At 39.4% G+C, this 122,400-nt stretch overlaps 5 protein-coding genes across 9 annotated transcripts; 2 read left to right on the top strand and 3 right to left on the bottom strand.

Moving 5' to 3' along the window:
* Positions 1-850: 850 nt before the first annotated feature.
* On the top strand, positions 851-45,936 carry LOC125748204 (Krueppel-like factor 12). The gene is made up of 6 exons (XM_049024134.1): positions 851-1,067; positions 18,100-18,182; positions 27,256-27,790; positions 31,903-32,038; positions 39,058-39,215; positions 40,733-45,936. Exons 2-6 carry the CDS (start codon positions 18,117-18,119, stop codon positions 40,912-40,914), a joined length of 1,077 nt encoding a protein of 358 aa, XP_048880091.1. The 5' UTR covers positions 851-1,067; positions 18,100-18,116; the 3' UTR covers positions 40,915-45,936.
* Positions 45,937-54,290: 8,354 nt separating this feature from the next.
* LOC125748196 (Krueppel-like factor 5) lies at positions 54,291-63,071 on the bottom strand. The gene is made up of 4 exons (XM_049024124.1): positions 62,587-63,071; positions 60,131-60,959; positions 59,643-59,702; positions 54,291-56,509 (listed from the first exon to the last, which is right to left on the bottom strand). Exons 1-4 carry the CDS (start codon positions 62,761-62,763, stop codon positions 56,331-56,333), a joined length of 1,245 nt encoding a protein of 414 aa, XP_048880081.1. The 5' UTR covers positions 62,764-63,071; the 3' UTR covers positions 54,291-56,330.
* A 453-nt stretch (positions 63,072-63,524) lies between these two features.
* Positions 63,525-79,004, bottom strand: pibf1 (progesterone immunomodulatory binding factor 1). Of its 2 annotated transcripts, none has more exons than XM_049024064.1 (17): positions 78,099-79,004; positions 77,592-77,692; positions 77,239-77,437; positions 76,238-76,357; positions 75,770-75,903; positions 75,529-75,637; positions 74,616-74,797; positions 74,022-74,147; positions 73,716-73,814; positions 72,400-72,565; positions 71,932-72,082; positions 70,491-70,581; positions 70,254-70,356; positions 68,429-68,559; positions 67,898-67,982; positions 64,534-64,707; positions 63,525-63,967 (listed from the first exon to the last, which is right to left on the bottom strand). In XM_049024064.1, exons 1-17 carry the CDS (start codon positions 78,345-78,347, stop codon positions 63,914-63,916), a joined length of 2,274 nt encoding a protein of 757 aa, XP_048880021.1. In that variant the 5' UTR covers positions 78,348-79,004; the 3' UTR covers positions 63,525-63,913. The 2 variants fall into 2 exon arrangements, with proteins under 2 accessions (XP_048880021.1, XP_048880029.1); XM_049024072.1 differs by having other exon boundaries at positions 71,932-72,052.
* Positions 79,005-79,311: 307 nt separating this feature from the next.
* Positions 79,312-84,653, bottom strand: bora (bora aurora kinase A activator). Of its 4 annotated transcripts, none has more exons than XM_049024084.1 (12): positions 84,559-84,653; positions 84,165-84,345; positions 83,688-83,794; positions 83,356-83,401; positions 82,888-82,969; positions 82,575-82,628; positions 82,361-82,417; positions 81,788-82,017; positions 81,497-81,650; positions 80,815-81,374; positions 80,143-80,289; positions 79,312-80,002 (listed from the first exon to the last, which is right to left on the bottom strand). In XM_049024084.1, the coding sequence occupies exons 2-12, from the start codon at positions 84,321-84,323 to the stop codon at positions 79,982-79,984; spliced, it is 1,617 nt and encodes a 538-aa protein (XP_048880041.1). In that variant the 5' UTR covers positions 84,324-84,345; positions 84,559-84,653; the 3' UTR covers positions 79,312-79,981. The 4 variants fall into 4 exon arrangements, with proteins under 4 accessions (XP_048880041.1, XP_048880058.1, XP_048880067.1 ...); XM_049024101.1 differs by having other exon boundaries at positions 84,171-84,345; XM_049024110.1 differs by having other exon boundaries at positions 84,273-84,345.
* Positions 84,654-84,727: 74 nt separating this feature from the next.
* mzt1 (mitotic spindle organizing protein 1) lies at positions 84,728-86,406 on the top strand. Its single transcript, XM_049024150.1, has 3 exons — positions 84,728-84,897; positions 85,483-85,628; positions 86,220-86,406. Exons 1-3 carry the CDS (start codon positions 84,852-84,854, stop codon positions 86,241-86,243), a joined length of 216 nt encoding a protein of 71 aa, XP_048880107.1. The 5' UTR covers positions 84,728-84,851; the 3' UTR covers positions 86,244-86,406.
* The last annotated feature ends 35,994 nt before the right edge of the window (positions 86,407-122,400 follow it).

Below are 122,400 nucleotides of genomic sequence, written 5' to 3'. Positions count from 1 at the left end.
TTCACAGATCCTTAGGCATGTTTTCTAGCCCCCATAGAATTCACAGAACACACACACACACAAATATATATAGATAATTTTTTTTAAAAAATTAAAAGGTTTGCACTGTAAAAAAAAAAAATATTGAGAAATCAAACAGAGAAATTAACTTTTTTTAAATGGGGAAAATATTGGGTGAATAAAACAAAGTTGAATACTGCATGTTATCATCATTCACTGCAAAGTATTCTTCTGATAAGCAGCCTCAAGGTAACTTTTCTGTCTTGGCGTAGCTGGGTCTATCAGGGATGCAAATTAGCTCGGCTTCCTTTACATTAATTAGGATCCCAGAGGAGCTCCTCTGAATCATGAATACCATCACCTCTGTTTTCCCAGCTCTGCCTTGAGAAAATAATCATCATTTAGGCTCAGTAGTGATACAACACCGAGCCGGCGTTTTAGGAAACAAAAATAGAGAAATATATGACAACATACGAGAAACAGAGAAGGCTGTGGGTGTTTCTTGTATTCAGTGATTCTTTCACCGTACATCTAACGACAAGCGTCGCAATGCGTGCTACCTCACGTAGGTGAAGAGACTTTTTTCTGAAGAAAGAAGCAGACTGCTGTTTTCCTGTGTCCCCCCATCGGGTTTTTTCTTTCTCCATTTTGTTGGGGAGGCACTCTACCGTCAACAGCCCGGCGCTTAGCGGCGCGGAGTGGCCGGCACCGTCGGAAACCTCCCGCAAGGGGCCCCGTGTAATTCAATGCATGCTGTTAAAGCTTAGAGTATATTGTCTTCCCTTGCTTGTGTAGCCTCCACCCACCGGCCCACCCTACATTTAGCGGATCATGTGACCGTGGTAAGTCATTTGCAAGTACAACAGTTCTCTGTGAGCCCCCATTCATTTCCTGAGAAGTGCGCAGAGCAGCTGAGAGGCTGAAAGGGAGGGAGTCACAGAGAGAGAGAGAGAGAGAGAGAGAGAGAGAGAGAGAGAGAGAGAGAGAGAGGGAGAGGGAGAGTCACAGAGAGGGGGAGAGGACTCTATAAGGAAAACAGTTTTCACCGTTCTGCAGCTTCTGACAAGGTCTGTGCCTTTTCGCTCCTCGTTTCCCTCCCGTGTCTGTCTGCTTTTACCTGTCTGTTTGATCGTGCCACAGTGCCGCGCACCCTGTCTGCTGTCATTGCGGTGTCATACCAACGGACAAGTCCTTTCTTTAAAAAAAAACCCACATTGTTGTCCATTCATTGTGTTGCAGTGAGAAAACAACATCACTGGGCAAGTAGTCAGCGATAACGCAGCATCCCCTTTTCTGTCGGACTTGCATGCGTGTTACGGGAGTCGGTGTGACACTTTAACTGTCATTGCACATTTATTGGGGCGCTAGTCATTAGTCGCATCGTGACAGTCTGACTTCTGGTGATTTTAATGCTTGGAGTTGCAGACTTTTAATATTCCCAGCAAGGACAATACGCGAAGCTCCAGTGATAGTCTTTACTCAGAAAAAAAGGGCAGCACTTCTGTACATTTGTAGGACTTCTTTTGTAGGATATTATTTCTTTTTTTTTCTCGTGGAAAGATCGGCATACTCTATGAAAGGTGTGTTTTGGACAGAAGAGGGTGGGTTTTCGCGAAATTGCACGCCCCTTGCCCTTCGCAAAACTTTCACCGTTTCCACGGGGGTGGCGTGTGGGAAAAGCCCGTGTGCTTCTGACTGCTGCCGGATGCATGGGACTGCTTGGAGTCGGCTGTTAGTAATGGGTTAAATATGTTGAGGCTTGGGAACTGATAGAAGGACACTGGGGGGTGGGACGTATTGGGGGGGGGGAGGCGGGGGATTTGGGGGGGCGGTTGCAGGGGAGGTGTCTTACGTGTCATCTGCCCTGCTCTCACTTCCAGTGTAAGAGCCACCGGTATTGATGGGTAGTTGTCACTCGTAACAGTGCAGACTCTGTGAGGACTGCCCCATGGCTGCTATTTTCAATTAGAGCGCATTTGGGCTGAGCTGACAGCTAAGACATTTATAAGCGGGGAGTGGTGGGAGGGGGGGGGGGGGGCTGGAGCTGTATTGGAGGGCAGCAGTTTCTGGGCCAGTGGGACTCTCACCCCATGAGCTGTGGAGACCTGACCTTTGTGACCTTACTTTCTGCTAAAGCAGGAACTTGGCATTTAACTCTAGAATAACCAAGAGTCTGTTTAGTTTTCTCAAAGTCTTCGAATGACCTTCACAACTTTTTCATGGAAATATTTCAAACAGTGCTGCTTATTTTACTTTATATCTAATGTTGTATTGATTATGAAAATGTGTCAGTTCAGAACAAAAATAATAAGTAACATTTAAGCACATGTGAACTCTATCATGAAAGGCTTAGAAACCTTATTTCTCAAATGATCATATTTAATACGAAACCAGTGATAAAATAAGTCCATCAATTCATCTTCCCGCTTCTCTCGTGGGGGTCTGGAGTCTATGTTTATATAAATATTCAAAGAAACGCTTCACACATCATTTCATTAATGCACTGCAATTTTAAACACGGGAAGTTATTCATTTTCTGGATATTTTGGGATTGTTTGTTCATGGTTGCTTTTGTCTTAGCTGTTGTTAGTGATGTTATCTCTTTCGGCTGACAGCTATTAGTTGAGAAATATAGTTCTTCACTCCCACGATAGCAATTGGTACATTGCTGCTGTGAAACCAAGTACCGTCTCGAGCTCAATTATAACACCTGAGAAATTCTCAAGACTGAATCGTTTGAAGTGGTGTAGGGTTACCTATCTTGACAGGGTGTGAACTAAAAGCATCTACGAAGGAGGGCAAGCAGAAAACAGGGGACCGCACAGGGAATTAATTTATTTTCTTATTTTTGTAAATGCATTGTAAATGCAATAATTAAAAAAGGCACAAGCTTCAGCAATTCTGTAAGGACCAGACCACAAACAGGCCTGTCTTCCCTTAAAAATCTCATTCTTTCTCATACTTTTTCTTTCCACATGATTGATCACTTGATAATTATGTAAGTGATTTGTTCCATACTGGAACTAGAAATCTATATGGTCTGCCTATTTCTTAGTCACTACCCCCGCTGAGTCCATAAGAAGTCCATGTCTAATGAGAGGAGTATGTTTCAATCATACAGTCAGATTCTGTTCAGTGGAATTACAGTCATTCAGTTACATCAGTTGCTCTGTTTTTTCATTCAGTCCAATTTTCAGTGTATCACAGAAGACAGATTCAATTAGAGGATCAGTTTTTAAGATTCACCTCTGATGTAATATGCGCCTGTTTGGAGAATCCTATATCAGCACTTCAAATTGTTATCGGCCTTGGATTTATACATTATCGACTGAATCAGATGCTGGAGATCAAGAAGCAGCCTTTTGCCGGCAGTGAATGAGATACCCCGTCACCCCACTGTGCAGTACGCCAATAGGGCAGAGCTGCAGCTAGCCAGAGGAGCATTATGGGATAGCTTTGGAGTCTGTCCATCAGAGCTGCCCATAGCCATTGGACGCAAGGACAGAGCTACATCTCTGCTGCTGTCAACTCCAGTTATGCGATAGGATCCGCTGGGGACAAACAAACACGCGTCTCTCTCCAGGGATCAAAGAGTGAGATGATAGGGAATTATGTTTATTTTGCACTTTTTAATAAGTATAAATTATAACCCAGCTTGGTCTTAAAAAAACACTTACTTTTAAATCCTAGAGGTTCAGGTGCATATTATATTAAATGGTTAAACCTTATTCTTCGTAACTCAAGTTGCACAGATGCTGTGAATGTAGTAAACGTGTAAAAATATCCACTAAATAGGCAATTCATTCCAAGCATATAAAGTGCAGTGCTTGATGTTCAGGTGACAAAGCATTCTGATGCGATTTCGCACTATGACATGTTTGTGCATGTTGTGTATAAAGTAACTAAACCATATTGGTGAAATTTGTAATTATTTACCTTTCGTTCATCATGATATGGGTGTCATTTCATTGGGTTTAAAGCCAGTGATGGTGATCGTGAAGACAGAAATGATTTGTTAGGTCATTTTTGGACACCTTTTAGACGAATATTACTGGTTGGTGCTCACTGGCTTTCATCACCTGTCTTCAGTTAATCCCTCACTTTCCCGATGTAAACAATTGATACTAGTATCTCATGAAGGTTACAGCAGGAAGTGCATCTCCTGGGGCTTCTACTTCAGATCTTTTAGTAATAGGTCCAAGTCCATAATTACTGTACTAGCAGCTGCCCCAATTTATAGACAAAGAGGCAGATTAAGAGCAAAAAAACCCGAAACATCTGTTGTGGCTGATTTATTTATTATTTTTGCTTGTTTTTCATTAGTTAACTTTGCTAATTTAATAATTTTCCACCCTGGGTGCAAATAATGTATTTATTACCGACGGGACTAATAAGAGAGCAGTGATGTCACGAAATGTCAAGAAATTAAAACAGTATGATATGCACGATGACAATTCATATTCACTATGATTCTGTATTTACTCTCCTTTTAGTGTTTCCAAATATCAAAACTTCCATGCTTTTGCCAGAGTAAACAATACCGATAAATAATTTGTGCCAAGTAGCATGCATACAGTTGCAGGTCGTTAAAACCAAATCAGTTAAAGTTGACTGTACGAACTGCTTGACTTGAGGCTTTCTCAGAGGTGTCACTGAGGGACCAGTGCCAGAAACAACCAGCATTGCCCAGGTGCACTCATACTTTAAGTTTATGCCATTCCCTCTCCCACCCCAAGTCCAGCACATCGGCCAGTTTTAGTAGCGTGCCTGTGTCATTCTGCTGCCGGGATCAGCATGAACTTTGTCTCTCCTTGTAGGTCAAATGTGGGGTGGGTATTATGCAAACAGCATGTGGAATCAATTTGAACCAAACGTTAAACTGAAGGAAAATAAACTCAATCGGTGGCAGCCCTGTGTTAATGTATGTTCAACTTACGGCTTGTAACTTCTCCAGCTTGATAGCTGCTCCAAATATATTGGCTATATTGTGACTGTCCTAGAGGGCTTGCAAATCAGTACAGTTGCTTAACTTATGAAGGAAAATTGCATGCTTGTCAGGTTTAATCATGGGGTTACTGTAAAGGACAGCAGATAAATCATTCTCTCCCCTAAGAATAAGTCCGATAGTGTATTTTTTGTCAGTCAGTGTGGCGATGTTTAATTACCCTGTTTGGAAGTCAGGTAGGTGGAGCCGGTGGAGGTAAATGAAGCATGTTTGTGTGTATTTTCGATTGACTGTTGGTGTGTTCGTTGGCGTCCCTATACGTTGATGCTTGTAAGCTCGAAATGATTTGGCATGTGTGGGGGTGTCTTTGTTTCACCTCCCACCACCTATGTACTGGGAAGTAAGAGACCTGGAGGAGATGAAGACAGCCTGCTCTAAGAATATGGTCATTAGAGCTGGGGGTGGGGGGGTGCAGCCGGCCTCCAGGGACAGAGGAGTAGGTTAATGTACTGACCAATCTGCACTCCTCCACAAATCCTGACCCTCAGCCTTGCTCCACACTGGTGCTGTCAGCTATTATCACAGTGGAAAGAACTTCACATTATGTCTTAATGCAACCTCAGAATCTCCAATAAACACGTGTAGGATATCATTCCAAATTTACATAAAAATATCAGCTTTTAAAGGCTGCGCATCTAGTCAGAGAGGAAGAAAGACGATTCCAAGGGCCCCAGAGTGACAGGGGCCCTGAAAAAAAACTGGAACATAATTGAATTGATCTGAGTTTGGGGGCACAAAATTATATGATCTGAAGGGGCCCGAAATCTTGAGCAGCATCCCTGTACCAAATATTAAATTTACTTGTTAAAATATTTAATTTGTTGAGCCCCTGTGTGATCTTGTCACAGCCTAGCTGACAACACATGAGCTTGGTTGAAGGGTACAACTGAAGTGTCCTAAATGGGATCCCTATTTCCATTTGTTATACTTCAGAGTCCTAATTAAACTGTTGCATATTGCTGGCTTAATGCTGTCATTACGCATTAATCTGTGTCTACTTATTTAAAGGGTAAATGTATTTAATCTACTAATGTTTACAGTAAGACAGTGCAACACTAAATGGTCCTTGCAGAATTTGGACACTAAACAAACGCAGGATGGAGCAGAATATTTCGTCTGCGTCCCAGCATAGGTCTTAGTCTGGCATCACCTTTTTAACGTTGTTTCCAGAGGTTTTTTTATATATATTTTTACAATTTACTGGAGTTTTCTTGTATTTGTGGTTACACAAGCTAGTGTTGATGGTTATTACCGCACAACATTTCGTTCAATAGTTCACGATCGGCCTCCCTCTAAACAAATCTGGCTTCCCTGCAAAGCCAGACAGCTGGCAAGATATACCGGATTCATCTGCAGGTCTTATGGATGAGGAGATTCTCTTCTACACGAAGCTCTTTTTCCTGATGTGAATTACATTGATTTAGACTAAATACCTTTTCTGTATTGAGATATGTATCACACACGTGTAAACAGTAATGCTAAATTAACCCCAACATTTTTTTTTTTTGCTAGACTTCTGCTTAATTTCTTTCTAAGATTGTTCTCCAGAAAGTAGTGAATCTGCAATACACACAAAGAGAATGGGGTTTGTATCCAAAACAGAAAACATGGATCAGTTTGCTCGTGATTCACCCATGGAGACAATGCTGGTCATCAACCATTTTGGCAGAAATGTATAATATAGTTAGCAGGAAAGCTAACTTTTGCTTTAACAGCTTAGTTAAAATAGGCAACGTTGCTCATATGTCGGTCAAAAGGCAAAATAAGAAACACCGAATACGCAAATTATTGGTCATGTTGACTGAGGAATGGAAGGGAAAGAGTATATTTGTATTGGCAGGAAGAATTGTGGGTAAAAGTATGAAAGCAAATTTGTTGGTGTTTCATATGAATTCATGTCCTTAATCGTCCTTAAGACTTTTCACCTTTGAAGACGGCCTTAGTGTGTTATGTCATAGAAGAATGAAAGAATATTGTCTTGGCTGTGACCTTTTGTAAAGCTTGATACTGTAAATTCACAAAATGCCTTTAGTTATTATTATTCTTTTTATTTTTTTAATGTTATTATTAGTGAACATGGCATCTAGCTATTAGATTAAGTATCCATCATATAGCAGTATTTTATATGGCTGTGGAATAGTCCTAATTGGGAGGTGTGCTGTTCTTTGATGGAGTTAACAGATTTTTGCTTATTTTTTAGTAGATTGGAATTTCAGCAGTATTGCACAATAGTCAAATGTTGTGCAACACACTTGGGTTTAGAGGCTGGATAATCATTGCTCTAAAATAGACCAATAACATCAGCCTGTTGTGCATTTGTATTGTTGTTATTTACAACATGTTTTCACTTGATTTGTCGCTTGAATTTATAATCAACAGTAATAGTTGATCACTGCTATAACTGCTACTACTACTGCTATTATTATTATTATTATTATTATTATTATTATTATTAGTGTTACTGCTGTTTTGTATTTATAGGAAGCACGCTAAGGTTTTGTTTGTGTGTTAATACTATCCAGTGTTGCAACATTGCTGTGCTCCTCGGTTGTTTGATGTACATAAAACACATGGCTGGCATCCAGTTTTATAGTACTGATGGAGAACTGTAGTCCGCTGAAGCTGAAGGCTGAGGAAAGGAGAAGCAGCCATGAAACAGATGATCTGAGAGAAGGTGCCCTTATGTTTAAACCTGGAAATATGACAGGATGTTCTGCAGTAATTTTTTTATATATTTTTTTTTCCTTACACTTGCGTTTGTAAACTGTGAACGTTAAAAGGAATTTAAATAAAATGGGCACTGCTCCGTGTTAGAAGTTCACTCATTATTGCACCCGTGTCTTTACTAAATACGATTATTTCCAATATTGCTTCCATTCAATTTGGTATATTGTGAATGTGATGGGTCCATGAAAGGTTGCAGGTCACTTGACGAAGCGGATGATTATCATGCGCAAAGTGACATAAGGACACATGCTACCCTGATCCGCGAGCGCTTGCTCATATGGAAGATTTCAGTGCAGAGATTGGGCCTCCATGATCAATTTTTCACACGGCTCTGCTTTTACATGGTGTGATTGAGGTTTTTGTGTCAGGGCTATTTTAAAGTGTTGCCAATTTGAATGCAGGTTCTGTAGTGGGGGGAGACTGCGTTTGGTGGGGTTTAACAGAGGACCGTTTAACGAGTGCATAGGATTTCTCATGTAAACAAACAAAAGAATTCAGTGTAAATGCTCCGTTTGTACGTGCTATTTATAGCTGTTTGCACAGTGCAGCGCGGTGAATGCCAGAGGTAAAGCAGAATCTCTCACAGCACCCGTACATTTTCCTTCTTTCTTTTCCAGCAAACATGGGTAACCTGATGCGCGACTCCAGTGCTCCCCGTATTCAGGACAACAATTTGTGTGCACAGTCAGCAAACAAACAAATGAGGGATTCTGCAGAAGGGATTTAGTGGCGGTGGAATCGCGAGTGCAGTCAGAGGTCACGCTGTTGTAACACAGACGGATTTAGCAATGTGACTGAGGCCCAGGAAGTAGAACTTGTTTATGAGAAGTGGGTTTGTCTAAAGCTCTGCTGAGCAGGAAGGTTCCACCAGCAGTTTCACTTTGAATATGCCTGGTTTTTAAAGAGAGGAGTTCAGTGCGACTTGCTGGCCTGGGCATTTCGTCTTAACTTGAGCAATACTTGGATGAGATAACAAGAAAGTGGCTTTTGGACAGTCCAAAACAAAGATCTATATTGTTGCAGTATAGCGGCTAAAAATGACTTGAAGATTTGAACTAACGATTTGTTTCCTGTAGTACATTCAGTGAGGGTGTAGCACTGGTTTTACACTGTTTCTTACATAATATATTTTGTTTTAGTTTTTAAACAGCTAGTGGAATGTTAAAACAAAGTGCCTTTTTATTGTCGCTCGAATAGCTCCAAGTATTATTTGAAAAAGGACCTAGAATGATTTAGTACATATTGGGATTAAGGGCTCGCACATTTTTGTGTGATTATGTAGTCTTTGCTGTTCCAGTATGGCAAACATCTAGGTTCGTTGTCCAGCTGGCCTCCAGAAACGAAGAGTGGAGATCTTGAATTAAGGCAGGCCTGCCTCTCAGAGGCGTGTGTGGATTAAGGCAGGCCTGCCTCTCAGAGGCTGCCTTTTATCATGTGAGCATAGCATGCTGTGGCTAAGTCTGGGAACTTCCTACCTGCACCAAATGGCAAAGCATCTTTCTGAGCACGTGAGCCCAACAGATTCCTAGTGCACAAAGCTACTTCAGCTCTCCTGGTTTTCTAGGAGGACTAGATTGCTATTTGTGTAGATGTCAACATTCTCACTTTCCTGTTCACGTGTTGAGGCTTAATCAGAGGCCTGTATCACAAGGCTGGATTTCTGAGTTAGCGAGTCTGGGATAAATGTAAGTGAATAAAGTCCATTTCAACTGGGGTACCTTAATCCAACAAGTTATCTAGCTAACCAACAAATCTCACTTCATAAAACAGGCCTCGGGAGTGTTAAGTAGTTTTTTTTCTGTGTCTCAAATTCCAGGGGAAAGTTATGGCAATTTGTAATTATTTCCATTTTCATAATTAAGAAGTAATCATCTTTGTCGTTACTGGAGACTGGAGAGGCGTCGCCGTTGCTAAGAAGCATGCAAGAGAGTGCAGCGCAAAAGATTGTCACCGAAAATAAACAAAAGTTTCATAATGAAAATGCTAAGACTGTCAGACTGAAAGGCAGGATGCAGATCAGATGTTGGGTGCATTCTGAAGGGATATGTACTCTACTCATGTACTACTTACACTGCCTTTGGCCGGGGGAGAGAAACGTCAGCTTATGACCGCAGAGTCTGACACTGTGATGTAAGAGGATATCAGTACTCATGACCACTGAATTATTTATGCTCTGAGCATCAAATTAAAATTGAAAAGAATCTCCCAATGAGCATGACCCCTTTTGGGATGAATAATGCACTCTTTAATTAGAATGATCAAAGTGAAAACAAATAATCATATAGTCTCATCAAACGCAGAAACCTAGGTGTGCCTATCAATGACACAGTAATTTTCCATTGAATTTTATTTTGGTCGCATGGAAAGTTGGGAATTACACAGTCAACAACTTAGCAATTGCATCCAACTGTAGCAAATTCTACAGACAGCGCTCAGCTGTATTTCATAAATGTTTACGGAGGAATGGCCACTAAGTTTGTATATAAATTCATAAGTGTTTTCAGGATGATTGATGTCGCGACTTATCCAAAACAGATGCCACGTACCCAGTACCTGCTCCTTCGATTTTGACACCCTTGAAATTAATGTCAATCAGCAACATGTCAAACAGCGGCTGTTTCCACAAGTACAGAGGTCTTTCAGAAATGCAAGTACGGCTAGGATCTGATGAATGGTGCTCCTGCCCAAGTTGTTCCAGTCTTTATTGCCTTGGGGTGGGGGCTGTGGGGGGGGGGGGGGGGGTCAAATGGGTTGCAGATGTGCATTTGTGTCAGTGAGAGGAGCCCTAGGAAATCCTCTGCAGAATATGAATAGATGAGGAGCCTCCGAAATGAAAGACGTCTTCTTTCTTAAACGGTCTAACAATATTGAAGCGGATTATGATGTTTTCATTTTTTTCTTAGGCTGAGATAATTAGTTTCTGCTTCTGTCAGTCGAGTCAGTGTATGAGAATAACAATCAGAAGAGCTAGAATTCCACCTTAATTTGTAGGATTAATGCAAGGTGATAATACAGTAGAAATCAACAAAATCTGAATTACCTTTGCATTTTACTTTGTTCTGTGGAGATCCCCGTATATATAAAGATTCCATCCATGTCAAGCTATAGGAAGACATATACACTACGGGAAATGGGAATCTTGGGACTGTATTTATGACATCAGTACTTTTTTTGCTGCTAGCTTTGCTGCTTTTTGATGCTTGATTGATGCCGGGGGGTGGGGGGTGGGGGGCAGCCCGTGGTGGTACTGCTACAGCACATTGCTTCTGTGTCTAGTTCAAAATATGTCTCGATCGCATCCAAAGTGCTCAGCTGCCTTGCCTGCCAAGAAAAATGTGCTTTATGAAATGGAAAGTCTGAAGTCATTCAGTGAGTGCCAAAGAGCTTCAACAAAAGCTTTATCCAAGGTACGTCTAGAGCTGAAGTAGAAGTCCACGGCGAGTTCGCAGAGTGAATGGCTGTCGCTCTCGTTGCTGTTTCAGAGGCCTCAGAAGATCTCGTCCACACAGACAGACGCTCGTAGTGAACCCCTGCGGTGTGTTCAGAGGTAGCTGTGAAACGGACACAGCTGAAGGGCTGTCTGTAGAGGAAGTGGCAGGGTGGGTGCGTGGGTAGCAGCGCTCTGGGGACGCGGCACAACAAAATTAGTCAGAGTCTCAGGGTTTGTCAGGTAAATAAGATCCGTTTATTGACAATCAAAGTCTTCACTTGCTTTTCTTGTTGATCAGAGAAAACACGTTTCGTATTTAAATCGTCCTTCAGTTTTTAGCAATGCTCACACAGGCTTTTGTGGACAGGATAGCATATCACCCATGTTTGTTGCACTGTGAATAAAGAAGCGCAGGGCCTCCTACACTGCATGTGGGAAAGCAACACAAGCAGGCCCTCGGTGCGCCGTGTGGGGCTTCGCTTTTGGCTGACTTGACATATTCTGGTGTCCAGGGGCAGAGGAAAGGGGAAGTGAAAAAAGCGTAGCAGTCAGAGAGAAGGGACAACGGGGCAACAGGAAGTGCTTTCTTCCCTTTGGGGCTGCACTCTGAATTTAAAGACGAGATAAAACATCGTTTTGCATCATCCTACAGTAACGAGTTTAAACTGACTGCAAAGTGCAATAAATTTTTCTTTGCAATCAGAATCTAATGCATTGGTGAAACACTGTGCAAATGTCTTAGGCAGACACAGAAAGTGATGTTTAAATGATCTTCTTCTTGGTGTAAAACTCGTATTTTCTGTCTAAGTGTGACGGCTTAGCCATTTCAGAACCTCTAAAACCACAACAGTATTTGCAGCAAGCGTCCAATACACCCATGTATTTTTTGACTGGATCGCTACCCCACTTTGTTTGGCTAATCTATACCCCATTGAGTTACTAACAAATCAAGTTCATTAACAAACAAATAAATTTAACTGCTGAGATGCCCCTGCGGAGAGGTTTGGGCACCAAAATGCAGTTTATCTAGCTCTTCAACAAGATATCAGTTCTTTCTGGAAAACAGGCAAAATTTTTGTTTATTTGTTAACATATATTATAATGTATTTTTTTTTACATTTACTTTGAATGCCTAAAACTTGCACAGTATTGTATGTGTGTGTGTATGTGTATATATATATATATATATATATATATATATATATATGTAGTGAATGAATATTGCACTATATATGTAAATGTATATATAATGTGTATATTGAAGAACTGAAGATGAATTAAACTATGTTATTAATCAATGCAAATATTTAATCTCTTCAATCTTATTCTCGTTATGTGTACATGGTGAAGGCTGCAGCCATTTCACCATGACCTGCACTACTTTGGACCTTGTCCCAAATCGGTTCCATCCAACTGCTCCTATCTGTTTTCCCCCTAGACGGTGGCAGCAGGGCTGTTCTCCATTCACAGATGCACACAGAGCTCCAGGCATTCAACACAGAAACAAAGCATTATGGGAAGCATGTGGGAAGGTCCACAAAGATGCTCAAATCTCCCTGCTAAATAAACTCTCTCTTATTAAAGCTGTAGTTATAATGTTATAATGAAATATTATTCTGGATTGAAGTCTTTTTATTTACTACATCAAGTCATTTTTTTTTGTATATATATATTAATCGGTAAATAAACGTGATTTGTAGCACAGATATTTTCATGAAAAAATGGATTACGATTAAATGAAAAGTTTTAACGACATTACCATGAAAATGCAAAGTCAGCAGGGATGCGAACGAAAAAGTTGCACAATAGACCGCAGGATGCGATATTGACAGCCTAGTGAATAATCTTTAAATCAGCGTATAGCCAGGTCTGCTCAGGGTCGCAGCAGGTCAGGTTCTGCTTCACAGACCTGTCACCTCGTATCGATCCGCCGGCCGTTTGTCAGGCTCTCTCCGGCCTCGTACTTCTGCGGCCCTCGTTTCCTCCATCTGTGCTGATAGCCATCGAGGATTCTCCAGCTATAAAGGGGCAGCCAGTGCCAAGTGACTCCTTGATCAGAATTAAATCTGTGACCGGACCCAGAGTTCCCCCTTCCCCTATCATAAACACCTCAGTCCCCCTCCTCCCACCCCTGCTGCGTTGCCCTCATTCCCCGGCGGGACCCTCCTCTTGGAGGAACAGCCCTGCTAGAGCAAGGAGGCGAGATGCCTGTATACTTAGCTACCTTTTCCCACACCTGAGTCCTCTGCCTCGTTTCAGATGCCAGCAAATGAAAAAGCGATCCTAATCTCCTACTTTGATGGACACGCATTTCATTTCGAAGCTGATTCTGCTTCAGATTTGTATTCCGAATCAGTCAGTTTCACATCAGACCTTATACGGGCAGGTGGTTGCCGAGGCCTGGGATGCTGACGGATCGTATCTGGATTATTTTGGGTCCCTTATTTGTGTTAGCATTTCCGCACCACCCACATGCTCTGCTCAGGGTCGACAGCATTTAACGTTTTCATCATTATCATAGCTGTGTTGCTTCCTGTAAAGAAAAATTCACCTGCAGTTTATCTGTAGATTCATCAAAATCTGTAGGTATCCCAAAATATTTATAGGTTAAAAAAAAATAAAAATTCAAGGGACTTCAAAGCAAACTGCATTTTCATTAGTACATCAGTACTGCAAAATCAATTAATTTGCTTTCGCTTTGTAATGTGCAATCTACGTGTATTAGATAAGTGCTAAGTTGTCAAACAATGCTGTTATGGAGATATTATCTAGGAAGTAAGTTCTAGCAGTACAATTTTTACACCTTCTTGAATTCCCACACCGATCATAAACCGCAGTAAACAAAGGACTCTGTTCTTTCAGTCTTGCTGTCAGTCCTGCTGTTTTGTCAGTCTTCTTGTCAGTTCTGCAGCTCCTCTGTTGTCTTTTCTCAGTCCTGCTGTTCTGTTCTGTCAGTCCTGCTGTCAGTCTTAATGTCAGTTGTACCGCCCTGTCAGTCCTGCTGTTCTGCTCTGCTCTGTTCTGTTGTCAGTGCAGCTGTTTCATTCTATCCGTCCTGCCTTTTCTTCAGTCCCGTTACCAATCCCGTTGTTCTCTTTTGTTCCGCCCGTCACACTAATATGAGTTTCGCTGTCCTGACACTGCTGTGTTTCTACGTTCTTGGGAACAGTCACAACCAGCGTTCTTGGCCTATGGCCTAGGCTACAGACATGGCCCTGTGTCTGATCTTTGGGTGGTTATGTGTTTGCGTTAGCAGAGAAAGCTACTTCTTTCTCTCCTGACCAATCCTAGGCTGGTCAAAAGCGCCACTCTCCGTTGTCATGGTTACTAAGATCTTGGCCAACAAAGTTGCGAGGCAGCGGTCACTAGCCATCAGTGAAATCGCAGGACTGTTAGCGACAGTTTAGCATGGCATAGATATCCATCCATACGCTTAATTGTGCTGTATTTAACGCACCCTTTTTTCTGCTTCTTCACTGTTTCTGCTGTGTTATATTTTAATGGATAATGAAATGCTAAATCAATATTAAACCCTTGACTGAAAAATAATGTTAAAATGATTACTGCCATGTGTTTTTATCGGGCAAAAACAAAGAGCCACTACAGTCCAAAGACATGAAGTTTGGTGAATTAGCATCAATAAATTGTCCTTAGCTTGTGATTATCTGTGTAAGTGTGTGCGTGTGTCTACCCTGTGGTGACATTACGTCAGCAAATCTCCATGTCCCTGTACTGGACAATTGGTTGGATGATGGATGGATGGATTAATGGATGGTTGGATGGTTGCTAAGGTTAGCGTTAGCTTTGTGAAGAGCTGCTGTAATAAACTGCAATAAATTCATTACTAAGTTAACAATGTCATCTAAGAAAGTAGGTTATGACAGAATATGGAGAGCAGAGAGGTTAACGTCTCTCCCTGTGTAAAGTTTATAAATAATTTATAAATTAATTATTCAGGAAACACTGTTCGAAGATTTCATTAAGCAAAATGTGGCATAATTCGCTTGACAGGCCCTAAGTCATGCTTCACAATGCTGTCAGAGAAGACTTGATCTTACAAATAAGGAAATGATTCTGGCAAATGTCAGATTTATTTTCCTCATCAATACATTTCCTGAGCATTCTGTGATCTCTAGAGACCTTTTAAGGGTGGGCTGGTGCAAACATCTCAGATAGCAACCTGATCTGGATATTTTGGCCCCCTATGTATGATATTTTGGCCCCCTGTGTAAACTCTACAGCTTTGTCCCTCATTTTACATGCTGTCACTGTGCACCAGTCTGCGTTTTACCCTTTCTTCAATAGCAAGGATTTTTTTCTCAATTTCTCAAGAAGGAAACATCCATCTGTGACTTTGTCTGGATTATACCTAAAGCACTTTGTTGTTGTATTAATTTTGAGTTGTACATTAATCATCGTTACATTGATGAACAGGGTCTTGCAGGGTAGTCTTTATTCTGTTATTCAAATTTTAATTAGCGGATTTTCCTGTACATAAGATTATATTTTATCCCATAAAACCAATGGACATTTGTTCCATTAATCAGTTACCTGTCTCTCATAAAAAAAGGTGTGGCCATTTGTTAAGGATACAATAAATAAATAAATAAATAGATAAATAAAAATCATAAAATCAGATAAATTGCATGCAATGGGGGTTGTTGCGAGAACCAGTAGATTAAAAGGCAGGGCCTCCTATCTCATTTATGTTTTGCTGCATAAACTGTAAGTGGTTTATAATTCATGGCACATATATTATTAGCCTCTGTTGCAATTCATTTGTATATTGAGAATCTGCGAGATAGAGTCAGCCAAGTGTCGGCTGAATCAGGAGGTGATCACTGCTGCCGAATTGGATATGCTATCAACACTTCATATCATCACCGTAACTGCTCAGAGTTACTTGACATCTGTCACAGTATTGGGGGACCGAGTGCAGCCTGCTTGCTGTTTGCCGCTTCCCTCTGCTGCGCGGAATGAGTCCTGCTGTAGTTTTGAGGAAAACCAGGACACCCCACTGACCTACTACAGACCGGAAATTAATGCGACACCCCCACATAACAATTCCAGCAGAGAACACATTAGCTGAGTTAGCGTGTGGAAGCCTTGGCATGTTATGCGTGCAAGAAAGTCTTTAAAAATACTAAGTTCTTAGATAGCCACATTATATGACCTAATTTCAGATGTGTTTTGCGAAAATTATTTGTTGTGCTGGGCTTTTCTCAACTGCACGATACCCTGGAGACTGTCTCCTGGACTAGCTGACCAATGTGAAGCGTAAGAAAGCATCTTACAATATATCTGACTCGCTTGCATTGCTTCATGAGCTGATGCTGAAATAGCGGATGCTTGGTTTACTTTAGCACAACTCCAGCCGAAGGATGCTTTGCTGGTTTTTTCTCAAATGGATTCTCTATAAAAGTGTGGCTGACTACCATCAGGCATGAAAGTCATTGTCTTCCAGTACCATGCAGGGGATCTGTATGATGGATCTGTATATGCATCTCATCCTCATATTTTATGCACCAGAAAAGCAACCTGAATGCAGCCATTCCATTCAACATTGATTATTCTGATCGTGCACCTCAGGTCTCTCCAAATGGGACTGCAGAATGGGCATCGCTAATTTGTAAATTCTGAGGCAAGGAAATGTAAACATTTTTTTTTTACTTTTTCCATCTTGAGTTATGAGACCTAAAATAGAGTCCCAGTGAGATATATGAGGTACATGTCAAAATATCTTTCATCAGGTTTAAATCCCGTCTACTGTTAAGGCTGGAGGTATTTAGGAGGTAGGAAACTGAAGAGGAGCAGAAGCTGACTTGCTGACCAGCCTGAGAGAGACATATCCTCCGCTCGAGATATTTGCCATGCTCCCAAACCAATAACAGCCAGCAATCAGATTCTGACAGTTCGTTAAACCTGCTGCGAGTCCTTCTTTGTGCTGCACTAAAAGTACTTTGCCTCACACTCTCTCCTTCTCTCTCCTAGTCTCCCTCTCACATCAGCTGCAAGGCCATCGAGGGTCATCCCCCACTGTCCATACGCAAAGCAGTGCAAGGATCGTTTTTACACAAAAATAAATCGGAAGGCGAAAAAACATCTCTTACACATACTATGTGTAACAGAGTGAACACAAGCGTTTGTCATTCCTAGATGTCAGGGGAGGCTGAACTGAGAATGAACGCCAAGCTTCCCCCCCCCCCGTCCTACCCCCCACCCCCCCCCCCCCCCCCCCGTCCTACCCCAACACACATGCAGCCAAGTCCGAAAACAAAGCCAACATCTCCTATAGATTTGCTATGAAATCAGCATGCATAGGCAAAGAAATGTAGGGCCTAAATATTTCTTTATCTAAGTATATGTGTCACAGGATTGTACATACTGGATGCGATTTATTTCTAAGAAATTAATGTTCATTATTTTCCGGTGAATGTTTCTTATCCCGAATAAAAATCGACAGCTGAATTTATCATATTACTATGCCAAGATATTAGTGTTGTATTTGTAATATCTGTGTATTTTTACTTGACTTCATTGAGTAAAATACATCATAGTTTGCTTGACTAGTCGTTAGTTCCAAAAAAGGCCTGGTTTACAAATAAAATCTTTCTAGGCGCTTACTAAGTGAACAATGCACATTTGTAGCAGTTGTTAGACTTAACGTTACCTGTTATGTGTCGATCTCTTCTGTACATTGTCTCTAAGATCTGACAGGTGAATCACCAGAAGTTTTACACGGTGACAATGCAAAGCAGTGACGGCACCTCGCAGTCAACGTCACCAGTGCCTTTCGGTTTTTGCTTTGAGGCCAGAGGACATGTCATACTCTAAAGACGCACCCCAGTTGCCCCTCTTTGCTCCCGTTCTAGGTCATGCTGTGTAATTCTCACTGTGCGAGGTGGGCTTTTCACACTACTCTGTCCTTCCATTGCAGGCTCCATTAAGAACAGGATGCTAATGCTTGACGGAATGCCTACTGTCAGAGTCAAAGCAGAACCCCTGGAGTCTGAACAAGGGGTAAGCGAGCTGTTGTTTTTCTGACTCTTCCCTCCCGTCATAGCAGCGCACAGTCGTAATTACTCCCAGGCCTGGCCGGCATGCATACCAGTCGTGACGAAGCTCACTGCCGCAGCTGGACCAGGAATGCGTGCATGGATCTCCCACAAACTCCCACCCCCCCATTAGCCCGAGCTAGCGAGGCTCCAGAGGCCGAGGGGGCCATCTCTTCGCCATTAGAGCGGCGATGTCGTGGAAGTGGAGTGGCGTGCTGCACGGCCTTCATCCTGAAATACTTTTCAGTCTACTGCTGTCATACGGCCGTTAAACGTGACCCGTTTTGGCGTAGATTTGCGAAGGGTCCAAGCAAGCATGTCAAAACAACAAGTGTCCACACGAATCAGTACCGGCCCGTTTGGTGGTTTGGGGATTATTTAGCATCCCAGTATATATAAAATGTAGGTGTGTGGTTTTATTAAGCTCCATGTTGGCTGTCCAGTTGTCCTCCCTGCATTTCACAGCGTACTGTGTAATACTTTGGCGTGAACGTCGAGGCGAAGGAAACGCATCTCCTATGAATCTGGTCTCATTTTTTTTTTCTTCAAGGGAACAGACGGGCTAAGGCGGAGAATTTGTGTTTTTTCTTCAAATGTTGTGGCTGAACCTCTCGAGTCTTTATAACCATTGGAAAAAGTGACACTATTCAAACAGAATCTTAGCATTTAAAGTGCAAAAAATTTCAAATCAGAGCAGATCGTTTTTTTGTTGTTTTTTGTTTTTTTCCTTGGCCCTTAACCTGGTATTTTGAGAAAATTAACCAGCTGTACATTTTGGACCATTATTAAAATCAAGCGTGCTGAAACCGTTACCAGGCAACACCAGCTTCGCCTTGATGATACAGCTGTGGAATACACTTCCTCTTCTTTTGTCCATTATAATTTGTGGTAATGGTGCATTTCTGACAAACGGTCTGATACTTAGTGATAATTCAATCCAGAATCTCTGCTATTTATACCATTCAGACATTGATGCTTGTCTGTTGATGGAAATGCCTGGACCTTATAGGTTATCGTCTCTGTACATTCGTCGCTGGTGTAATTGTGTGAGAGTTAGCCAAAGCTGGTGAAGCTTAACGAGCGTTTCAGCGGCCAGTCGCCCTGCTACTTGTGGGCCTCGGTTTTTCGTTGTTCTGTATATAAGTGTTTGCACTGCAGCTGAGGTCTCGCAACTTCCCATTGCGCTTGTACTCCCAGCTATGAGCAGCGTCAATGAATGTACTAATGAGTGTTGGTAAGTAAGTAAATAAACTTAAAAGATCCAGTTAACGCTGGGAGTAATGTGTGGCTGAGTGAGTTAAGCCTCTGTGCTTGTGAGCTGAAGGTCGCTGGTTTGAGCCTGACCCCGGCAGAATAGCATCGTGTCCGTGAGCCCTTAGGCAGGACCCTTAACCCCCAGTTCCAGGGGAGCCGCTGCAGGTGGCTGCCCTTCGCTGCCAAGCTAGCTCTCACATCTCTGTGTGTCTGGGAGAGCAAGACGGGGTATGCAGAAGGAGAATTTCCCCGTAGAGATCAATCAAGTGTTAGTGTTATTAATAATAATAATAATAATAATAATAATAATAGTAATAATAATAATAATAATATTATTACAAGTAACTGAAAGTTAAATGGAGGAAGCCTGCTGTTATCCATGGGATAGATATCGAACAAAAATTATACTTGTTAATATCCAGTAGGATAAACTGTCACGCAGAACCAAAATGTAAAGAAAAAATTAATGTACTGAATGTACATTGACCTGCAGAGTGTTTTTTTTTTCATGCTGGCTTTTATTAAACAGATGTAGGCCAGTCATGTCGTTAGGCAGCAGGATGTGTGCAAACTACAGAAGGTCTGTTTGAAGTGCATCGGGCTCATTAAAGCACGTTTCGGCCGGCCGGCCCGACAGCACGGGTGAAGTCACATGGTCCTCTTGGTGGGGGGGGGGGGGGATGCCTCAGCCAGGACCATTTGTTGAGACAGAAGTAGTTAGTGTAAGAGAGAAAGTGAAGGTGAAGGGGGAGAGTGAGAGGATGGGTGGGTGGGGTTTGAAAGTTTTTTTTTGTTGTTGTTTTTCTTCCATTTGTCTTGATATGAGTCGAGTGAAACTTCAGCTGCTACGCAGAAGTGACATTTAGGCTTAATGCCACGGAATATTATTTAAGAAATTGTCAGTAATAGGAGAATGTGCCACAATCTGTATACCTCCTGCGGGTGGCATGTTCCAGTTGTGTGAAGATTATGTTTGTCATACTTATGCCACTGTAATACTGGATAAGACGTCAGACATTAAACACAAGGAACAGGACAATGAAAACCCCCCCCCCCCCCCCCCCACACACACATATACCACAGTACATCGCTGTCAAATACGAGTAGCGCATGGCTTTGCATTCAGCAAATGACCACACACTGCTCTAAAATATTCCAAGACGTTGCATGCTCTGTGGATAGTCTGCGAAACACTTAAAAGAAAGCACCATATTTGTGCAAAGTTTCCTACGTAATACCTGTTATGAAAAACTAAATAACGTTTAACCTACTATTGGCCTATTTTATCAACCATCAGCATCAGTGGCATTTTCCATTCAGTCTGCCATTTGGCCTCCTATTGATTGGTTACAATTTAGGGCCCACATATATGTACAGTTTAAGAGTGTCAAATTAGCAGAGTCTCCTTCGGACTTATCGCTGCACTTAGCAAACTGAGCGCTTCTCTTTTCTTTTTTTTGCCAGGATTGAGCGATGATGCTTCTTGTTACTCCTCTAGCTGTGAATGAGCACCTTTCATGCCACGCTAACTTATATTATCTAAAAAATCTGTAGCTAACATGTTATGTGACATGGCAGCAAGGTTCTTCTGAATATTGTTGCTTGTGTTAAAGGTATGCTTTTGTAAACATTTTGCCTGAAAAATATGGAGATTGTAGCCTTCTTTGCTAATGTCTCAGAATCGCGACAGACGCCAAGATGCAATGTAAAAAAAACTCTCTTTCTCCTTGCCTCTCTCGTTCTCTCTCCTGCTTTCACTCTCTCTCGCTCGCTCTTTAGAGCTGATTAGTGCTACAGCTTATGCAAATGAGATCTGAGTGTGGAAGCGGCGTCCACAGTACGCGAGAAAGCGCAGACGCAAAAAACAGGTTGATGCAGTCACGTATGCAGTCCTTCACATTAGTGGATCTTTTGCGTTGGTGACATGTTGACACACTGTTGGTGTTATGTGTTTTCTGTTCTGGCTGGTCCTGCCATGATTGCGATGCTCAGGGCTCTATGGCACAACTATTCATGTTAGAATGATTGCCTGTCAGCTTTTCACTTTATCTATATCCCTCTTCCAAGCAACACAGTTTTCAATATTTCCCAGTAAGAGCGATATATAAAAATCTCAAAAATAACCGAATTTCAATTACTTTACCTTCCTTTCTGCATGTCAGTAGTATAGCTTGCGTCATATTCAGTGGTACAACTATGGATTGTTAGAAGTGTCAGAGTGCCGGAATCAATAGCCAAATTCAGTGTCGTCTAATGGAAATAGGGTTGATTCTATACAGTGGCTTTCAGTGGTAAAGATCTTTCCCTCTCACCTCCCTCTCCTCGGTCTTCCGAATCATGACAGAGCCACTGCACGTCCATTCAGAGCCGGCGAGCACCCGTCAGCCTCGTCCATGGCGAGCGCTCAAGTGCCGCAGCTGCTCCTTACAGCACAATGACAGCGGCGTAATGAACAGATAGCGATGGTTGAAGAACAAAAGCGGTGACGGCAAGATTGCAGTGATGCAACAAGACATGCGACTTGGACCGGATCCCACAACCTAAGGCTACCGCTTTTGTCTTGGGGGATGGCTGCGTAGAGTGCATTTATTCTATATATACAGCGGTTGGCAGAGTGAGAAGACAAACAAGAATTTAATCTCCGAGGGTGCAAATGGAATGCCAGCACTGGCCTCTTGGGTTCAACAAAGTCTTAAATAAATCACGTATAGATTTGTTAACATGTATTAAAAAAAAAAAAAATAAAATTGGCGGGTTAAATCAAAGAAAACTCAGGTGCTCCTGAGCAAAATCTCAGTGGAAACCCTTGAACTTCTACCGCAGTTTGGCACAGTGACACCATTTGGGCCAAGCTTGCAGAGTGCTATAATTAAGAATGATTCTTCTAAAATGAAATGCCTCACGCCGGCTTTTGTTAACGAGTGCCATTATGAGGAATAGACCCCCAGGGTGAAGCAAAATGGTAACTGAAGAATGTACATTCTCTTCATGTTCTATCCTCAAATAGCATGCACGCATAGCGAGAGGCCTACATTTATATGTTCTTGATATGCTAAGAGAGTGAGTCTTCGCTTTGTATTTGCATTTGCTGTCAGTTCCAGGGCACAGGAAAGACCAAAAACCACAACGTTTTCACAAATGTGGCAAAAAAAAGAGCATAAGAAAGAGAACCAGTTCATGCCTTGGTCTGTTGGTTGAGACCGAGGATCATTAATAATACAGTGGTACACAGAAACATCTATACAAGGATTCTGTTGGTCTTCTGGTATGAAAAGCCGGGTTCTTCCTGCCTGCTGGTGATAACGGCGGTGTAGCCACCGAAACGAAACATTTGTATAATTTATAAATTGCGTAGTGTGTTGTGTTGACCAGCTCGTCGGGTCTTGTGGACTCCAGTTAGATCTGTGGGAATATTCGTGGCCGTGGTTTTGATTTGGCTGAGAGCCAGGAGCAAAAACAATGAGGAATGTACCTGTAAGAATTTTTTATTTTTTTTTGTCATCTTTCTACAGAAATCTATGCGAAGTGAATGATGAGCAGCGAGACATTTAAGGCGGTTTAATGGCGAAGCCTCATAGCAAAGGTGTAGGATAGATCAACGTGTTTTTCCATGATAACAATTGTGGGTGTGGATGGCTTGATGTTGTTGGGTTTTTTTTAAGTGATTTTTATGCTGGATAAAATCAGTTGTTATAGCTTATTTTGGCTTGGGAAGTCTGGTTAGAAGGATGGACGGCATTGCAAACAAAGAGAGTTGTCTACCCTGGGCTACAATGGAAGCCCATGGAAGCAGGTCAATGTCTTAGAAAGGATCGCAAAGGTTGGGGTTCAGATCCTATCCCCTTCTGTGTAACTGTGGCATTTGCATGTTCTCCCCGTGTCTGCCTGGGTCTGCGCCCAAAAAGTTGACAACGGTGGTTTGGAGTGCAATGGACTGACAGGCTGTTTATGATAACCCCATCCTTAATGGATAAGTGATTATGGACAATGGGTGACCGGGTGTGTTCCATGTTGAAATGTTATTTTTGAGATCTGTCTCTAGTTATTAATGAAACACAGCTTTCTGCAGTGATAAACATCTACGTTGGGCTTGCAGTTCAGTGATCGTGAGCAAATGTAGCTGAAGATTCAAGTGTTTCCTTAGACTGCTTTGGGATGCAGCTAAATGCCTACCTCTGTGTCTATAGCGGTGGGCTTGGTGCAGTGTGTATGTGATCAATAGTATACTGTGAGATTATTCCGTCTTTTTATATATAATCAATTGCAGTGGTTCCTTCACAACTATTTGTGACTTTAATAACTGATAGATTATCTGACCAGCTTCCAGCAACCTGCCCAGTACATCCCATGGTGGGCCTGGAGAGCTCAGATGGGATGTACGAAGATTCACAAACCACTGGCAATTTCGAGAAGCCGGCTTTTGTCGAGGAGTCCCACAAAAGACAGATCACTGCACACACACAGAGTGGGGGAATGGCATCCCCCAATGTGTCCCTCTCTCTACCTCCCTACGTGTAGGTTTGGTAGAGGAATATCACAGATGAATGTTCAGGAGGTGGGCTGTGCTCAAGCTGGTTTAAACGATGGAGTGATTTTTAATAGGAGCAGAACCTCCTGTTAAAAAGCTATTGTTGTTTATAACAACCAATTCATTCAAGTTATTCATAAAATATATCAGTATATCTGGATTAGAGGCAGAACTGACATTTCGCTAAACAATTATGAGTGCAGAATAACTGAGAACTAAAAAATGTCAAATTAACAGCCAGGCACTTGGAAGGAGGTTGATGAACATTTGTACAACTTGGTCTGTGTATTTCTCTTGTGTTTCCAAACTTTTAATTGTGGTGTTATAGTCATATATTTTGAAAGCCTTCTCTGGCTTCCTTTTAAAAGCAAAACAATTTATTTTCATTTATTTCGTTTCAGTCTAGTTTATCCATTAGAGCATGATGCTACTATGATGCTGTAGTTAATTAGAAGTGAAAACCAGGATGAAAGGTAACTAATGGTAATAATATTGCAAACAAACAAAGAATGCATATGAAACCGATTGGCTAATATTTATCTTTGTGCTGTTTACTTGAATTTTGTTTTAAAATTAATCTGTATGATTTATAGATTTTTTTGTGGCCATTTACAATATTTACATTTTTACCGATGTGGTTTACATCAGTCGTTACAAAGTAGTGGCATTTATTGCTGGCGTAGTGCCAGTTCCTGTTTTTTAAATAAAATCTTCTTATCATTCGTTTATGCCCTTTATATGTTATACAGATATGCTGGTTGATTGAAAAATATACCCAGTTGTGTGGAAATGGAGGCAAAGGGAGGCAACTGAATACAACTGCAATTTTACAGTTTGTGCAGCAGAATGGCGGCCAGTGTGAATAAGGCAAAATGTTCATGGGTGCAAAAACGGCACAAAAGGGGTGTCATAGCACTTAAGATGCAGTTGGGGAGTAACCATGTATGGAACCACATAAGGGTTACATTATGTCACTTCCAGGGAAAGTAAGATAAGCTGAACCAGATAAATGTTATTTTCTTTAGCGACATTCTGCATTTCTTCCCTTAGTTACTGTATGCAGAAACATTTAAATGGCTTGAATTGATCATTCTTTAGAATGCTCAATGGAAAATCCTAGAGATCCAATACAGGGTTCAGAGACAAATCCATCACCCCCTCCCCCTGCACCCTTAAAAAAATGTGTATTCTTCATTGAGTTTGTGAAATGGCTACAGTCAACTGACCTGCATAGAATTAAGGTGCATTGTGTAAAGTGGTGAGATGGAGATATGGTGGAGATACAATTTTCACAGCATGAGGGTCATGAAGAGGAAATACTGAGTTTTGTGTTTGTGGAAAGAAACATATTTTCTGCCGCTTTATTGTCATATAAAGCTTGGAGAGTCGCTTCTTCTGCTTGATGACATTTGAAGGCAAACTTCAGGAGATGCATCAGATAAGAAACCAGTCCAGAAAATGTCAGCCTGTTGACAATGCCGGCAAAATGTATCCATTTGCTAGTGTTATGTATTTATTTCACTAATTGAGTTCATCAGCCAAGCTGAAATTTTTATCTCTGCCAATCCCCAGTCCTTATACCAGACACTCAAAAATATTATCATTTATATTTAACACATTACCAAATAGAATTACCATTGGATTGAAAGATTTGAACTGCCAGGAAAAATCTGGATTTAAAATCAAGGCCATTTTCTTAAAACCTTCTCCACAGCCAGAATTACAGGCACAGAAAGAAATGCTGGTTTTAAAACAAAATAACGTCACTTTACCACAAGAACATCTGTTGCTGAAATACAAGAACTTTTTCATCAATTTAATGAGCTCTTGTCCACAGGCAAGGATCATTCCTTGATGACTCAAAACTGTAATTTCTATCTCTTAGTCAACAAATACTTACATGTTAGTTTTATCTTGGTGGTGTACACTGTATTACATTATAGCTGACCTACATTGTAACGTTGTTACTGTTTGTTGACGCTGGAACATAGAATTCAATGAAATTAGGGCTATAATTCAGAATTTTTGTTTTGAAAAAGACAATGTTTTAAAGTTTATGCTCAATCCACATTATTGCCACTTGAGTTATCCAGGCAAATCACAGATATTTTTTTTTTTTTACGATGGGAATATTGCGGCGTTGACTGTATTCCTGAGAAGTCCACAATTAAAGTGATGTAAGTAAAGTGATATTTAGATGCGATGATGTTGCAAAAGAAAACATTTGTAGAAGAGCTTCACATGAACAAGAAATTAGGGCCATATGAGATATTTCCAGAATCATAGAGGTGATCGACTAGAGATGTGAATGGAGCCAGCAGTGATGTGTCGGTGTGTGTAATGAAAACCAGAGCGTAGATGCCCTGTGTTAAGTTCCTCTCCTGCCAGTATCCCAGTACAAGAACAAATAGCTTTCAACAATTAGCCACTGTGTAGCGATACTGTTTAATACTTGGACTGCTTAGAGATTATGAGATGCGTCGTTGGTCCATTGAAAATCATTATTCTCTTTGGACACATTTGGACCTCAGCTCACCATGAATGATGTGGTGTAGAACCTGGTGTTAACATTCCTATAGCAAACCGGTGAGGTAAGTGGAAAATCTCGACCATGTCCTGCGTTGGCCTGTGGCACACGGAGGAAATATGTGTTTTGAGAAACTATGTGGTCCAGTGATTTTGTCTGAGTGGGCTTGTCGTTCTTCTTCCGACTGCCAAATTCTTCATGATAAGTAGTATGCATAATAGGAGAGTAACCTATACAACAGGAAAGACATTCTAGGAGTGCAGTAATGTTATTGGCAGCAACGCTGGTCGAGTTAGTTTCCGTTAAAATGACAAAAATAGGAGAAAATAGATGCTCTGTTTTATTTTTGACAATTTCCTCAATATTCCATTCATGTTGAAATAAAAATTGCGTAATAGGTGGCCGAGTGCTTCAGTAGTTGTTTCACACCTCCAAGGCCGTAGCCTGCATTTCCACCCCTATTTTTTGCGTGTGCACTTCGCATGTTCCCTGGGTGCTTGTGTGAGTTCGCTCCTGGGACTCCTGTTTGGAGCCAGGGCCCAAAGACACACGCGTATGTGGTGTCTTCAGAAGCTCGTCTCTGTGAGCGTATCAGCCGGTGTGTAGTACATATTTATATCAGTCTGTGTATGGATGCCGGTGTTTCGCTCTCCTGGTGTCACTGTCACCGGCTGCGCTGGAAGGTCTTTTGAAAAATCTACCTTTCATGTCTCTTTCTCCCATCCGCAGTCGCCCAAAGTGCACAGCTACCCTGGCATGGAAGCGGTGCCCCTCCTCCTGAGCAAAGTCAAAGCCGAGCCGCCGGAGGACTTCCTCTCCTCTGATCAGTTCCAGACGCAGACGGAGCCCGTGGACTTGTCCATAAACAAAGCCAGGACCTCTCCCCACTCGGGCCCGCTGTCGTCGCAGTCGTCGCCCGTGACCTCCGCTCTCTCGCCGTGCCGCTCCTCGTCGTCCGCGTCCTCGTCCCCCACGGTCATCACCTCCGTGTCCTCGGCCTCCTCGACGGGTGTGCCGACCATGCTGGCGCAGGGGCCCCTGGCGGCCCCGCCTCCCTCCGGAGTCAGGGGCCAGCCGTTTTTGCACATCATCCACCCGGTCCCGCCTTCCAGTCCCATTAACCTTCAGTCCAACAAGCTGCCCAGCCATGTCCACCGCATCCCCGTGGTGGTGCCCCTAATGTACACCGCCGTGCGTTCACCGGGGAACCTGAACTCCACCATCATGCTACCTCTGCTGGACGAGGCAAGGAATCAGGGCAAAGGTAAGAAACATTCTCCGTTCCCATATAATTCGCTGTTTTCAGATTTATGCAATGTTCTTTATTTTTTTTTTTTTACTTTGCTAGTTTTTTTTTCCCCAGAATGTGACTTACTAACTATGAGTTGTTACTCGAACGCACGGTCATTTATTGAAAGTTCCATTATGAATGACCAAATTTCCACGTGGAATCTGAGCGTACATCCTTCGGCAATGCCCGGATTTGCTATTGACTGGCTGGCATGTTGGAGACACAAAGGAGAAATTTGGTAGCTGGTCGCAATTACAGTGGCTGACTAAGAGCAGCATGTCCTGAGGGCTGCTGAGGGGAGAGGAATGATGTCACAGAATCCAGCAGTACAGCTGCTATTCTCAGCCTTTTAAAGGTACCACTCCAAGATGTTAGTTTAATACCCCCTTCTATTACAAGAAGATTTTGGTCTTTTCGCTTTTCGTGTTCATGCTGCGTCTTTTGTCTCCTCACCCAAGAATAGAGAAACTGCAAAAAGAAATGTTTTTGTGTACAGTGTAGAGATAACGGAGGGAACGTCCAAAGGCAGAAGTGTCATACTGGTTCAGAGAGAAGATATTTAAAAGATAAAGGGACCTTGTGAAGTAAAGCTTTTCTCTTCTTTTTGCCCCAAAATCCAGGTAATTCAGGCCAGTTGGGCTGTTCTATTACTTTAATCAGAACCACGCATCTTGTGTTACTCCTGACTCACTGCTAAGGCTTGAGGCTTCAGACCTAGCTTGCTCCTCTCATGATGTGTTCCTCTGGAGCCACTTTCCTAGAGGGTGCGGCTCTGCACCCGTTTCTCGAAAGCTCCGTAAGAGCCATGGGTGTTGCTATCAAATCTTGCTGAGGCTGAAGCAGAACACTAGGGAGCTGTCTGTTGTGTAATTGTTGTTTATCTGGGATTTCCGTGCCCTCCCCACTCTGGTAGGCCAGAATCCTTTGAGAGAGGCTTTTAAACGCTGTTCACCCACCACAGAATCAGGCAGAACAGAGATTCGGCTTATGTAATAGGGTGGGGATGATATTAAATATGGGTGGTGCCGTAACTACTTAGGTACACAGAAACAGCCATCCCACCCTGACTCTGTAACAACATAGTGGGAAAAGGGTGTTTTGCACTGGCTAGAAGTTGATATTGGAACAGAATATTTAATGTATACCGCAGGTTTACTGCAGGGAACTTTCTCTCAGACATCGCCCCCCAGTAAATTTCTTAATTCAGTATATGTTTTGTTGCTTTGTTTATGCTTGTTAGTTTCCAACGATTACATTTTCCCAGAATTAATGGTATTGTACTTGCAGTCAATTAATGTATTTTGAATCGTATTTGTCCAAAAACAGAATATATTTTGCTTATGTGTACTGCTGACCAAAATTTTGAAGTGTGCCGATACCTGGTGTAAGGGTTACATTACATGCTTTTTGTTTGGAGAAAGAATTGTTTGTGGATATGATGCACACTGACAAATCCTTGGATATGTATTTGAAAAGTTGCTGTGTATTTTAAGGGCCAAATTTCAGAGAATAATTGTCATTATGAGGCAAGAGTTCTTAATTGTGGGGGGTAGCCATATTTCAGTACCCCCCAGGGTTTCCCAGGGTTTCCTCTACACTCTGTCTGTGCTCCAAAGGTACAGACTGGCCATCTTCCTCCAGAAGCCTTACACCCCTCTCATCAGCTCAATGTCTGGATGGTTACCATGGAAACAAACCTAGATTTGAAACAACAGGAACAGGATACAATGAGACTCACATATCCTTTTTAATTTTTAAGCATGCCTTTTATTCTTTCTCTAAACATTAACTTGTACGTGAAAAAAATGCAACTATATTAATTTTGACTGCATCATACAAAGAGCATTTTGACATTAATGACCTATTGGCATTCCTGGTTCGATGCTATTCACTGTTCCGGTTCCATACTTCACTATGCCTTTAGTTAACAAGACAGCTTTCACATAATATCACCAGTTTATTTGACATAAAGGTGTTACCAGCCATGTCTGCAAAGGGACTCCAGTGGTACAATGTTACCGAAAGACCCAAGTCAAATAATGAGTCTACCAGTTCTTTCTACAGCTGGTGTATATAATCTGATGTTAGAAATTTGAATAGTGACTTTTGTGACCTAATAACTTGCTAATCAGTCCATCTATCCATTTTCTGTATAATTTATCTAGTAGAGAATAATAGTAATAAATTGCTTATTTGGTCATCAAAATTGTACTTTAGGCAAATTATTTAACAAACCCCAACCTAAGCATAATAGTGTTAAAATATGATGCATTGGTTATTTATGCAAATTATTTTTGTTCTATAGTAATACTGTTACTCAGAATGTTTTATACATACTGCAGTAACAGAGTGAATAACAATCGTTAACATGTAGATAACTAGGAAATTGCATGCATGTTTAGCACAAAAATGCCATGAAAAATGAAATGAATAGTGAGGATTTTTAGCTGAAACTAAAACATGGTGTTGCCTTGGAGGTCGCACCAGAATGCAGAAGGTGCCCACATTCTCCACCTTATGTGTTATGAGAAGTACCAACGGACATCAAGGTTCGGAGATTGAATCCGCTTCCTCCACAAATTCCAGGAAGTTTTCCGTACGGTATCCTCTACTGCAACGTATCTGCGTCATGTGACACTTTACATGCTTATCATTGGCTTATCATTGCTGGTGAAGCTCTGGGGATACAAAGTGCATTTTTTCCCAAAATGCTTATGGCTTGATGTTATTGTACCTGATTAATTACTTGCTGTAGAAAAAAATATATAGGTAATTTATAATGGATCTGTCCATCCAATCGATCATTTGCAGGACACTGGTCAATTTGGCGCATTAATTTATAGGCCAATACAATGCATTACTGCTTAGTACTGGGCTGTTGACTTAATCCAGCCTGAATTTAAATAGACCTATTCTCAATATTTTTTTAACAGTCACGTTTTTCTTATATTTCTGGCTTATTTGTTAAGGAATATTGTTAGGCACAATATCACTGCACGATGGAATGGCGATTTCTGTACGTGGTTTCTGTGCTGAAGCCAGTCACGACACACAAGTTGGGAGGATCTCTGGGGCTCTGGGAATCGGAGGACTTAATTTTCGAGGTTCATTTGTTATGTAACAGTCAAATAAAACATCCCATTGTTCAGTGTGAATATCACCACTGTGGGGCGTACTGGGAGTCCTGGGGTTTTTGGTTATGCTTTTATTTTAATCTGAAACGTTGTAGCAAACATCAGAAAGACAATTACAAGTAGTATGATAAGAAAAAATGGGAAAACACCTTTGGGAATGAGCAGGCACCTACGTCCACTGGCCATCCTTTTCACGGCCTTAATATTTTTCCGGCACAAGAACCAAAATTCGGGTTCCCAGCCCAAGGATAAGGCAGGGTATGGTGTGTGGTTAGCGTGCTGTTTTTTTTAGGTAGTGGGTGGGGACAGTTCTCGCTGGTGCCGAAGTCCCTCACGGCAGGAAATGGTTCTCCATCATGACAGACTGGCGGGCTTGTCTGCCCCAAAGCTGATAATGGGATGGGGGGGTGTGTGTGGGGGGGTGACGAGTCCTGACAGAAGGAGGGCCTGGGGGGTGTGACGTGAAATACTGCCCGCCAGAAGTCCAATCTGGGAGCGCACAAGCTTACACTGACCTCAGGAGAAATATTAGGTAGCAGTCTGTGGAAGGGTTGCATTTACGCTACATGTGTTATCTACAGCTACAGAGCCTGTAAGTTGGTTAAGTGATGACAGCTTTGTTTCATTGCTGTTCAGAAAAACATTTTGAATGTTTATATGACTTACAGGACAGTGTTTGCCCTTTTAATTATTATTCTTTTTCTATTTTAATAGTACTAATGTATCGGAATTAAACTCAAATCCTTCCTGTTTTTCTTTATTAGACAAAACTACCTCTCAGTGTTTTACGGTCTTCTTCCCATTTTGCCTGTAAATGAAAGGACCTTGATGTTTGGAGAAACCTTCCTTACTAAGAAGTATTTAAATGTGAAAACACTTATCAGCTTTTTTCCAAGTTAAGCGTCTCAATTATCTGACTGAATTCCATTCTTCTTGTTTTTTCTTTTTCAGGAGTGCAAACCGACACGAACAGCTTGTCGCCGAGGCAAATAAAAAGTGATAGCGATGATGACCTGCCAAATGTGACCTTAGACAGTGTTAATGAAACGGGATCTACTGCCCTTTCTATAGCGAGAGCCGTACAAGAGTGAGTAGCAATAATTACTTTTCTCCTCCAATCCTTGTAGTGTGTGAGATGCAGAGTTGGGTAATTCCGGTCCAGAGAGTAAAGGTTCAGGCCGGAATTTTGTTTCAACCAACCAGTTGAGTACTCTGTGACTGTGACTCTTTATACTCAACTGGTTCATTGAAACAAATTATTGGTCTGGACTTGTACTCTCTGGACCTGAATTACCCAAATCTGGTGAGATGTTTAGAAAAGACTGCAGCTAACATTTTGAACTTAATCCTGAGACTTATTATCAGTTTTATCTGATGGCAAAATCTGTGTTTGTACTTTGATGTTTTTGTCCTCTGCGCCTGGGGTCAGTAGGGGCCTGGATACCCCAGTAGATTCATGGGCCCCAGCACTTTACAGGGGCCCTTGAATAGCATCAATCCATCTTCTGTATCTGCTTATCCTATTCAGGGTCCTGAGCCATTCCTGGAAGCTATAGGTACAAGGCAGTAATAACCCAGGATGGGGTTACCTTGGTTACTTATGGATAAGGTTAGGGCTGGGTGGGGATTACGGGTGTCATTGTTGGGGTTAGGGTTTTGCCTATTGAGATGAATGGAGAGTCCCCACAAAGATATAATTACACACCTGTGTGTGTGTGCGTGTGTGCCTCGTGTGTGGCTGTGTACCCCAGCCAGGATTTGGGAATGGATAGATGGATGCGTGGATGCACGATTGGATGCATGGATGGATGCATGGATGTTGTTGCATTACATTGGAACTGGCGGTTCATGTCCCAGGAGGATAATTCCTCTCGTACTCCTGAGAACAGGCACTTACCAAAAATGTCTTTTGGAAAATACCTGCATGGGTTAGCATTTTGTTAAAAAACAAACTAACTGTGCTAATAGTAGAAGACTAATAGTACAACGCCTTCTGCTGTGTGTGTGTGTGTGTGTGTGTGTGTGTGTGTGTGTGTGTGTGCGTGGTCATGTATATATTACATTTTGGGGACCAAATATACTCTTGATGTAATAACATAATAACAAAACAATAACAATAATAATAATAACAATAATAACAATTATTTTGACCTTATAGGAACTTTTTTGCTACTTACAAGGAGAAACTCGATAAATATCTGACTGCAGCCAAAAAACTGAAATAGCCAAAAGCCTTGTATTTAGTTTGGTTACTTATGGTTATGGTTAGGGCTGGGTAGGGGTTAAGGTTGTCATGTTGGGATTAGAGTTTTCCCCATAGAAATGAATGGAGATATAATTACATACTTGTGTGTGTGCGTGTGTGTGTGTGTGCATGTGTGTGTGTGTGTGTGTATGTGTTCAGCTCGACATAGGGAGAAATTCCACCTCTGATCGCTGTGTTAGTGCGGAGTTCATGGGTGAAAGATGAGGCGTGCAGATGGCATGGAATCCGAATCCTGTCTAGTGTTCTGAAAGGGACTGGGGGGGGGGGATCTCTGAGAGCCCCATTTGAGCTGGAGCCACCTGGGTGGAAAACACCCCCCCAGCACACATCAGTCAGTGCATGAAGGTGAACACAGAAGGCAGAAGTGCTGGGGAATCCTCACCTTTTCCGGACTTGTTTACATCCATGAAAGATACACTAATTGGATTGAGGAAGTATTTTTTAACATCTTTTGACAGTGTGGGCTGAATTAAACGGCTCCTTCATTAATAAGCTGCTTATAGGCAATGACATGATGTAATTAGCGACATGTTACTTTTGCTTATCAGTTTTGATCACTTCATTTTCACTAAAAGTGGCCTGTATTGCTGATGAGATGAGGCAAAATGTATAATTTAAATGGACTTGATATGTTTGCGGATAACATGAGGATATGCTATTGGCACTTACAGGGAAAACATCTTCGTGTGACAGCATACAATTTTGCACAGTTATTTTGTAGATAAACAATTTCATTTTTTATAACATTCTGATTAGTCAGTTGCTTAACCCATTGACAATGAATTATTTCAAATTTAAAGGTAAACATACTAACCGGTAATTGTAAGTAAAAAAAAACACACAGACACACACAGAGAAAGGACTTTTTTATTCAGTAAATGCAACGATGCATTTCTTGTTTTAAATAAACTCTATTACTTGAGCTATTTGTGTTTTAAGGAATTTTTGGCAAATTAAACACTGTTTTTCTGAGGATGTTTAACAGCGTTTGTTGCGATAATCTGTCATCAGGTTTCCATCGCACTGTACGCACGCTAACGCAGTCCTAAGCCAAAATGAGCCGCGCGACAAAGTTGTGCATCAGAGAGTGTTTCTGTCACGCTAGAGCTCAGGGAAGCCGGTGTCCAAGCTGCCGTCCAGGGTAAGCACATTAATAAGTAACGTGCTTCTTCTGGGTATGTGTGTGACACCGGCTACTGGGCTGCCACTCTCCATATTCATGAAGCCCTGAAGACAGGTCGGCCTATTGTTAGAGAGGTGCAGGCTGTGCCTGGGTGGGTGCCCTGGGGCCCGGGGCTACTAACCGGAACAGGCGGGGCTCTGTTGCTGTAATACCGCAGTATGGCTTTAAGTTTTCAAGGTAGCTAGTGCTGTCAGTCACTTCACCTCTATAAGTTCATCCATTTATTTATAACCACACTGCAGCCTTGGTGCGCTCGATTGCCGCAGTCTGTTCCTCCGGTCATAGGTGTGGTTTGTATTTGTGCATTCGCGCACGTGTGCTTCGTACCTTTGTCTGTGTGCTTGTGTGTTCCTCTGAGGACAGTCCTATATTGGAGGTCTGTATTTTGTTTTTCCTATATGGGAAAATGAAAACCTCAAAATGTTTTCATCGTCACACGCTCTGAAATTGCAATATCGTCCCCCGAGTGTTAAATGACAGAAGACTTTGTCAGAATTGTGGATTGAGGTACAGGGGAATGTTCCTGAACACTCACTGTGATACAACATACTCGCTGTATGAAACTAACACAACTCCCTTGGTAGGTGAAGCTATGGGAAAAGAACAAACAAAGGAACAATAAAGAAACAAAAAAGAATCCTTTTAGAATCCAGCTTAGACTGTACTTCCTCTTTCCTCATATTTGATAGCAACAAACAAGGAAATTCACCAAGCCTAAATGGCAGGTTATTTAAGGTTCACAGCAGCTATTTGATTACGCTAAAACGTAGGTCTGTTAAACGACAGGCACTGGTTATTATTGCTCGTATTGTTATTATTAATAACAATTAATAACAATTGGTATACAAGGAGTGACTTTAACACGATGATTATTTTAATGGCATTCAGTAGAATACCTGTGCTTGTCACAGTTATAAACTCGTGGTTGCCCTTTCCAAGAAGGGCAACCACAACTGTCACTCACATTATAGTGATCCTTAGAAATAGCTCTTGATTTATTTACATGAAACCTACTTTATAATTACATTTCTCACTTTAATATTATTAATTATTGAGATTAAATAGTTGTGATTAGTTTAACAACTGCTCAAATGGCTTTGGGATATAATGTTGCACTGTATGTTGTTATTATTGCCTTTTAAATAATTAAAAGAAATGCGACGGTTCCGCAAATGTAAATCTCCCAGTCCGAGTGACGGAAACATGGAGGTTGCACTGGGTTCCAGTAGAGACGGCCTGTCTCCAGATGTCTGTGCGCTGCCGAAGCGTCCCTCTTTGGGCTGTTTTCTGCCTCGACTTTGTTCCAGCGTTTCCTCTGCGCTGTGGGAGAGGGGAGCGAGAGTTCAGGCTCATTTCTGACAGATTTGGTCATTTCCGCTGGGCCCCAGCATGGCCGCTCGCCAAGAGCAACAGGTGATCCTTGTGTCGGGCTAGATGGGGGGTGGATACAGGAAGTGGGCTGTGTGTGCTGGAGACTGTTGACCAGAGGGGCTGTCTGGTCACCCACCCCCCTGCAAGCCCCACCCCAGTTACTGCTCAGAAGACTCCCCCCCCCGTCCTGCATCCACTCCACCCCCCACACTCTCTTTTGCCTGCTGCTCTTCTTACAACATGCCATGCCAGTCAGGGGGGGGCTTCTCCTGGAGTGGAAAAATTGGGGCTTGGTCTGTCAGACGTGTGGGAGTGATATGAACACCGGGGGGGGTCGAGCTGGCACACTGCACTTGTGGTTGTTGATCCTTTGGCTTCACGTACTTGGATGCTGACAGCGTGATCCCAAGAGGGAGTATGAGCTGACGTGGTCACCCCCCCCCCCCCCCCCCCCAGTTGCCATGTGATCCCTGTCAGCCAGTGTGCTTTGAGATTCGGTTTACCCAGCTGCCCTTGCCTGTGCTGAGAGCCCGGACGCCTGCCACTGGCATCGAAACACAGCGCACACTGCCGTTAATACTGCCCTGACACTTAAACGTTTCATGACTAAGGGTCTCACTATTTTTACTGGGACTTGTTGACTTGAATATTGAATGGATTAATAGACAGCCTTGCTAATTTATGGAAGATTATTTATAAAAATGCATGCATTATAACAGACGTTATGTTTACGAAAGATATTTTGATGGGTCTTACGTGTTGGCATACAAAAAGGTAAAGACAGTTGTGCATTCAAAAAATGTTCTGCATGAAGATATTGTCTTTTTATAAGGTAGTTTGCTGCCATCTAGTGGTCGTTACTAAGAATACCAGTGACACTGAACTGGCTCTGAACCTCCCGAATAATTAGAAACGTACAGTAAGATCCTCTTCATCCACACAGTTTTGTATTGAAGCCAGGTAGAGTTCATTATAGAGCTATTGTGTAATGTAGGAACAGGCACGCACACTTGTACAATTTGTTCCTTTAGGAGATGATGGTATTTAAATGAGAGAACATATCTGTGAACATTAATCATTTGGGGAATAATTCACTATAAGCGATCTGTCATTGACCTCAGCAGAAATGTATGCTTGATGAATATTCCTGTCAGATTAGCAGGCCACAAAAATATAAAAAATAACAACTGATAAAAATAAGTAGGCAACTACGGTGTCCGTGCATAAAGAAGAGGATTGCACTTATGAGTCATTATTTTGTATGGTTTTGTCTCCATTTCATTCAAATTACAGATGTTTTGACATTCGAATATTCTCTTTTACAGTTTTACTCAAAGTGCTGATGTCTGTAATTTCATAAGCTTTGCTGGAAAGCTTTAGACTGCATATCTAGCCATATATAAGCCCAAATCACGGTATAATAAACACGGTAACTTTTGGATGTACATTATAGGCTTAAAGTAATAGTTACAGTGTCTGTCATCTGCTTCTGTCATGGGGTTGGCTGTTGGAATAGCCCATAAAACTAGCAACAGCTCACGTCCATGGAGAACAACGAAAATGCTCACCAGTTTTATGTTTAAGTGATCCGTCAAATTTACAATATTTGCAAAATGAAAGGGGGCGTAAAAATCACGAGAGTCGCCCCTTTTTCAAAGATAAGAAACAGCAACTGTTATTTTTATCGATGTGTTGCTTATCAGTAAAAAGACGCCCGCGGTATGCGCTGGGGACGATGAAGGTGTAAGGTGTCACTTACTTCGCTTTTCTTTCGTTCCCCCAGCAAGTAAAAATCGGTGTGGTTTGTGAGTTTCTGTTTCGCGTTATTTTCCTTATTCTCAGATTAGTTATACGTTTTCTCACCACCCGAAATGGTGTCTTTAATAGCATGGATGTTTAATCAGCAGAGAGCAGACGTGCCTCCCCAGTCCATTAAATCCCGAAACGGCCTGAGAAGTCCCTCCATGTAATAAAACATTACCTGGAATACGGCTCTCAGTATGCGGAATAATAATACATGCATGTAGTCAAGTAGCTGTATGATGTCTCTGTTCTGCTTTGCCCGTTGTGTGTGTGTGTGTGTGTGTGTGTGTGTGTAGGTCAATATACATTACATTGTGGGGACCAAATGTCTCCACGATGTAATAAAAACCTGTTATTTTGATGTTGTGGGGACCATTTTTTTTTGTTCCCCACAAAGGGAAAATTCAGTTGTATCCAAATCTGTGAATGTAATAAAAAACTACAATAGCCAAAAAGTCTTGTATTTTGTGTGTGTGTGTGTGTGGGTGTGTGGATTTGCATAGATCATATTTGAGGACCAGAATGTCCCCATAATGCAGTGAAATCTGAAACCTCCTTACTTGTGGGGACACTTCTTCAGGTCCCCATTTGGATAACCTCAGTTTAATAAAAATCTGTGAATGCAATCAAAAAGGTAAAAGTGCCAAAAGTCTTCTATTTTGGTTGGTTACTTATGGTTATGGTTAGGGCTGGGTGGGGGTTAAGGGTGTTGTGATTGGGATTAGGGTTTTTCCAATAGAAATGAATGGACGGTTCCCATTTAGATAGGAAGACCAACTTCTTTCTTCTTTGTGTGTGTGTGTGTGTGGGTGATGTTACTTTCCTGATATATTACACTGCGGTCGCATGATTACTTAATATAGTTCATGTTATGCTCTGGACATCGTATGTGGGAAGTTACGACAAACCACACAGATGGTGTCAATAGAGGTGGCGAAGCGCGACACTGGAGCATGCACTTTCTGTAACTGTCCTGTAGATGGCGATGAAGCTGCCTCTAATTTAGTGCCAGTCAAGGACAGGGAAATGGCAGCAGTACTTATACGGGTACATTAAATGGTATATAGTTCAAGAATAAGCATTGCAAAGACATAGATTATTGGACAGTTAAATGCTAAATTGGCGAAAACTGAAAAGTATGGCTGGCTTAATCCAAATCCTCATGTGGGCCCATTAGTTACTCATAACCAAAAAGAGCCTAAAGTGATCCTGATATACTGGGACCGTCCACTCCATATTGATATAGTTCTCACTAGTTGAATTTTTTTGCTGTATACAGGGGCGGGGCCACAGGGGCACTGGCCCTAGCTGAAAGCTGATTGGCCCCACCCCTATCACTCACCGATTCCGAACATACTATCGGATAAAGATAAGGTTGACCCATCTGTATGAATTATGACCCCTCTTGCAAAATCCTAAAATGAGCCTCAGTCTGTATAGTTCTGGCAGACGTTTCTGATGAATGGTGCTTTTTTTTTTCCAGTTCCATGTCACCGTTCAGTATTGAGGGCGTGCGACGCACGCGGAGGTCCGAATCGCCTGACTCCAAGAAGAGGCGCATCCACAGGTGTGATTTCGAAGGCTGTAATAAGGTGTACACGAAGAGCTCGCACCTGAAAGCCCATCGGAGGACACACACGGGTGAGCTTACCCATTTCACCGCCAGCGTTGCATTCCCTCATAGACAGCTTCCGTTTATTTATCGTTATACTAATGTTGTGAGGCCGTATGTACAAGACATCCTAGAACAATATAAGAGAACCAAATAAGAATGGTAAGTTGGATGACAGTGATTTTAGTCATGGTGTTTTATGAACAAAATACTGATAAGAAAACGAATAAGAGAATAAGAGGAGACCAGTCATGACTGATTTTCAGCCATTCAGTCTTGCCATGTTGAACAAGGCTTATCTCTGGTTTTCCTAAACAAATCTGTCTTTTCAGTTCCTGAATGATTTCATACAGCCTCTCGTATCTGTAAAGCACTCAGTTCACGATTTCTCCCTCTGGTCCTGTCACAAATCTGAATGTGAAACGTGTTTTTTGGATATTCTCATTCCTGTATCTTTTTGACTCTTATGTTTTCTGTCTAGCCTGGTTAACTTGTGACTTGCTTAACTCTGAACTGTCCCCGTCACTCAATTTCCTTGAGATTCCCCGCTATTTAAAAATATACCGATGTCTTCAGTAGTGATCCGTACAGTCACACCTTGATCTCAACAATCCATTCTATATAGCTACTTAGATTAAAAAATATAAATTTCATTGGTGGAAACGTCTGTAGGTGAGGTCCAGTGGTCCGTTGCCATGGGAACATAAAGGCTCTATGACGAGCCCCTTGTCATTGCTGGGCCTGCTACCAGCTGACAAAATATATATTCCTCTGACAAAATATTGGCAGCACATCGCCTCAGCAGGGAGCATTGTCACCACACACCCCCAGGGCTGTGAGTTTGAAGCTCTCCCTGCGTACGTGTCAGTTTCCTGCTGTATTCTAAAACGGCATGTGCATCGCTACATTCTCCCTGAGACGCTGGAGGTCACTGGCAGCCTGAATGGATCAGTGGCAGCCGAAGAAGAACATTCAAGTCAAGCCAAACTTTATTGTCATTTCAGATTTCGCAAGCATGCAATTAAACATTTGTCTGAGTCTTTAAAATGGCTTTACAATGAAAAAATGAATATGCTGCACAAATAGTGTAACTTTCGTGCTCCTTTTGATTTTTGTGAATATGAATGAATGGATGAAAGTTACATTTATATAGCGCTTTTCAAGACACCCAAAATGCTTTACAGAACCAACTGAGAGCCACTTCAACCACCACCGCTGTGTAGCTCCCACCTGGATGATGTAATGACAAGCATTGTGCATCAGTACGCTCACCAGATAGTAGCTAAAGTGGAGAAAGGGCAGGAGAGAATTCAGCAGTTTAGATACAGGAGATGATTAGGAGGTCTGTTTTGACCAGGACATTGGGCTACCACCCGTACTCTTTCGAAGAATGCCCAAAGATCTTTCATCGCCTCAGGGAGTCGATAGTTGACTCCATCGCTTTGGATGTTAAGTTGTAGCAGCTTGCAGTTTCACGTCATGGCGGCTGCTGTCTCAGCTCCAGTGCCACTGTCTCATTGCATCTTTTGTCCTGCATGCTCCGCAGGTGAGAAGCCATACAAATGCACCTGGGATGGATGCACGTGGAAGTTTGCCCGGTCGGACGAGCTGACGAGGCACTATCGCAAGCACACGGGCGTGAAGCCCTTCAAGTGTGCCGACTGTGACCGCAGCTTCTCACGATCAGACCACCTGGCACTACACCGCCGCAGACATATGCTTGTGTGAGGTGCTGCCTGAATTTTGGGGAGCGGGTGGGGGGGCGGGCTGCATGGAGGGGCAGGACACCATCCACTGCACGTGTTCAGCTGGCCTGAACACACCCCCCCCTTCCCCCTCCACCCAGGGTGGGGAGTCTGAAGATAAGATCCCACGAACCACAACATCCTTTCCGTTTTGGAATCGTGTCACGGAGCACTGTATTACCTATTTGTTCGAACATTGAAAGTATTTCATCGGGACAAGGAAACGATGCGGTGTGACAGTTAAAAACGTTCCTGTGTCACGCCCCTAAAGCAACAAGGTATTCAGTTTTTAAACGGAATTTTTATTTCGGCTGGTTGTTGGTCAGATGGCTGCTTTTCTGCGATTATAATGTGAAAGAACACTGCAAACAGAGCGATTGTGTCTGTGCGGGGGTCCCGCAGGGGGGCCCCCGAAGGCGTAGCAGAGTGAAACACAAGCAGCTTCCTCTTTTGGAGAGGATTGTTGCACAAGATCTTGCAGCCCCTCCACACCCAACACCACCCCCCCCCCCACCCGGCTCCACACGCCCTCCAGCCTCCACCTCGCAGGAAATCGTCCGCTTTCAGGATGGTTCCATCGGGACCCATCGTTGAGAGACAGTACTCCGAGAAAATGAAGAATCGCAGGGCCCAGGGGCTTTAGCGCAGATCGAGTAGATCTTCACCCACTCAAAACAAATCCGGTGAATGAGATTATACTCCCAAATGGCAAGATATCAAGGAGCATATTTTCACACCCATCCACACATATTACGAATATGTTTTATTCAGTGTTGGTTCCCATACAGTGGATTTTTTGAACACAAGCACATGATCTTACGAAATGTACATCCTTTACTTCTGTATGTTTATGGCTTTTCATGATGGTGATGCTTTATTCCTGAGAGTTCTTATTATACAGTTTTTTGTCTAGAAAAATGTTATGGGTGCATTCTGTGCTGTGATTAGCGATCGGTAAAGTGCAATCTCATTAAGTAAATATAGTTATATAAAACCTTTTTGTTGTTTTCGTTTGTTTTTTTTTTTATATCTTAAGCTGCCTGCTTTGATACCATATAAAAAGTCCCTTACTAAACATAACATTTTCATAATATTCATTATGTATCATTTAAGACTTTCTTGAGCACCTTACATTTAAAGTAAATGTGACCTTGTGACCATTACCTATTTTTTTCCAGAATAAGATTCACTCTCGTTTATTTTAAAGAGAAAACAAGTGCTGTTGAAATTTCTGTGGATGTCTAGCAGGAATTCAGTGCATTCTTTGCAGACTGTAGAGCCTCACACAACAGCCTCCCTGTACTCTACATCTGTGACTGAAGCTGATCAGTCTTGGTTTTCCACCAGTGTATCATGTTTTTCTATATAGCAGAGTCCTCTATATTTATATTAGATTTGTATCTGTGACCTTTTAGAACACTCAGTTTGACATTGTTATGCTCTTTACAGACATAATAATGCAAGGTAATAATTTTGATCATCTGATTAAGGGCAACTGTTAGCATGTTTAATGTCCATGGGTATTTAAAAAAATATTGAACATATTTGTTCAGTGTTTTTGTTTAATACACTTAAAAATTGTCTCTGTTTGTAAAACGAAAAAAAAAGCTATATATTAAAAGAAAACTATTACAATAGCAATAAAGGGATGTTCACAACGCAAACATACTTATATCCCTGTTTTGCAACCGTTTGATTTTTCATTTATGGTACAGCTATCTAATCTACTGATACCACTACATATGCTCTGAGGCAGTAGAATTAGGATTTCCGCATAAATAATAAATAAAAAGAAATCAGATTTTCACCTGAGGAAAACGTGAAATTAAACGGAGAGTTTGAATGCGCGCTGTGTCCCGTCCATGCGGACGCTCATGACTGTGTTTCCTGAATCCTGCTGTTTGGCATAATCCATTGCATGCATTTATGTCTTTAATAGATGCCGTGCATTTAATCATATTTAGCAAAGAACTGGACCTGATTCAGTGCAACAGCCCTCCTTAATAATTAAAGTGACAATAAGATGGTAGCATTAGCTACGTTTTAATTTTGGAAAATTGCGCAGCTTGTGCATATTAATGATGTGTCGGACAATCTGCTTAACTTGAGAAGAGAATATACCACTGGCGGCTCCCTGTCACGCCTTTTCACTCAACTACCCGATAGCTTTCCTGCTAAAATAAGCAATATGATATATTTTAGTATCTGATTGCACAAGCACCCTTATGTATGATTAATTCATAAATTTGTTCTTAGCCTAATGCATTGGTGGAATTCTAGCCCTGTCTTACAATTCTCTTTATGCGTCCTGTGGGCTGATTAGCATGACAGTACATAAATAATTCATTTTTTAAATCTCCCCCAGATATATTTGGCGAACAGGTGAGAGACTGGCTGTGTTAGTGGTGAGCTGTTTCTATCTGCAGGTACAGCAAAATTGCAACAAAAATACCCGTCGTAATATCAGTTCCAGCAACTGTATGAGCTGTGGCTATGCTGTCATGGGAATGGTCAGTTGCTGTCATCAGCACCTTGTTCCTGAGGGTGTGAAGCCCGGTCTGACCACAGATATCTAGTGTTAAATTGGCATTAATGGATGTCCAATCTACTCCATAGAGTGCCAAGGCAGAAATTGTGCAGTTTATGTTTGAAAATAGAAATAACCCAATATAATATCGAAAGTGGGCTAATTGTCTGATGATGAATACTTTTGTGAAGGAATATGGTAATATGTCAGAAGAATACATTTGGCTACTTTTTTGCTCTTTGTGGAATATATCCAGAACAACATCAGACCAATGTATTTCTCCGTTCTATTATGAATAAGTGTTCTCATATGTTGTTATGCATCCTATTTGTGTAGACATAAAATATAATTTTATTTGTCTAATAATCAAAGTTTGATTGCCTTTTATGGGATCAGACATATCATCAGCACCTTGTATGTTACAAAGAATAATTAAAGCAAAGTTCTGTTTAAAGTTTAATTACACAGTAATAGTCATCAACATATTTTCATAATGTGTACTTTTTATACTTTTCTGAAATGAAGGGCACTTCATCATTGCATATAAATATTTTCTGTATAAAAGGTGTTTTAAGATAATGTAATATATGTGATAGTGCAAAAATATTTTGAAACTGTTTTACTTAGGCTGTAAATACTATTTAGCGGAGAGGCTTCCAATTTTTAATACAAATTACGTTTAATACATTTTTACAGAGTACTCGTGGAAGGGCCTTGCTTAAAATGATTGTCCTCATAAGCAAATACAGAAATATGACCAGAGATTATGTATCAATCACTTTTGAATTAAATTGTTTGGTTGTCACTAAGACAAATGTGAAAATTACAGCAATGCATTTCGAGGTAGTAAAAACTGTTTATGTAAATGTAAATTTAAAAGAACAATTATAGAACACCTGTGTAAAAAATGTCTAAAATGCATTCTTTATCTGAGCATGCAGTGTTTTATTCTAAATCACTATCGATGTTAGTTGCACATCATCACGATTCTTTTTTGTTCTGAAGCACCATTTTCCAGGCAAGTTCAACTTTCTGCCAGAAACTGCACACTGTTGATTGTTTTTTGCATGTGCGATTAGGTTTATTACAAATGGTCTCTATATACATAAATTGTTAGATGAAAATGCAGCCATTGTTCCAGTTTGAACAAAAAAACGTTTCATTTATCTATCTCGCGGCACCTACAACAAACCAGTGCTATTGTTTTAATTTAAGGAATTACAAAGAAACTTGTGCAGATAGTTTTATACATCACCATGCATCAGCATGTTACTGCCATGATAGGCTTACTTGTAGGAGAAGTCTTACATTTTATGGCATAATTTGTAACGGTGAGCAGGGTTAAAGTTATGCAATAACGAACAGTGCCTCCAGAGACTCGTATTACAGTGTGCATGTGGTCAGATGTTACATTGAAACATTTGAACATTGCTAGTTACCAGTAATATGATGGTGTACTTGCAGACAATTATACACAGTAAAAATAAAAGCACAATCGCTCTTCGATCAATATGCAAAGATCATATTGAACAAACATCCCGACTTTTACAATTTACTTTTACGATCGATGCACTGAGCCTTACGGACAGCTACGGAGACAGTTGTGAATAGTCCCTAACACCAGTTTTGAATATATGAGGTGTATGTGTGTGTGTGGAAGTGACATTTGATTTGTATGGATGCATTTACCGTATAACCTCAGTTTTGATCTAAAGGGCCATTCAAGTTTTTTTACCTCTCCAGATTGCACATACATATATACTTTCACTTTGTGTGTGTGTGTGTGTGTGTGTGTCCGATTTCATTTCCAGGAATCACGACTGTCAGTTAAGTAATGCAGTGTTGAAGTACAGTTCACAGGGCAACCTCTGCTGTATGTGTGAAACCCAAGTTAGCAGTCTTTAGGATTCTGTTTCCGTGAAACCTGGGGTCAGTAATGTCTTTGTATTTATATATATATATATATATATATATATATATATATATATATATATATATATATATATATATATATATATATATATATATATATATCTTTTTTTTCATTTCAGACCAATTCTCATTATTTTCTTTGCATTTGATAGTAGTTTAGCTGATGCTTATGTTACAATTTTACTGATATTATATAAGTGTTGTTCTTGTATGTACGTCTAGTGAATGTATTGTAAATATATTCAGAACTTTTCATCTTACTGTAACATTTTGTTATCAACCTACAATGATTAAAGGGAATCCCTGTTCATTAAGGACTATCAGAGGGAGCCCCAGGTTCCTCAGAAAGGACGACAATAACAAGTATTTTCTTTCTTTTTTTTTTTTTTTTTTAAAATGGTGTCTAAACATTTCTGTCAGTACTTTGCTTTTTCTCTGTATTCCGTTTTGCAGATAATTTGAGCTGTGAACTGAGTTTAAACAAATATATGTATAATAATCAGAATTGAGGCATGAAGGTTAATAAAATTGCATTTTGTATGTAACAAGACAAACCATGAAGCCGAAGGAGAGTATTTTGTTCGTTGTATCAAAAGACGGTTAACCAAGGTTCCTATTCTTTCCACACACTCATATGCAAATAAGTTGGCAGGGCAAGTACGTTGAAATTTCATACATGTGATTAAATATATGAAAATACGTGATATTTATATGCATCCTGATTTGGCCTAAAACTTTATAACCCATGTTCTGAAATGTTGCAAATTTTATATTGCCGAGAACTTCTTAAACAATAATTTTAGTTTTTCACTATCAAAAACATTGGCAAATATTTTAGGTAGTGATTAAAACTAGTTATATTTACATTAACAGCTTGTACAGCAAAGTGGTTTGGTACCGTCACAAAGAAAGGAACTATTTCTTTCTTCCTGTAGAGGGCACCATTTGCTAAACCTCAGTCGTTTCTTCCCCAATCCCCGTATACACGAGTCCAAGAATTTCATATTAAAATAATTCTCTTCCACTCTATTAGAACAATTAAAGAAAGGACGATCATTTCGGATACAAACACAGCTGTCAATAACACTGTCGTATCTTAGTCAAGATATATGTTTGCCATAAAAAATCTATTTAAATACTTGATTTTTTTTTTCTTTTAGGGCATTGAATGGTTACGATAGAACCCGTTACATGTCATATATAAAAGGTATCAGAGTGTAGTAACTCAGCAGATCAAGTTATGTACATCACAGTTTAATATATTGTTCTGCACTGAAATAGAGAAATAGAGAGAGAGAGAGAGAGAGAGAGAGAGAGAGAGAGAGAGAGAGAGAGGGAGAGCTTTTAGTTTGTACCAGAAATGGATTTAGCATTATACATATTTTAATGACAGACTCCGGAATGTCTGACCTAAGTGAGCCATTGTGGGTACAATAAATGCACAATTATAGTACGGACTTATACCACTAATTATATTTGTTACTTTAAAGTCCATTGATTATTTCCTAAGTGTACTTTTTATCACCACATGTGAGTCATTGCATTTGGTATAATAACCTACCTTTAGCCTTCCTTATTATAAACTATCAATTTGACCTAACAGACGACATTTCTAAAACTGCATTAATGTTTGCTTGGTTTTGTGAATGTTGTTCTTGCTGTGGATAGCTGTGAATATGACCTCTATTACATTGGTTCCTAAATTTGTTACTTGGTGTATTTATAAGAAGAAAATATAAGGGAAAAAAATAATTTCATTCCATTCTACTTATTTCAGCAACATTTTTTTTTCATGCCATATTATTCGTGGATTATTTAAGTGCACAAGTTTCACATGAACCTTCAGATAGATTTAAAGTGAATCGAGCCCAATATGTTCCTGGTATGTGTGATGTTCCTTGTATCATTCTCTTTGAAAACACTTCAAAAACACTGACTGCTGTTCCGTCTTCCCTGAAATGTATTGCAGAATACCAGCTCAGAAGGCAAGGAACAACTGTTGCATCTAATATTGAGAAAATGCTTATGAAACAACAAATGGGATGTCAAATGACACGTGAATGCCTGTGCAGGGTGTTTTCCTTAATTAAAAATATCTTAAAGGGCATTCTGAAAGGATAGCAAGCCTCTAACATAAGCGCTATAATGATGTTATTCAGGTTCAACAGCTTAGTCACAGAGGGATTATTTGTGAATGTAAGGCAGTTGAATAAAATCACGTGTCTCTCTGTTGAACATGTTCTAACACCTGCCCAGAGCGAACATGGTGCCATCTTCCTGCTGGCTATCTCCTACATGGCCTCCGTGACTCACCATATTCAATTCATCGTCAGTGACAGCAATCCTCACCCAGGGCAGCAAAAGAAATGAATCAGGAACAGATTCAGAATCAGGTTTATTTGCCAAACACAACTAGTCAGAATCAGTGTTTAACTCTACCAGTCTTATAGTTGGGAACACAAAGCATGAAAAATGGGTTTAGAAAGTACCAAACTGGCCCCAATCAAAATTTTTCAGGAACATTTAGGAACATCTGTAATATTTCTTTAATAACCAGGATGGGATCTTCAACCCACACAATCCACTGAGTGCAATACAGAGGGAGAACTAAATAATACCAACTATGTTTCGTATTATTATGGGCTATATCTCTGATGAATAATCAGGATGTATTTCTGAATGACTTTTTCATAAAGAGTGCCTGGAAGGAGCCAACAGCTGCAGAACAGAGCCATTGTTGAATTTTTAGATCCATCAATTTGACCAGAAGACCACCTCTGTGGAAGAAAAGACAATAGAAAAAGTCATGGCTTTTTCCTGGGAAATCCGGGGCAGAGGAATCATATTAAGAGCCACAGGGAATGAGGGGGAGACACAGCTTTATAAAAATCTGGTGTTGTTGTCCATCCAAAGCTTAGCACATGATCACCGAGACCCTGATCCTGAACGTTCTCCTTGTTTGTTGAAGTGGGAACTCAGAGCTAGAAACACCAAATGCACGCCTCTTTTAAAAACAGGCTTGTTTCCACTGGTTCACCAGTTTAACTAAATAAACGAGGTTCGCTTTTAACCTGACTGTTAAATTTCCATGCATTGTTTTTTTCTTTCTTTCTTTTCTAATAAAGAATCAATCCATTGGCCATGTTATAAGACTTTTATCATCTGAAACTAGAAAAGATAAAGTGTCTTGTTAAAGTTACATTGTCGTACACATATAGTCAAGAAGCTTGAATTGAGAAATAATGGTGTTAAAGTAAGGAACAAAATTAGATTAACTGTATTTTTGTCATATTTATTTATGTATTTGTGACCCATCACCACGAAATGAGTCTTATGGGTGCAGTTGTACCAGTGTGACTTAAGACTCATTTCGTGGCGATGGGTCACATTTCTTTGTGTTTTTGTTTGTTTGTTTATTTGTTGTATAAGTTAGTAATTATTAAGTTCCCAATGAAGTTTAATTCCAAACTTTATAAGCAGGAATTTCATACATAGCATTTCTGGCTTAGGGAGTGGCACTACAGCCTCACACCTCCAGAGTTGTGGGTTTGATTTCTGGCTCTCAGTCTCCATGGAGTTTGCATGTTTTCTCTGACTTCACATATGTTTCCTCTGAGTAACTCCGGTTTCTTCCCAAAGACATATGGGTAGCTAGATTGGTGTCTTAAAATTTCCTGTAGTGAGTGGGTGTCCTGCAATTCGCAGTGTTTCTTGCCTCACGCACTGCAACTTCCTGGGACTGGCTCCAGGCTCCCAACAACCTGGCAATGGTCAGTTTTTTAAAAAGATTTTTACCATGATAAGAATGCATACAATTCCTTTGTGTAAAGTGTTAACATTTTTTAAACAATAAATGTAACGTTTAAACCATGTGGGTGAGAATGCTGTGTCTGTGATCAGAAGGTCACTGGGTCAAATCCCTGGGTCACTAAAGTGATTTCACTGATGGGCTCTTGAGCAAGACCCTTAATCCCTATTTGCTCCTTGAACTGTCTGAACTTGCTTTCACAAAAACGCACATCGCTGTGAATACAAGTATCTGCTAAATAAGTAGAAATATGTGATTTTTTTTGTACCTTTATATTGCATCAAGAATCTATGAGCATGACAGCGTAGAGCACGCGGCTGGGTACACGCTGGATGGGATTGCTTATTTTTTATTTGTTTTCCAGGGCCTCGGGTGCGACTCAGTGGGTTAGGACTCTGTGATCGGAAGGTCACCAGTTTGAATCCCAGGGCTGGCAGACTGATGCTGCTATTAGGCTCCAAAGCAAGGCCCTTAGCCTCCGGATATCCAGGGTCACTGCATGCGGACCCTGCACTGTGACCCCACAAGCTTGCTCTCACCTGTCTGTCTGTCTCGTTAGAGCAAGGTGGCATATGTGAAAAGACAACGTTCACATCTCTAAAGTGTCTCTATTTTATTTAAATTAATTTGTCATTTCCACTCAATATTGTGTGAATGATATACTCTTTAACATATCACTCAGACTGATTAAGAGTGCTGAAATAAAATTGCATAATCCTGACACCAAATTGAAACAATTTGACCATAATAGTTTTCCATTCTCTTGTGCTTCGCAATACAAATTCAGATTTGTCTGTATGAAAAGCTCAAAAACTCAAAAAGTTGATGTCTGCTTTACTGTGCAGATTTTTATCCAGACGTACACACATACTAACTGAAAAGTAAGCAAATTTTACGAACACAGATTTAAATACATTTAAAATAATTAGACTGTCTTGTTAAAAACTAATATTGCATAGAGTAGGAAAAAAAAACATTTAACCTCTGTGCTGACTGACTTTGACATTAAATATCTAAATCACAGCCATAAATCTAGCCCTTGAGTGGGCTAAAATATTTAATCACTGTTTACCAAAGGGGCTGTTTGATTACTCCAGAATGAGCACAAGAGATTGGGCAAATAGGGTGACATGCTATGATAAAATGTTTGTACAAAACTGATTTATTAGCAAAAAGTAATAAATGTTCTAAATCTAAATATTTCACATACACAAACAGACAGATAGTAGATACGTCTGAAAGTAGAGAAAAGTATGAATCTACTTTTTGTTTAATTTTCACTGAAATCAATGTGCAACTAGTATACGATGACTTGTGCATTTACCTGCAAAAACTGCGGCATGTAGTTTCCTATAAAGAACCCCTTCAGGACAGTGTGAAACTTTCAGTTCTGTAATGATTGGTTAACTGTCCTAAACAGTACTGGGGTCAAAGAGGTATTATTGCGTGTGCAAGACAACAACAGTGATTCACAAATAATAAGTCTTGCATAAGTGGTGTTGGCTTTATGGGGGGGGGGGACACTTAAGGATTGCAAGAGACTGTATTTAGATAATGTAAAATTAACCAAGCACCATTTCTATTATCTAATTATAATCCACTTAATATATCATGCCATAATTCAAGTTCAAACTAAATATAATCATGTAGTGTAGGACACATATGTCAATGTATCATACGATCTGAAACTGAGACACTACTACACTTTTTATACATTGCATTACATTTTGAGAATAGAACAGTTATTCTCTAAAAGGGTAACTATCATGAGTATAAGACGCTGAAATGATACTCGGTTTCTTCAGCATAAATCATTCCACCCTTACTGTTCGGTTTTCACATTTAGCAGTGACAGGTTCGACAGTATTATTAATCAATGGGGATCCGCAAATGGAAGCTGGGGTCTGTGATGCAGAAAATGCAGGTACATACCAGGTCCTTCACGCGAGGAAGCAAAACGGGCTGGGAGGAAAAGAAGGCATCGTTATCACAGGAAACTTTCTGAAGACATTTGGTTCTATGTGCAGACTGTATCATGTGTCACATCACATCACATCAATCACATCACATCACATCACATCCTACAAATTTTCCATACCTGCTTGTCCTATACAGTGTTGTGTGGATTCAGAAAGCTATGGGCAGAAAACAGGGAATAACCTAGGATGGGGCACCAACCCATCACAGGGCACACACACACACACACACACATACACACACACACACACACACACACACGCATGCACGCACACACACACACACGCACAAACACAGACGCACACAGACAGGTTTGTAATTATATCTTTATGGGGACTCTCCATTCATTTCTATGGGGAAAACTCTAATCTCAATATGACGACTTTAACCCCCACCCAGCCCTAACCTTAACCATAAATAACCAAACAAAATACGAGACTTTTGCCATTTTTAGTTTTTCGATTGCATTCATAGATCTTTATAGGGACCTGAGAAATTGTCCCCACAACATCAAAATCAAAATTTTGGCAACTCCAATTCACCTTAGCGTCGTCGTGTCGTGTCACGTCGGGTCGAATCACATCACATCTTTTGTGACACATTACCACTCATAGGGTAAGCGCCGCTTTAGTCTTCCCAAGTTGCATATCAGCATTGGGGTCATTTTTAATTGGAAGGTTGAGCTTATATGCTACGTCAAGGACTTCAGATCTAATTGAAAGCTTTGTTGTTTAGAGCTGACATTGGGACAAGTTACAGCAATTTAAAGTGCTAAAGATTCCAGTAGCACCCCAAGACATGCAATTAGGCTAATTGGTGCCTTAGGGGTTGGTCCTAGTGTATATATATATATGTTCTGTGACAGACACCTGCCTTGTGCACCCATGCCTGGGGTAGGACCCAGCCCCCCACCTCACCCTACCCCAATCTAGGATTAGTGGTCAGACGATCTTGCTCCCTACCATGACACCAGTCTTTTCCTTTTTTTGTCATGTTCCATGCCTAGTCTGGCATGTTTTCTCTACACCACTTGTACTCAGCGACTTGATGAGAAACCTCAGGGAATCAGATGGTATTATGGGATCAATAACAGAGCAGTGGGCAATCAAATTCCCACTATTTATTTATTGAATTTCATTTTTGGTTATCATTGGCATTACTATAAAGGCGTATGATTGTCAGACGATCCGTAACTAAGCACTATGTTATATTTATTTATTTAAACAAAATACATAAAGCCCCAAAGTCAAAATAAACCATGTCCTTTGCAAATCAGTTGCAAAAGTGTATTGTCAACCTGCAGTGCTTAAACAGCTGTAAGTGATCTCCGCAAGTTTACTTGTGCTTCAAGGCTATTTTGTAGGAGGAGTATTTTATCCTTGAGAGGAATATAAAAAAACAGCATATTTTGCACATTGTCACCTTGTTGGGCTGCATTAATACTGATAATTCTAACATGATTATATTTGAAAGAACAGACTTCCTTCCTAGCATTACCTTACAGATGCCGTCTTTTGTTTTACTTGAGCTCAGGGGCCATTAAGCTCCTGAATAGGTTACGAGAATCCCCCCACCCTTGCCCAGGAGGAGGAGGAGGTCTGGAGTTTGAGAAGAATAACGTTCACGCTGAGAAGCTCTGATGTAGGGGAAAGTGGAAGGAAAGAGAAGGAAAAGGGATGTAGGAGGAAACCTCAGGAGGAAAGATCTGCGCTGTTTGACTGAATCTATAAACACTAGTTTGTTTGTCTTTGACATCTGATGCACATTATGTTATGTTCAGGGGTTATTTCTGTGAATCAGCCAAGAACATATGCAGAGCGGAAAAGTCCCCGTTTTAATCGTAAAGCTGTACATTTTCAGCATGCAGAAAAAGCCAGAGTGCCCAAAATACCAAGAACATAACAATACGAAAGTTTTATTTTTAAACTTGCGGAAGCTGCTTCTCACCTAGACCGGACCAAACGACAGAAGCGCCTAGTGCGTGATATGTCTGGTTGTCCTAACATATTCCAACACTAGTTTTTTGCGTATTCATTTAATTAATTTTTTCTACTAAAATATAATTGGAATACGGTTTTCTAATGGTGAATATACCTTTTGAACATTTCATTTAAAAACAAACACCATGATCGCTGCAGCACTTGACTCATATTAACGTGCTATTAATCAGATGATTCAACATTTGTTTCACATATTGTTTTAGAGGCACGACGGGACTGTGGGCCGGGTTCACAAATGCTGAATGCATCCAGTAAAAACAAGACAAGCACCGTAATTTTGTTATATTAAAATCCCAGGTGTGAATGATTTATTTAATGGAAGTTGTCCCAAATAAACATAGAATCATAATTAAAACGACTAAGCCCTTAGCAAGGCATTGAACTCCAACGGACCTAGTACTGTTTAAGAATCAGTATTTTTCTTTCCGTTTAAGCAGTTTCAGACACATATGCATTACCTTGGACAGGTTTGTCTTTATCTTTTTTTTATTGTTTGATGTATATCAATAAAACTTGAGTAATGTGTTACTTCAAGACTTTGAGACCCTTAACCACCTACTATTGTATGTACTCATTAATCAGCAACGTCTGATAACACTGATAGTTTGTTCTACGCTGGCTAGCAGCAAAGCACAAACACAGACTTGCACTCGAATATCCATCATTCACTAAAATCACTAACAGCAGGGTTGTATCAGTTTTGAAACTACCCTTGAAGAGCAGCAATTCTAAATGTTTTTTTGGTGCATTTGCTAGTTAGGAAGATAAGAACCCTTCTCTTGGTCTCATTGTCTCAAACAATTGGCACAAGAACACATTCAGAAATGAAAATACAAGATTAGGTCATTTCCAGAATAGTGATGCAATACTAATTTACTTTGAAATGTATGCTTAAAGAGTATATGGAATGCATACAACACTTAATTTTAAATAAATATACCCTCCTTTTCTGCATTTACAGCACACGTCATACCTTAATCACTAAGTGTACAAGCTCTCAGTTTATTTGGCTCCTGAATCAAATTAAGTTTATTAATTCTATCACTAAAAATTAAAAGAAGTCAATACTATAGCTCAATATTCATAATGAAAAGGAAACAATAACTGAACACGACTGAAAACTAAAAAATTATTTTATTGGGCTTTTTTTGTTCAGTTTCAAACATTAATGGATGCACGAGACAACCATTTCCTCGCACGTTTACACCAATATTTCTAAAAGAATAAAATGAAAAAATAAAATAAAATAAAAGAAATCAATTAAAAAACAAAAATGGGAGCAGGGCAGTGGAAACATTTGCCCATTTGTTTCAGTTAATGGAGAGCAACCAACACTTCTGAAAAACAGTATTTACACTGCATATCAAGTATTTACATTAAGGCATTGTATTCAAATAACATGATTTATTCTTACTTGTCCAATTACCTAAGCTATGTAATAAATAAGGACAATGGCAGCTTTACAGTGAAGGATACATTGTTTCATATGTCAAAGCTAAGAACAGATGAAATCCCGAACCAATTTAACAGCTTATTATGACCACCCCAACAGAAAGCATCTTAAAGCAAATTTCCAAAGTAGCCTGTATGAAACTTGTTATGCAAGAAGGCACTTAGGAAGAAATGTATTTTCAGAATGCATATCACGATTATCTGTTAATGTGGCATTCTACAATCATTTGGCTTCATGATGTCTAAAGTAATGCTTAAATAGCATGCATTTACAGAGATCTGTACAAATTACATACTGGTTATCAGTTTGTCACAATCCCTTCTGAATATGACTTTTAAATACACTGCTGTACTATGCTGCTGAAAACCAGAAAAGACAATATTTCACGTGCCGTAAGAAAACATTTCTCCAGTGTGATAAAAGATTGTTTTCCAGTTTACTAGGGTGAAGAAGAGGCAGTGAAGCAAACAGTATTTACAGAAGAATAGTTAGGTTGTTTAAAACGTAATGACCTAAGAACACTGCTCATGTTTGCCACTTCTAAAATTTAAATATCAGATCAAATCTCCACAGTCTTACACTTCGCTACATTTTGAAAGCAAATTTAGTGTTATGAGGCCAGCAATGCTCTTTGGTTTTCAGTGGGGTACAGTTTGTATACTGCAAGAATCTCTAAAGTCTTATTTAAAATAAAAAAATACCATAACTGACAAAATGCCATTTCAGTCAAAACATCTAACCTTGATCTGAAGTAGCACTGGTCAAACATTTCACTACTAATTTCTATAATTAGGTCAAGGTCTAATTGCAGGTGTCCATGTGAAATAAATAGTTAAGTCCCTTGATTGTTTGTTGTCTTTACACATAAAAGCTCAATCTACCACTTTCTCACGAATATTAAAGAGCTCTCTATCCTAAAAGTAAGTAGAGAAAAAAAACAGGGCAATATAATTAGCATGACAAGAAAAAGTGGTGCACCGTTTATTCTTATATGAGCTTATTTTTCACGTGAAATTCATTTTAATTTGAGAAAGGGAGTAGCGGGGGCTGTGAGGTATATAACTAAAAAGAAACAAGTACAGTATACCATTATATAGGACAGGGTCTGCCATTTCATTCTCTCACTGAAAACAGTAATAGGTTTAACAGTTTTGTGAAATATCCATAGATCCATCTGCTAAGCACGTATCCAGAAAGCACAAAGGCTGGTTGTGCTTGGGGCCTATTCCAGGAAGCACAGGGCACCTCGGACAGGCCGGACCGGACAGACCAGTCCATGGCAGGACAGAAACTCACAATCACATACTAAGTGCAGTATAGAAACAAAACGCTAGTTCCCCTAAACCGATGTCTTTGGACTGCAGATGGGAAACACAGAGCCCAGGGGAACACTGCAGAACATGAAGAGAACATGCAAACTCCACAGAACAGAGCAGAGGCAGGATTTGAACCCTCAACCCTGGAGGTGCGACCCACTGAGCCACTGTTACCGCCCATATCGCAGAACGAGATGTGGTGAAAGTTGGTTGACACAGCTGCTTAAAGGCTACTCATCTGCAACTCCGAAAGAGATCAATTTCCCATTTCCAAAACAGAAACAAAGCACGTTATAAGAGACCAACATCAACAAAGTCAAGCCTCCCCCCAAAAAAGTGATAACAACACGCAAGACTTGAGGGAAAGCGGCTGGGTGGGTGGTGCCCTAGTTCTGGTGCCTCTTCATGTGGAGGGCCAGGTGGTCGGAACGTGAGAAGCTGCGGCTGCATACGGCGCACTGGAAGGGCTTGGCTCCAGTGTGTTTCCGGAAGTGGCGAGTTAGCTCGTCGGAGCGGGCGAAGCGCCAGTCGCAACCTGCCCACGTGCACTTGTAGGGCTTTTCTCCTGAAACGGCAATGGATCCAAAACGTGAGATCATCACCACAATCCGTCAAAGCGGACCCATCCATGTATCTATCTTCCGACCGCATATCCTGGCCAGGGTTGCAGGGTCAAACTAAACAAATAAAATAAATAAAAAGCCAGCAGGCAGTGTTTAATGGAGTGTTTATGGACAGGGAATCCATACCAGTATGCTGCAAGTCCAAATTAGGACGGAATTAATTTCAAACCATTTATAGTCACTGTATTAAAGCGCTACAACTGATATAATATAGTAAACAGGTAAATAGGATAGACAGACAAGTTTCTTTGCACCAAAGAGCAAAGCAAATAAATAATATAAGGGCAACCGTATTTCAGGTTTCCCCATCTTAGATACCGACCTGACACTAACGTCGGCACAAAGACCTCAACAACAGTGTGGTCCCCAGGAAAATGAGATTTTAAAAAGCCCCCATTTCCCCCATTATGAATGTTACCATACATTAATGGTTTTTGTTTTTTCACTTTTCATAAAAATGGCTTTGCTTGAGAACAGTTAATGCTTAAGCACACACACACACACACACACACACACACACACACACACACTTTTACCTAAGTTATGTATTTTAAATGCAAACCCTGTAACAGGTGACCCCGTCTCCTCCACTGATCTAGTCATTTTCAAAATCATAATAATAATAATAAATAACGTATCTATGGTTTCACAATAAACATTTGAAACTGGAGATTAAATACTGTAATTTAATGCTGCTTTCACATTTTCAATAATATTTACTCTACTTATGCCAGTATTCCAGCAACACAGCACATGGTTACGCGAGTCATAATGAAGTTTAAAAAGAAGGTACGCAGGGAGTGCTCTGGTGGAACCAAACAGTATTTGGCTTTCCCAAGGCAAAACCAAAACACCTCAAAGCCTGTTGAACATGAAGAGACAAAACTATGAATGCTTTTATGGAAGCGTGCCGACATAAGTCACAACCACACAAAACCTGCTGCTGTTTTCCTTCCACTGAGTCAGGTCAAGAGTAATCCCATCTTAAAATAGAATCCAAACCAAACAGAACTGATTGTCAAACTGGAAATACGCAACATACTGTAACTACCAGAAAATATTAAAGCAAATTTGCCTACGGTATAAATCGCTTCGAAGCGTCGCTAAAGGACATGACAAAGAGCTTTGACGAAAACAGCTCACACGGCCAATTTAAATCATGCGACTCTAGTTGACACGAAACCACTGCTATTCTTGAATGGGGCTTTTATTTTTAAGTTAATAATACAGAGCAACGTTATCCTGGTGAACCTTTCAATAGGTCTTTCAACCTTATGCAGTACAACAAAAGGTATCAATATGATGCAGATATGCATATAGCTTCAGTAAAGTAAGTTCAGTTAGGTAATGACACACTAATTGTTTGACATCACAAGGACAGAAATACAGGTATTCTAAATAGAGACTATTAAAGGCGACATGCATTAACTTGTTTGGACTATAAATGGAAGACAAACTGCCTGAAGCACTTTCCACTGCAGAAGACAGACACGGCTCTCTTTATCAGAGGTGATTATCAAGCCATTGTGAAGACCTTTTCAGATTGGCATAAGCCACCTCTCCAAATATTTCAGATAATGACTGTTGATAGAGCAGCTACAGAATCTCCCAGCATGCCGCTTGGGGAGAAACTGTGAAGATGCAGAACTCAAGAAAGTCTCTCAGCTGCCATATATCTTGACTACATTCTCATGGTTTGTTTAATGCAGCAGGAGTTTTTATCTATTTGAAAACAGCGTATAACATTTCTAAACTTCTCTATGTGACATCGCGACCGTCCCACAGTAACTTTCTACTTGCTAATATCAATGGAATTTATAAGGACTATGTCACTAACAATCCCCATTGCCATTTTAAAAGTCATAATTAATAGCTAACAATACACCTAATCCTCAGATGACTCAATAAATAAATGCTACCCTTTACATGCACGCCACTGGTATTTCAAGCAGCTGCATAATTCCTTTTATAAAGCCATTACCCATATAAAATACAGAACGAAAAATGCAGTTTTTATATAAACATATTTTAGATTCCATGCATACATACACAGAAACACACACACACACACACACACACACACACACACACACACACACACACACACACACACACACAAACACACACAATAATAAAAAAAAACTATTAAAATTAACTATACAATAAGCTACAAGATTAATGTTAAAACTGTCAAAGAAGGTGCTTATTTAAACTTGCCCAAATTTAGAATATTTTGAAAATGTTTGCGGATTCCTGTCCTTCATGCTTAAGCAGCTCTTCATGGGTTTTTTTGTTTTGAAAAACAACAAGACTTGCAGGTATCGTACAGGTATGAGTTACACTATGCTGGTTGCTTGCATTTGGCAAAAATCATTTCTTATTGAAAGAAACTGAATACTGGGTTATAAAACCTCATACCCCGGGAATTGGCAAAGATCTCATCTGAGGATCAGAATGTCACCCATTAAGCCATGTGCTTCAGCTGCCTTTGTGCGTATTTGCAATTAAACCACCGCAATGTGCACGCAAACTCAAAGTCTGCATATCAAGTATCGCGCCCCAATTCTAATCCCAACAACAATAATGCCTTCAGCGCTCTGAGGTGAAGCAGATTACCTTAAACTAACCACTCTTCCCTCCAGATAAAACACAGGGAAATTCCATTTGCTAAACTGACAGTGTTAAGTGCTAGGAGAGCAATAAGTGGGAAATACACAGCTTATTATAAATTGTAATAGCATCATGAATTAAAGAATTTGTTTTTGTATGAAAAGGCAAAGCATTGTGGGGAAAAAAAATTATAGTATGTAAAGCAAGCAAAAGATATATTTGAATAAAAATCTCTACGAATGAACTATAGAAAGAGGAAATAAATCTGGTGAATGGCTTCAGAAGTGGGCAGCATCACTAATACGCAATTTATTAGCACTCTTATATTGATTAACTATATTAAGGTTTAAGTAGTGTGCCGATGCCGAAAGTCAACTTCTGCCTAGAATCGAGACATAGATGAACATAAATCACAAGTGTCTGGCGCGTGTAATTAAATTTACGGAAGGGAGAATAGAACCTTACCTGTGTGAGTCCTTAAATGAGCTTTCAGATGAGAGGACTTGGTGTAAACCTTCTTGCATCCTGGTGTAAAAGACGGTAAAATGCCATTAGTCCTCCTTCGTCAAAGCTATGTAAATCACAGTCACAAATAAGAGACCAAAGCAATTTCATGTCAATAAATTACATCACGCTACATGCCATTATTGAGCTTTTATGTATAAAATGCATCATTGCAGTGACTTGTTTATAGATAGATATTTAAAAAAAGCGTTCTGTCTGAACATAATGATGCAGTGGGATTCGGTAGCTGTTTGAAGGCCATTTCCTGTCATTTTTTTTTTTGAGTTTGTAAAAAGCTTTAGCTACATATTAATAATTCAGGATCAGGTTGTCTAGGCAGATGGGTTAACAGCATTTCCTTCACAGTACAAACTGATGAAAATACTTTTGTGACCACAAGCAGCCCAGAAGTAGAGGAGAAAACGAAATGAAATGCATATGTTCTTTACCTGGAAAGTCACAGTGGTGTATCCTCCTCTTCTCCAGGTCCGGGTTCGTCCGACGATTGTACTTGCCGGGCAGGGCTTGCTGGGGTGTGGACAGGGTCGGTGAAACGCCCGAACTGTTGACCACCAGCTTGGAGGCAATGCTGGCAGCGTATGAGGGGGGCGGTGAGAGATTTTGCATGAGCTCTTTTTGCCTGTCTGGGCTGCCAGGCTCGGAGTTAGGAGGAGAGGGTGGAAAGTAGGCAGGTTTCTGCTGCTGGTGCTGGACGAATGGAGCAGGCAGTGGGAAGGCACCGCCACGGATGCCGCAGAAGCGTTTCATGGTACTCTGCTCATCAGGCAAGTGCAGGTCGCTCATGGTGGAAACGGGAGAGTCCATGGGATTACCGCGGTGAATGTCCGCACACACGTGGCTCCCAGGAACAGGGACGTCCATCTCAGAATTCAGGAGCTGGAACAAGGGGCCATCTTGGTTGATGTCAAGAGACGGCATCTCCTGCTTGACGAAGACGCTATCGAAGTCCCCCGCAGGGGGCGGACTGAAGATACTGGTGAACTCAGGAAGTGAGGATGCGGCGTTGCCGTGGGAGCAACTGGGCCGCATGAAGGATGGCATGGGTTCGGCCTTCACGGTGGTCCTCAGGGGCCTGCATAAGCCAGTCCGCAGGTAAGTGATGTCAGGGAGGAAGACGTTCATGTTGATGCTGTAGGGGGAGCCTGACTCTTCAGTGAAGAAATGGTCCATCATTAACGTACTTTCTCTGAGTGACTTCTTGTCTTCTGGCATAACATGGGGTTGAGTTGCCAGATATCTGTCCATCTCCAGATTCGCCTGAAAAGGAAACAGAATCGTAATATAAAACCAGGTATTTGATATATAGTATTTTACATGAAATTATGCGATGCTGTGATTTTCAAGGGTAATACTTCAAAAGAAATATTTAAGCAAACAAAAAACAAATGCATATAAACATTGTTTGCAGGATGAGATGTTTTAAAAATCGCATCTCTAATAAAACAGAAAGATTCATGCATGAGCTGATGTAAGCCATTTCGTGTTAACAAACGTAAAATGTGGCGTCTTAAAACGTTAATGATAATCGCATCAGGACTAATGAATATCATCATTAAAAATATGTAAAAACAACACACTGGCGTACTGCAATATTTACAAAGCCTGCTATTACCCAGGGGAGTTTAACTGTAACAACACACAGGCCTACTCATTTGTTATGACTCCTATTCATAAAGTCGATCTAAAAATTGCTCTGCAAACTATCCATCACTCACACTTCTGTTTTTTTCTAGCCACTTCTCAGCATGCAGCGATAACACGAACGCAAACCGCGCACTTCTAAACAAGCACGGGCGTATTTCACCGCGAAGGTGGAGTGGGGGGGGGGGGATAAAAGCAGAAAGATCAACTAGCAGTTAATTGTAATTTAGACGATTTTTCTATTGCGGATAAATGTCATTTGCCGCGAAATAAATGCGGGCAGCTTGACAAACTATGCGAGTGTAACACTAGACTTGACATGCTGATCTCCAAACAGACATATCATCCTGCAGAAACGCATGTAGGTGGAAGACGCCCTGATACGTTACTAGTCATCCGTAAAACATTTATGAAGTACTCTTCAATTGGCGTTACATTCCCCAGTCTGTTGCAAAAAAACAGCGCTCTGCGTAGCAAATCTGACATCAGATTCTTGTGACCAATGAAACATATATACAGGAGCGTTTATTTCAATGGTTTATTAATAATGTCACTTCCCTCCACGCTCATGTACACACGCAACTGTAGCACACAGATATTAAAAATATGATTAACGCCAACCGCGATCAGACGTTTAAAAGGGGGAATCTGAACAACGTGCGGGACATAGAACGAAACAGAAAAGAAAAATATATATATAAAACATTTCCACCAAAGCAACTGCGCGATTGGAAGTTATCTCTGCGAGCTATGGAAATCCATTCTGAATTTAGATCTTCCAGCTGTTCGTTGGACACGTATCTCTTTCACAAGTTTTCTGATTAAGGTCGGCGCTGCTGGGAGGTTTCACCTCAGCCCGCGAGTCCTAATGTGCGGGCCAGCGGAGTCAGTTGTTGACGGAATGGCAGTCAAGTGACCAGCGGGCAGTCCGTGCCTGCCAGGCGGGGAGTTCCAGCGAGCCGCCTATCCCCAGCCATACTTCGAGGGCTAACCGTAGGCTTATGCGAGTCAGTACTGAGCCTTTCTCTAACCCAAACATGAAGACGAACACAACCCACGCTGCGTGGACTCTCACGTATTTTATTTCTGTAAATACACTATACTCATGCATCACACCTCCAAATGAGGCGCAGATGCTCCCCCAGACAATTGTGCTTCACGTTTCTATTTTTAAAACTTGCATTTCTCCCGTACGTTTCCCGTCCCCCCACCTTTTTTTTGTCAATATCAGAATAGAGTTTACCTGCACGTAGTCGCTAGATAAAGCAATCCCGCTCATTCGGCTATTTGTATCCACGGCAAACAACGTCGAGTCTTCCCCCTGGAAACCGTCAGACGGCGCAGGTTTCACTTGTGTGTAAAACGCCTCTTCTTGCCCCGGAGACAAGGCAGCAGTCATTGGTAGAACAGAAGTGGCCATACAAAAAAAATAAACGGGCTTATATAAGAATTGCCCCTAACATAAAAGACTTAAATTTCAGAAACGTGTTTCGGAATATGCCGTGTCTACAGAGGAGCAAACAAACAGCTTGCAGACAGTTAATGAGAGACCGTACGCTTTCCCTTCACCAACGCTGAGCTTTACTTGTCAAATTACGTATCAGTTAGTTTTCTATGCTTCCAGAAGGGGCGGGGCCGAGCATTCTTTCAATTGTAGCGATACGCCTTCCTCCGCGAGCCTTTGAAGCGCGCGCATTCCCCACTGACTTCAAAACAATGTTTTTCGAGGCGTCACGATCGCGCGCTGCCGTGACCCGCGAGCTCCAGCACGAGCGGACACGAAAAACAAGTTTTCCGGGCCGCATCACTGTTTGTCACGCGAGCTCGACCATTAGAAATTAAACGGTGATTTACTCGTAATTTCACAACACGCCCAGATGCTGAATATCGTTTTCATGCGTATGTCCCCAAATATTGACAATTACCCCTGCGATGCTTCTTTGCTTTGCGAAGAAATTATTGGAACAAACAAGAAATCGGGGCAAATTGATCCTCGTTGAAATGTACTCCAACATAATACGCTTGATTCTTAATCTTCAATTCAAGTTAATGACATTACAGGTATATATATATAACCTCGGTCAAGTAAAAGCTTAAGTTCTCACCCTAAAGGACGATTTACACATTTAAACATGCAATCTTAAGAGCAGTGTTTGACGTTAAACCACAGTACCCGAACCATTATGCCATTTCAAAGCTATTTTATTCAATGTCATGTATAAACTATTTTAATAAAGGGAAATGTACAGTGTGACACAGCAGTAAGACAACTCTGGGCTTCTGAAAAAGTATAATTTCCCATAGCCATGTGAATGGCTTTAATAGACATAACAGGTTAGACAGGTTGAGTTGATCGAGAAATCGCTAGTCCATAAACCAAAATAATGCTCACATCATATATAAACCCGGGGGAGTACATTAGCCTTACAACATAACTTAAGAGAATGTGCAAAATACAGCAAGAAATGAAATTAGAGCAAGTTAATTAAAAGAGAAAAATCCTCCCCAAATGTACTTTGATTCATACAAATCAGGAAAATTATCGAATCCTGCTGAATGAAGTTAGTCTGTCATTTAGACTGGTGCTTCAGTTGTCTGTACCATTCAGGGGGTTCTTTCTTTGTCTGGGGAAAAAAATGTGAAAGTGACATTTAATTATTACAACAAACCAACTGCAGCGTCTTCAATGCATACCTTAAGTTAAATTCAAATAACAGCACAGTATTAAAGATTTTCAGTATAACCCAAAAACTGTTTATTAAACCAACTAAATTACATATTACAAAATAACAAATCGAGTTTAAAAACAGTTACATAATTATCTAGATGCCTACTCAGGAAAGTGTTAGTCCTATAGCTTTAACATGCAAGAGAGGAGAAAATGTATGATCATAAATGCCATTTTAAAACCTGTGTAAACTGCTTTTCATTTTTACCTTAAGAACCCAACTACTCTGGAAAATGTTTTGACAAACCAGTGTCTATATATACTGAGTTGTTCTATACAAGTCAACCAAACACACAGCAAAAGCGTGTTAAAATGTTTTGCTCTGGGCTTGTTTGTTTAGGGTATCTGGATAGTAGGTTGTTATGCTCACTACTGTTGATGTGATGTCAGCCTAAACACTGAAATGCAAGTCCACAACATTACAGAAAACAAACAATATATAAGGGTAAAACGTTTACTCACAAACACTGTTGGTTTTGGTTTGGGTTCGTCATAAATCTCATCCTCCGCACGTTTCATCGGACCTTTAGACTTATAAGCTGAAGATTCAGGTGTGACGTTAAGCTGAGGTGGCAAGATATTACCAGTCTGCCTCGAATGCATCCGGATAAGAACCTGCTTCATGACAGACAATTCCTGGAAAGTGGAGATGACATAAGATGAAATCAGTTGGAGAGGTATAGCCTGGAAAAGATTACCTCTGAAAACATATCACTGTATCCGCACAAAGACCACAGACTAATCCACTGCAAACATTATTACGGTTGCTATTCCCAAAGTTGACTTTTGTTAAAAGAATAATTGCTTTTGCAGATGGGCCGTGAGACAACATCTACATGTGGCAGTAGAGACATTAAATTTAATGCAATGTGGATTACATTCAATGAATTATTGAACTGGCACTTGCCAATACAGACATCTCACATAAGGCATATGTGGCTCTCCTTAATTCATTTCCCTTAGCAAAGTGTGGCCCTATGTTCAATCAATGCTATTACTGAGCCCCACAATCATGTCAGTGGTTTGGCCACAAACTTCATTCTTTTGAGTTATACCGACCAGCAGTTACCCATTTCATGCTGCTGCACGTTGGCCCCCAAAAGCCACTTGAAAACCTGCTACTAGGGCCTTATATGGATATCACAGCCCATTCTATTGGTGTTCCCAGTTTATTAAATTATAAAATAATGCACATTATGTAAAATATAATAATCCCCTATGCGACTATAGTAGGTTTCAGGGACCTAGTATTTACCCAGTGTTGTTTTTTTCCTTTTCTTGAGTTAAAAAAAAAAATTTATATTATATATATATATATATATATATATATATATATATATATATATATATATATATATATATTCAATATCTCATTGAATGCTGGTTGAATCATTCAAGTGTTAAAAACATTCGATAAAAAAAATAATGCATAAGGGTTTGTTCAGTCTTTCTGTATGATACTGCCAATCCTCATTTTCAAACTTTCTTATGAATCCATTTGATCTACAGACACTGATGGAGAGAGACATTTTCAAAAGAGGAGGAGACAAAGCTGTTTGGGCGTGGACTTAAAATACATGTATTGTCACCACAGAATTCGTAGTGATGCAGGATAAACACAAATGCTTTGCAAAGCAAGCGGCAGAACTGGACTGATCACTTCACAATGCAGCAAAGGCATCAAGTAGAATTTATTATACACATATAATCTTAATATTAATGTTAACATATTTAACCATTAGAGCAACCTTGAAAAAAATAGGCTGTTAAAAATACCCATAAAATATTGTTGACATATGTAATAATATACAAATAAATGGCTACAATAAATAACATCACATGCCATGTAAGAGTTTTAAGAAAAGGCCATCTGTGAACTGACAGATAATCAAATGCATTCTGTACTTAATGTCCATTAGAATAATTGCCTTGAATGCGTAATCATTTTCTCTATCAATTCTGTGCCTCTTCTAGGTTGAGACCAGTCTCCGAGTCATTTAATATTTCTATTTATCGCTGCCGGACCATATGCGCTGGCATGTAAAAAAGCTCACTGCAGCTGTCTGTGTGGATTGCATACTTTATGCCAACATGCCACTGGAAGTTGTAAAGTCGGCAAAAATTATGCCAGGGGGAAAATAGATATACTATAAATGCATTATCAGCTACACTTTCTTTCATATGAAGCTTTTCCACAGATATTCTATTGTTATAGTTTATTGATGGAAAGATGTGTCAAATTCTGGTTCAAAAAATAAAATTTTGAAATTAAATGAATAGAAGTGAATATATTTTATGTCTTTAAAAATCATTAAAAATTGAGAATGCACGCAATTCCACATTACTGCACAGACTGAACAAAACACTTATCAAAATAACTGCTAGACAACTCTCATATATCAACAGTTTAGGATGTCAGTTGACAACTCTAGTCGCACAACATTCTCATTTAATTCCTGCCTATATAAGTACAAGGCATGCAAACTCCAGTGTATTTGGATGTTTAAAGCCACCTGAACTAAGAACGTTCACATTTTATGTTCGAAACACACATTGATAACATCCTGTGAACCAGTATTCTGTAAAACGTAACTTGTTCAAACAAGAAACTGCAGCTATGGGCTTGTGTGTTTATACAGCAGGTGAGATGTGATGATGCGACAAAGGTAACAGGCGAAAACCAGCCGTCTCTACACTTGCTATCTGGGAGAACCACCCTTTAAACAAACCATACCATATCTTGCAGGCAAAATAAGATTACGGACATGTGAATACAATGAGTAATTATACCGTAGACTATAAACATGTGCATTTTCACTCTGAATCTTTAAATATTTTGGTATAAATATAACTACAGAACCAAAAGTAAATTGAGCATAAAACACATTATGATTTTTAGTGATTTTTCTTGATTAGAATTTGTCTTTTATTTGTCTTGTTATTGTTATTATTATAATTAAAATTATTATTGTTATTATTCATCTATTTTAAATGCACAGATTATCATATTTTCTTACAAACATGTTACTATGGATCAGCTGAATATGTAGATATGACAATTACAAAGAGATTCCAGCGAAATCATACAGGGTAATTCACTTCACTGTGCAGCTCACCAACCATTACACCGATCATACTTATGACATGTTGCTTCATTGGAAAGTTGCAGAAAAATTCAAAACGTGTTTACAGTCACACTAGCAAATCTGATTTTTCCTGCTACGGTTTTACGTGTTGATGACCTTTACAATAGCTATTGTCCTGTGTACTACACACACCTTAAAAATAAATGTTGGTTAAATTCATTAAAAGGAAATACACTGGTTACTACAGATGAATACAATGTATAACAAATCAAATAGGCCAAAGGGATTACATCAATAGGGGAATTAGCGATGCAATTTAACAGGACCTGTACAAATCATACACTGCTGCCATCTATTGCTCTACAGCAACACTGCAATCACTGCAATATGATTTTCTCAGTCAATTGTCTCATAGATTATACGCCATACCAACTGAGTTTGGGAATCATACAAAGATAGGATTTGTCTTCTTTCACTTCCTTCAGAAGTAATTCCTTATATACTTCAAAACTGACACAACAGGAGTTTTTTTTGCCTGTGAAAAGCTAAGAAATATGTCAATGTCAGTGTGGCATCTTAAGAATTCCCTGATGGCAAAAGACTGGCACTTCAAAAGTCTAATCGGAAAAAAAAAGATTACTCATGCCATGTTTATTCAAAAGAACAAAAATATCTATTATTACTAAACTCTAATGTCATGCAACATTTCTAGCAGGCAAAGCACTACGATCACAAGTTACCTCTCTGTGATTCAGAAGCCGCTCGAGATCTGCAGCCATGTTGTTCTTTACCTGCAGCAGGGCTGTCTTCTCTCTTTTCAGTGTTCTGGGAAGAATACAATGACAGCGCCATCACATTCTGATTACAGGAGAGAGATGCTTGGCCATACACAGGGAATACAACCCAACAGCCATCACTTTCAAAGTACAACACAAATGGCATTGCTAATACTAAGCCAGATTAAATGAGTTTAAAATGATGACTAAAGTCAGGCATAATTCCTTTTTTAATCAACACGGACAGTGCAAATGTGTTTATTGACTGTTAATTGGTTCGTTAACAGACTGATTGTTAGCTAATTAGTGACCATCTCTTACAGGTTAATTATGGAAGAGAGCTTTTACCAGATAAAACAGATACAAACTGTGTTTTACTGAATTTTGTGTTGCAGATTCTTTATGTGCTAATCAATTCCGGTAATCCAAATGGAATTGTTGCCAGAAAAAGATGCGCTGAGCTACCAAAGTAAGGGGAATATGCCGAGCCCATACCTGACAGTGTCCTCCAACTCAGAGATTCGCTCTTTCTGTGCAATGATTTGGGCATCTCTCTGACGAATTGTATCAATTAGGTAGCTTTGAGGCTGCTGAGCTTTCTGGAGGAGCTGATTGGCTGCTTCAACCTGAAACACAGAAACAGTGATTACCCATCCTTCTATGCACTTAACTTTTGTTGCAGGGGGTCTGGGGCCTATCCAAAGCAGCACAGGGTACACTGATGGGGAACATCCAATCTATTACAGGTTTACACATGCATACACCACAAGCACCGTGGGGAAGCCAGTTAGCCTAATTGCATGTCTTTGTACTGCAGGAGACAACTATAACCTAGGAAGAAGATAAAAACATCACAGAAAATAGCAGAAGTGGGATTTGAACCCGCAGTTCTGGAGGTGTGAGGCAACAGTACCGACTACCAAGCTGCTACCTGCTGATCAATATATCATGGATTATTACAGGAGACTTTTAATTGGTTAAAAATAGCAAGCTTTGCACAACTGAAAATAATAGTAACTGGGGCAGTTTGCTGGCCATGTGCGCGGTGTCGCAATATCCAGGTTCCATCCTGGGACTTCAGTTTTCTCTTGCAGTGCAAAGACATGCAATTATGAATGACATCTCCAGAGTGCTCATTGCGCCCTATTGTTAAATGGGATAGGCTCCAGCCCCCCCCCCCCTCACCCCACGATCCAGACCTATAATCGCAGTCAAAAGTTGGATGGATGGATCTTCATCATAAAATCCATATCTTGTTAGATGAACAGCAAAATCTAAACATGACCTATGAACCAACAAATCATTTGTCTTTGCCATGAGATGTGTGTGGCTTTTAAACATGTAATCTAAAGGCATTCAGCCTAAATACACATTCACCTTTGCATACAAAACCAAAAGAAAAAAATAAAACACAGGAGATGTCAACTTCAGTTCCTTGTGTTAACTCAAACTCCGTGGCTATGGTTAGAGGTCAGCTGGAATCGCAAAAAGAAAACAACGCTTTTCTGATGCACGGCAGAGAGACGCACAATCAATCACACGGCAGAGCTGAATGAACTGTTTACTCTTGGTGTGAACCACTCCTGGGATCACTGGCAGCGTCTGGACTTCCCATGTGTTGTGAGGCCTTCTCTTTCATATACATGTGGCAGCACGAGAAGAACATCAAGCATAAAGGCAGAAACTCTCTGTTGCACACAAGAAAATGTTACGGCCATCTTTTCAGAACCAGCAAGCATGGCTGTCAAACACGGTATTCACTTAAATGTTGATTCAAGAAAACAGAATCGAAGACAAATGATCTGACCCCGTTTTTATCGTTAGGTGACACCTGATTCTTCAAGAGAGATTCATCTGGTTAATAGAAAATCCTTTACTATGGAGATTAAACCTTCCCAACCCTGACAATTACATCCCTGATGCCAGAGATTATGGCTCTTTTTCCTTGGATTTCAAAGTCATCTCCTCTCAAAAGCTCTTGTTCTACAAAATAGCACCAACTCGTTATAGCTATGTTACTCTTAAAATGACGACACACAGTAACTCTGGCAAAAACAGCAAAAAAAAAAGTAAATGTGGACTGATCTACAAATAGCAGCAGTTTTTTTTTGTTGTAACACATGAAAACCTGAGTTTTGAAGCATGGTGATGGTATATAAATGCAGCAGCAGACAATTACGGAAACATTCGTTCAGGTGTTAAGGGAAAAAGTACCGACAATGAAAGGAGTTTACATACATTGCAAGCAAAAGATGCTTAATAAAAACTGAACTGCTAAATCCAATAGCAGTGCTTAGAGTCACGCTATTAGGTAAGATACCTCTTCAGCCATCTGGCCAACATGAGCAGACTGTCTCTCCAGATCCCTTCTCAGCAAGGTGTTCTGTTTCTCTAGTTGCAGCAACCTCCTTGCCAGGTGAACACTGGGAACAAAACAAACTGTCAGCCACACACACTGTAGTAGTTGATGTAGCGTGTATAGATTGGGCCTGGGAGGTGGTTGAAACTTGGAAACAAGTCAGTTTCCTCCCCCCTTTATAAAAATGGGAGTGCTTACCACTGCTTTAATCGCCTTTTGGCTGTTGTTGGCACATTTGCACCATAACCATACGAAAAAAGAACTCTTTCTGCATCATCTTCATTTTCCACTGTTTACAAAACAAACAAACAAACAAACATGTCAGAAAATATGCACAAATAAACAATAAAAAATGCTCAGCTGCGAAGGGCTGGCATGAAAACGTCAGCAACTAACGGGCCAAATTTTGATGAAATGGGTTTGTATTCTATTAAAATATACTATTAAATGGTTAACTCCCCCAAGCATTTTTTACTGGGCAGAAGAAGTAAATGTGGCATCCCCTGCTTCATTTGTTCACCTTGCTGAAAAGGGGGGGGGGGGAGATGTCTTGACATATGTGGCACGTATCGGTGGTGCCGCCCACAAAATTGCTGTCTACACAGAAAACAACAGTAACAGCCTGGTGTCTGCATAGACTCTCGCTATACATTAGACTGAGCCAAAACACCGGCAGCTGTGAAGTGGACTTAAACTACACGCTTTGATTTCCTCCTCATTTAAATGGGTCTATTGGAAATTTATGTTCTTCCACAGTCTCTTTATTCCCTCCAGCTGTTTCTATAAATCTACAACAGTTGAGGGACCGCAGACACAGAGGACCTTCACCACACTAATGTCATCGCAAGAGTGGCGCATTCATCAATCCTCCACACTCCCGGTGTCACAAAGGCACTTAAAAACTCCTATTCGATGCATCAGAATAAGTATCTTTGTTCTTCTTTCAATCCATCAGATGCAGAGTAAAAACAGAAGCTTGTCTTTGGTTTTTCCACAGGTGCCACAGAACATTTCCTTCACTACAGTCCTTCCATTGATATATATCAGATATATATATATATATATATATATATATATATATATATATATATATATATATATATATATATATATATATATATATATATATATATATATATCTGCTATATTTGGTGATTTTATATATATATATATATATATATATATATATATATATATATATATATATATATATATATATATATATATATATATATATATATAAAAAATCACCAAATATAGCATAGCAAAGGCTATACGGAAATATCGATATTAAAAATCAATATTGTGGCCATCACACCGGATCACTTCCTCTAGTTAATACATAAGATGCAAAATCTCATCATTGCCTACAGTGTTAAAATGACAAAAATAATCACTGAAATAAGTACCCGATAGGGAATGGGAATTGCGGGTGTTAATCTGAGCAGGAATACTGGAAACATGGAGATTTATTGCCAAATAGTATAAATAGAAATCAATAAAACAAAATTAGAGATTTAAAAGGACTATATGAGAAACTCAAATAACCAAGTGTAACACACGCACACACACATCGCATGCGCGCACACACAAACACACACACAAAAAAAAACAACAACAAACATATCAGCTAACCCACTTTCAGCCGCCTGCATGGTGACATCATCAAGCTCCTTCTCTAGCTTTTCGTACGTTTCTAGGCGTGCCCGATGTTCCGAGATTTGAGCCTGTAGCTCAGTAATCCGTTTCTCTGAGGACATCTGAAGGTGGTAAAATTCTTTAGTCAAGACCTGGTGAAGAACATACTGATTTTAGACCAAAAATACAAAAAAAATAAAAATTTATAAAAAACCTATTGTAAGTCTATTAATTAAGCTTATTTAACAAGTGTAATACCCATCGGTGTGGAGGACAATGGAGTACCACCAACAATTAGTAGGCAATGAAACGGCAGTCCGTGTATAAATGTGGTAGCAGTAATACACAGTTTTGAGTGTACTTATACATTATAGCCTGATATACAGCCAGACAAAGAGCAAACTACACTTTGATTGAAATGATTAAATACGATGTATGTGACGATCCATGTCCACATTCGGCGACTTGCCTCCAGCTTCTTCTGCTGCTTCTCACATTCCATTTGGCACTGACTGAGATTCTTGGCCGTTTCCTCCTGCACCATCTGAGTGCGCTCCACTTCAAAGGACTTCAGTTTCACTTGACTGAGCAACTCAGCCACCCTGCTGTCTGTGCCGAGCTGAAGCTGTCTGAACCTGGAAAGGCAGGACAGCTGGCAGCCAGGCTAGCGACTGATGGGTCATGGGGCAAGTGAATGCATAAACCCCGCCAAATACAGTGCGCTTTCATTTTTTACTCACTCTTCATTACAGTAAACGACACAACAAAGGCGTGTTCATCCTACCCCCATTACTTTATTCAAGACAAAAAAAAACTGATATTTTTTTTCAAAAATATATATATTACTATGAACAAATAACCACATTTGAATTATACAGACTCAGACAGTTTAACTGTGAAACTGTAGAAATTGCTGAAGCGCCAACTGCATAGTTCTGTTTACTGGACCACAAATTTTGCACATATTTCAAGGTTTTTTTTTTTGTTGCTTCAAGGAGAAATTTCATTCTAGGAAAACGGGCACACTGTCTCACAAGCAGCCAGTGTCAGATGCAGAAGTTGGCCGGAATTCCTTCCAATTACATCTTTAAAGCAGGTCTGTTTTAGATGTGACACCATCAAATTCTTATTTTCCGTGGTTTTCTTAAAATAGAAACGTACAAGCTTAACTCTTCAAACATCTCAGCTGCAGTGGTGCATCTGCCATTCCTGGCTCATAGTGCACACCATGTGACTCCGGACGATCCTGCCCCCACTCCTCTGACACCACCACCCGCATAAAAACTCAGAGAATGCTCAACAACTGCTCCGAGGAGCTGCAAGAATCTCAGGCATGCAGAGCAGCAGCAGAGATGATCTTCTCTGACATCAAGAAATAAGACATGAAAAGCAAACTGAAATCTCTGCTCTTCGTTAAATTTCAGGAGGTACGCACAATTTTAACCACACGCAAACATTTCTCAGTTGAGAAAATAAAGCTGCAAACCCGAAAAAGTGTCTTGCCTACATAAAGCTATAACAGCTTCAAAAATAACCTCTTTAAAACTAACCTTATAGCTGATAGCATTGAAACGTAAGAAAAATGTAACGCAAAATAAAATGAGGTAACATGCTATCGAACATTCAGACCGAGGGGTTTAACATTAGTTTCACAATATTCAGAATTTCTCTCTCTCTCCCACATGTATAATAAAATGATTTCTAACATGTACATAAGACAGCATTTAAAGACATGTCACTAGACAGAAGGAGAACACTTATTTATCCTAAATCATTAACACTTACTGTTCCAAGATTTTGTCATATTTATCCAAGGCTTCTTTTTCTGCGGCGACAGCTCTGTCCTTTTCCACGGATGCATTGTCTCTTGCCTCACGGAGGTTTCTGGTTAGTATAAGAAAGTAAGTAAACTGTAAACTGTGTTCTTAGCTGAAATAAATAATTTCTGAAGATCTGCGTATTTACTTGATACAAGTTTCCATTCATTTAAATCAACAGGTAGTAAGCAGAAATGTTACTGGCCAAAAAAAAAATAAAATAAAAACTCACTGGATTGATAATTTAAATATTCAGTAATTTGTTTCTCTTCACCTGTTTTCACGCTCGTATATCTCTCTCGATGTTATTTGGAGACTGTCGATTTCCTGATTTGTTCTGAGTCGAATCTGCTCTAGCTCAGCGCGGAGCTTGTTCTCATACTCGGTCTTGTAATGATCTCTTCATGGAAGGAAAAAACAGAAACAGAAACAATTATTAACGCAGTTTATGTGATTATGATACATCAGCTATTCAGTCACACGTTACAGGCAGCCAGTTGACCTCAGAGCTCCAGAGGTTTTTCCTTTGGAGTTTTCGGTTCCTCTTTTGTTGTGATTTAGGGGTCTGTCTTTCATTGTTTCTTTGTTTTCCCTATTCAATTTTTGTATTAGCCTGTATAAGTGATGCAGTAATGTACCACAACACACCCATGTAAAGAACGGGTCCTAAAAGGGGGGGGGGGGGTGAAGGAGTTTTCTTTCAAAAATGTAGAAGTGTTTAAAGCAATGAAAGATGTACAAGAAAAGCACTGGGAGTAAATGCAACGAATGAAATGTCCCTGTTGCGAGGCGACACCCCCCCACCCTCGCCCCCCCCGCCCCCGGTAACACGCAGCTTCTTAAAGCTCTGCTGCTCCCCGTTGCCCACCTTGATGCCACATATTTCTCATAGGTCTCCTCCCGGGCCTTCTTGCTCTCCTCCAGCTGGGACTGCAGCCTTTCCAGACGGTCCTCCTCATGCGCACAGCGGACGCTCAGCTCCGTGTTCTGACGGTTCAGGTATTCCTTGTCTTTCTGTAGAAGGGTGACTGACTGCTGCAGATTAGCCACCTGATAGAGTTTGGAAGTGCACTCAGTGAGCCAGACAGCAATATCATTCATAATAAGCAGTTAAAGCAACAGTGCCCAATATGCTATGATTTAGTAATCCTGCTCATGGCAATAGTAACTTTTTTTCTTGTTTTATTTAAATAGTTTATATAAAACAAAATACAAAATTACACAAGAATCATACAACAAATTTGACCATTGTTTGTCGGTAACTTAAATTTAATTACACAATACCTAATTTCCTAAAAAACATAAAACAAAACAAATAAATGCACAATTACCAGCTTCCAGGGGAAGTGCTCATTTGACAACAGACAATTGTAACAGTGCTGAGATTGGGAAGACACATTTTTGTGGGGAAAAAAATATATATATATTTATTTATTTATTTATTTTATTTTTACATTTATGCAGCAGCTGTTTCATGGAAAACACATACAACTGAGAAAACAGTCAGCCAGTCCCTGGACTTTGATTACTATAGATTTTAGCCAGCGACCTTCCGATCACTAGCACAGCATCCTGTCCCACTTTGAAGTAAAGTGTACTTAAGCTTAATTGCCTACTTTCATGCATTTTTTGGAACAGTTCTCACCAAAATACAATTCAAAGCAGGTGCAGAGCTATACTAGGGCCGGACTAAATGGACCTTTGCAGCTACAGACCAGACAGCACATATATACAAGTACAAATAGGGAAAACACAATTTTTAAAGCAGCATAACACTTTACCTCTTTGTTCAAGTGATCCCTTTCCTTAGTCTGTGCACTATGTACCACTTCAATTGTTTCCAGTCGCCTCCTGAGATCAGTCATTTCAGTCTCAAAGGCATCCCTTTCACTATAGGCGTAAGAACACAAACATATACTCTGTTCACTTTCAGTCCTGGTATTATTTTACTGTTGCGTTTCATAACCCACCCATGTAATCCCAAACAATTACTGGGCACCAGGAAATGCTGTGGTGTATCACCGTTTCACTTTGCTGTAGTTCTCTCGCTTGAAGTCCCCTTCGTGAATCAGTTGCTTGGTGTCCGCCAGCTCTAAAGTGAGCCGCTGACACCTGATCTCCAGGTCAGAACGAATTCTCCTTTCTTCTTCATAGCTCTTAGAAAAAAACACATAATGACATTTAAATTTCACATCTAGTAGAGTACATTTTTCATCCAATAAAAATGACTTAAGCTGTCCTTATTAGAAATCTAATATCTTATTTCTAAATATATCGGAAAAGCATGAATAACAGAAAAAAAGTTCACACATTTTTATAGTGTACGTATTCTTTTTAATGCACATTCTGCACCCGACCAGGACAAGCGGTAGAGGATGGATGGATGTAAGTGTTAAATTGAACATTTAATTTAAGCAATACTTCAATAAGCATTATACAGTAATACATAAGGGCTAAGGTATCAGAACTGTTTAAATTCCTGATTCATACCTCCATTAGGGACTTTAGCTGAGCTCTATGGCTATCTAGGTCTTCCGAAAGGCCATTCTTTCTGAGATGAAGTTCCTTTATTTGAGCCCTCAATGGGGTCACAGCTTCATAGAATCGTACCTGCAACCCACATGAGAAGTATTCAGAATCTCCTCTGTCCTCACGACATGGTTTCACACGACAGTTTTGAAGAGATTCTCAACCTACCAGCTTGTATACCAATATTATATTGCAGGGCAGAATTCTAATTCCCCTGCATATATTTTAGAGCAGAGGTCACCAACCTTTTTGAAACTGAGAGCTACTTCACGGGTACCGAGCCATACGAAGGGCTACCAGTTTGAAACACCTTCCTAAATTTATCTAAACATTATGTATAATAAACATGTTTTAAATGCTTTTTTTAAGTTATTGTCATTTTCAAATCTATATAAATGCAAATGTGATTAAAGAATAGCAACAGGATAAAATTAAGTTGTAGAAGCAGCTCACTGGTGAGTTGTGCTATTTATAGACCAGGTCCGCGGGTGACTCATGTGGTCCTTGGGGGGGCATCCTGGTGCCCAAAGGGCACCATGCTGATGAACCCTGCTTAAGATTTTTTATCTGCCATGGTACTTTTCTTAAATGCCACAGCTGAAAAAGTACAGCACTTTGCAAAAGGCTTAGGCAGTAAAAGAACATTATGTTTAAATGATCTTTGTGTTGGTGTAAAATGATATCATGTCTGTCAAGGTGTGTCAGCTTAATTTTTCCTAAAATCCCTCCTAAAATCACACCAGTGTTAGCAACAATCATCCAATTTTTTTTTTTGACTCGACCATTGGCTGAATACTTCAAAAAAAAAAAAAAAAAAAAAAAAAAAAAAAACTAACCGACTAACATATTAAGATGGCTAGTGGTGAAGATATCAGCCTATGAATTGTACATAGTACTGTGGCTGGATACATGTCTGTATATATGCATGAATGAACAAATGACAAAGTAAATAAAATCCTCACAGATACGTATTCCGAAATGGACAACTTCTCCTCCGGAAGCTCCTTGAGTTCATTGTACTTTTCCTCGGTCAGTTCCAATTCTCTCAAACTTCGCCGTATATCTCCCGCTTTTTCACTAAGCTGTCTGTTGGTCTCCTCCAGCTGCTTTTGTCGCAACAGAATAGTGTCCATCTCCTGTTTCCTTAAAGCCTGCTGTTTTCTGTTCAGAAATAAGCATTACAGCCAAACAGTAGAATATATTGGAAAAGGCCTCGGTTAATCGGACAATCAACGCATCTCCCTCTGATTTATTGGAGCACCAACTCCAAATCCGTAAAACACCCACACAACTGAAATTTAAGAATATTTATAACCTGGTCTCTTCCTGTTGAAGTTTAAGTTGGCTGTCAAGTCGCAGTGAGAGAAGCTGTTTCTGATGAAGGGCATCATTCAGCTGCTCTTCTAACTCTTCAATCTGTGCAAATCATCTCAATGTCGGTCACATGCAACACATACAAGTTTACATAATACACCCCAATGCAGTCCTCAACATTGCCTTATTGTCATCTCAGTTCTGTGACGCATGGGTGATATGCAGAGATGAAATTCCGTTCCTTATTGCACACGTAATATAAGAAAGTCGGGCATATTAACAAGATTGACATGAAACAAAATCTACACATGGACACAAGTGAATAAAAAAATGCAGTTAAACACTGAATTAGTACCTTCATTGAAACAAACAAACAAAAACAAATAGATAGACCAAAACAAATCCTGGCTTTCAGATTTGAACGAACGTGCATTTCATACTGGGGACTGTTTGAATGACATGATTAGCCACCAAGGCTGGTGCCTCAAACGCCGGCCCCTTGTCTTACCTTGGTGAGGTGATCTACCTTGAGGTTATCAATCACAAGGTTTTTCTGTGACAGCTCGATTTTCAGCAGCTGCACATTGTGGAGCAGCTCCTTCCTCTCGATCAGCTGCCTGGTGACCTTCTGCGCTCCTTCTCTCTCCTCCGAGGATGAAACGTCTTCGGTCGGAACCGTCGTTTCCAAACTAAAGTCTTCGGACTCCAGCGAGCTTGACACGTTTACCTTTGTATCTTTGTGTTTTTTGGGAGGCATTTTAGCAATGGGCTGCTCTGGTAAATAAACTAAAGAAAACACTTAATGGCTAGCTAGTTATTTTCGGTTATCCGTATTTTCAAAGTGATTATCTGCCTATGTAGAAGAAAAAAATGTTTCCGCAACCAGAAAGGCAAAAATGTATTAGTTAACGTTATTACACGATGAAATATGTAACCAACAAAACCGGTACCTTAGAAAGTAAAATTATTAAATCTCCTAAATCTAAATTAAGGACAATATCCATTTATAATATTAGGGAAAACAACGCCGAAAAGACGACAGGACGTCCTTTTGGTAAAGCTACCATACTATCTTAACGTAACTTTGAAACCACGAGTAGTTAGATTAGCCGGCGTCTTTTTAGCATAGCGTCGTTTTAACAGCCACGTTGCTAAGCAGCCCAGCTAGCACCGGAGCGGGATTTCGCTTTTCAATAATCCCGCTTCATGGGGTTGGAAACAGTCGGCTGACGTTTCAATTCCGATAGCACCTACTAAAAACATAGCACTTCTTCGATAGTACCAATACCGGCATGGACCCAAATTATATGAAGATCCTCTCTGCAAATTTAGATATTCATGAGAAAAACGAAGTAAAAAAAAAAAACAAATTTCACTGTCTTGCGTGTGGGGAAATGTACACCGAACCACAAGGGGCGCTATGAGTGTAACAAAGGCTTTTTACGACCTTTGCCCGGAAGTGAAAACTTTCAAATATTTAAATCAATCCTTTCGTCGCGTTCATATGGGCGTTTGTTGGGTGTTGGATGCTTAGTTTGATATGCATATTGATTAAATTTTAGTTGTCCAAACGCTTTTGATATATTACAAGATCCGAAATACCTGAATTTACGCAACTATACACGGGTATAATTGTTGAATCAGTAAAATGTTAGGTGTGCAAATTCGTTTAAAGAAATTACTTGCCAAAACTAATCTCGATTGCAAATGACGGAGGCATATAACCGTAAAACATTTATTTATATAGTGGTAAGTGTATCAGTAACAAAAACATACATGCTGAATACATTTCGGTTGTTACCAAACTATTGAAAAGATTTTTACTAAAAGGGGAGGAAAAAAGTGATGCTCCATAGTGTATCTCCAGTGTCAGAATGCTTTATTTCACTAGATTTAATAAAATACGACACTGATTAAAATATATATATATATGTAGTAATTAGTGGTCCAAGAATAGGAGCACTAAAGAATTTACAAAATTGGATTCTTAGCAAAGAATTCAAGTTAACTATATGTTCCATTTCATGCCCCAATATATTGTACAAAAAATTAAGATACAAAAATAATCGTAATTTCATTTAACAGGTTCATAATTAAAAAAAATAAAATAAGTCACATCCATAGTGATGGAATAATTGAAACAAACATTAGGTGAAATTCTTGGAAATCACAATCAAGCAGCTACTGGGAGGTGGACTAGTAATTATTCAAGGTATCAAACCTCATTTTCCCACCAGTACCAGTAAGTCAGGAGGGAGAACAAGCTTGTGCAAATAAGGAACACTATACACGTAATAGAAATTCACATTTGCACGAGTGCCATTAAAGTCATTTTGTGATTTCATGTCGAGCAACAACCCGGACGTGATGTGGGCAGCTTCAACTTCATTATCAGTGGTGCACATTTAACATCTGTCAAAAAAAAAATACCACAATTGTGAATTTGTGGGTCAATGGAGGATTTAAGTTTAATGGCTGTAACATCAAATCGCACCTCAATGTGATCATGCATTATAAGAAAGATCAAACTACATAAAATGGCAGCTCTTTACCTTTGACTTAACATGTTGACTTTTAGTGAATAAAACAGCTTCCTGTGATACATGTGCATCAGGTGATTCCTTTGTCTGACTGTCAGAACTACCCCCATCCATCATGCTGTTTGGAGCAACAGAATATGTATTGTAACCGCTGTCCACCTAGAGAGAGAGGAGAGAAATATTAAGCATCAAAATCAACAGGCAGCAGGCTTGACAATTAAGACAGCAGCACTGCAATGGGTAATATTGCCAGTCAAAATATATATACACACACACACACATGTATGAACATGCACACAGTATATACTGTATATTTTATATAACACAGCAAGATAGGGTAGATCAGTGGTTCTCAAACTCGGTCCTCGGGACCCACTGCCCTGCTTGTTTTCTTGCTATCCCTGCCTGTGTTCAGTCAATCAGAAGCTGAAAAACAGCTGGGACTTGTGTGTGGGGCAGGGATAGCTGGAAAACAAGCAGGGCAGTGGGGCCTGAGGACCGAGTTTGAGAACCACTGGGGTAGATGCAGAAAGTCTCCCCAAAGGGATGAAAATGTATTACTATTCTATTCACCAGCAATGCTGAAAATTTTCATTCAAACAGTAATATCAAGCACCTCAGTTGAATTAGGAAAAAATTGCAATGTCAGCCAAGCAAACCTCAGTACTAAAGCTGTATACAAACCTGCATACTGCTGTCATAGGGCATGGTGCTCCCTTCAGCCAACATGGAGACAAACATATTAGAGTTCTCCATGTTTGTCATGCTTCCTGTCCTAGAGCTGGTTAGCCGCATAGGGCTGCTGTCCACCTCGTCCCTTGACCAGGTGCTATAATCTTCCTGAGTTTCAGCAGGTTCCCCCATATTCACTGTGTCATTATCCCCTTGTTTCACTTGCACTAGTTTTGGGACTGCCACATCACTGTCATCAAGTTCAATTATGTCTTGCAAGGCTGCTTTATATTTTCCAGAGTGGAAGGGCATAGGGGCCGAGCTCACATCTAGCTCACTTGTGGGCATAGTGCTGTCAGGGTGAATGTTTTCCTTATCAACAGTAGGTGACATCTGTAAAGGGGAGGTCCTGTATTGAGGCCGCACCCAAGCACTGCCTCGGCTTTGAACTGGAGAACAGCTTTTAATAGGAGAGCATCCCTCAACAAAAGGACTCACGGTACAATTATTAATGTTGGGACTTCCCAGAGCAATTCTGTCTGGGGTTGTGAAGCTTAATTTCTTCCTCTCACCTGCAAAACATGAGTTCAATCTACAGTGAAATCACCAGTCTGACAGTTCCTTTAAAAATGCGTCGTCATAAACCTACAGATTGAAAGGATCTTAGAAACGCATATTCCTTCCAACAACTTACCAGACAATGGAGTTTTCACATACTGGAGAACAATGGGGGACAACATGGGAGACTTAAAACTAGGGGATGAATTTTCAGGAAGCATAGGACTGGTCACACTGCCCAAGCTATAATTTCTGCACCTGCCTTGGATTGGACTGGATGAGAACTGCCCCTTTAAAAAGAAAATAAAGATGGCACCAGGTCAAATTTCTATGAAAACAATTAAGCGTATGCATACTTTTTCCAAAAGTACTTAGTTTGGAAAGTTTTTAAATATGCTCTTAACATAACTGTGTGAAATACACTCACAGATGATGGTGTCAGGGCTGCGATTCCACAGTGCAGTGGCGAGGCATTAACAGAACCCAATGGCCCACTTTTTCCATGAAATTTGTTTTGGGGGCTTTGCTCTGGACTGGAGGGTGCAGACGACTCTGATCCACTCCCATTTCCATCAAGAAATAGCTTTCGCCGCAGGGAAGAAGAACTTAAGCTCTCCTGAGCTTGCTCTGAAACCTCTTCCATTCTGTAGTAATCTCCTATTCACATAAGGGATGGAGACATTCATGTTTTTAAAATCACAACTGGAAACAGGCATGCATGGGTGAAGACAAGATTCTAGAATATTTACACATTACATGACGCTGAAACATTAAGACAGTGGTTCTCAAACTCGGTCCTCGGGACCCACTGCCCTGCTTGTTTTCCTGCTATGCCTGCTAAGTCCCAGCTGTCTTTCAGCTTCTGATTGACTGAACATAGGCAGGTATAGTTGGAAAACAAGCAGGGCAGTGGGGCCCGAGGACCGAGTTTGAGAACCACTGCCTTAGGAGGTTATGAACATTTACTTCTCTGCTTTTTAAAGTGCATGTTTATATTTACCTAATATTTTTTGAAGATTGAAATCAACAGGTAAAGATAGTGCAGTTTGACAGGTAGCTGTGAATGGGGGAAAAAAACAAGAGAGAACAATAATTATACATTAGTGGGCAATTTTATGAAATTACTCAGAATCACAGAATTGTCTCTATAGCCCTTTCAGATGTCAATATAAGAAATCAGTAATCATTTTACAAAAAAAAGCTATAGCACAAACCATTGCATTTCCCCTCAGGACAATTTTCTTCAGAAATCCTTGGGGAAATTGAATCTAGAAAGTGGAATTTCAGTGGAATTAATTTCTATAATTCTAACATGCATTATTATACAATTTCAGCCATTTAATTCCTTTTGTGTTACCCTTCAAATACCCTTTTACTCCACTGATTCTCCATTAAACCACTTAAAGTATAAGGTGGAATCTGACTTGTTAGGCATTAATGCTGCATTACTTTATGAAAAACTCTTAAAATATTCAGAGCTAGACAATGCTGATAGAGCCAGCAATTGAGAATGAAATTTAGACCTACTGATTTCATACGGCATCTGCGATGGTCCTTTATCTTCTACTTCACTCCAAGGTGAAGGAACGATTGTTTTCTTTGTGAAAAACTGGATTGAAATAAACAAATGAATTAAAATCACAGTTTAAAGGAAACCAGGAATGCATTAAGAAAAACCACTTCAATTCCCAATGTGCCGGCCATCACACATGAGGACAACAGCCCATTTTTACAAAACAGATAGCACTGGGCTTTTACTATATAAAATATATGTAAAACAACACAATAAGCCTGTTATTCATGCGTTCATTCATTGTGCACAATATTTCATTCACTATAAAAACTGTCTTTGCAGTTTGTCACGAGTTCATGCAATATGTATTTTTATCCGTGCACTTTAAGTAGCTCAGTGCTGTATCCAAGCAAATTCCTCCCATTCGATCATTAAAATGTATCTTGAAAGTACACTTGTGTCATAAGTAGAATGAACTTCACCTGTTCAATCGCATATTGTCTTTTTTCCTCAATCAGTTTATCAGTCCTATACATAAGCAAAAAGAAGGGAAAATGTTACCAATAATATGAATAATAAGGACCTTTCCGAACCAAGTCTTGCTGCTTTAACTAAAACATCTGCATGTTTCAGAATACATGTTATAACAGAAAGACCAAGAGTTGTGTTGCTGAATTGTTGGACTGTAGTACATAACTATTCACTGTCAATAAAGCAGTTTGTTTCTATATGTCAGTACAGGTTACACAGAAAAATACTAAGTATTAAAAAGGCTAAGTGGATCTTCCTTTGTCATTTTAATCTGAGAATTTACCTGGTTCGACTTAAAAACAGGGACTGACGTTGGATGTCTTCAGGATCAATTTCAACAGGCAGCAAACTTGCCATTTCATCTATGGACCATTTAAACTTGGCAGGTGTCTGAAATAAAACAGTATTTAATTAACAGATTTGTATAGGTACATTCACCCATTTGGTCAAATTTGATTCAAAACATGTCATTAATATAATAGATTGTGGAATGGAATTCAACATGTGTCAAATAAGACAAGTATTTACATTATGCAACAAGAACAAATATAGATGGATGGGTTAGAGTTTTATATATAAATCAATCTCACGCAAGATTATATTGCCTGACAAATAAAGGTGTTTAACCTTCATAATGGCAGCATCTTAATCTGTCAACAATTCGTTTCAGTTATGATGACCAAGCAGTAGTAGCATTTCGGCTAATTTAACGTGAAAATACAGTAAACTCTCCACTCCCAAAACACAAACAGACACATACACTTACAACTGATGGACATTTCGAAGACTTAAACATTGAGGGACTGGCAACAACGGGCTCAAGCAAACGATGGTAATCATTAGGGCTTTCAAAAGGGTTGAGAATTACTGGTCGTCCAGGTGTTTCGGGCGTGACTTGAACCTCAGGTACATCTCCCATCTCCCCTCAACCGTGGAACCTACTTTGAAGAACAATGAAGGTAGGAAAACAACACTTCTAATGAGACATATATCACGCAGGTCAGCTTTTACTGAATACAACGGCATTTAAAGATCTGTATACAAAGGGGAAAAACTACACTCTTCTAATTCGACAAATTCCATTTTAGCAACAACAGCAGCAAAAGTAAACACAGTGTTTTTCGTATAAAGCATTAACATTTTTAAGTACTTACAGTAGCAGCACTGGAAAAAACAAATGTTGCCCTGAGTGTGTCTTAACGTCCGTTTTAATTTTCCCTCAGTGTCAGCTGACCAATAGTAATCACGCGGAAATGCGCAATAGCCAATCACATTCATCTTTCGAACCTATGCGTTCTGACGTCATTTCCGTTTTGAAATGCGGTAACTTTATTCTTCCGGTGACATGACAGGTGGTGTGGCGCTCTGCCTGTAGGATACGCGGTTGTTTGCTGTGCGATGTATGTAAATAGAATATAGACTTTTGTATATATACAATAAAGTTAACATGGCAAGCGCCGCAAATCTTAATGCAGTTCGGGAAACAATGGACGGTAAGGTTAACATTTTTTTACGTGATGCACGATGCTTAAACAAATACGAACGACTCCCATTAATTTTGCTAAGTACTCAGGTGCATCCGTTACTTGTAAATCCTTTGTATGGCGCATCTCTTTACCAGGTGATAGGCAAAAGCTTTTTCTGTAACGTTAGCTAACATTACCAAACATAAAAAAATCTATAACACAAGTCTTTTTTTTATAAAAATCCATTGCACCAGTATTTTTAAATTTGACATTAGAAATTGCTTGTTTAGACAAAGTATCTAGGTATTTAAAGGCCATGGATTGTCGAAAATAAGGTAAATATATTACTATGGGTGAAAGGAAATAGTTCCGTCGTTGCCCTGTTATTTGCAGTTGTATTACCATGTAATAATCTGATATTTTCTTATTTAACTTATTGAAATTTCTTTACTACTCTTATTTAGAACACTTTTTCCTACCATTCGTAGATCTACGTATTTTTCTAGAATATTTTAGGGTCAGTGCCCGTATGTAGCTGTCTTGGGACTTGCCATGAACATACTAAACACCCTGTAAAAGACGATGATTGTATTTATTTCATTGTTTTTTTAGTTCTGCTAGAGATATCAAAGCTTCTGAATACAGGCCTGGATATGGAATCTCTTTCAATATGCGTTCGTCTCTGTGAGCAAGGCATCAACCCTGAGGCCCTATCGTCAGTGATTAAGGAGCTGCGCAAAGCATCCGATTCCTTAAAGGTAAAGGAAATGAGATGTTTTGGTTTTTGACTGTGTTCAGATTATGTCCTATATTTTATCCACTGGTGTGTGAGTGTGCCCTGCGATGGGTTGCCACTGCATCGTAGTTATTCCCTGCCTTGTGCCTGTAGACTTTGGGATAGGTCCCCACAACAGAGGATGGATGAGTGTGTGGGTGTTCGTGGTGTAATGGGTGTGTGTCCTGTGCAGTGCTGACATCCCATCTAGGCTGTTCCCTGCCTCGTACCCTGAGCATTTTGAGATAGATTTCAGGGTTGACTGTATACTGGATAATTGATTGATAGTAAATGGACAGGTAAGTGGCCAGTAAAAATACTTTATGATAGTTTAAAAGTATGTGGTCACCCCTATTAATTATAGGAATTGCTAAATAGTCACTGTTGACATTCCAACATGTATTGGAAAGCCTTCTTAGAAAAATATAGGGTATCACTGCAATAAAGGGAAGAGCAGCTTCTTATTAATGCCCTTGATTTTTAAATGGAACGTTGGACAAGCTGGTGTGAACCTACTTTTTTCCTGTATATGTACACAAGGAAATGATTACATTTTTTTTTGTATTCCACTTAGGTTTCTGAAAACAGTACAACCTGAAGAGGCGGAATTGTCTTTCTCTTTAAACTGACCCTGGTTATGCCTTCTATATAACGATGTGCAATGTTGTGATGTATTTTTACATGCCAAGAAGATTCTTGTATGTATAGATGCATTTTTATGCAAACATGATAAATAAACCGCAAGGACTAGTTAATATCCAGCTTGTGTGCTGCAGTGTTATTTCTGGACTTGTATTTCGGTTCTGGTATTATTGTTGTGGCTGTTGTATTCTGCACTGAAATATCATTCCAGAGTGGCTTGCTGATTCAGCATGTTGGTGGGTTTGACACGCCGAATGTTTTTCTTGTATAGCTGTGCAGTTTCTGGCCACAGGTTAATCACATGGAGGTCTAGTATAGTCGCTTAATTGTCTTTATAATGAACAGTTTGTGTTTTGCTGGCCAGTACGTCTGCCGTATACCTATCCCTGTACCCTGTACACAAGTTAATGTGAAATCTCATAGACTTAAGTTGTTGACACTGAAAAACACATTTAATGCTTATGCATTTTTGACAACTATTCTATATTGAAGCCTTGTAATGTTGACTGGGGTATGGAATGTTATTGGGCTATGCAGAACCACTTGACTAAATTTTAATATCAATTAAAATTTCAACGATTTGGTTGCATTTGACAATTTAAATCTAGTGAATTACTAAATAAGTAGGTTACCTTGGTATATTCAGGGAATCAGATATTTAATGTGATATATGCTTAATGCTAAGTTGATGTTACTTCAGCTTTATTACTTGTGATTTGCAACAAAAAATAGGGTCAAATCACAGAATTGACAGGTTGGATGAACATACATAATGATTAATTTTTTCTAAAATGAAGTGACCTGATACTGCAAGGATGGAGCCATCTGTGTACCAACTTAGAAACCGACTTCGAGTCCAATTCAGACATTTCCTGTGTGAAAAGTTTATCATCATTTCAGAGTCCTTCAGATTGGGTTGCCAGTTATGCATTAATTGTGCTGTCAGATTATTCAAAAATGGAATAATTTCCACAAAGGACAACTATTTTTTTTAAAAAGAAATTTTCCGTTTTAAAATGAATATGATTTTATACACCTCTAATTATTTTAAGTAAATATTCTATAGATTCTTGCATTGCTCCCTTAATACTGTCAAACGTTCCACCTCTCCTGAAATCGGGATGCTCAGTAAGTTTGTTTCCTTGGTATAGATTTATGCTATGTATCTTGGTTTTATTCTGGATATTTGCCAGGAAACTACCATTAATATTTTCTATCTGAAACCATCTTTTCACCCTCTGACAAAGAAATGTAATTCATGCTTGATTACTTCAATAGAGAACAGCCTTTATTTTCCATGGATGATCAAATCTCAGCTTCATCATATCAACAGGAGACCATTTTTTAATGATTATTTTCATATCCCATGGAAGCTTTAATTGAAGACAGTTTTTTTTTAGATACTCGTCCTTGTGTGCCTGTATGAAAGCGGCAGGTGTATTTGTGATTGTTCATTGGACTTGAACGTAAAACTTTACACTTTTATTCATTCTAATTATCGCGGGGGCCAGTAAAAACAAGTCCGCAGGGATTGGCTTTTGGCCAGGTCTTCCATCCTGGTCAGGCCTGCACAAAAGCACTTAACATGCCATCAAACAATAGTGTCACTTACTGAGATATAACGCTTCAGAGTAACAATAATGTGAAAAAAATCACGTCTTTGAATAGTGAATAGAGGCAGGGCTGGCCCTGGGTGTCCTGGCGCCCCCTGGTAAGATTTTGCTTAGTGCTCTCACCCGCCGGAGTAGCAGAAAAAAAATTGTTCGGTCATTTATATTAAAGACTTCGCAGTAGCACGGAGTATCTGTCTCCGCAAATAGCTCTGGCTGCATTTCGTGACGTTATTTCTTCAGATTTTTTTTTCAATCGCCTACATCTGAATATATGCCAGATGATAACGGAGGAGCAGGTAGAAATTGTTTTTGTAGTAGTTGCCTGACATAGACTCTAGGTGGCACACGAACCGTAGTCTTCAAACGTCTATCTCAATCCTGCGCAATAAAACCAGGTACGTTTGGAGTAGTTCTAGCTTTGCTACGTCTGCTGTGCCATCAAATTATAAGGTTTTTATAGTTTTAATTTACAGTAACGATTGACCAGAACAATGTTTTTTCTCTTCCAGGATTTGCTCCGGGTATTCCGGTTTCTGAACATTGTGCAATGTTCAAAATTTTGCAATAAATATATGTTGCGATAATAGATATGTGTTGTTGGGAATTTAATCGACAATAACACAATCTGTAATGGAATATGATTGATAATCGTTTAAACATAGAAGCATTTGTGAGGTAATCGAGATTATGAATTCTGAAATTAATTCTGTCTTCGAATTCCTCTAATTTCCACCTCGTAACTTTTTGTAATCGCTGCCAGTAACAATTGCTTGTACAGGCTGATGTGATTTTATTTCGAAGGGAAAGGAATGACGTCATGTGGCTGCAATCATTTCAGCCTTATATGGAAGAATGTGTTTGTAAACTGCCACGAGACTGTCGCAGTCGTCCAAGTTGAATATAATGTGCTAATTGAATGGAATAATTTAATTATAGTACCCAAGAAAACATTCATCAATATGAATGTCTTTGAGTTACCATTATAATCAAAGCAAATGAAAGTGGTTCATGTAATAGTTTTCTTCCCTGCTCTTTACTTTTCATGCATCAACTGATTCTTGTTATGAAGTCTTCCAGTTTGACAGTTTGTAATATTACATAAAAACAATCGTTGTGGCAATTTCATTTAATCTCTACAGCAACATACCCAATGACAAAGTCAATATCTTTGTTGAAGGATAAAAAAAAACCCATCCAGCTATTTATCTGATACTCGGTGCTACTCTTTCATTAAAGGAGCTCGATATTATTGAAACTCCAAACATACCTCAAACATTTACTCTGTCTTGAATTCCGCCACCAAGAGGACGAGATAGACCCCAATTCATCCAAGCCAGCCAAAATAATAGAACATAATTTGGCTTAATCAGCCTGAAGAATGTTCGCTGTTTGAAGTTCACGTTCTTCTATCTGCTTTGGAAATAATTGTCTATTGACTAAAGTGAGGGAGCTCACCAAAGTGACCTTGTCCACAGCATGCACCTTACAGGTGTTCTCCTGGACAGACAATCTGCCCCTTGTTCGCGAGGAGGAAGAAAGTCAAAACTGAACAAATGAAACAGACAGTGGAAACTTTACCTAGCATTGGTTGAGCTTCATTGGAATGTGCAGGATTATGGGTGTCCTGCAATCCCTGCGTTCAGGCATGCTGATGAGGTTTAAGGCCATTGATTTAGGGGGTCATGTTCCGCAGATCATGTTTAAGCCCGTTTTTCGTAGTCTGCTGAAAATCGCATATATTTTTTACACTGTGAAATGTAGTTGGTATACATAATCCGATATGCCTTAAAAGGCAAACAGACAGTGAGTTAAAACAGCAACATTGGGCAGAAGGCACATGAATATAAAAGAACCCATGGTGACAAACACTGGCGAAAAGTGCATTGAGAGTCAAGGTTATCTCTGAAGTTGAACCCGCAGCTCTTGAAAGCTCAGAAGGACTGGAAATGGCAGAGTGAAGAAGCAGTGGAGCATTGGAGAAGCAGTGATGTTAGCAATTCACTCCGGTCTTGATATGCATTTGCTGTGCTGTGGTTAAGCAACTAATGCAAGACAAAATCCTTAGTCAGTGGAGGGTGGAGATAAGAGAAATATCCTTCCATCCATTTTCCAACCACTTACCCACTGTGGGGTCATGGAGGGGTTGGGGAAATTGAGTCTATCCCTGGCAGCATATGGCACAAGATCCAGGTACACCCTGGAACAGATACTGTGGAGCAGACTTTGGATTTGTACTTTCTGGACCTGGAATCTCCACGTCTGCCATGGACTAATTAATACACATGCTTTCTCCATACGCATGTTTCTCCAAGGAAACAGTGTTAGTGAAGCCAGTATGTTGGAAAGGGCACAAATGGGCAGTCGTCTTATCACTTGTTGAGTGTCTCACCATGCATTTGAGAGGCAATAAATGGATAAAATGTTACGGTGCAGATGTTATGCAATTAAATTCAGTTAGTTTTGATACAATTTTCCTTTTTAAAATATCTCCCTTCCAATAATTGTCTTTGTTAGCAATGGTATTAAACCATGAATTGAATCTAAAACACATAAATATCACAGACAAATTTAACAGCAGTAAATATGAAGCTAAGCTAAAAGCCAACAATGAAGTTCTGTGGTCCCAGATCCAACTAGCTGCACAGTCTCCCAGGCGAAGCCAATCGTCTGAAGTCAGAAACAGGATGGCAAGTGTTTGGTGAACAAAACATAAGGCTTGTGGTTCTTTTCAGATCTCAGCTAAGGTCAGTTGGTTATTAACCACTGTCATCTACTCGCACCCTGCAATCCAATACTGGACAATTGGTTAGAGGTTGAATGATGGATGGATGGACATACTTGCTACTGAAATGTGCTGGTCATTGAGACCAAAGGCTGGGTTTTATATGCACGTCGTACATAAGAAAAAAAAATGTGAAGAAATCTTTTGCAACGTTCTGCATAATGCAAGTTTGACATTTATTATATTGATATTGATGGAATATGCATTTGAAATAATTTTATACAGTTGTCTAGCCAGTTCCAAGGCTGCATAATTAAATGTTTTTGTTTTATCATTTTCACTTTCACTTAAGATACATTGTTAACTGTAGTTACAAACTTCTAAATTCTTCAAGTGTCTCAGAGCATGTTAATCGGCTGTTGGAAATCCAAATCCCACTTGAGTAGATAATGCCGCAGTGGAGTTAAGCATTTTCATAATCTCCTCAAAACTACAAAAGATAATGATACTGTATGAGCACAGAGGTGCCTTCCACACAGGCTCCAGTGTTTGGGTCCTGTTTCTCGTTCAGCATCTTCACGCATGAAATTATCTGGATTCTAGCAGAAACATCTCTTTCGGCTACCTCGGTGTGTTTTCTTTAAATGTGCGTGTTGATGTTAGATTCTGTTTGTAGCCTTATCGTTATCAGAAGCACGGCCAGGTGACTTACTACAAGAATGTTCGCCTCAAGACAACAGGTAAGAGGTGAGTTTCAGCCAATCCATGGCCTAATTCCACAGAAAGGACTGAAGCTTGACACTTCTGTCTGCAGTCGAAGATTATGCACACATCCGCGTCAGGGTCGGCCCTACCTTTTCAGGGGCCTTAGACAAAGCTTTACTAGGGAGCCCCCCTACCAAAAAAGTTGATGAGTGTTTCACTTCCCTTGCAACGCAGGTAATTTGGTGGACATAAACAACTGCCTATTTTGCCTAGAACTGAACCAGTGCTGTACTGTATGTTCTGTATGTGTATAAATATATATATACACACACACATGCGATTTTGTTGGGGCCTCCACGTGCCAATCAGTTCCTAGGTAGCTGCCTAGTTTACTGTAACTATGCCTGGATTTGGCCAAGATCCCCCTCCCTTAACAACAACAACAAAATATTTAGGATTTTCTCGTTTTTTTCAGAACCGATTGTTTTTAGCTTTCTGCAGGTGATATTTAGCTATATACTCAGCCTTTGAGGTGGCTTGATATGTAGGAGATGTAGCTCAGTTGGTGGCACTGTTGCCCACGTGCCTTTTGGGTTGAGGGTTTGAATCCCTTCTTTGTGTGTGTCTGAATGGTCTACCTGTGTTGCATGGGTTTCCTCTACAGTAAATCTTCCAGTTTTACTGAAAAACGTGTATTTTGGTGGACTGGAGCTTCTAAATGACTCCTTCTGTATTTGTTTGCCCTGTGACAGTATGGAACCCTGCAATTTTCCATGGGATTGGCTCCAAGAATGAGTATGAAACTGTATCATAAAGCAGGTGTAAGATGAATGGGTAAATGTGTGAGACTTTGGCTTTATTCAATAAATAAATAATTAGTAACTTTTTATTACGCAAATAAAATGTAAATATTCATTTAGAGAAACATTGTATTTCCCATTCAGATTTGGATGTTATTACCTATATTAAGAGAGTGTAATAGCACATACTGTATACATGAAACACTATGTGTTTATCGCTAAATTTTTCAAGGCAAGTATCAGGCTGTGCTCCACTTCCCAAAGAAATACAAACAATTTAACCTCGTCTTGATAATTAATATTCAGTGATTCAATAAGTTTGCAATTAAAAGGCTAGCTAGTTTTTTTTATAGTTGATTCATCAATATTCTTTTTACAATTAAGTCTTACGTTTTACAAGGACAGTAATAATATCTTTAGATGAATTTGGACTATTGTGATTTTGATCATTTTATATTAAAATGTGTCCTTTTTTAAAAAAAAAAAAATCATCATGCTATCATGCTGCATACAATTAGAGCAGTTACCGTATGAATTGTACGAATGTTTTCGTTAATTCCGAAATCTTTAGTTAGTTATTAGTTGATGATCGAGTAACATATAGGAGCAACAACATAGAAGAGATATTGAGATGGGGGGTACAACTTATTAATTTAAGTATGAAGTTCTAGTTATTCGTGGGGGGGGAGGGGTACGCATCCTCCTGTCCCACCCAGTTCCTATGCCCCTGTTTGGGAAGTGCATTTAAATGACATGCTCCTGCATTATCACACTGGTCCCACTGTGTTATATCCAACTTTGATATCTTCCAGTTGATTCCAGTTAATGACTATTTACGACTCGAAGCGACTATCAGAGAGCCCTTTGGCCCATGACACGTGGGGGCGTCCTTCCACAGACAGCACTCATAACCTGATCCCTCCGCCACGCATCCCAGCAGCTCATACCAAACATACTTTCAAAATGATCTGCAGTCACGTTATAACAAAGATGACTTTATTTGTGATCTGTCTTCCAGTCAACTGAGTCACCTTCATGGTCTTCATTTCTCAGAGGTATTTAAACTCCTGAGACAGACACTCCTCATGTCTTACTTCATTTTATACTGTTGTCGGATAACTAAATGTATCAATCATTTGTGATTACACACAAACGTGAGTTGAAAAAGATCTTAAAAGCATGTTTTTTTTTTTTTTTTAATTGATACACTGATAATGCTGGTGTTAGTTCCGCATACTTTATTCTGCAAATTAAAAGACACAAATGTAACAAATGATTTTAAATTCTACAATGTGACACAGTTAGAAACAAAGTTAAAAAGTCAGGTTTCGGCGTGCTCATGTTTCTGAAGTAAATGAAGTTGAAACAAAGGGGCACCTTCATGATTAAAGAGATCATCATTCCTTGAAAAGAAGACCTGTCAATCAATGTGATACTCTAAGGAAAATTCATTGCCACATGTTCTACATTATTTGCAAAAACCTGGGGAAATTAATTAGGTTCCGCTGGCACGGCTACAACAAAGGAACCTGCTCAAAGAGATTATGTTTCTAGGGATGAATTATTCTTCAGTATTTCTCAATAAAGCAGATTATGAGATCCTGTACTTCACTGCCTTTACATCAAGCTTTAGGTCACATCATGTCCAAAACTGATGGATGAAATATTTTCAAATATTTCCTTTAAAATAAAACTTATGGATGGATTTATTTGTTTGAGAATGAAATTAAAGTTCATGCAGTCCTCATCCACCAAAAGTATCACAGAAAGGTTTTGCTTGTTACAACTCCCTTTTACACACACACACATACACAGAGGTTTGTAATTATATCTTTGTGGGGACTCTCCATTCATTTCTATGGGAAAAACTCTAATCCTAATATGACGACCTTAACCCCTACCCAGCCCTAACCTTAACCATAAGTAACCAAACAAAATACTTTAGACTTTTTTTGATTGCATTCACAGATCTTTGTGGGGAACATTAGCAATCCCCACATTGCAATATGAACATATGCCACACACACACACACACTGTTATACAAATCAAGTTGTTTTTAATAATTAAACAGATTTATATTTGCATTACATTTACATTCATGTGTAACATTTTATGTTAAATACTGTGCAATTGATGAAAAGGTAATTTGCGACAAAGAAACATGAAAAAATTGCCGTCAACCCCTGTTTAATCTTCTGAAGGGCCAGAAATAATAATAGTAAAAAAACGAGATAGCTCAAAGATAACATTTCTAATTTTATGCATGTAGATGTCTTGAGAATTTGCATAAGAAACAATTCCACAGATGGTTTTATGGGAGCAATGACTGTTACTCAGAATAATGTAACATCTGGTTTATTGCCTTGTTGCTGTGTTCGATTGCTTAAAAACATGGTGGGTGTATTGTACAGAGGTACCTGATTTAGTGGTATAGTAATGTAGAAGCTTTTAAACTATTTATTAGTGAATATACGGATTAAAGTGTTGTAAGTGATCTGACGTTATTGATTTAAAGTGTACTGAAAACTACTTTCCCCTCAGGCCAAAAACTTTATTATTTATTATTTGCAGATATATATATGTCACATTTTCAGCCATTTGTAACATTAGTAATATTATTGGTGCTTCTTCACGATTTTACACAAAGGTGCTGTTTGTTACAACAGAGTGCAATTTCTGTCAGAATACTTCTTACACCAAAATGGCTTTTAGACACCATTGTTTATTTTAAATAAAAATGAATATCGAAGGGTGATTTTTTTTCTTTTTACTAAGTGACCCGTAATAGAACAAGCAATACAGTCAATATCTGTACCTGAAAGTTCAGTGGCTGTAATGGAGATTTGCAGTCTCTTATTTTAACTTTTGAATTCACCTGCATGTAAATACCGGCCCTAATACACGCCAACAGTTCTAAGTACAAGTTTTTGCATCCCTAACCTTTAGCAAAACAGTGAATCGTGTATCAAGCGAACTGAACATACGCCTCCGAGCCCGAATGCCAGTGGTGAGAGGTATTGCAGTGGTGGAGCTGCGGTGTTAATCTGGGGGCGCTGTGAGCTAACGCAGCGCCACTGGAGCTACAAGGTCACTCGGAGTATTGATAAATCACACAGCTGTGATTCCCCCCCTGACAGCTCAAACTAACATCAAGCCGGATGGGATAGAACAAAAGAGCATCAAGCGCCCCTTTTCCTGACACTTTTATTCAATCACGGGCAGATTGCTTACGACAGCAACAGCAGCTGTTTTGTCTTCATCTTTCCCCATTTGATAAAGCACGTCAACTCATATTTTCGTAAGTACTTCACTTCACCCCTACTGTGCAGACTGCTGCAATTCAGCATATGCATTCCACATGAGGGGATCATCAAATGGGTCATGGTTTAATGGTGTCTCTGTGAAGGTCATCTAGCAGCTAAAAGGAAACCTGAACAAAGCTACATGCTGAAGGTCACAGATAAGAATGTGTACAGAGATACCTTAGATAGGGACAAGAAAATGAAACAATGATGAAAGCAGGACAGCTTTGATTGTGCTGTTTGGTAAAGGACCTGAGACGGTTATTTTGGGACGTCTATTCTTCGATGCTCATTTTTAACCTTGTCCTACAGGATAGAGGTTGCTGATAGGGGTAATGCAGCAGATCCTTTATCTCATTCAAGTGTTCCGACAAATTAGGTCTTTGCGTCATTCATTTCAATCTCACTCACTCCCTCTGTGTAAGATATAAGTGAATTTTTGTGTGATATTCGGAGGCTGCATGCAATTGCAGTTAACAGTTTTTAATTCAGCAGTTCTTCCAAAATAATTACACCATCTTTGCACAACAATCGTTCCCATTTCATAAGAAATATGTTTTGGGTCTTTCTGTTTGTTTATTTCTTCTGCTATTGTCTTTTTCCAGTGGGTATTGCAGAATGACAATGGAAATTCTGCCTAAATGCAGTAGGTTTTTTTTTCCAGATGCAAGCAAAGGTTTGTTGTGATTTATGGGTTTGACATGACGATGTTCAGTTACAGCACTGAAATCCCAGGCTAGGTTAAATTGGGAATGTGATTTTTCTGATGCTTTAGGCTTTTAACGGTTGATTGTCATGTTTACTAATTATTAACTGATAGAGTGAATAAAAAAGAAGATGAATTCATGTTTATATCCCCAGGCCATTCTCGACAGGCTCGCCTTCCATGCAGGTTAAGAATTGCATTGCTCTTCTGTGTGCTGTGTGCTGACTGAGCAAGGAGAACATGTCCCCATTAAATGCTATACTGTCACTGTGACCGTGACAGTGGCACTTCTGTCATTTAATCCTATGCTTTTATCCCAGTATAGAGCCACAAGTAGTTTGCTTCCAGTTTTACACCAATTCAGTAGACATTTTGAGAATAACTCCCATAATCCTCACTACTGTCATCACCTACACAATCTGGGATTATCATCTGTTCACTCATCTTCTAAACATGTTTCCTGTTCAGAGTCCCGGGCAGGTAAACCCTGACCGGGATGCCAGTCCATTGCAGGTCATACACACACACACACACACACACACACACACACACACACACACACACACACACGCATGCACACACACACAGGTTTGTAATTATATCTTTGTGGGGACTCTCCATTCATTTCTATGGGAAAAACCCTAATCCCAACATGACAACCTTAACCCCTACCCAGCCCTAACCTCAACCATAAGTTGCCAAACTAAATACAAGGCTTTGGGCATTTTCAGTTTTTTGATTGTATTCACAGATCTTTTGTAGGGACCTGAAAAATTGGGACATTTAGTGCCCACAATGTAATATAAATAGAATACACACACACACACACACACACACACTGTTGTGTAATCATATCTTTTTGGGGACCGCTCATTCATTTCTATGGGAAAAATGCTAATGCTAACTATGACAACCTTAACCCCTACCCAGCCCTAACCATAACCATAAGTAACCAAACAAAATGCAACAGTTTTTGCATTTTTTGTTTTTTCGTTGCAGTCACTTATTTTTCTAAAATAGAGTCTCCCCATATGGGGACCAGGAAACTGGTATTCATCATGTTGTGGGGACATTTGGTCCCCACAAGGTAAGGTATACCTGGACCAGACACACACACACACTAGGGACAACTCTCATTAACCTAGTTGCATTTCTTAGGACTACAGCATCTACACAAGTTTGTATATCATCATCATCTTTATTATTATTATTATTAGTATTAGTAGTAGTAGTAGTAGTAGTACTGGATGCAATAAAATGGATAACGTTACTTTTAGAGTTATCGATGTCAAGAACACTTCTTAGAGGCATATAGGCTACCATCTGTTGTTAAGAAGCTGAGAGGCAAAGCGATACCTTCTATAAATATCCCTTTCCTGTAATAGTCTGCGGGCTGTAAAATACAATACAAAAGGAAAGAAATACTCTGCACACACACACAGCGCATATCCAAGTGCTTACAAAATAAACAGGATAATAATACAATAAAGATAAACATAGATTTCATACATTTGAAAGACAGCCTCATGGTAACGACACTGTAGCTGCGGGACTGTATGTATGCAATTCTCTCGTAATGCAGTAGTTCTGTGCTGCAGCCACTTCCCTTCCGAGCCATAGCATGTATTTCATTTCTGATGATTTAAAAATCAACACAATAACAAAATACGGTCTTGCAGGATGTGTGTGGGGAAGCAATGGAAATATGGGGTGAGTCAAATGAAGTATGGGAGGTATGAGCCCCTTCTGTCAAAGAGGGAGCACCACGCATGTTTTGGACTGAGTCCCAGAAATTTAGTTACCAACCAATTACGGGCCGTTCAAACGATGCAGATGTTCTGGTAATGCTATACCTACATATAGGTGCGATTCAAATTCTCTTTGTGCAATCTGACACATTAAGAGCGATCAGTCCCCAAGCAGGATCTGCTTATCCTCACGAGTGGTGGTCTTTCCGACAGAAAATCAACATCTGGCAACCCTGGCAGACATTTACAGTTCACTGAAACTGCAGAGGTGACTGGCAGTGAAACCGCAGAGGCGACTGGCAGTGAAAGCAGGTTGCGCTGATGTGAACGCTTTGAAAAACGCCTTGTGTAAAGTAGGCCGTGTGACTGCTGGATATGCAGCGACAACCAAAATTTAAAGCGGGAATAATATTGCACAACTGTGTTATTTGCAATAGCACGTCATCTATCTTATTCAATACTGGAGCAACAGGGGTCTGGAACTCATCCCAGGCAGCCAGGGACACAACACAGGGGAACACACTGAAGGCAAAACACACACACACACACACACACGTTGGCCTACCTATCTAAATGAGGACCTTCCATTTATTTCTATGGGAAAAACCCTAATCCCAATCACGACTCCCTTAACCCCTACCCAGCCCTAACTTTAACCATAAGTAACCAACCAAAATACAAGACTTTAAGCACTTTTACTTTTTTTATTGCATTCACAGATTTTTATTAAATTGAGGTTATCCAAATGGGGACCTGAAGAAGTGTCCCCAAAAGTAAGGAGGTTTCAGATTTCACTGCATTATGGGGACATTTTGGTGATGTGATCTATGCAAATCCACACACAACACACGCACACACACAATGAGCTATTTAAAGACACTGTTTAATCTAACTACATGTTCTCAAACTGATGATACAAGAGTACCCATGCTGTACACGAAGCTAAGGCGGGATTTGGAGCCCCAGTTCTGGAGAGGGACTGCTACCCTTTGAGCTTCGCAGTTACCTTGATTTTATTTCTAAATAATCAGCATTCCCTGCTCCAATTTTAAACAAAAAACTGCATCACTGCAGTCTAGTTTTATATTGCATGTTTGAGTGAATATGGGAAATGAATGGTCTAAATGGTCTAATGGTCAAATATGCACCCCAAAGTACTTTTGAAGCCAGCAAAGATTTAGCTGTATTTTGACGTTTTTTTTTTTTTTTTTTGTGCTTTAATGCATAAATCAATATATGACGAGCTAATTACATAATTAAGTGAAGTGGTGTGTGCAAAATCTTGTGTGCGTACAAGTAATTGACTTTAACACATAAGCCTCCAGATGCCGGCCAGCTCTGCATGAAGGAAATGTGGTGGGAAACTACACTCTCACTCCAAGCCAAAATCAGCCAAAACAGAAGCAGTATGATGTAAAACTAGCTCTTGGAAAATGTGACTTGCAAAAGCCTACAGATATGCCTCTTGAATCATTAACAGAGCAATCCATCCTATCAATGATCCCCCACTGGCCAGTATCAGTCAGCAGGTGTTACTACCTTCTCAGGCATTTTCAGAGTCTATCTGAAGGCATTAATCATTAGTTTCAGCCCTGCTCTCCTCTGTCTGTGTTAGAGTTGGAGCCAAGAGCAGCCTAACCCAACCCAAGTCCACTTACTTATGTTGTCTCAGAGCTAATTGATAAATCTAAACATTTCCGTTTCCTAGACCTAGATGCTACACCCACCTTCCCTCCTGTCAAGCCAGCAATTATTCCTTGGCTTCTGCTCTTATAAGGAGTTTATAACAATTCCTCAGTGACTTTATCCAGCTGCTACAGCTTAATTAACATTCCTTGACTTTTAGCTATTTTATAAAATAAATCCCACGTCTTATGCAATATTTTTTGGCTCTTAATTCTCCATAAATATTTCGTTTACATATTGTACTGTATTTGGCAAAAGGTTTACTAGTCATCCATCCATCCATTTTCCAAACCGCTTATCCTACTGGGTCGCGGGGGGTCCGGAGCCTATCCCGGAAACAATGGGCACGAGGCAGGGAACAACACAGGATGGGGGGCCAGCCCATCGCAGGGCACACTCACACACCATTCACTCACACATGCACACCTACAGGCAATTTGGCAACTCCAATTAGCCTCAGCATGTCTTTGGACTGTGGGGGGGAAACCGGAGTACCCGGAGGAAACCCCACGACGACATGAGGAGAACATGCAAACTCCACACACATGTAACCCAGACGGGGACTCGAACCTGGGTCCCAGAGGTGTGAGGCAACAGTGCTAACCACTGCACCACCATGTTGCCCCCATTTACTAGTCATGTATTGCAAATTTCAAAAGGCAGTGAAACATGTCTTACATTAGATTGATTGTATGCTGTAGATATGTTTGGTTTTTGCAGTCCTTTTTGTTTCTCAATACTGAATCACACTTAGCAATTCTTTGAATTTCCTGCCCCTAAGAAATGTTGCTCTGTTTAAGAGACAAATTAATACATAAACAGACAAACAATCACTGTGCCTAGAAGCACTGAAAAAAGATTTCACAGTCTTGACATAATGGTGCTTGAAAAAATGTAATTTTGGCTTGTAATTTTTTTTTTTATCTCTTTGATTTAGAAAATCAGTGGGTTAACAGTGAATGTTTTGAGGTATAATATTATAATTATTATAATATTTATACTGAGACATTTCTATGTGCTCTATTGTGACATTTCCAGATCGGGAACTGTGAGATCTGCTGAAGTTTACCCTGACTTCTATATTTAAACATGTAACAGTAATTTACCTTGTAGTAAATCAGTAATACATTAGGTTTGTGACTTGTGTCGGAACTCCAGGAACCCTGGAATACATGAATATGAAGAGTATTGATTTGTCCGTGGTATTTGTATTCATGAAAATGATTAATGCATTGAATTGTAAGTCAGTAAGGTGCATTGTTATTATACTGATATATTTATTGATATGAATGAACAAAAAAATAAATAAAAAATGAAAATGGATCTCTGTAGAAATACATTCTGAAAACGCTGCAGAAAATACAGGAACACGCTTCAACAAAAGCACAGGGAAAAAAAAATCACGGCATATACAGTATTTGGATTGTACTTAGCTGGAAAGATCATTTACATAAAATATCCTTACACAGAAAGACCCCAGAGAGCAGAGAGCACGACTTCTGTGCATTACTGCATTCTAAACTAGACAGAGAGGTCTTTAGAGCTATCTGGAGATTTCCCGAGATTTTCTATGTATAGATGTTTTTCCTTTCTTTCACAACTAGGTTCTGTGACAAACATTATGGCTTTTAATAATAATAAGTTTCATTTATATAGCGCCTTTCATACACTCAAGGACACTTTCCAATTCAACAAACATTACACAGGCTAATAATATTCTTTGAAGAGATGTCCTTTTAATACCAAACTCTATGTTTCAGATTAAGTATTAACACCGCATTTGACAGAAAAGCCAAATGATGCACCAAATTTTTACTTAATTTGCGGCTTTTGCTGTTTAAGTTATAAGTTCTAGGAGACAAGTCATAATCAAGTTGGACCCGGAGCACAGAAATGGGATGCGCATACATAATTTTGTTCCAACCCATTTCCTTGCCAAAAACGGTCAAATTAAGAGGATATTATATGTATTATTTAACCTCGGGTGGCATGGTGGCTTAGCGACACCGTGAACCTGTCTTTCTCCTTATGCACTCCTGGGACAAGTTGTGGATCAGCATAACACTAAACTGTATTAGTGGTTATTAATAATCGATGTTCTTCAGTGCAGCGGGGTCCCTGCTTAAGGCACCTTGTTTCATTGCATGCTCATATCTGTGATGATCCTGTTTATTCCAGCCCATTCTTGTGACATTGGCAATAGAGAATGATCTTTGAAATGGTAAAATGTTGTTGATAGAATAGAATTATTTGCCGCTTATTGTGTTAAAAGCGTGGAAATTGTTTTCAAATATAATGTTATTTAAATTGGCATTACAGGCTTACGTCCTGTTGGGGAATTAGTGTATCATCCAGATAGACTGTAGGCTTATTGCAACCCTGCTACAACTACTACTGGATAAGCAGTTATGGAAAATGGAAGAATGGAAAACGGATGGATGTATGAATGGATGGATGGATGGATGTATGGATGGATGGATTATTGGATTACTTTTGATTGGATTGGTTTTGTTTATATGAACCAGTGCCCGTAATGAAGATCCAAAAAATTTTTACACATTTTTGAAAACTATTTTTTAATTCACGTATGAAACAAGTATATGAAAAGGTTAAACCATCAAATAATAACAAAACAATCCAGTAAACAATAAAATAATAACACACCATTAAACAAATCATGCATACAATATATAGGTACTTGATTAAACAATCTTGAATTTTGATCTCTCACAGATTATCAGATCCAAACGATCACATCGAAAGATATCATCCTTCTACGCTTATGAAGTCAGTTCATAAATAAAACAGCCTCAAATTAAAGAAATATCTTAAAATCTTCCTGCACCTGTTTTTCCCCCATGTTCCATAACACATAAACCAAAAACCAGAACCATATTTTTCTTTCGTATTTGGACTTTCATCAAAACTATTTTGGCAAACCAAGATTTTATTAATTATAAAAGGCAGGTATCTCTTCATCTTTTCCTAAACCATATCCAAATCACGCAATGTTGCACTTTATTTATTATGAAAAAAATCATATTCAACAGTAGATTTTTGTTGCCAATGTTAGCTTCATTAAATTCAGAGTCAAATGTTAAAAAGTATGCACTTTATCAACAAAAAATCTCAACATATGTTGGTGGCATGTTTTAAACTAAACAGGCAAATGTCGAAACCCAGTTTTACTTGGGAAAGTTTCAGTTATGGGTCATTTTGCCCTATGAAAAGATCATACAATATACAATAATACATAGATCAATGAGTCCTGTTGATTAGTTTACAAGAAGCACATTATTAGAATGAGGATGTGAAATCAGCATATGATACATTTAAAAAAATCAACGATTTGCTCAACATAATTATGCCTAAATTAATATTGGCCCCATGACAATGACAAGTCAATATGTTCAGATAATTTTAAACTGTCAGTACTATACTGGAGTATTGTCGATGTAGTCATTAAGAGCCCTACATTTACACAGACTAAATGAGAACTTGCATTTTACAGACGACTATGAATCTCTTCAGAGAAATTACATTTTTCTTATTCACACACTATTGTTAGTATCATTACCGCTCAGTACTAAAGACATACACATATGGCTAAAGAATTATATTGTCAAAATAATGGGAAAATTTCTCTTGTCAAAATGACGAGAACAGGAAAGCATAGTTAATTACTAGGGCCACCCGCACAGATGGAATGTAACCTTAAAAATGATTAAAAACAGAGCGTGACATTCTATGATAGATTATTTTGAATCGTTGACATGTAACTATTTTCATGTGACTTGTGAATTATATCATATTGCATTCTTCGGTCTTCATTTCGTAAAGAAAACAATGCTTATTTATCTAACTCGACCTAAAATTATCCCCTTCTCTGTTGAGTACATTGATTCAATTAATTATAGACTTACAGTGCCTTAATGACGGTGAAATATATTACACCCATCCATCTTCTAACCACTTATCCTGGTCAGGGTCACAGGAAGGCCTGGAGCCTATCCCAGGCAGAACAGGGCATAAGGCTGGGGTACACTCTGGGCGAGATGCCAGTCTATCATAGGCCACATACACTCACACCACGTGCAATTTAGAGACACCAATTAGCCTAACTGCATGTCTTTGGACTGCAGGAGGAAAGCCGCATGACATGGGGAGAAGATGCAAACTCCACACACAGATCTGAGGCCAAACTCAGACCTCCAAACCATCTCTAACACCCACTGATGCACCATGCGGCCTATGTTACGTAGAAAGTTCAATAAAAGACCTTGTTGAGACACGGAGAATAAGAGAGAGGTGGCATTGATCTATAAGGGATGCATGTGGAATAAGAGGGGAATTGCACAAGCTAAGTTTACTCCCTGATTACTTCTTGCTTATGAACAAATTAATCACAATAGAGGTGACTTCCAAAAAGATCAACTTTGAAAAAGACTAAAACAGTAACCCACAAAATGATTACATATGCTACCTCGAATGACAAGTATTATCAACAAAAATTAATCAGCCACATCTTTTCATGAACTCTGTTAATAATGTGCAATAACAGGTCTTTTTCCTTGGGATGAAAATTAATTACTGAAGAGAAGGTCAGCAGTGATGCTCAGATCTCTTGTCAGAATGCTTTGGCAGTTCCAATTATTTGTCTTCCAGGCTTGGGTGATCAAAAATTATTGCAATACCTGAGTAACATTAGGGGTTAGCTTTCTTCAAAGCTATTTTAATTAGACTTGGTACTTGATTATAGCTGTGTAAGCATCCAAGAATGGCTTCTTAGCAGTATTCAGGCTAGACGTTTGGGGTATCGTTGTGTAAAATATATTAACGTGAAACAGCTGTGGTATAGAACTTTTTACTTTTACAAAATGAATGTAGCATTGGTTAGCGATATTCCGCATTGTTGTTAATACACCACCTAATATCAAAGCTAATAAATAGGAATAAATACCGTTGGAGGGAAAAATGGTGCACAAAGATCTGGAGTCACCAGGTTCATTTTTGCTGCCGTATTCTTGGGCTTAGAGATATAGCTGGTTCAGCCAGTGCATGTCAACAATGTGCCGAATTCACGTATTAACGACATCCAGTTGTTTTGACTTGTAAGCTTTGTATGGACATAAAGTTATGAAATTTGAGTAGATTTTAAAGATGCCAAAAAATAAAAAGCAATAACATACACACCCTTCTTTTATATGAAATTGTCATTGCATTAAAATATTTTGATGATTACAATATTATAATATTATCCAATTATTTTACAGGTGTCTTTTAAATGATTAAATTAATCGGTTGAACTGGTAATCCAATTAAATTACAAATAATGTATATAAGTAATTACAGCCAGTATATACTGGCAGCATTTGCATTAAGTCCCCTGTGTTTAGTTTATAATATGAAAATAATAATGAAATGATAATGAAATATTTGTTGTCAAATTAAAGCTATGTGTTTCCATGGGTGTAATAATTAATTTCTTAGTTCAATGTTGCACCCTCAGTATGTAAATACTAATATGTTAAACCTTAATACTTAATTATGATGCCTGCATCACAATGCTAGTATTGAAATAATGAACCTATTGTTTTTTTTTTTTTGTTTGAACGAAACGTTTTCTCTGGACTAAATGTTAATCATCATATTGCGTTAAAATGGAGTTGTGAGTTTTTATACCTTGGCTGAAGTTCCTTGTATGTTTTTTTGTTGGTCTGACTGCAGATTTTTATTTCGTTTGTTTTTGACAGCAATTAAAGATGAGGAGTGGATATTCAGACAAGAATTAGCTGAACCCTAACCCTCCTGTGTTTTGCATGAAATATGAAGAGTGACACTTACTGTCTTTCCACTTCTAAGTTGAGTTTACAATTCTTTAATAAGTACTGGTATGACTGTTTAAAGTTTATTCAAATGTAATACATATAATTGGTATTGGCTGCAGATTTGGTGCCTCCCTTTTACACCAAAATACCGTCTTTTCTTTAATTCTTCTACACCGTGATTAATCCTTGATGATTTCTGCAGCAGGGTGGCATGGTGGTGCAGTGGTTAGCACTGTTGCCTCACACCTCTGCGGTCTGGGTTCGAGTCTCTGCCTGGGTTACATGTGTGTGGAGTTTGCATGTTCTCCCCATGTCGTCGTGGGGTTTCCTCCGGGTACTCTGGTTTCCCCCCACAGTCCAAAAACATGCTGAGGCTAATTGGACTTGCTAAATTGCCCATAGGTGTGCATGTGTGAGTGAATGGTGTGTGAGTGTGCCCTGCGATGGGCTGGCCCCCCATCCTGGGTTGTTCCCTGCCTCGTGCCCATTGCTTCCGGGATAGGCTCCGGACCCCCTGTGACCCAGTAGGATAAGCGGTTTGGAAGATGGATGGATGGATTTCTGCAGCAGCTGAATTACTTACCCCATCTACTACCAAAATAAAAATAAAATAAACGGCAATAAACTTTTAAGAATCAATTTTGTTTTGCAGAAAGGCAATTCCTTGTTAAGTACCCTTCTGATAGCGTTTATTTTGTCTGCGCTTCCAGGCACAGTGTTTCACACTAACTACATCAATTCATATTACCTGCGAATTAACAAAGTAACACTTTAAACCTCACAGTACATTTGATCCAAATAGACTTTAAATGCCATTTCTGTTCCTATTAACCTATAGATCGCAGTGGCAGATATTTTCATGAGGCTGTCCAGAGAAAAACAGACCACTAATGGCTGCGTTGTGACAGTGCTATTCATGATGATTTATGATTCTGTGTTTAACTTGATTACTCCACTGCTGACTCTGAATACTATTTCAATTAGTGCACTGAAGGTCACATCACAAATATTCCTCCATAATCTATTCCAATTAACGCTAATGCAGAGAGTATCCCCATCTTTTCACCCTTGTTGATTCAAATCATCCGCACCCCTAACAGCAGCCTTGTTTACCAGTTTACTGGTTGAGATGTATTTGAGATGATCATTTTCATTCCGCCGAGTCCCATAAATGACTCCAGCTTGACATGTTATTTTAAACATCTCAATAGAGCTTTCGAAATCGCAGGATTCCTTTTATTATTCCAGTCTGTTTTGCTGATTCTGAGGTGTTCGTTAGCCAGAAAAGTGCAATCTGATTTTACACTTTGTGTCTTTCATTCATAACATTTTAGTAAAATGCAGTATTTTTTTTATTATTTACATTTGCACAAGAGTATAGTTTTGGTTTTAGCCTTGATAGGAACCAAATTAGCCCCCAACCTCCACTTCCCCAAACACACATGGTTCTCCTACAGTATTGGTTGGGACGTGTCCCTACCATCTTTTCCCAAATCTGCACCCTGTCCTGTCATGTCAGCGTTGGCCCTAGGTGTCCTGTCACCCTTGGCAAGATTCTGCTGAGTGGCCCCCACCCCCAGAACAGCAGAAAAGAACTTTTTGTCAATTTATTTGTATTTAAAACACTTCAGTACCACAGAGTATCTGGCTGTTAACTTGCTGGGTAGCGCCAGTTTCACAAGAAAAATTAGTTTAAGTAACTGTAATATCCTGGAATGTAACCACAGGCGTTTCTTCACATTCTTTTCCACTCGCTCTTTTGTGTCCCCTAATGAAATGGCGCCCTAGGTGATCGCCTGTGTCACCTGTAGGGTCTGTTGAACCTGTGCTATGTACTGTAATGTGTATTTGGGGCTAATCATGGTTTCTGTGTAACAAAACAATTTTGAATTTTATATCATATATTTTCAAATAAAATAAATCAAAGAATTAAATGCAAAACATAAGCTTTTACTGGCATTAGCATAACATGATTTATTGGCATGATGTCTTATTACAAAGTATATGAAACATTCACACGTGCCCCGTCTGTCCAATTTATTATCTTTATTTTTGTATTGTATTTTTTGTCCCGCAGACTTTTGAGTTTTACAGGACGAGGATATTTGTAAAGCATATCTCACTGACCTGATTATATGCATCTAAGAAGTGTTCTTGGCACCCATAAGTCTGGGAGTACAGCTATCCATTTTAGCAAATTCAGTGCGAAGGAAAGCTAGTTAATAATAACAATAATAATGAGAAGAAGAACGAGTAGAGGAAGAAAAAGAAGAATAACCATTGGTCTTGAAGCTAAAGAAAGGATATAGAGAATGCATTTTGTATTACAATATGAAAATTGCAGTATATCGTTTTCCACCCACTGCACTTGTGTACTTTATACCACCGAGTATAAAATAGAGGAAAATAATCTAAGGTGGATGAAATGCATGGTGTATCACCTGTGATTTAGCCTAAATCAATGAAAAATTGCAGTGGTCTGTATTTGTAGCTAACATACGAAATCAGCATGCAAATTCATACCGGCCGCACTTACACATATTGATTCTGTCAGCTCTTACCTCCGTCAAGTGCAGTCCTAATGCAAATGGCAGCATGATCAGCTTAGTGCAGCAGAACAGAACATGGGCAGAATGTGTAGTTCAGCAGATTAACATCATATACAGTACGTGTGAGTGTGCGTATATGTAGCCCAGTTAAAAGCTACAAAAATTTTGCACAATGCAGGAAGAGTCCCTATGTAGCAATTTATTTGTTCGCAAATAAATTCAATTGTAACACAAATAACTTACAAGGCATGCAAAAATATTCAGTTTTGCATACAAAGTCAGTATCATTTGTTCATCAACTTGTGTGACTAAGTAGCTTTTAATGAAATTGGATTTTTCATGATTTGTAATCTCACACCATAATCCAAAGCTAGCGTATTTCATCAAGATTTCTTTATTGTCATTTTTTTCGTACAAGTGTATGACAAGTAAAATAACATCAGTTTCAGCAAATAGGGAATATATTGAGAATAGATTTTCATAGTACAATTTCTAAATTGGCAATTAAGTTAGGCAGAACAACTGTTTTATCATATTAAATAATATCGCCATTGTGCTTTAGTGAGGTACACCAAATTAGCATCAGGTTAGAAAATAACATCCGTATTTCTAAACAGATCCATAAATTGATGTTATGATTTTTCTGTGAATGCTGTTTTTTATGCCATTTTACACCATTTTGCATGTATTCTTTGCCTGGACTCTTTGCTGAACATTTGGCTTGTAATGCCATGATTCATGTCACCTTCGGCTACAGTGTTATTTACACCAGCATTCAACTGGTACCAAGTACTGCAGGAGGTCAAAATGCCACTAGGAGGATTGAGGCAGCCATCACTTACTGATCACCAATAAGCAGTTGACAGGCTTTTGGCAGCTAATGAGTATATCCCAGCCAGTTCTCCAGTCTCAGTACTCTCCACTAATAATGCTAATTTATCCAGTTCATAAGTGGTGAATGACACTACCTAGATTCCAGCCATGCTGTGGGACTGTAGCACTATTGAAAAGTAACCCAACTGAGTAAGGTTCTCTAAAGGCCCTTGGCCTTAAATAATCTCCAAAAGATGTGGGATTCGTTTAATGTAAAACTGTACAAATGAAACATAGATGTACTTCGGATGTTGAATATGAAACACGCACCTACCCTGCGCAAGCACACAGGTGTACATTTTAAGCAGTATTAGATTAGCGCATTTCCTACTTGCTCCTCCAGTTAAGTAGCTAAGAAAAAGAAACAAAGTATGGCAGAAAATTATCTCGACTTTTAATTAAACTAGCATCTACCATATATAAAGATTGCTAGTGTTTTAATTTATTAATTTCAGATAAGACGTATCGCGAGATAAACCGTTTAAGAGGAAGTCAGCTCTATGTAGCGAGATCCTTGCGTTTCCTTTATTTTTAAATGGGATCAGAAGTGCTGACTTTGGCGCAAGATGACAGGACAGTATCAAGAAATAGGTGGGATATGCAAGGTTTAGTAACATCAATTTTCTGGATGATTTAACTATGTGCCCCTCTGGTAAAGGAGAAAAAAAATTCAATACTCTGATTTGCCTCTTCTGACAGTCGCAAAGCTCCTGCAACAATGTTTCCAAGGCTACCAACCCATGATGAGTGGTCACATCTGTAAAGCCATCCCCATTGGTTTGATTTATATGACTGTGATCCAATAAAAATGGCAATTAAATCAACCCAACCACTTTACAGGCAGAGAACAGGCTGATTGAGTTGTTTAAGGCATGGCCGGTGTTCAGAGTGATTACGCTGAGAGACAGAAAAGAGGGTCCAATCCCTTTCTCAACAAGGACGCCATACATCTCAGGCTGTTTTCTCATTCCATCGTGAAATCTGTCCAAAATAACTACAAACTCAGTGCTTCCCTTCCTTCAGTGAAGGTTAAATGTCGACTGAAGGACTTTTCTTGTCAGGAAATGATGAATACCATATACATAGACAGGAGCATCAGGACCGGGACAGACTGGAAAACTCACTGATCTATGAATAACCTGAGGAAGAAGACATGGAAATTAGCACAGTGCTTTCAGGAATGATCCATCAAATTCAACGGCCACATTTGCTCAAATGAATCATCCCAGATTTCTCCGTTTTTTAACCTGAGAAAAGGTAGCCACAGAAAATCCTGCTGTGAAACTGTAAAATAGTTCCAGGCTTGCAGCTAAACCTCATTTAAGTTCTTTTTCCTTTTGAGTCTATAGATCCAAGCCAATCATGAGGTATTAGTATGAAAATAAGCATAATTGAATACATGAAAGGATGAAAGAACTCCAGGGATAAACACTCATTGGTTCTTTGAAATGAAGGATAAACAGTTAGTGTAATTTTTGCATTAATATTATTTTGTAGTAAAAACAAAACAGCAAAAAGAGAAATATAACAGTCCCTACAGTACAAATTGTTGCTAAATCAATGTAACTCTAATAACCAATGTTTTTCGCTTTTTCCTTAATTTTAGTTCTTTTCCTTAATAGTGGGGCTTGAAACTAAGATGGGATTGGAACTCAGGTAGGATCTGGGGCCCCCATTTACTACCAAAAATGTATTCAAAGTTTATTCTTTAACTACATGTTTTTACTTGTGCAGTACCTTGGTATAATCAGTGATTTTCTGTAAAATAAAAGATGCCTACCCTTAAACATCTCTCGTCAGTAACAAATTGCGTTATTCTCATAACTTTTACTCATAATGAAAAGCGATTCATATCTTTTAAAACATTTAAATGCATTAAACACATAATATGCTAAAACACTAAAGTGTTGGGAAACCTGGCTAATACCTGTGCAGTAACTTGTATGACATCCCATTTTAAACCCACAGGCATCAATATGGACCTGGTCCCCATTGCAGCTATAACAGCTGCCACTCTTCTTGGAAGGCTTTCCACAAGATTTTGGAGTGTGTCTGTCTGAATTTTTACCCATTCATCCAGAGGAGCGTTTGCGAGGTCAGCCACTGATGTTGGCCGTGAAGGCCTGGCTTGCGATCTCTAGTTCATCCCAAATGTGTTTGTTGGAGTTGAGGTCAAACCTTTGTACAGGCCAGTTAAGTTCTTCCACATCAAACTCACCCTACAATATCTTTATGGACCTTGCTTTGCATACTGCGACACAGTCATGCTGGAACAGAAAAGGTCCTTCCCCAAACTGTTCCACAAAACTGGAAGCTTATAATTGTCCAAAACGTTTTAGTGCACTGAAGCATTAAGAGTCCCTTCACTGGAACTACTGTAAGGCGCCTAACCAAACCCCTGAACACAACCCCATACCATAATCCCTCCTCCACCAAACTCTACAGTTGGCACATTGCAGTCAGGCAGGTAACGTTCTCCTGGCATCTGTCGAACCCAGACTCGTCCATCAAACTGCCAGACAGTGAAGCGTGATTCGTCACTCCACAGAACATGTTTCCACTGCTCCAGTGTCCAGTGGTGGTGTGCTTTACACCACTGCATCCAATGCTTGGCATTACACTTGGTGATGTGAGGCTTGCATGCAGCTGCTCGGCCATGGAAGCTCAGCCCAGGGTTAATGCCAGAGGAAGTTTGTAACTCTGCAGTTACAGTATAGAGATAACAGATCACTGGTGACTTTTACACACTATGTGCCTCAGCACTCAGCGACCCGCTCTGTTACTTTACATGATCTTCTGTTTCTGTCGTTTCTAAATGCTTCTTCTTGTTGGACAAATAAAGTTTTTCTTATCTTATCTTAATAAGATCTTCAGAATGGGCCATTCTTTCACAAATGTTTGTGAACTCAATTGCATTGCTATATGTTTAACTTTATACACATGAATGTAATGAAAGTGGTATGTCTTTGGTACTTTTGTCCATATAGTGTGCATTTATTTAAGAAACTTAAAACTATTATGTATGTTACAAACTTAAAAAACAGCGACTGATAAATTGCAGCTCAATAATCTTCAGTTAAAAGAAAAATTGATTAAATTAGTACAGTCATTGGCTTATATAAAAAGTTTTAAAAGAGGGACTGGAAATATGTCTTAACGTTTCTCTGGACTGGAAATTAAATTAAAGCTAATATTCAAGTTATTTTTTCCCCTATTGGTCTCGAATGATATTTTTTGGGCGTATCATTATCTTTTGTGACTCACTGAAATATCTACCATTTAAATATCTCAATATGAAAGTATTTCACAAGGCAAAATACATTACACTTAAGATACCCCATGGTTAAGATTGAGCAGTGTATGGGTAGTTGTGATTGAAGTGGCCTACTGATGTAATAAAGTGTAAGCAAGTGTTTCTGAAACAGTCGCTGATGGCTTAAAATGTTCCACTAAATCAAGGAAAATCAAAGAATTTTAATATGTTGCGCAGATAAAACCCTGTGAATTCAGTGAGGAGAATTTAAATTGAAATGAAAGAGAATGGTGGTTATCAGTAAGCCATGTTAAAAGGAACCAGAGCCATTCAGGTCAAATTATAATTCATTAGTAATATGCACTTTGTTAACCCGCACAATTTGTATGGTTAAATAAATCCAACCACATTTAGTTTGAATTAAATAATTCAATGCAATGAAACAATGGAAGCGCTATATAAGTAGACAGTTGCTATACACAGAATTGTGAGCGACTGTAACTCAGTTATGATATTCTCTCCTCTTAACTAATGACTGTATCCTTAAACCTGTTTACCGAGAATTAGGAAGTACATTTGCGGGAAATTAATGGGAACACAGCCACAGCAGCTGTTAAAGTGCTCAGTCTAAACTCTCAGATAAGCCAAATGAAATCACTCCTTTTCTCCGGGTCTGACAGGAAAAAAAGCAGGAAGAGGAAAAAGTCCAGTTGATAGTACGGTATGTGTAATGACAAACCTTGGGGCTCCAATCCAACTCACACAATAACAATTGAGTAGAAATATATTGTCATGGTAACAGAATCATCTGGTTAAAACTGCCCTACAGAACGGCAGGTACTACAGATTGCTCTTGAAAATAAAACACATGTCAGCTTTAATAGTCAGATTCTTGGCTGTGATTAGATGTCAAGTACATTAATTTTTAAGTTAGAGATAACTACACATTACTGCTCAGTACTTTGACCATTATGCAGGTGAATGATGATTAATAGATTAATTAAAAAAAAAAAACTGGCAAGGTTTAATTTTAATGGGGTTTATATTCGATATATTTGACACAGATCTCATAATTCTTATTTTACTTAGTATACTGTATAAGAGAATGTTTTTTTCATATCTGGAGTTTTTAAGAAGGTAATATCGGATTCACAATACATTTTTCTGAAATATATACAAAAAAAAACCTTTTGTTTCTTGGACTACGGGTACTGAAGTTGTTTATACATCAAGCAGTAAATTATGATGCAGGTTATTTGGTTTAATAAAATTTCTGTTTTCTGTTTCAAGTATTTCTGCATCCTTAAAGTATCCTTACTAGAGCTAATAAAGCCATGTAACTGTATTTCAGTGAGTAAAGTTTGTATGCATTTGTTTATTTGTTTGTCTATCTGTTTGTTTGTTTATCAGAATGAGCACTGAAATAAGCCTTAAATAAGTAGCAATAAAAAAATAAGCAGATGAATAAGCTGTGACAAATAAATAAGTAGTGAGAGTGAATAAGCCTCATTAAGTATATATTTTTATATCCAGTGTGAGCTCTGTGAATCAAAAACTAGTTTGTCATTTACAATGTTCTAATGCTTCTGAAATGAAATATTATTACATCAAGGAAGGCATTTATTGGATATACCTTTCTTAATACAGAGACGTTCATCATCCAGCTTAAAAGCGTCACACGTGTTCTTTAAATGACTTTGGGGTGCACTGTGGTTAATATTATTATCCATTAACATTTATTTCAACTAGACCTTGTCAGCATTTGTCATTATTTTAGATCTAGCGCTGGAAATATGCTTTTGTGGACTTATCAATAGAACAGCATAAGGATATCTCTTAGCTATGTTCTAGCTGTATATCTAAACACAGAGTTATTTCTAAGAACAATATGTACCTGTCAAATTAAGGAAATGACACATCTCATCCCACACTTCATTGCTTAACTAAATCCCCAGTCCAGGTGGAAATCTACTCACCATACATGTCCACTGTTCTTTTGTTTATTGCTTTTAACAACGGTAACTGTTTTAATTAAACAAATTTTAATTAAAACAAAACTGTTTTAATTAAAATTGCACATTTCGCACATTGAGTGAAAAGAAATGCAATGTATGAGTGATTTTCCGTTTTTCTCAGGATACTCTTATCTCACTAATCTCACTATACTCTTTGTGTGTCGATAGTCGCACAACGAAAACTTTGGAGTGAGTTGAGTTAGTTGTGAAATGAAAAGACTTTAATTGTTTCAGGGCAAAAAAGTAGCCCGTAGAAGTTTGAGTACTGCAGCAGGTAGTTGATTTAACATGCATGAAACAGGAAATGACTATTCATTGATTTCTTAGCCCCGTCTTCCTGCAGTAGATCAATGTTGCCTTTCATTTGTCTCTGACTACAATGCACCTTATTCTGCCAGAAGCAGGGTGTATCTAAACAGACAAAAAGAGCTTTAATTCAGTCTGCATGGGACCAGACATGTGTAATGGGGACATCATTGGCTTTTTTAAAAACTATATTGGGCAGTTTTACCTTAATGTTAAAAAAAAAATCTGAATAATTAATGATGAAAGATATAATTCGGAGTCATAATGAAATATTTAAACTGCTGGAATCTGCAAAGTTATTATCATTCATTTTATGAGGACATGATGACAGTGACCATCGCATGATTTATAATTTGTTTTTATTGCACTGTGTTTTAATCATATTGAAATGATCAGATTAGTCTGCTCTTCAATTATTGTATTTCTATATTTCTATAAAGCTTATTAGTTGTGCATTAACATTCCGTTCTTGTTAGAGATGTTCAATAGTTGTGAGAAAAAGTCATGGTTTCAAGCAGTGTCATAGCACGAACCTATTTAAAATTCACAGAAGGGTCTATCTACTCCAATCAATATCTTTGTAAAATTTCAGTTGCACCATGCATATCCTTCACAGGAATGATTTAAAACATCAGCACAAAGCATTCTTAATTTTATTGCCTGCTGAAAATTAAAATTAATGACGCTGACATCCACAATTAACAATGAAAAATGCAGATTCCCATAATTACTTTAGCAATAACATTGTTTCTCAACAACAGCTCAAGGTGCTCTCGTTTTTCCCTTTCAACATTCAGTAAAACACAAAAGGACAGCTCCATTACATTTTATTTGCTATAGGAAACAAAAAAGCTAACAAAAATCCTCCGCTCTTTTGGGAATCTCTTACCATGCATAATTAAGCAAATTTGATTGGAATTAAGCATGACTTCTTTGGTTGAGCTTTAATTAATGCAAATCAGGCATCTACATCCCTAAGATTAATTTCAGCCAATTAAAAAACAAAGCTTATTGGAAAGTGTAAAAGTGTTCAAAGTAGAGAAGGAAGGTTTTTTCCTTCCCAATCTCATCTCCATAACAGGCACTCAAGAGATTTTTTTTTCCCTCAACTTTGATCATTAGTATGGAGACTGAAGCAGGCTCTATGAATTCAAATCTACTGGAAAATTACCATCACCAGATGAATCGTAAACTTTTGTCCCACAGCTTAATACAATACATTATGATACTTAAAGGATTTCCAAAATAGTTGTTACTTCTGTTTTTTGCAAGTCATAAAAATCTTAGCTCTGTGTTCTAGAAAGGGCAAAATCATTCGCTAACGTTGAATTTACAGAGAGCGGTCAGTTTATTAAGTATACCTGCTTGCTAATGCAACCAGCCGGCTTCTCTAAACAAGTCACTTGGCTGCAAATGAATACATACACAGACAGATTCGCTTACTGTTGGACTAAGCATTAGAACAGATAGCATATATATTTGTTTTGGAACATGGAGTGAGTGTTGGTACCATACATGCTTCCAGCACCTCAGAAACACCATCCAGGGATTTTCATGCTTTACAGGGTCTAAAGTTTACTGATAATGGTGTGATGAACAAAATACATCCAGTCCACAACATTATTATAACCAAGAAGCACCATGTTAAAGAGACAGGTCAGGAGAGAACGGCACGGCTTGTTAAAGCCAACAGGAAGCCCGCAAGGGCAAAAATAACAGCTCAGTACAATGGAGCTGTGCAGGACCCTAGAAGCAATTTGAAGGCTAAAGTCGGTCCTGCCTAGTATTCACTAGCTGTCCCTAAGAAAGTAAACGCACTCGGCAGAAAGTATACTTAAGCATTTAGTTAGTGCTCTTAATAGAACACCATTTAGGCTGAAATTAAGTTTTTGTTTATCATTTCGACCATATTACAAATAGGTTTTTTCAGCTACTTTCAATATTTTGGAAAACAAACAAACAAAAAAAGAATTGAATAATCTTGGGTGGCATATGATGCGTGGAGGTGTGTGTCCAGGTGAACAGACATCCATCCAGGGTGTTCCCCAGCCCTCTGCTGCCTGGAATTGGCTCCGGGCTCAGGTGACCATGGCAGGGCAAGAGGGTGGAAGTGGGATGGATGGAGGAAAGGATGTTACAATCAGAATAATGGAGAAAAAAAAATCTAGATAGAATTACAACTGAATGATAAGCATGCGAGCTTACAATATTTTCATGGGTAGTACAGTATTTTGTATTTAAACCTGCTATGTTTGTGTCGGGGGTCTCCGGTTTCTCCCATATCCTAAGGTGAATTGCAATTGCTGGATTGTCCATAGGTGTGAATTACTATGTGAATAGTGTATGTGGTCTGCGATTGGCTGTCGCCCCATCCTGGGTTATTCCCTGCCTTGTGCCTGTATCTTCTGGGATAGGTTCTGGTCCCCTGTGACTCTGCATAGGACAAATGGGTATGGAAAATGGATGGATGAACATTCCACCGTGTATAGGCATAGAACTCTATAATTCAAGCTCTGAATTGAAAGCCATTAACAATAATACTGAAAATATTAGCTGCCTTAGCTTAAAGGAGCCCAGTTTATTGCAATTTTAGACCACATGACCAAGTCCTTGTCGGAAATGTTGTATGCAGAAATATTTCTATTCTCCAGAAATAAGTCCTACCAGTCTTTTGTTGTCTTTACACCAACAGAGATTTTATGTGTGATGGGGGAAAACAACAAACAAAACATCAAACACGCAAACAAATAAACAAACAAACAAATGGCATTTTATAAGAAATTTGGGATGTTTGGTTTAATAATAACTAAATAATACTATCACTGTAGTACCTGACCCCAATATGCTGCCAAGATGACAATTGTAAATGGAAAGGTGCCTTCTCAGTAGACAAAAGACAGTGAGAGATTGATGTTAAAGTAACTTGCCATAAAATTGCAATCATTGTCTGCTCATCTGTGACTTTCATCTAACCCTTTATTGATAGCGAGTGAGGTGTTTACACTGTTTATCAACTTTACTTAGCTGATACAGCAACAACTTTGTTGACCTTATTTTATTGGTGTCTTAAGCATATTTCACTGTATTGGCATATCAATGATGCTGAAGATGTTTGTATTAAGCTATTAATTAGCCGGATTGTGCTTGTCCATGTTATTTAACATACATTTTTCCCAGTTTTGACCAACATAAGTATGGGAGTTATGATTTATTTTGTTATATACTAGTAAACAAAGCATAAACCTTAATGATTTCGAGCTAGAAAGCACCTTCACCAAAGGACACTTCTGCATACTAATCTCTGTCTACATCGTCCTGTGAAAGCCTGAACATCGATTTGATCTCTCACATCAAAAGACAAATAGTGATGCGAGTCAGCAGTTCTTCTGTCAAAGTCATTCCTTGATGCAATTCTTCACAAATGCATCTTTATGGGGGCTAGAACCAAGCATTTGGCAATCAAATCTATTGGCATTTCTTAAAGAAGATTCATGATGTGCACTCGAATGAAATTGGACACAAACCGTCCCACACCTGCCAGTCCGAAAGGAGATATACTTGGTGCTTAGATTACACTAATCCCAATGTCTTTACCCGTTATGTGTTTCATTTATGCTGTCTTTAAAGATCAGCCTCAGGTATTTAAGGGAATAAATCAAATGTGTTCTGAGTCCTTCGCAGAAAGTACAAAGCGCAAATGAAAACCCTTCATGCATTCCTAACAATAAAAAAAACATCTAAGTATCCTGCACTTCTTGATTTACTGTGTAAGGGGACAAATTTAATACTAGCCCTCTGATGTAGTTAGTTTAAAGAATAAAGTATGCGCAAGGGCAAACCATTATCTATTCTAGTAGCATTGGGAATACACTGCATCAGATATTTTATACAACAGCTGCTATGTTGAATTTTGTCAAAGAGAAGATCAGTAAGGTGCTGAAACAGGAAACTTCATTTTAGTATATTCAACAAAAAGTATTCATAATTGTCATTTGGTCTTGGTCAACTGTTTTACTCTATATGTATAATCTAAAATACCACAAGTGTATATATATATATATATATATATATATATATATATATATATATATTTTTTTTTTTTTATTATTTTTTTTTAGATGTTTGGCTCTCAATGGTGTACATCATTCTTTCTTCATTCAGCAATATTCCGCTAATGCCAGTGCAACAGACCTTTTAACAAATTAGTACCGCGATGTCGTTAGAGATATTTTGCCTACATTCCGCACACTGTAATTGTGATTCATCCACCAGCCAAACATTTGCTTTTGCCTTCTCCGCAAAGTGCAAACAAAGTAACCCTCGTGTGCTGACGTCTATAGCCCCGCAAGTCGACACAAAACATGTGCATCATTTCAAGGGCACAGTGACTAAAAGTCTGTTCAGTCCAGTTTTTAAGCTGTCGGAGAAAAAAAAAATTGGAAAGACTTCTAAAATTCCATGCTATCAGCAGTGGCTTTAGAAACACTTTAATTAATCTTCCTCAGATTGTCTCTGATGTGAAGAGGGAGCTCTGCTTCTCGCCGTCTTCTGGCCACAGCGGCGTGTGAATGGGGAGACGACGCAATGTTGTTTTGCACCCAAGGGAGAGACGGCAGAACAATAAGGTCCCTTGGGACCATTTTAGCTGCGGCACCAAATCTGAATACATTACAGAGAAATCAGGGGAGGGACACAGACACAGAGCAAACTGTGTCCTTTGCACGAAGCGGGGAAATGTGGGACTGTTCATAACTCTGTAGACGTTCCTTAATATTGAACTTTTTTTCTAGTGTTTTTCCACTCAGGTTAGTCCCAAATATATTATCACACCAGAGCTCCCTGTAGGGTAAAAATCTCCGATAGACAAGAAGTACTTTAAGAAGTAAGGCCTAATGTTAGCAGATTTAAATGCTAAAGTTAACAGTTGCCTAGTATGTCCATTGTGCCCTTTTACAGTTTACACACAGTGTTCCCTGCTTGGTCTTTGCTTTTCAGCACGACCCTCCCTCCTTTTATGAACCTCTCGCCACTTCGTCTCCACGTGACTCATTTTGATGACGTAAAGAAAAATATTGTATAAGCTATAAAGTAAAAAAATAACCTACATTTTACCAAATTTATTACACACACACACACACACAGGTGTGTAATTATATCTTTGTGGGGACTATCTATTCATTTCTATGGGGAACACCTAGAAAACTCTAATCACAACATGACAAACTTAACCCTTACCCAGCACTAACCTTAACCATAAGTAACCAAACAAAATGCAAGACTTTTGGCATTGTTACTTTTTCGAGCGCATGATTGCATTCACTGATCATCGTGGGGACCTGAAAAAGCAGCTTTTTATTATATTCTGGCGGACATTTGACTCATGCGCTTGTAGGTACATTAATAACACACAAAAACATTTGCTTTCTTTAAAGAACCATTAACCATTTGTGTGCATCGTGTATGTGTGTGTATTATGTTTATATTACATTGTGGGGACCAAAAGTACCGCACAATGATAAAAAAATGGTTACTTTGACTTTGTGGGGACCATTTTTCAGGTTTCAAGTTTATGCCTCGTCTCGTACTTTTTTTGGTTACTTATGCTTAAGGTTAGGGCTGGGTGGGGGTTATGGTTGTCATGTCCCCACAAAGATTTAATTACAACCCTATGAATGTGTGTGTGTGTGTGTGTGTGTGTGTGTGTGTGTGTGTGTGTGTGTGTGTTTTCTTTCCATTCTCACCTCACTACTATCAGTGGGTGGAAAATCAATAGTCCCTTCCTCTCAAGTGTATCGGTCTCTGAGATTAGGAGGAGGAGGAATGTGCTTCTTCCAAAGGAAAACAAAGGGCCTCATATATTCTCAACAGGATTTCAGCAGCTCTGACTGCCACACCTAACACGCGTTTCCACTTAACTCTTGTACCATCCAATACGCATGCCTGTGAACCTTTCCCTGCCATTGTCACCAAGGGCTGTGGAAGGTGGGACCGTCTTTTGAGGTGCCTGGAAAACTGCGTAAGAAAACAGCAAATGCCAGTCGGCAAGGCCATTAGCCATGACGGTCCATAAACCATGTAGCTAGATGGTGCATCCTTAGGGACAGCGGAAAAATCACTGCCGGTACAATTTTGTTCACTCGAATTGTGATGAGACATCTGGATGCACGAGCCTGTTGTTTCCAGAGTAATTGTTTAAAATAGCGCATCCCTTCGTTTAAAATACCAAGAACAGTTTTACGATCTCCTTCCACTAGCAAGCCAGTATAAAATATCTCTGCTCGTCTGCACCAGATAAGAGGAGTCCTGATGACTACCTTTGGTTTTTTGTCAGATTTCTCAGACGGCGCGTGATGTTTTACTGACATCCTGCAGAGGACACTGTTGCTTGGCATTGTTTAGGTTCCTGCTGAAGATCTGGCCTGATATGCAGCAGCGCAATTCATGAGTCATCGGCATTACTGCGAACTTCAAGTCATGCGAACTCTTGATAAATGCAATAAATTCACAATCAACATACAGATTAGCGGTGTGTATTACTGCAATCTAATTTTTCAACCTCCAGTTTTTTAACATAGATAGCACATATGAAGTATAAGCCGTTGTATAGATGCAGACAAAGAAATTAGGCTTAGATCAGAACGATCATAGAAGAGTGATGCTACTGTGTCATCATTATCTGTTTTCTATGTTTGCTTGTTCTGTACAAGATTATGGGGGTCGAGAGCCTATTATAGAAGCTATGGGCACAAGGCAGGGAGAAACTCACAAGGCAGGGTGTGAACACACACGATTTAGCAACTACAATTCACCTCATTATGTTTTTGGTCTCTGGCAGGGAAGGGGACTGGAGCACCTGCAGGAAACCCCAGGATGACATGGAGAAAACATGCAAACCCCACACACATGCGGCCATGGCAGAAACTCGAACCCGGGTCCTAGAGGTGTGAGGCAACAGTGCTAATCACCAGGTCGACCTCGTTGCTACTCTTGCTGGCTTAGTAGGTAGGTATCACTGTTTCCTCACATGTCTGTGTGGGGGGGGGGATGGGGGGTGGCAGGGGGCTTCAAATTTCCACCACCAATTTGTTGGTGAAGATCTTCTCCCCATATTTCCTCCAGGTAACTCCGGTTTCCTTCCACAGTTCAAAGACGAGTAGACAGACTATTTTCCTTTTACTGTATTTGGCTTGATAAGGTGCTGAGACAAAAAACAGAAAAAAGCTTCACTGTAGATTATAACTTCACTTTGTTGGTAAATGATTAATCTTTTACATGCTGCTAGATGTAATTCCCCAAGGGTGATTTTTTTTTCTGAAATGTGAATGTAAAATGCATATTTGTTCATGCTGTGAGAGTGACATCATTAAATTGACAAACAAGAGTGTCTGGAAACTTTATTCTGATCTTGATAAATAATTTCTGAAATGTCTTACTCAATGAAAATACTTTTTTCAGGAAACCATTTCCTTTGATCGGTAATAACATTGTTACCATTTGCAATAGATTTCCTCATTGTTTAATCCAAATGTAACGAGAAACAAACCAGACATGTATTAAGCTTGTTTAGTTATTACTGAATAAATTACGAGTAAATAATGAATCTCATTAACATATGTCCAGAGACATCTAATGTTTATAAGATCAATTTATCTATGTAAGAAATTCATTACGTTAATCACTAAATTCTCATATTTGTGTTTCTAAGAATGATTACAGTTAGCAGTCATAAGAGGAGTTTATTATAAAGTATACCAATTAAAAATCCTAATATATTTTATCTACTGCGTTTCTGCAAGCCGTTTAAGTACCAGATCCATGTATTAAAATGCAAGTACATTTCTGGATAAATCATAAATAACATTTATCTTGAAGAACAAGAAACCAGATGACACAATTATAACTAAGCTTGAATTAATATGAGTGTCAAGTTCACATCAAACTCAATTTTGCTTTGAAGTACCTCTTAAACTCAACATGATTAATTATCAAAAAATGCACTTTAAAGG

This window comes from Brienomyrus brachyistius, chromosome 1 (assembly GCF_023856365.1).
Source record: "Brienomyrus brachyistius isolate T26 chromosome 1, BBRACH_0.4, whole genome shotgun sequence".
Taxonomy (NCBI): Eukaryota; Metazoa; Chordata; class Actinopteri; order Osteoglossiformes; family Mormyridae; genus Brienomyrus; species Brienomyrus brachyistius.
This window is presented reverse-complemented; position numbering and strand designations above follow the sequence as displayed.

What these genes read in the sequence shown, in the direction of transcription:
- LOC125748204 (XM_049024134.1), top strand. Translation starts at nt 18,117, where the DNA reads ATGCTAATGCTTGACGGAATGCCTACTGTCAGAGTCAAAGCAGAACCC. An exon ending in ATAGCGAGAGCCGTACAAGA is followed by an intron (nt 32,039 to 39,057) that starts GTGAGTAGCAAT and finishes TTTTTTTTCCAG; the next exon opens with TTCCATGTCACCGTTCAGTA. An exon ending in CCATCGGAGGACACACACGG is followed by an intron (nt 39,216 to 40,732) that starts GTGAGCTTACCC and finishes CATGCTCCGCAG; the next exon opens with GTGAGAAGCCATACAAATGC.
- LOC125748196 (XM_049024124.1), bottom strand. Translation starts at nt 62,763, where the DNA reads ATGGCCACTTCTGTTCTACCAATGACTGCTGCCTTGTCTCCGGGGCAA. An exon ending in ACACCACTGTGACTTTCCAG is followed by an intron (nt 59,703 to 60,130) that starts GTAAAGAACATA and finishes CTTTTACACCAG; the next exon opens with GATGCAAGAAGGTTTACACC. An exon ending in TCATTTAAGGACTCACACAG is followed by an intron (nt 56,510 to 59,642) that starts GTAAGGTTCTAT and finishes TTGCCGTTTCAG; the next exon opens with GAGAAAAGCCCTACAAGTGC.
- pibf1 (XM_049024064.1), bottom strand. Translation starts at nt 78,347, where the DNA reads ATGCCTCCCAAAAAACACAAAGATACAAAGGTAAACGTGTCAAGCTCG. An exon ending in TATGACAAAATCTTGGAACA is followed by an intron (nt 72,566 to 73,715) that starts GTAAGTGTTAAT and finishes CTGCCTTTCCAG; the next exon opens with GTTCAGACAGCTTCAGCTCG. An exon ending in TTGGCCAGATGGCTGAAGAG is followed by an intron (nt 68,560 to 70,253) that starts GTATCTTACCTA and finishes TCTGTGTTTCAG; the next exon opens with GTTGAAGCAGCCAATCAGCT.
- bora (XM_049024084.1), bottom strand. Translation starts at nt 84,323, where the DNA reads ATGGGAGATGTACCTGAGGTTCAAGTCACGCCCGAAACACCTGGACGA. An exon ending in GACAATATGCGATTGAACAG is followed by an intron (nt 82,970 to 83,355) that starts GTGAAGTTCATT and finishes ATTTCAATCCAG; the next exon opens with TTTTTCACAAAGAAAACAAT. An exon ending in TGTGAAAACTCCATTGTCTG is followed by an intron (nt 81,375 to 81,496) that starts GTAAGTTGTTGG and finishes CATGTTTTGCAG; the next exon opens with GTGAGAGGAAGAAATTAAGC.
- mzt1 (XM_049024150.1), top strand. Translation starts at nt 84,852, where the DNA reads ATGGCAAGCGCCGCAAATCTTAATGCAGTTCGGGAAACAATGGACG. An exon ending in AGTTCGGGAAACAATGGACG is followed by an intron (nt 84,898 to 85,482) that starts GTAAGGTTAACA and finishes TTGTTTTTTTAG; the next exon opens with TTCTGCTAGAGATATCAAAG. An exon ending in AAGCATCCGATTCCTTAAAG is followed by an intron (nt 85,629 to 86,219) that starts GTAAAGGAAATG and finishes TATTCCACTTAG; the next exon opens with GTTTCTGAAAACAGTACAAC.